General features: G+C 58.6%; 3 protein-coding genes across 4 annotated transcripts in view; 2 read left to right on the top strand and 1 right to left on the bottom strand.

Moving 5' to 3' along the window:
- Ptp4a3 (protein tyrosine phosphatase 4A3) overlaps window positions 1-4,564 on the top strand; it is a 19,027-nt gene extending 14,463 nt beyond the window's left edge. For both annotated transcript variants that reach the window (XM_046449193.2, XM_046449192.1), the window contains exons 3-6: window positions 524-616; window positions 2,163-2,293; window positions 2,980-3,054; window positions 4,085-4,564. In XM_046449193.2, the coding sequence (XP_046305149.1) occupies window positions 524-616; window positions 2,163-2,293; window positions 2,980-3,054; window positions 4,085-4,202 (417 nt within the window). In that variant the 3' untranslated portion in view covers window positions 4,203-4,564. The remainder of the gene's footprint in view (window positions 1-523; window positions 617-2,162; window positions 2,294-2,979; window positions 3,055-4,084) is intronic.
- Window positions 4,565-7,046: 2,482 nt separating this feature from the next.
- LOC124095719 (maestro heat-like repeat family member 5) lies at window positions 7,047-67,965 on the bottom strand. The gene is made up of 32 exons (XM_058580782.1): window positions 67,925-67,965; window positions 59,369-59,485; window positions 58,685-58,755; window positions 58,204-58,551; window positions 57,190-57,335; window positions 56,542-56,670; window positions 51,952-52,111; window positions 51,174-51,226; window positions 42,235-42,342; window positions 41,847-41,963; window positions 41,200-41,319; window positions 40,063-40,215; window positions 39,400-39,522; window positions 38,636-38,715; window positions 37,518-37,653; window positions 36,677-36,772; window positions 35,461-35,565; window positions 34,111-34,246; window positions 33,660-33,829; window positions 30,802-30,951; window positions 29,989-30,143; window positions 17,815-17,974; window positions 16,359-16,540; window positions 11,625-11,762; window positions 11,166-11,280; window positions 10,298-10,441; window positions 9,232-9,408; window positions 8,569-8,724; window positions 7,903-8,025; window positions 7,717-7,819; window positions 7,496-7,570; window positions 7,047-7,203 (listed from the first exon to the last, which is right to left on the bottom strand). The coding sequence occupies exons 1-32, from the start codon at window positions 67,963-67,965 to the stop codon at window positions 7,103-7,105; spliced, it is 4,188 nt and encodes a 1,395-aa protein (XP_058436765.1). The 3' UTR covers window positions 7,047-7,102.
- A 5,714-nt stretch (window positions 67,966-73,679) lies between these two features.
- CUNH8orf90 (chromosome unknown C8orf90 homolog) lies at window positions 73,680-77,896 on the top strand. Its single transcript, XM_046448952.1, has 2 exons — window positions 73,680-73,746; window positions 77,430-77,896. Exons 1-2 carry the CDS (start codon window positions 73,680-73,682, stop codon window positions 77,894-77,896), a joined length of 534 nt encoding a protein of 177 aa, XP_046304908.1.
- Window positions 77,897-127,702: the final 49,806 nt, after the last annotated feature.

The raw sequence follows: 127,702 nt of genomic DNA, 5'->3' as shown, positions 1-127,702 counted from the left end.
CCCACGCTGTGCAGGGTCTGGCTCCCTTCCTGCCTGCTCTGAGGCACCCTGCCCGCCGAAGCCTGCTTCTCCCTGCACTGGACCTGTCCGTGCAGCCCAGGCCGGGAGGGCTGCTCAGAAGTGGGCCAGGGGTCCCACCTCTGCCACGGGAAACAGTAGGTTTGCCTGGAATGTGAGGCCTTGCTGGTGAGAGCCAGGGTCCTGAGCTCCAGAGAAGGGGGCTCATGCTCAGGGGCCTGGCACAGCTGCTGAGCCCGGGTCACAGTGAGTGCAGGTGGGAATGCCTCCTCCCCAGGGGCCAAGGCAGCTCAGGAAAGGCTACCTGCCAATCGCTGGGCCTCAGAGTCCATCTCCTGTTCACCTCCTGTCTTGCTGAGGGGACCCGGCTCTATCCAGGAGCTTGAGGGGACCCAGCCCTGCAAGGGGACCCCTGGGGAATACGGTCTGCCCTGGGAACCCTGGTCAAGGGGTCCTGGGTCCTGACCCCACGGCCTCTGCCCGTCTCCTCCTGTCCCCTTGCCAGGACCTGAAGAAGTACGGGGCCACCACTGTGGTGCGCGTGTGTGAGGTGACCTATGACAAGACCACACTGGAGAAGGATGGCATCACTGTGATGGTGAGGACTGTGTGGCGCTGGGCACGTGGCTGCCGTGAGGCAGGGTCTGGGTGGTGTCCTCGGGGAGGCTGGCACGTGGCCTCGTGCTACCCGGTGTTTGTGCCTCAGCCACAGGCATGTGGGCACCTGGAGGGAGGCCAGGGTCTTGGGACATGTGACCTTGAGAAGGAGGGTGGCGGGTCCCAGCAGCCACCACCTGTCATAACCCCTGCCTGGCTTCCTCTGGGGAAACACAGCTGGAGGCAGGAGGGTCCCTGGTCACAACGTTGCTCCTGCCCGCAGACGCACTGCCAGGACTGGACCTGGTCCCCCACAGCCCTGCTTGGAGGAGGCCACGGCCTCACCTCTGCTGGGTGCGAGGCTCAGCGGGCCCTGCCCGGGTTCCTGAGCAGCACCGGGCAGCCAGGCTCCTCTGCGTCTGCTCCTCCCAGGGGCCTCCCCTCTGCCTCCGGCTGCCTGGTGCTGGGCCCTTGGGGAGGCCGCTGCAGAGGCTGTGGCAGGAGCTTGGGCTGTTTCCTTGGCTTCTAAAGCCCCTGGGGTCCAGTTAGGGGAGGATCTGGCTGCCGTGTACCTGGGGGTGGGCCATGGGGCAGGCCCCAGCCCCAGCCTCCTGTCCTCAGTGCCAGCTACCCCTGGTCCCCTGTAAGGACCCTGGTGTTGACAGGTGTCGCTGTGTGTAGGGACCACCCTTGGAAGTCGGCATGGTGAAGAGTGGCACTTGGGGTCAGACAGGTGTGAACTGAAGCCCGCTGCTGCCTTGTTCAGCCACGACACCCACAGGGCCCTAGCACCACCTCTAGCACAGGGTGCCGCCCCTCCCTCCAGTAGAAGGGATTTGGGTTAGACCCAAGACAGCACTGCCCTGGATGCCTCCAGGAGCTGCCCTGCCTAGACTTGGGGCAGGGTGAGATGAGCCCCAGGGTTGCTTTCCAGCAGCACCAGGGAGCCCATGTGGATTCACCCTGGCACCCGGCGGTGCCAGCCTTGGCCTGGGCACCTGCCTCACCACAATGTCCACATCTCTGTGCCCACTCTGGCGTGCTCAGGGCTGGAGGCTTCCTGGACACTGGCTGCACCTCCCCAGGGCACAGGGGACAGGAGAGCGACACTGAGCCTCACAGCAGAGCTGACCCCTGGGAGTGGCCGGAAGGCCCGCCAGCCTCCCCCATCAGCCTCCCCCGCCAGCCTCCCCTCCATCCCACATGTGGTGCCCTGGGGGCTGGGGACGGTAGGCACGTGGCAGCACATTAGTGTTGCTGCAAGAGATGGGACTCCTTAGCCTGTGACTCTGAGCCTCTTGGGTTGCCACAGCACACAGTGGACAGGATGGTGACCCCAGGACCACAGTGGGGGCACAGGACTATGGGGCTCCCAGCAGGGTGTCTTCAGGCAGGGGTGGGGTGTCCCAGGGCAGCTTCCTGGAGGAGAGGTCAGTGCACATGGGTCCCTCCCCAGCAGGCCCCAGAACCTGTCCCCTCGAGCACCCCTTGGGAGGCAGCCTGGCCACCTCTCTGGTCCGACCTCACGAGTGCCTCCTTGTCTGCAGGACTGGCCTTTCGACGACGGGGCGCCCCCGCCTGGCAAGGTTGTGGAGGACTGGCTCAGCCTGCTGAAGGCCAAGTTCCTGGACGACCCAGGCAGCTGTGTGGCCGTGCACTGTGTGGCCGGCCTGGGACGGTGAGCAGTGGGTGGGGCCAGGGCACCGGGGTCCCAGCCTGGGCTTGAGATCTTGCAGTCTGTCTCACTTTCTGATGTGGGACACATCCATGTGACCTTCCCGAGGGGAGATGCCCCAGTTTCTCTTACAGCCTGGCAGGGAAGAAGTGCTTCTCAAAGTCTGACCTGACTCCCACCTGCTGTGGTCGAAACTGTCCCTGCACCTGTGCCGGGAAAAGAGCTGCCCCCATCCCCCGCCCCACCCCCCAGTTACAGACATCTCCTCTTAGCTGGGGCGGTGGGTTCTTTCTTAAGGAGGTGTAACAGCCTGGATTGGATTGAAATCACCCAGGCAGGGGGATCTACCACTTGCAGAGGGCAGACCAGACAGTGAGGGTTGAGAACCAGCTTTTGCCGAGGCCCGCTCGGAGCTGAGCGTCTCCTGGCGCATCCTGGCTTAACCCTCCCACCACACGTTTCACCTGCCTGAGGCACAGAGAGTTCTTCTCAACTACCTGAGGTGGCACAGTAGCAGAAGGGGGCGGGCTTTGGACCCAGGCTTTTCAGCTGGTCTCAGTCTTGCCCTCTGTAGGAGCTCAGGGGACTCCCCTCGGGCTGGGTCCCCCGCCCTCCGTCTCCAGAAGGCAGCCTGTGAGGGAGGTCAGGTTCAGGGCTCAGATGACCTCTGTGCTGCCGCCTGCCCGCAGGGCTCCAGTTCTCGTGGCGGTGGCCCTCATTGAGAGCGGGATGAAGTACGAGGACGCCATCCAGTTCATCCGGCAGTGAGTGGCCAGCTGTGGGGACGTGATGGCCGCGTGCTTGGATCCTGGTTGCCCTGGGAGAGGGCTGGCCTGGGATGGGGTCTCCTCCCTGGGTTGGCTAATGGAATTTCCTAGGCCACATGGGTTGGCAAGGGCCACAGTGGGTCCCCCTGTGGGCTCTGGACAGTCGGGGGCTGGCCCTGCGGCAGTGACCTGTTGTCCGGTTCCCTACCTGCCACAGTGGAGGGACAGCTGTGGCTGCCAGTGCCCCCCTCCTGCCCTGGCAGACACGGCTCCTGTGCCCCAGTACCCCTCGCTGCCCAGGGCGGACCCCAGGGTGGGCCCCGCCTCAGTGGAAACAGCCCAAGCCTCCCCCAGTCCTCTCCTGCCCAGGACACTGGCCCACGCTGGTGTCTGGTTGCCTGAGACCAGGCCACTGTCCTGGCCGCCCTTCTCAACCCGGGTCCAGCCGCCCCCGTCCTGCTGTCCTTGGCTTGCCCCGTCCCTCCCCTCCTTGGAGTTTCCAGGCCACCTGCTTGTGGCTTGGTGGCTTCCCTGGGGAGGGCTCCCATCTGTCCGCTCAGCCACGCAGGGACAGCAGGGGCTGACGCTGTCCTTGGCTGCCGCAGGCACGTGTGTTGGAGGTGTACACGCTTTGGGCAGGTGTCCTCCTGCTGCCTCCGCAGCCTGTCAGAGCACAGCTGTCCCTTCCCAGGTGGCTTCTGCCATCCTGTCACACCCTGTCACCACGCGAGTGCCTGTGAGGGCTGGACACAGGCCCCTTGCACACACAGGGACACACACCCCATGTAGCACACCCAGGCACAGTGGGCACGTGCCTAGCACTCGTGTGGGCACACACTCGTCCGTTGTCCTGCCTGCTGGTGCCCCCGGGGCAGGCTGCCAGGGCCAGGGCCAGCCTTGCCGTAGCCTGCCTTGCCCGTGCCCTGCTGGCCATGTGGAGCCCCCATCCCCACCTGCCATGGCCTTGGACTCCCTGGGGTGCAGGCAGGTGGCCAGCATCCCGATGACCTTCTGTCCTGTCTCCCAGGAAGCGCCGGGGGGCCATCAACAGCAAACAGCTCACCTACCTGGAGAAATACCGGCCCAAACAGAGACTGCGCTTCAAAGACCCCCACACGCACAAGACCAAATGCTGCGTCATGTAGCTCAGGACTCCGCGGCGGGGGCTCCTGTCCTGGCAGCCTCCGCCCGCCTTCCCCTCCTGTGCCTCAGCTGCCCGCGTCCGAGGAGCCCATGGGCCGTGTCCTTGCTCTGCCTGCCTGCCTGCCCCAGGCCCTCTGTGCCGGGGCCGACTCACAGGCTCGGCAGCCCCATCCCTGGACTCCTGCCTGCACCCTCCTACACCCCACCTCAGGTCCCCTCTGCCCTGCCTTTTGTTGGGTGGATGGATTTTTGAACTAGTGGCCAGGCCTCTGCGGGGGCCCTCACCTGTGCTCTGCACTTAAGTTATTGGATCCCGGGCGGTCAGGTGCTCTGGACACTCGAAGGCAATAAAGAGCGAGCCGTGGCTTTGTGTGGAGTGAGCATGGGGCCAGGTGGAGGGGGCAGTGGCTGCACGGCCTGGGGAGTCCACTGTCCCAGGATGGACCCTGCTGTTCCTGTGTGTGGGGTGCCATGTGCTCCCATGGTGCCCCCTGGTGGTCATGCTGGGCCCTGCACCCTGCCTTGGTCCTCTGCCTCCATAAGCCAGGGAGAAGCTGAGGCTTGGGTGGCATTGCTGGGTACGGCTCTGGGGTTGGGGCACCAGTGTTTCCCCTCTTAACAACATGGTGGGGGTCACCTGGCAATTCTTCAAGCCCTGTGTCCAGTGAGGCGGCCTCACGATCCCACCCAGCCAGGTGACTGCGTTTCAGCCCCAGGCCCAGAGAAGGGAGCCCAGGGAGGGGTGCCGGGGGTGCCAGCACTGTGCCACCAAGGCTCAGGGTGGCGGAGGCACCCTTCCTGGCCTAGGGAGGGGAGGGACGACGCAGGCACCTGCAGCTGAGTGAGCATGTGGGAGAGGCCCCGAGCGCCTGGGGCCTCCTTGGGACCCTCCTTGGGACCCTCCTGTGCTCCTGCATGTAGGTTCCCAAGTTGGGGGCCATCCCTCCCTGGGCTCCCACCGTGACGCCACCCAGGGCCTTTGCTGACCCCAGGCCACGCCCATCTGTGTCTGCTGCTTACGTTGCCTTTGGCCTTGACCTCTCAGGGTCCCTACTGGACCTGCCCTCCTCCCTCCTCCTCCTTGCCCTGTACCCACTCTGGGTTAGGCCTTCAGGGCCCCTGAGAGGGGCTCACCCAGCCCCCCGAAATCTCTGTTCCCAGAAGGGCAGGCCATGTGCCTCGGTGGCATAGAGGGCCTTGCTGGAGACTCGTTTCCCAAGTGTGGGGGCCCTGACTCAGAGTGGAGCCCTGGGTGGCCTGGTGGGGGTCACCTCTCCTAGAGCCCTGGCAGGAGGGCCCAGGGCGATGCAGACCCTGCTTGCTCTCCCCTGGTGGCTCTGTCCAGCTTGGCCTTACCATGGGTGTGCCATAATGCAGCACCTACTGTGTGCCAAGCTCTGAAGGCCTACTTATCCCTCTCAACCTGGCGGTGCCCACCCTTTTCCAGATAAGGGGCCAATTCAGAGAGCCCCAGGGGCTTGTCTGGTTACTCTTAGCTCCAGGAACCCCATTTAGTCCAGGCCCACCCCACCCCAGGGGTCTCGAAGCAGGATTTTCTGAAGGGAAGATGAACTGAAGCACAGAACAGATCTGCCGACGGTGGCCAGGGTGGGGGAGGGCAGCTGATGAGGCGGCCAGCAAGCCCCCCCCTGAGAGAGACTGCTGACTTGCTGAGGGGCCTGCCGTCCCCACACCCACCAGGCTGCACCCACGGGGACCCTCCCTAGCGGGGGCTCAAGCAAAGAAGGACAGGTGCCCATGGTATCAGGGGACAAGATGGGGAAATGTGGACAGGCAGAAGTACCCGCAGAGCCCCTCAGGCAGCTCCTCTTCTAGGGGTTTGGTGGACAAGCCTGGGCTGCAGCCCTGCTGTCCCTGGGAAGGCAAAGCGGGCACCAATTCTACCAGGTGGTTATTTCTCCCTTTCCTTGAACGTGTGCGTGAACTCAGTGATACCTGCGGCACGTTTGGGGAAGTCACTGTATTTTTCTAAGTTTTGGGGCCTCTGTGCAGGCCCTGAGCGGCACAGCCTGTCCTGAGAAGGGCACGGTCCAGTGGGGTGGTGGAGGACGGGCTGCAAACCCGTCTCAGCCAGGTGGGGTTCAGCCGGGAGGGCGGGGCAGTGCGGAGGCAGGGGAGGGGCCGCTGAACACAGGAGTGTGGGGTGGGCCCAGGAGGGGCTGGTGGGCAGCGTGGCTGGTCTGGGAGCCTGTGGAGGAGTCCCCAGGAAGATCTCTGGACCCACAGGCGAGGGAAGGGCCCGCCTGCCCATTTCACACGGGGGAAGCGGGTGGAGGGGAAGGATGAGGGAGGCTGTCTGGAGTCAGGGGCCCTCCTCTGGGCCCTCTAAGAGGGTCTTGGGGGGAAGGACTTCTGACCCATTTTACAGAGGGCACGGCCGGCCCCGAGAGCCCGGGGCTTTGCTTCAGGCCGCTTACCTCATCCTGGGTGAGCCTGGCTCCCCTGGGAGGCATGACTTGGGGCCTGGTCAGTCCTGACTGGACTGAGGAGGGGGAGTGGGCAGACCCTGGCCCCAGCTGTGGGCGCCTGGCTGGGAGAGTGAGGGCTGGGGCTGCCCACGTGGCGTCCTCCCGTGCCCAGGACTCTTGGGCTCTGGTTGTGTGGAGTAGACCCCATCTCTGAGTGTTGGGGCTGCCTTGTCAGGGTCTGTCCCAGCCTTCGCAGGCTCCATCCCACCACCCGCCAGTGTCCTGCCAGTGTCCTGCCAGTGTCTGCTGGGTTTGGCTTGGCCACAGGGAGGGGCCTGGGATGAGAGCCGGGAGCCACAGGGTCATGCTTCTTTGTTGAATCTAGACCTTTCTTTCAAATGGAAAAATGTCATGCAACCAAGCTCTCTGGGATGGGGCGGGGCTGCCCGCCAGGTGGCTGAAGGGGGTGCTGGTCACTGCTGGCGTCCCTCTGACACCTCCCGAAGGAAGGAGAGCTGCCTGGTGGCAAATTCCCGGACGCCAGGCTCTGGGTCCTTTTTGAGGTCTTCAAAAGCTCCAGGAGAGAAGGGGAAAGTCAGGGGTGCCCCAGGCCTGGCTGCAGCCCCCCATTCCTTCAGCGAGGGGTCTCTTGCCTGCCAAGGGGGGCTGGGGGCTGGGGGGAAGGGCTCCCACCCATTCCTGGAGCCCTGGTTCTGTAAGCTGGGGGGTGGGTGTGACCCCTTGCCAGGTATCCTGGGGGCCCAGGGAGGGGACAGGCAACACCCACTCCAGGGGGAGGCAGGGCAGGGCTCTGCTCTGGAGGCCTGGGTCCCAGCTGATGCAGGCCTGGGGCTGGGGCTGCTTACTGCAGAACAGCAGGTTGGTGTCCACCTCGCTCACCATCCGGGACACGGCCTGGGGGTGGTAGCAGATGGTGTAACCTGTGCAAGATGCGGTGCAGCTGGGCAGAGGGTGGGTGGTCTCCTGAGGCCAGACCCACTCCTCAACCCCAGGCCCCTCCTCCACCCTTCCTTTCCTGCGGGTGGGGCTCGGCGGCCTGGGGCCCACTTGGCCGCCCCCTGCCCACCTATGAAGAGCGCGGCCCAGGTCTTCATGTGCTGGTGGTGGCTGTGCAGGTAGCTGAGGGCCTGGGCCAGGTGGATGCTGAACTCCTCGAAGCTGGCGCGCATCTGGCCAGGGAGACCCTCCTGTCACCACCCAGGGACCCCTACCCCCGCCCCAGCCCTCCTGGAGGAGGCTGCACCGGCCTCACCAGGCAGGTCCAGAGGAAGTGGCGGGCGCTGAGGCCTTGCTCCCAGGCCAGCGTGCAGAAGAGGGTGTGGCGCGGCCGCCACCCCAGCAGCAGAGCACAGCGGTAGAAGGCAAACTTGGCCTGCTGTGGGGACAGCAGGGGGTTCCACACTGACTGCCCGCGTTGTCTGGGGACAGTGGGGGGGTTCCATACTGCCTGCGTCGTCTGGGGACAGCTGGTGGGGGGGTCCACACTGCCCGCGTTGTCTGGGCCTGGGGTCCGCCTTCCACAGGCGGGCATCAGAGACAGTGGGCCGCTCAGGCCACCGCCTGACTGTGTGCTCTCGCCCTGGCCGGACTGTGGGCAGCCCGTCTCAGGTCATGTCAGAACTGGTTTACTTCCCCGGTGGCGGGGTCAGCGGGATCCACATCCCAACAGGTCCAGTGTGCAACCCGGGCCCTGCCACACACCAGGCACTGGGGACACAGCAGGGAGTGGAACCATTGGGTCCTGCCCAAGGTCAGTGCAGCCCGGTATGTGTGTGCAGGCTGGGAGGGCAGTGGTCCAGAGGGCCGGGTGGGGGCCTGGGGATCCCCTTCGCTCAGGCAGCCCTGCTGCCATCTGCCTGCCCAGGCCCTGGCCCAGGTGGAGGCCATCGGCCTGTCTTGCCTCGGGTGGGGCACTGACCATGGCAACCTTGGGGCACTTGTCCTTCAGGTGCAGCAGCAGAGGTACCATGCTCTGGTACACCTGGGTTCGAAGGCCGCTTAGCTCCTTGCCCTCCATGGTTGCCACCAAATCCCCAAACAGTGCCATGGCTGCTGCTCGAATCCTGTCCCGCTCCTGCAAGGCAGAGGCTCAGCGGGGTTCCCGCTCTTCTCAACTTGGAACCCCCATCTCACTTGGTTTCCTTAGAGGGTCCTCTCAGCCAGCTCAGGATTCCAGGGCGGGGCTCCTTCCGCCCCCCAAACAAGGCTCCGGTGCAGGGCTGGGCCCCCTCCTTGTTGGCCTTGCCAACATCCAGTCTGTCCCCTCACACCCACAATTGCAGCCTGACAACCTGAGTGTCAAGAGTGACTGGGGGGACAGACGTATCCCACTCCGCAGTGAAGGAGAGCGTGTTCCAGACAAGATGACCTGTCATCAAGTTGGAAGGCCATGTGGACAGCTGTAGGACCAGAGGGGGGAGTGGGTTGGAGGACTGGACTTGATGCCAGTCCACCTGCAGTCCTGGGCACACAGAAGCTGCTACCCAGGGCTGGGAATCCATGCCTGTAATTGGAGGGGAGTCTGGGGTCCTGGGAGGGCCCAAGTAGGAGGCACCCCACCTGCCTTGCCCCCCACACTCACGTCATCAAAGAAGGAGCGGGCGTTGATGGCCACGCTGAGGCTCTGGGCCCCTGCGCCGCGCGTGCCCAAACGGTGCAGCACGTCGGACACGGTGCCCATGATGTCCACCACCACGGGCTCGCTGTTCTGGAAGAAGCCGTTGAGGAAGGGCGGCAGCTGCCCTCGGAGCAGCCTTTCCTGTGGGCGGTGGGCGTGGTGGGTGCAGGGCCCCGACCTGCCCAGCTTCGGCTGTGCAGATGCACTGTGCCCATGTCCCCGGATGCCCTGTCCCCCACTTTGTGGCACCCTGGCTGCAGGTGACTCAGCTGGGATTCTACCCGGCTCTCTCTACCAGGGACCACGTGGCTTTGGACAGGACTCCCCTCTCAGAGCCCCCGGGGTCCTGCAGGGTGGACCCAGAGGCCTCAGTACTAGTTGGGTGTCAGCTCCTTCCTCCTCCTGGTCCTGCCCACCCTTCTCCTCAGCACCCACCCTGCCTTCACCCCCATTTCCAGCCTTGCCTCAGGCCAGTTGGGATCCAGGGCTGGACCGGGAAGAGGCCAGTCAGGTGCGCATGCTAAGACCACATTTTGTGTACACCAAGTGGAGGTTCCAGAACGTTCTAGTGACCAGTTATGTTCCATTTCTAGGCTTTCTTCAGAAATTTAAAAAATTCTGTGCAGCCAATTCTGTCTGCTCCCCTTGTTTGCTGTGCCTTCCTGAATTCTCTAAATGAATTGTCAGAAAGTAACGTGGGTGTCCCCTGCCCTGGCCCCTATCATGGCCTGTGTGCACACTAGGGTGATGTTTACAACTTGAAAACAAGTTTTAAGCGAGCTTTGCTGGCTTTCTAAACTCTGTTTGCTTTAAAATATCAAATCCAGTTTCACCAAGTGGGTCACGTGACAGCAACACAGTTTCTGGGCCCCTGTATGTGCAGCCAGGGGAGGACCGGGATTCCAGTAGGATGGAGTTCCAAGGGGAAGGCCGGGAAGGAAACGGAAGTGCCCACTGTGGTAAGAGCCTGCTCCAGCCACCAGCTCAGTGGGCCAGGCCCACCCCATGATGTGCCCCAGCACGTCCTTACCTTCTCCGGGTGGAAGAGGATGTTCCCGAGGCCCTGCAGGCTCCATACGCGGATGTCAGGGCTCTCATCCCGGAGGCCCTGTGCCAGGAGGGTCAGGGCAGACTGCTTGGGAAGCACTTCCAGCAGGACAGGGCTGTAGAGGAACTAGGGGCCGCAGGGGGTGGGTGGGTCAGGTCTGGCACCCTCTCCTGGGAAGCCTGCATGTGTCCGGGCTTTGGGTCTGGGCTCTGGGTAGGGCTTCAGGAGGCTGATGGACCAGTGCTCCCTGGGACCTTGGCTGACCAGCATGCGACTCCTACCTGCCTCCCCTCTAATGTGCAGCTGGGGAACAGGCCCAGGGAGCGGAGGCCTCGCCTGAGGTTACGGAGTGAGGCTGACTCCAGCTCGCATCGATGGCTGGCCCCCGGGCACTGGTGGCCCAGACCCTCCTGCTGTTGGGCTGGGTGCTAGCACAAGACTTTGACTTGGAGTCAGTTATGGAAACGAGACACCCCCATGCCCCCAAGTGCTGCCACTACCCAGAGCCCACAGTTGCAAAGCTGGCTGCACCCCAGGCCTGGGGCAGGGGCCCCGAGTCATGCCAGGTCGACATTTGACTACAGATCTACCCACTGCCCTTCCATCTGCGGGGCTCGTTGAGGGAGGGACGAGGGGAGAAGGTCCCTCAAGGTCAAGGGCTGAGGGGCTGAGGGGCAGAGGGGTGGGAGCCCCGTGAGGAGCCACCGCATGCAGACACCCTGCAGAGCTGGAAGTGGGGATTGGGTGTGAGGATCTCTCTGCGGCTTCCCCAGCCAGACTGAGGTCTGGTGGGGGTCCTGCTGGGTTGTGCTGCTGGTGTCCCCGGGGGCGAGGCCCGGGCCTCACCTACCTCAGTGAGCACGAGGACGGCCGCCTTCCTCTCCCGCTCCTCATGGCTCTGCATGCGGCGCAGCAGCCAGCTGAGCACGGCCTTGATCTGCCTGCAGTGGTTCTGCACCATAGCCCTGGGGGCAGGGCCTGGGCTGCGGTCACTCCTGAAGCCCACTCTCCACCACCCCAGCCAGCTGGGGCCAGGAGCGTCCTGAGTGCTCCCACTCCCTTGAACCCCCGGCTGCCCACTCATGCCGGGTCTCGGGGGGGGGGGCTGGGGAGGCAGGGAAGCCGCACTGACAGCCCTCGCCCTGGGAGGTCCCAGGCAGGGGCAGGACATCGGCACCACAGGCTCGAGTGACTGCAGAGTGGCGGTGTGTGAATGTGAGTGTCCTGCTCATAGTCAGCCCTGGGGCCACAGGTGGCTCTGGAGGGCACAGGCCCTGTCCCCACAGCCTACGCACCCAGTGCCCGGTACCTGGCCAGGAGGCCCACGCCCTGTGCGTAGGTGCTGATGGAGGTGAAGTGTTCCCAGGCGCCCTGCAGCTCAAGGTGGGCAAAGTCATGCCAGTGCCCCGTGGTGGACAGGAGGCTCTTGAGGGCCTCCAGCGACGTGCTGTGGCCAAGAAGAGGGTCAGGCCACCTAGGCCAACAGCCGTCACTGGGCTGTCCTACCCTGGGTGTGGCAACTCCCCCCGCCTGGCTCCAGCCCTGCCTCCAATGCCTGCACAGCCTGGCCTGCCCTTCTCTAACAGCTGAAGCCAGGAGTGGAGGGTTCGCCAGGCACAGGGAGATGGCAGGGCTCCACCAACCTGCTGGGTCAGAGACTGGAGGGGCCCTTTAGGGAGGGGAGGGACCAGGCTCTCGGGGGCTTGGTCTGACTTGGAGCACAGCACTTGCGAGTGTCCTTGAAGTGTCCTAGACAGGATAGCAGCTGTTCTGACAGCTGGTCACAGGGCGGAGCTCAGAGGACAGGTCTGGAGGGAGCTGCAGGGCCATCTCAGGCTCTGTGATCTCCCAGGTCCTGGGGTGGGGAGTGTCCTGGCCAACCCTCAGGGGACATTTAAGTATGGTGAAGAACACAGAAGGGGACATCTGAGGAGGGTGTGTGGCACTGTGAGAGCCAGAGGGGCTCACTTCCAGGCCTGATCTCCTCTGTCCCAGGGCAGGACAGACCAGGTGACATGACCCACAGTTGTGTGGCCTGGCCATGTGTTTATCAGCACATGGGTGCCATGCGAGGTGACTGTCACCCTCCAATAGGGAGGAGGCGCTCACTCCCATAGAAGCCATGTGCCTTGTTCAGGTCAGAGAGCCAGGTCAAGGACAGCACAAGTGCAACCAAGCCAGGCCTCTGGCTCTAAACCGCACAGTGATGTCACGGTCACAGGGACAGAGCTGCCCCAGGCGCTGCACACAGCACCTGAACATGGTGCAGAGCCTGGGACGCAGGCCGTGAAGCACAAGAGGCAGTTTGCTGGCCCACCTTGACGTGCCTGGCCACCACATCAGCCCGATGTGTGAACGTGCCCGGGAAAGAGGCTGCCATCTCAGAGCAGGTACACCTCTGAGCACATTCACTGAACCAAGGGTCAGAGGATGAATGGCACTCTGAAGTCCCGGTGGTGCCAACCCAAATGCCAGCTGGCTTGTCATCTAGCTGCAGCTCTATCATTAGAGAGGTGGCATTTTCCAGGTCACTGGTCTCAGCCACCAAGCGAGGGTGGTTTTCAGGAGCAAGACGTGCAGGGGCATTTCCTTCCCTCCAAGGCTCCAAGTGCTTCTGCTCCTGGGGCACGCAGCATGTCCCCATTTCTCGTCCTCTGTAATTGCTTTGTCCCTGTAACCACAGCAGGGCTTCCGGGAAATGCCTGTTGGCAGTTTGTGCATTCTTGGGAATCCCCTCCTATCTGTGGGGGAGACCACACCCCTCTGGGGGTTCCTACAACCTAAAACCCTTCCCAGGCTGGGCCCCTGTGGAGGGGTGACATGTGTCACGTGAAATCCACGTGCAGCCCCAAGCCTGGCGAGGAGAAGCCCTGGAGTCCACGCCTGGTGTGGCAGGGTGGCCCTCCCTTCCTCCTGGCCCTAAGCGCCCTCCACCCTCTGGCATCCCAGTGATGGCCACGCTGCCTCCAGCGACTCCCGTCCTCTTCTGAGGAGCCCGTGCTCCCCAAGGGCGGCAGGCACCAGCCTCTGCCTGCCCAGACCCGCCACCTCCTCTTCTTTTTCTGTTGTATTTTTGTGGTAAAATACGTATCACATAAACTTTGTCATTGTGATGTTTTAAGTGTAGAATTCCGTGGCATTGAGCACAGTCGTGATATTGTGTGGCTGTCACAACCATCTGTCCATCTCCAGAACTCTTCTGTTTTCTCAGACTGAGGCTCCGTCCCCAGTGGACACTACCCCTCCTGCCCCCAGGGCACCCCCCCACTGCCTGTCCCCATGGGGTCCTCAGAGGAGCAGAATTGCAGGGTGGCCTCCTGTGCCTGCTGGGCCCCTCAGCAGACGTCCTCCAGGGCCACCTTCTGGAGCCGTACGGGATGTCCCTCCTTGGTTTGCTAGGACCCGTGGCAGGGAGACCACTTGTGTCTATCGCCTCGTCCGCCAGGGGCACTGGCTGCTTCCACTTGTGGTCCCTGTGAGCAGTGTGGCTTTGCACAGGAGCTCACGCGTCTGTTCTGGCCCCTGCTTCCGACTCCCCCAGGTCCATGGCAGGAAGTGGGACTGCCGGGCTGTAGGGTAGCTCCAGGTTTAACTGAGGAACCCGCGCCATCCTGTGTTCCCACTAACCAAGCACAAGGGGTCCAGATCCCCACATTCTTGCCAACATGTTGGTTGGTTTGCTTTTTGGCAGTGGAGGTCCCGATGGAGGTGACATTTCTTCTTCTTTTCTCCAAGGCCTTTCTTAGCACATGTGGCCCAGTGGGACAGAGGCAGACGCCGAGGGCCAGATGAGGGCAGGGAGGGGAGGGTGTTGGTCAGGGATCTCTAGAGGAACAGGGTCAACAGGAAGTATGATTATACAAAGGGGATTTATTAGACTGGCTTCCACAACCAGAAGCTGGACAGTCCCCAGTGGCCGTCTGTTGCTGCCCACACTTAGGGAAGGTCTCCACTTTAGTTCGCTATGCCACATGCCAATCATGCCTAGACACACCCTCATTGACACACACAGAAGCATCTTAATCTTTGGCATCTCTTAATCCAATCAAGTTGGCAGTTCAAATTAGCCATTACAGGGAGTGTGTTTGAAATACAGAAATGAGGTGCCTCGTGACAGGTAGAGAGAATCAACCGTAACGGATGAAGGGAGAGGAGCCGGAAGTCCAGGGGGCAGGCTGGGCACTGGCTGGAGGCAGAACCAGCTAAGAATCGGATGGTGCAGGTCTTTGTTGTTCAGAAAAGCAAGGTGGGGTCCCCTGCCAGGGGAAGAGTGCCTTGCCTAAAGCCCCACTGGCTGGGCCCAGGTAAGCAGGATGTCAGGAGCCACGGAGGTCGGCCTGGCTGCCATCCAGTGCCCTCTGCCAAGTCCCCAGCAGGGCACCTATGGTCAGTGGCTACTCAGCCGATGGTACTCCCTCTTCTGCACACTGGACAGTGCCAGGCAATCTGGCACACAGGGCTACCTACCCTCTGAGGCCCAGAGAGTGGCCTTTGGTCTCCCCACTGTCCCCAACGACTTTCTGGCATCCCTGAAGGTAGGGCCACTGGTTGGCCTGCCCCACACCTGGGCCTCTTCAGGACAGTCCCAGCTAAGCCCTTTTCCCCTGGGAAAGGCTCCAGAGGCCAGGAAGCCAGTTCCGGCCCATCAGAGCCTCCAATATTCCAGTGACCAAGGATGGGTATGTACCTGCGTGGGCCAGAACATGGACTCTGCCTAGGGAGAGCCTTTCTTGTCCTGTGGCTACTGGGACCACCTCCTTTGCTGGAGAAGACCTGCCCATAGTGGCCACCAGGGGAAAGCAGAACTGAGGTGGAGAGCGGCTTGAGGTCTCTGTCTAGCCACACTTGAGCCAAAAGCTACCCACAGCCCCAAGAGACAGACAGACATCCCTGATTTCTGGAGCCCAAGAGAGACAGATGCCTCTAGTGCATGGGGAGCCCTGGGTGAGACAGGCGCCCCTGGTGCATGGGGAGCCCCGGGTGAGACAGGCGCCCCTGGCCAGGGCGAGCCCTGAGTACAGGTGGTCTGGGAGTGACAGGCGCCCCTGCCCTCCAGGACCTCCCATTTTTGGTATGCAAACAGGAAACCAGGAAGCGAGCCAGAGACCCCGGTGCTGGATGGCGAGGGTGCTGAGGAGGGAGGGCTACAGGTGGTGCTGTTTACAGAGGGTGGCTGAGGAGGCCTCCCGGAGGTGGCGGGTGAGGGGTGGGCGGGTGGCAGTGGGAGGGGAGGCTGGCGGCAGGCAGTTCGCCGGCCCTCCCCCCAGCCCTCCACGCTTTGGGACGAGAACGTTTTATTAGCTTATTAGGGAAGATTCATGCATTTTGCATGTTGATCAGAGTAATAAAGGAACTTCACGCACATTCTAACCCAGAGGCAATACGGGAAGAGTGAGTTTTTTCAGTGACGTGCCTTGGGGAGGGCTGTTAGAGCTGACAAACTGCGTAAAGCACATCATAATACAAACAAATGAAAGACTGGTGGTGTTCAAGGCTCGCTTATCGGATTTCTGGAAATATGAGCCGCTGCAGAGGGAGGCCCAAGGCAGCAGCGCTCCCATGGCCTGCCTGGCCCTGGCCCTCCACCCACCTCTGCTAGCCCTGCTCGGGGGTGTTTCCTCCCAGTTTCAGAGGAGCGTGGCCCTGAGACACCTTGGTTTTGGACTCCCTGAGCAGCCACCCTGCAACCTGTGTGTCCTGGAAATATGCTGGAGAAGACCTGCCCATAGTGGCCACCAGGGGAAAGCAGAACTGAGGTGGAGAGCGGCTTGAGGTCTCTGTCTAGCCACACTTGAGCCAAAAGCTACCCACAGCCCCAAGAGACAGACAGACATCCCTGATTTCTGGAGCCCAAGAGAGACAGATGCCCAAGAGAGACTCCGTCCTTGGGAGCTGTGACACCTCCCTGACAGCTGTGACACATTCCTGCAGTTTTAAGCCTCTGGGTGTGTGACACCTAGTCCCTCAGCCCAGGACACTCTCCCCTGTCTCTCAGGCCCTCTGTGGCCACTGCACAGGCCAGCGAGGTGCTCGGAGGTCTTACCTCTGGGGACTGGGCATGGCTGCCTCCTGGGCCTGCTGCCCGCGCTGGGGCTCAGTGACCAGGTTCAGCTCCAGGGTGTAGTGGACCTGGGTGAGGAGGGCCAGGAGCAGCTGCGGGTAGGCCTCCCGCACCGCCTTCTTGAACTCCCGTGCGAACTGCAGCTCCAGGAGTGTGTTCATGGCCTGTTGGGACAGGGGGGCCCCAGCTCCTGATGATGTCCCTCCCACTGGCCCCGCCACTGTGTAGCCTCAGCCTGGCCCTCTTCTCTGGCTGAGAAGGCGCTGCCGTGCTAGTCCCCCTGCTGTTCTACCCGCTGGAGCTCCTCAGCCTCCTCCCTGCCATCGCCTGGGATGCTGCCGCCCCGGCCTGCAGGCCCCACCATGCCAGGCTGCCTCTCTGTCCCGCCTCGACCACGCCACCTGCTCTCTGCACTTGGGACTATCCCAGGGGGGTCTGGCCCTGGAGGTGAGCTCCTGCACTGTGTTCTCAGCACCAACTCTGCACACAGCAGGGGCCTAATGTGTGAAAGTTGAGGAATCAAATGCCCTTGAAGGCAGAGTCTATAACAGCAGGCCCCAGGCCCCCAGGCAGGGGTGTTTAGTTCTGGGCTAGGGGTGGTCCTGAGCAGAAGTGGCATGGGGTGGGCAGGGGATGGACACACAGGTTGCAGGGTGGCTGCTCTGCAGCTCCTGATAGGGGTGCTACTCTGCTTGGGGTTGGCATCAGCCTGGGGCTGGGGTGGGCTGGGGGGCTGGTGAGTGCCAGGCATGGGTGTCTCCCTCCAGCTGCCTGTTCATCACACCCCTGGGGCAGCAGCTGCTCATCTAGGGGGTGCCTGGGTAGGGAGGGGCAGCTGTGTGCTCTCGGCTTCTGCTCACGGGGCTTCTGGGGCTGGGACCCTGTCTGGAAAGTTCCAGGACATGGCGGCTGCCTTGCCAGAGTCCAGCCAAGGGGGCAGGTGTGGCTGCGTTAGGGAGTGAGTGCCCTGCCCCTGGGGTGTGCAAGCAGGGCCCGGCTTACAGGGAGAGCTGGGGGGGCTCTGACAGGAGGCAGCCTCTGAGATCCCTCCAGAATCCATGGTACCCAGAGCCCCAATGTGGCGGAAGAACCTGGTGTCTCCACACTCTTCCCCTCTGCCTGCAGCCCCCTGCAAGGTGGCCCTGCACATAAGCAGTCCTGGCACACACAGATGGAACCCCCTTACCAACCCCGCAGAGGGGACACTCTGCTCTGATTCACAGCTGGGGCCGGAGCCCTGGGCAGTAAGAAGAGCTGGGCCTGAGACCCAGGTCTGTGGGGTCAGCCCCTGGACTGGGGCTGCCCCGGAGGGAGGCCCTCTACCTCCAGGGCAGGCCTGGGCCCTCCTGAAGCCAGGCTGTGGAGCTCCCCACCACCCTGTGCCATGCGTCCTGACTGCGTAGGCTCCTGAAGCCAGGGGCTGGGGCTGCAGACTCACGGCCAGCGAGCGCAGGTAATTCTTCTCCTTGGGGCTGGGGTTGCTGTTGCTTGCTCTGGTGGGCAGGGGCCGCTCCTGCAGCCAGGCCAGCAGCATGGCCAGCACCAGGCGGCTCACGGGCTGCTCAGCTCCCAGGGCCCTCCACAGGCGGAAGGCACAGCTGTGGGCAGAGAGGGCCATGAGGGCTGTGTGGCAAGTGGGGCCTGCCCAGCTCTGCCGGGAGGCCACCGTGGCCAGGGCCCGTGTGCCCCGGGTGAAGGTTGGGTGGACCTGAGCTGTGTGCAAAGCTTTCAGTGCGTGCGATGTTCTCCTGCCTGTTGCAGATGGGGACCCTGAAGCCCGGAGAGAAGGCGTACCCTGGCCAAGCATGTTGCATTTGGGGGCTGCCAGCATGTGCTCGGGGACAGACTGGGGCTGGGTGTGAATGCTGGGCAGTGTCAGCACTTAGAGGACATTAAAAGCCCTGGGAACAGGGGTGGCCACTGAAGGTGAAGTCTGAGAGTCACCCCGAAGCCCGGGCGAGGAAGCCAGGATGAGGCAGGAGCCAGCAGAGGAGAGCACACAGGAGTGGAGCGGCCAGGGACGGAGTGGCCAGTGGAGTGACCAGGGACGACAGTGAGCCAGGCGGCCGGCTCCCGGAGCCAGGAGAACAAGGGCTCCCAGAGCAGAGCATGACTGGCCAAGCCAAATTCTGCTGACAGCCCTTGTGCGTGGGGACAGAGGCTGACCGCTGGACTCGGCAGCACGAGGTTGCTGCTGGCCTCAGGGAGGGCTTCACTGAAGCCACAGGTTTCACTGGAGCTGGAGTCACGGCACAAACACAAGCCACCCACCCAGTCACAGATGGACGCAAGGCCCCAACAGACATGTCCTCACAAAGATGCGGAAGAGCTGAGGAGCACGTGGACGCTCATCATCAGCCACCAGGCGAAGGCACTCGGAAACCACCGCACGTCGCGCCACACCCACTAGGATGGCCATCGTCCAGGAAATGGAGCGTAATGAGTGCTGGCGAGGACGGGCAGCGCTGGGCGCCCTCCTGCTGCTGGCACAGCACCGTGGAAGCCACCGCGGCAGCTTGGGAAGTCCCCAGGACTGCCGTGTGCCAGCCACACCACCCCCAGGGCTGCACCGGGTGGTTCAGAGGACTTGATCACACACAGCTCCCCCTGGCTCCTTCAGGGAGTGGCCACGGGACCTGCCTCGGATACAGTCGGTACTCAAGTCCCTCCTGCAAAGCGGCGGAGCAGGACCCTCTGAGCACTCTGCCTCTGGCCCGCGCAGCCCTAGTGCAGTGGGATGCTGCGCAAATATTATCCAGTGCATCCTCCAGGGACTCTGGAGAAGTCTGCACACACGCAGGGCAGAGGCAGTGTTTCTGGAAGAGTATGGTGGGTCTGTGGATGCAGAGCCCGAGGACGCAGGCCAAGGCTGATGGCAGTAGTGATCACCATGGCCCAAAGGGGAGAGCATGTGCCCATCACCACAGAGGAACACGTGCAGCCACAGACGGAGAGAGGCTGTGACAGGCTTCAGGAGGATGAAGCCCCAGGACACGAAGCCGGGGAGAGCCCAGACCCCAGAGGAGACGTGCACTCCATCTCTGTGGAATTCCCAGGGCTCAGAGGCCCCCTCGTGCCAGGAGGCTGAGGGCCTCTGCGGCACAGAGGGCGGCGCCTGGGGGCTACTCTTGGATGGGTACAGGGATTCTGCTTGGAGTGATTCTGTGGGCTCAGACAGTGGTGGCAGCTGCGCAGCCCTGCAGATATGATCAATGCCCTGAGGTGGACCCTTAAGAGTGGTTAAATGGCAAATCTATGGCACACATAATTACCAAAGTTAAAGTAATTCATGATGTCATATGCCAAACCCATTGAATCGTATACTTTAAATGGGCGAATCCTTTAGTATGTGAATTTTATTTGTGTTGTGTGTGTGTGTGTGTGTAGTGCTGGGGTTGAACCCAGACTCATGCATGTTAGGCAAGCACTCTATCACTGAGCTACTGCCATAACCTATGGGTCATATCTTATTAAATCGTTTTAAAAAAAGGAATGAGCTGGGCACAGTGGTGCATGCCTATAATCCCAATGGCTTGGGAGGCTGAGGCAGGAGGATTGCAAGTTGGGGGACAGACTTAGCAGCTTAGCAAGGCCCTAAGAAACTTGGTGAGACCCTGTTTCAAAATAAAAAATAAAAAGATCTGGGACATGGTTCAGTGTCTAAGCGCCCCTAGGTTCTATCCCTGGTATTAAAGAAACAGAAAAGAGCGGGAGGCTCGGGTCCCCCAGGAATGGTCTGCCAGACTACTTGAATCAGCGCCTCCCTTGAAAACTGCTAAAAAGCCTGGGGAGTTAGAATCAAGGGTCCTAAAAGCACCAGAGATGATGGAACTGCAAAGGAGTGCCAGGCCGCGTGGAGTGTATGAAGACCTCAGGATGCAGGGACCCCGGAGCCACCGAGGCCCTGAGGACGTGTGACAATTCTGGAAAGGTAGGGCCTTTGCCAGCCTTGTGGGATGGGGGGCAGAGACTGAAGCCCAGAGGTGGGTTGGTAGAGCAGGTGGCCTTCCGCCATCCCCAGTGATGCTGAACTGGTTGTGGAAAAGCCGGTGAACATCCACCAGTGTGAATCGCCTGGGGCTCCGGGGTCTGGAGTCCTGGATTTGGCTGAAAGCGACCTTCAGCTGGAGTGTCCTGTCCTTAGGTGAATCATTCCTATAACATTTTCCCCCAAATGAACATCTAGCCTGCTGTCAAAGATAACCAGACCCAGGGGCTGGGGATGTGGCTCAAGCGGTAGTGCGCTCGCCTGGCATGGGTGCGGCCCGGGTTCGATCCTCAGCACCACATACCAACAAAGATGTTGTGTCCGCCGAAAACTAAAAAATAAATATTAAAAAAACTCTCTCTCTCTCTCTCTCTCTTAAAAAAAAAAAGATAACCAGACCCAGGAGGAAGCAAGACTGCATGGGTGGCATAGAGCAAGGACAGATGCGATTGTCATGGTTTGGAGATGGAATGTCCCCGAAAACTTCCTGTGGTGATACAGGAATACTTGGAGGTGGAGTGATTGGATGGGGAGAGCTGTATCTAACCATCTTAGTCTTGAATGGACTAAGGGGTAGTAGTTGTTGGCAGGTGGGTTGTGGCTAGAGGAGGTGGATAACTGGGGGCGAGTCTTGGAAGGGGGCATCTTCGCTGTCATCCTGTACCCACCCATGTCTCCTTCCTGGCCGCCATGAGTGGAGCAGCACCCCTTCACCCTCCCTTCCATCATGAGACTCACCTGGGCTCAGAGCGATGGCCTCGGCTGACATGGACCGAACCCCTGGAACAATGACCTATAAAAATAGACTTATCCTCCTCTAACTGGTTCTTATCAGGTGTGTTGGTCCCAGTGACAAAAAGCTGACTAGTAGAGATTGGTACTGAGCAGTAGGGCTGTTGCTGGGACTAACCTGACCATCTGGTTCAGAAGCCTTTGGAAATGGTTTGCTGGAGGAGTTGGAAAAGTTCAGAGACGCAGGCCATGGGACCCTTAGGGTGCTGTAAGCAGAGACTCGTGGGCAATTCTGGTGAGAGCTCAGGAGACCAGAATGCTGAGAGGAATGGAGACAGACTATGCTCGTGAGATTTCAGAGAAGCAAGGGATCTACTGGGAATTGAACTAGAGGCCACTCATGTTAGCGCCAGGCAAAGAATTTGGCTACATTTTGCCCATGCTCTGGGTGAGCTGAATTTAACGGTGGCAGACTAATTAATCTGGTGGAGGAAATTTCCAGACCACACAGCACTAAGGTGGTGGCTTTGGTGTTGCCCGCAGCCTTTAGCCGGGTTTGCTGTAAGAATCAGGAGCAGAAAGTCGAGCTGAAGGGCTTCAAACACTTGCAGTTTGACCAGAAAACTGGGGAAAGGAAGGCGTGGTTGTTAAAGAGATCAGAGCCACCAAGGAGACACTAAGGACTTTGTACAGAGACAATAGGAAAGACAATTTGAGGGCACCCCAGGAATTTGCATGACCATACTCATCACTGACTCAGGATGTAGAAGGGAAAATTCCCTGAAAAGACATTTTGGGGTACCCTGCTCGCATAGGGGGGTAGGAAGTTGTCTCACCAGGCTCAGCACCCAGGCATTCAGAGGCCCACAGGTCTCAGCTGCTACTTCAGCTGGAAGTGGACCTTGGCATCGTCCATGTGGCGCTGGTTCTTCAGGAAAGTGGGATGGTGCAGGTAGAGGGTCAAGAAGGTGTCCACTGAGATTTCAAAGGAGGGCCTGGGGCAGAGCCTTGCAGGCTGCCCCCAGGGGGTGACGCACACAGCTGCGAGGGTGAAGCTGAGACTCGAAGACCCCAGAAATGAAGAGATGTCAGTAACATGGAATGTCTCCCCACTAGCCTGCCGGCTGCAGAGAGAGCTGGGCTGAGCGAGGCCCAAGGAGGGCGGCCACCCGGGCCCTCTGGAACCTCAACTCCTCACCATGAGCCCCAGAGGCTGGAAGGGGAGCGACGGAAAATGTCCGCCTCGCTGGGCTAAGGTCCTGCTTTGGCCCCTCCCCGTCTCTGTGCCCCCGTTCCTCCCTTTGGAACGGGAATGCTCACTCTATGCCGTTAGGTGTTGGATGTGAGTAACTTGCCTTGGTTTTTCACAGGGGCTCCCAGCCAAGAGTTTGCTTTGGAATTGGACTATATAGGGACTGTATAGGGACTGTATAGGGACTGTATAGGGACTGTATAGGGACTCTTGGAGATGGACTAAATGCATTCTGCTTTGTGAGGTGGACATGAGCTTTTGGGGGCTGGAGTGAAACGTAATGGTTTGGATATGAGGCACCCCCCCAAAACTCTGATGTGAACGCAGGCATCCACAGGAGTGGATAATTGGATGTGAGAGCTCTGACCTCATCAGTCCACCCGAGTTTAATGACCCAATTGGATGGTAACGTAGGCTGATGGGTTGGCGCGAGGAGGTGGGCTGTGGAGGAGGTGGTGGTGGGGTGCCCTTGAAGGTCTCACTTTTCCTTTGCCTTTTTTTGTTTCCTGGTTGCCACAAACAAAGCAGCTGCTCTGCGTTGCACCCTTCCATCATGACGTCCCCCTGTCTCACCCTGAGCCCTGAGCATGGACTACACCTCTGAAACCAGAGCCCAAATAGACACCTCCTTCTCCTTCTCGGGTACTTTGGTCACAGTGACAAAAAGCTGAGTAACAAAGGCGATTTTACAACAGCTAACACGCTGGACTGACCAGACCTGGGCTGTGGGCAAGCCTTCACTATGAACAGAAATGAAGGGCAGCTTAAGAGCATGTGCAGGAGACAGGAGTCTGGGAGGCAGACTATGGGCAAGTCACAGACAGAACCAAATGGAAACCTTAGAATTAAAGAACACCAGGGCTGAAACCAAGCGTTCAGTGGGAGAATTTAACCTCAGATCACCGTGGGTGAAGGAGAACCTGTGAGACACAAGGCAATACCACCCTCGGCCCAGAAGAAGGCAGAACAAGGGCACCGCGGAAAGAGGAGACCCCGGCACCTTCGGAGGAGCCAGTCAGATTCTGGCTTCTCAACCGCAGCAATGGCGGGGACAGAAGGACGCCACCTTGCTGGGCTGAAAGAAGCAGTGCGGTCCCCCAGGGCTACATTCTAAGACCGCCAGTGGACGCCTGAAACCAAAGCAGCTCTGAGTCCTATGCAGACTGTGCTCCTTGCTACACGGTCTACATGTCTACATAAAGTGTGGTTTGTAAACTGGGCACAGTGACTAATAAATAGACAAGTTTATCAATACCCTGGGTATGTGAGTGTGGTCTCTTTCTATCTAAGCTATCTTTGTGTCACCCTTTTCTTGCAAGGCTGTGAGGTGCACAAGGTCGATGTGCTGACCCAGGAGAGGCGGGTGGAGGTGGCAGCAGGATGCCACGCTAGGCTACTGCATGAGGGTCGCCGAGCCCAGCACTGTGATCCAGTAACAGGCCCGTGATACCCGGGTGGCTGCTGAGGGACTTGTGGCAGACAGTGTGTGCAGCTCTGGACACGGGGAGGGCTCACACTCTGGCCCGGGAGAGAGTGTGAGCTTCATCACACCTCACAGAACCATGCCTGATTTAAAACTTCGGATTGTTTATCTCTATCTCTGGAACATTCTATTCACTATGTTTGGACTGTGTTTGACGGTGGTAACTAAGGCCAGGGGTCAGGGGAGACCCCTGTCACTGCCCACCTGGGATTCTGCACCTAACAACGACACCCTTTAGGACTGAGGGTGAACTAGGACATTCTCAGACAAAAACCGAGAGTACTTGCTCATGAGAGACTCAAACTAAAGGACGTGCCTCAGGCTGGGGACAGATGGCTTGGGTTCCAATAAAGAGCGAAGGGTGAAGAAGGTAGTGAGATGTCAGCAGCTTGGGGCAGGGCTGGGGCTCGGCAGGGCACTTCCCCGCATGTGCGAGGCCCTAGGTTGGAGTCTCAGCAGCATATAAATAAATAAAAATAAATAAAGGTCCATCAACAACTAAAAAATTATTTAAGCTGGGCACAGTGGCACATACCTGTCTTCCCAGTGGCTCAGGAGGCTGAGGCAGAGGATGGAAAGTTCAAAGCCAGACTCAGCAAAAGTGAGGTGCTAAGCAACTCAGTGAGACCCTGCCTCTAAATAAAACACAGGATAGGGCTGGGGATGTGGCTCAGGGGTCGAATGCCCTGAGTTCAATCCTTGGTTCTCTAAATAAATAAATAAATAAATAAATAAAGTCAGCAGCTCTGAGTCCTATCAACGTGTGAGATTTCAAATAACATGGCAGTAAAATAAACAGCAAAGGCATTAAAACAGAGAGTGGCTCAATTCATTTGAGGATTTTGGAAGTTTGGTTTCTTGGTATGGAAAGAGAAAAGACGGTAAACTTCACACCAAACGTTGACAGTTCTATTACATGGAAATGGATAAGCACTCCAACCACAGACCAAGATTGGCTACGAATGTTGTTTACAAGAGAGGGGTTGATGCTGAAGAATGGGGGAGCATTAAAAGTCAGAGCACGAGGGAGAGCATGCAGCACTACTGACGGCTGCATCAGTGTTCGAGGAAGCTCATCACTAGACCACGGGGCTCTACCACAGCAGGTTAATGTCAGGCAAGCCAGAAAGCCTCCAAAGAGTGGCCCACCTGACACCCTTTATATGAAAACATAAAAAACGAATTCATAAGAAATTAGAAAAACAATAGAATCCTTTGAGGAATATTTATGTAATAAGACTCTGCAAAGGAAGGATGGCTCCTTTTTTTCTAGATATTTATTTTTTAGTTGTAGTTGGACACAATACCTTTATTTATTTACCTGTGGTGCTGAGGATGGAACCCAGGGCCTCGCATATGCTAGGCAAGCGCTCTACAGAGCTGCCAAGGGCCCAGGGGAGCTGGGACGGTTCCATGAAAATCACTCAGTGGTGGATCTGAGAGCTAAAGGCCAAAGACAAATCGGAGGACTTTCATGGGCTGCTGAGAGAGGGACACGAGGTAGCACCTCCACGAAAGGGACAATCGGGCCTGACCGGCGAGCTGCCCCTGGGAAAAGGGGCTTCCAACAGCCAGTCAAGAGAGGGCTTCTGTCCAGATTGCACAGGGACGCCTGGACATCTGCAGGGCAGGAGGGACGGCACGACAGAAGAGTGCACAGCACATGGGCAGGCACATCCCCAAAGAGAAACCAAGTGGCTGAAAGGAAACAGAAAGATGTCCAGCTCCATCATGCAATCACGGGAGTGAAAACAAACACCATGAGATGATGAACAGCACCCACCAGACTGGCTATGTGGGCGCTAAGTATTAGCAAAGATGTGACTCAGCAGGACCCTATAAACAAAGAAGGACTGCTGGGGGTATGACTTGGTACAAGCACCCGGAAGACACCTTGCGCCATCTATTAATGTGTGAGGCACGTGAAGCCCGATGTCTGGGTGTGTCCTAGAGGAACACATTATGGAAATCAAGTGCTCACGCGCACAGGGCTCGTATGTAAGTAGGTCCAGTGGTGCTGTTTATCCCTGGATGGGAAACAACCCAACGTCTGTGGTAGTGAACATGATGATGTAGAAGGAAGGGTTCAGGATGCCTCCATGCGTCGCTCAGCACGCTGTGGGGAGGAGGGGCTCCCTGGAGTGTGTGAATCACAAAACCCATTTTGATGTCCAAATTCACACCACCCATGTGGTCCCCAAAGCCTCAAGCAGAGGCTTACACTTCAAGTGGTCTCAACTTGACAGTGCCCAGGTGATCAGCAGAAGCTGATACAGATTTAGTTGTAAGTCACCCTGCGTGAGAGACACACTCTGATTTCATAGCTGTGAACATGTGAAAAATGTGCTTAGAATTGAGAAATAAGGTAGAGATTCCAATTCAAGTAAAGTGGAACTACGAACTTCTGGGTGAATGAACACACCCTTGTTGACTGCGTCTCCGCCTCCCAAGATCTCCTGGAAACACAAGAAGGGAAAAGTAATACCACACAGAGACTCTGACCCCAGTGTAGTACAGAGAATGCCCAAACCTCAAAGTCACGATACGTAAAAGAAAAGCACGCCAGTCCAGTGCGCAAACGCAGCTCTTCCCCAAACACACCCCAGGGCAAGCAACAGGGTTGAGGCTGAGCTAGACTACCTTTAGAGGACTATCCACCCTACGTGGATTAATACTAGGGGCGGGGGAGTGTCCTAGGAGCTCAGAGCTCCAGCCACTCGGAGGAACTTAACAGTATGCTCAATCTGAAGGCCCGTCCTCCAAATCAGTTTTGAGGAGAAAAAGGCAAAAACAAACAAACAAACATCCCAAAACCCCAAACCAAGAATTAAAACCAGGAGAGGTAGCCTTTAGAAATTGGGTGGTGAAAAGGAAATCAGGGAGATGGAAAAATGTAGGGTCCTGCAGAGAAAGGAGAACCCAAACAATCGGAGCACGCACAACCCATTTGCATACCACAACAAGTCTACTAAATCATCTGGCCTTTGCTATACTGACAGAAGAGGGTGCCATTGACCTGAAATCCTATAAAACACTCCACTAGCACAAGCATAAATGGGAACAAAATTAGCAAATCTGCAGAGCTATAGTATGAAACAAGAATCAACACCTATAAAATGAAGAAATTCCCCCTGAAGAACAATCATGATACAGAAGAACCCCTAAAGACACCCATTCCAAATGTAGTTTAATATGCTCAAACAAGCATTTAAATACATGAAAAACCACCTTGAATCATATATTTGACAAAGAACAAAAAACTTCAATAAGAACTGAAAAGAGAATCGATTGAATTCAGTAAAGTGGAAGAATTGAAAAAAAAGCCCAGAATAAACAAATATTAAATGGTGTTCATGAGAGAGAAGACTCAAGTGAAAATTTAATAAGAGACATTTAGGAAGGTGGAAAAACAACTAAGAGGATGACCGTGAGTTTATGGAAGAAGTAAAAGGGGAAGAGAGACATAGAACTCTAATATAGGACCAATGCTACTGGAGTCCCCAAAGAAGAGAAGCAACAGTGGGTAAAGCTGTATTGAGAGCCGTAAGCAAGAAAATGTCCCAGAAATATCAGTAACAGCACAGAGTCCTGAATTACAGAGTCAAAGAATGCACTAGGTACCTGAGAACATTAGCCCAGAACATCAACAGACATTTCCTCATAAAATAGTTAGATTTCAAAGATTAAAAAAATCCTCCAGGTCTCTAGGCTAAAAGATCAAATAACTTACAAAGGTAAAAAATTGTTATCAGACTTAAAAAAAAACAAACAACAATACAAGGCAATGTTACAACAGCACTTAAAATACTAGCTGATGGCAAGGGTGAACCAAGGGTTTTATACCCAGCCCAACTGCCCTTCAAATGCACAACTTCCAGCCTAGAAGGACATGAAGAACCCGGAAACCAGGTGCCTTTTCTTGGGAAATCTGTCAGGGAACGAACTTTGCTAAACCATAAGATGGCCAGAAAACGCTAGCATAGGGATGATGGTGAGTGTGGTTACACACACTGGAGGTGAATGCTGAGGTGGGCTGCACAAAATAGGTGCAAATCTACATCCTTTGACAAAGTGCAACTGAAAAAAAGGGAAGTATGGGGAAGAATAAAGAGAAAAATGGAATAACGTCACTGATTGTTGTGTAGAAACTGGATAGGGTTAAAGCAGATCAAATAAGAGGAATAAGCCAGGTATTAAGAGGTCAAACAATGAAATAGGGGGCTTGGGGCATTAAAACAGGTCAGGAGGACGGGGCTGTAGCTCAGTGGTGGCGTGCATGCATGCATGAGGCCTTGGCTTCAGTCCCTAGCACACACATAGAAAAAGAAAAAATAAACCCAGCAGGTCAGAGTACAAAAATAACAACTGGAATGAAATCACGACACTTTCTAAACTAAAAAAAGAATACATCTTATAGAAAAATAATCATATCAAATATAGCAAAATATGACAAAATATTATGAAAGACTGATCATCCACACATCAATGAATATCACCTGTTAAAAAAGATTTTAAATTTGGGTCACAATACCAAAGCACTATATAATATGCTACCTAAAACAGGGATTCTGCCAAGTACACCAGGCCAGGGGGGAAGAAATGAAGTCAGGGTAGAGATCCTGATAGCAGACAGAGTAGAATCTAAGTCCCCCAAGCACTCAACGGGACAGAGCAGAGCACCTTTAATGTTAAGGGTCATGTTTTTTTTTAAATTTTTATTTGTTTTAATTAGTTAAGGGTCATGATTCGTAAGTAAGAAATAACAGAATATGTATGCACTAAACAACACAGCAACATGTGTGAGGTCAGTAACTACAGGAGGTGGAAGGACACAGAGACACATGAATGTTCCTTTAGTTAGACTTCAACACATGCCAGTCCAGGGGACAGGGGACAGAAAGGAAGTCGGATGTAGGGGACGAAGACACCATGATTGGCAAGGTAAGCCTTGCAGATGCATATCCAACTCAACCCCAGGCGACAGAAAATGCACTTTCTTCCTGAGGACCCACAGAACACTCACAACGCAGTTTTCAGGACCAGCCAACCCAATGAAGGAGAAGCATGATAGACCCCCTGATCAGATGCAATAAGGCGAGAAGTTGCTGACACACAACCCAAAGGTGCCTGCACATGGGCACCAGCAATCTTCCCAGAAAGCACTGCTGGGTGCTGGGAGCTTGTGACCTCTCCTCCGCTGGCTCCCGCATGTGCAGCGGAGAGGGCGGCCAGGTGAGCCGCTGAGGGAAGGGCCTGGGTATGTGCGGGGAGGGAGGGGATGCTGGGTGGTGGAACGGCATCAGGGAGCAGGGTGAGCCAGGAGAGGGGCTGCGAGAGGTGGGCACAGTGGCAGCTACAGCTTCTGAAGGGTGGCAGCTTGTTGGGTACCCAAGGGAGAAGCCATAAAGGTGGGAGGGGGAAGAAAGCGGTCAGGGGAAGAAAGTCTTGAAATTGGTGACGACCAAGTCTGGGCCAGGACCATGGGAGTGGTAGCTGCGGGAGGATGGAAGGCAAGATAGCCAGGAGAGGGAGACCCGGGCAGAAGTCGGGGAGGGAAGAGCAAAACCCCAGTGTCACAGCAGGAGTCTCGCAAGAAGGTGTCCCTGTCTGGGAGCTACACCCTGGAGGAGTGAGCATGGCCCAGGGCGGTGTGTGGTGGGTGGGTGGCAGGTGGTATGAACTGAGGATATGGGACGCAGAGCTGGGACTCTGGGGGGAGCAGCCATGCAACAAGGACCCTAGCCACCTCCAGATCCAGGGTCCAAAGGCTGTGGGAGAAAAGCCAGCCTCACTTGAGAGGCTGCGGTGGCTGCTGGGGGTCCTCGGAAGAGCAGGGAGAGAACGTCTGGAGACGATGTGGAGACAGAGGGGACTTTGCTAATGGATGGCGAGGTTTGGGGGTTTTTCCAGGAACACTCAGGGTCCTGGGACCCCCTCACCAGGTGAAGGGTGGGGGGCTGGGGCAGGACGTGTTGTATGGAATGGTGACAGGTGGTGAGCAGCGCTTCCCCAGTGTCCCTCCCAGGAGGGCAAGTGCTCCTCCCTGCGCCCAGCACCTGGGCTCCCTGTGCACTCAGGAGGGCACCCAGGAGGGCACAGGCCATGCCCCTGCCTGGGGAGGATGGTGGTGGGTAGTGAGGGAGGGAGGGCCGGGCACCTGTCCAAGGGCATGGAGAAGTCCAGGAAGGCAGCCACCAGCTCGGGGGTGTGGTTCCTGGCCAGCAGGGTGATGGCGGACAGGGCATTGTCTTTGGCTTGGGGGATACGGACAGAGCAGAGGCGCAGGTGGATGCCCCGGCCCATGTTAGCAACCTGTGTGAGGAGGGAGAGGTCAGTGGGGAGGCCCTGCCCTGGGGACTCTGACAGGGGAGGTACAGCCTCCCTGGAGCAACTGGTCTGACGGGAGACAGGCCCACTGCCTTGGGGGCCTTTGAGAGCTTAGCACTCCCCTCAAGGTCTGGCAAGCAACCCCCTCATCCTGCCCCAGACACATTGCTCTGGTGCAGGCTGCTCTGGTGCCTGGAGCATCCTGACCCTTCTGCTTCGAGGTCGGTTACACAGCTGTGGAGGCCTAGCTCCCACATCACGGCCTGCAGGACCTGGCATGAGCTGTCCTCTGGCTGGGGGGACCCCTCCTTTCCCTCTGGGCCCACTCTGCACCTTTGCATCTACTGGCCATCCTATCTCCGTCAGTTGGAGAGCTCCCGGAGGGTCGGGTCTGTCCCTTTGCCCCATTCCCCCCATAGGGTCACAGCAGGCTCAACCACTGCACGTCTGCTCCCTGGCTTGCAGCCACCACCAGGCTCCTCACGCTTGCTTAGACCCTTCCCTCAGGCATTCCCTCTTTTGGCTCTGTACAGGGTGGCTCTGGCTTCCCCTTCTGGGCCCAAGCTCGGGGCTCCTGTCTTGGCCTGGAGGGTGCCCCTGGATAGTGCCCAGCCCTGGGTGGTGCCCCAACCCAACCCCTCACGGTCTCCAGCTTGGCCCCGTGCTGGTGGATGACAGCCAGCAGCAGCTCAGCGGCCGCCTGCACGCGGAAGGGACTGGAGGAGCCCAGGCCACTGATGGCCGTCCAGATGAGGTCCGTCACCTCTGCCATCAAAAGATGCCTCATGATCTCCTGTGGGAATGGAGAGGCCATCACTGGGTCCTGTGTCTGGGCACCCACTCCCCCACCTCTACGTCTACCCTGTCCTTTGCCCAGGCTCCCTGGGTCTCTGAACACCCACTCCTCCACGTGCCCCCCACCAGGCATTTGCAGTTAACTGCTGTCACATCTCCCTGCACAAACTACAACCCAGAGCACAGCAAAGGACAGCAGGTCTCCTCCTCTCCTCTGCCTGTCCTTGCCTCCTAGGGCATCCTCATCTGCTGGCCTCAGCCCGGAGGGGAGCTCTCCATGGCCAGGCTCCAGTTCTCAAGAGACACTGAACTTCAGAGTGTGCAGGGTCTTTGAGATCACCTGGACCAAGTCCCAGGCCTAGAGAGGTGTAGGGCCCACTCTCAGCCACAGGACAGGGTGGCAATGGTGGGGTCAGCCTGGGTAGGGCCAGGCCAAGCCCATGTAGGGCCTCCCTAAGACCCCAGCTCTGCTGGCCACGAGTATTCTCCCAGAGACCCTCGAGGTCTAGGGAGGGGCTTACCTCTGCAAGCTGACCATGACAGCTGCCCAGAGGGAGGAAGGGCACTAGGGGATGCAAGGTGGTGAGTATGACCCTTGCACCATAGCCTCCTGGAGGGTGGAGTTGGGCCAGGGCACTGCACAGGCAGAACCTTCTAGAATGCTTTAGAACATTGCTGCTCAACATAGTAGCCACCAGTCACCCATGGACTATTTGAATCTATCTAATAAAATTAAAGTTCAGTTCCTTAGAAGCACCAGACACATTTCAAGTGCTCACTAGCTTTACAGGCCAGCGACTGCCTTGGACAGCACAGATGTTGAACATGTCCAATCTCCCAAAAGGTCAGGTTGGAATGGTGATTTGACTCTGAGAATCCTAGAATATACACCTCAGGGTTGACAAAGACTTTAGGTATCCTGCTTTTATTCAGGGAGGTACAGTGAGGGCAGAGGTAGTCGTGGTAGTGACGAGGATGGTGTGGGGTCATAGTAATGGTGGTGGTGGTGATAGTGATGGTGGTGATGATGGTGGTGATGGCAATGATGATGGTGATGGTGATGACAGTGGTAATGATCATGGGATGATGGTAAAGATAGCAACGATGGTGATGGTAGTGATGATGACGATTATTGTAGTGATGATGGTAATGATGATAGTGATGATGACAAAGGCATGATATATCCAAGGTCACAAGAGTAATCAGGGTCACATGAGAACCTAGGCCCAGAGTATCTGTTCTCCAGCTGAACCTTCCTAGATCTGCTATCCTATGATTAGTAAACCCTTCTATATTTGCCCCTCTTCATGCTCTGCCTTTTGTCCAGGGAGAACCAGACTTGGACACCCACATTCTGTGTGAAGGTACCAAGCAGCATGGAGCAGTCTGTCCTTCTCCAGGTCTTGAACACTATGCTCTTAGTGGCTCAGTTACATTCTCTGTTGGCCTGGTGATAGTGGTGGTGATGGTGGTGATTGATGGTGGTGATGGTGATGGTGATGGTGATGGTGGTGATGGTGATGATGGTTATGATGGTGATGGTGGTAATGGTGGTGATGGTGATGATGGTGATGGTGATGGTGATGGTGGTGATGGTGATGGTGAGATGGTGATGGTGGTGATGGTGATGATGGTGATGGTGGTGATGGTGATGATGGTGATGATGGTGGTGATGGTGATGATGGTGATGGTGATGGTGATGGTGACGATGGTGATGATGGTGATGGTGATGATGGTTATGATGGTGATGGTGGTGATGGTGGTGATGGTAATGATGGTGATGATGGTGATGGTGATGGTGGTGATGATTATGTTGGTGATAGTGGTGGTGATGGTGATGGTGATGATGGTGGTGGTGGTGGTGGTGATGTTGTTGTTGTTGGTGATGGTGATGATGGTGATAATGGTGGTGGCAGTGATGGAGGTGATGATAGATGGTGGTGATGGTGGTGATGGTGATGGTGATGGAGGACAACCAGTGGGACTCCACCCTCCTTGCCCTGCCTTTGTCCCAGCTCAGGTTCTCTGGTATAAAACTGTAGCCAAGCCAGGTTTTTCCCACTGAGGGCATCGACAATTAACATATTAGCCCCAGGTCTTTAGATTTTTGTACTAAACCGATGGGCCTCAGCGCTCAGCTCACTACAGCTGCTGAGAGCACCAGTTCTGACTAAGCCCTGCTGTGGTGCCGAGAGCCCTGTGCACCCCTTCTCCATCTGGTTCTAGCTGGACAGACTCCCTGGTGGTGTTTTCTAGAGGCCAGCCCTACCGCAAGCCTCAGTGAGATGCCGCCTTTGACCTAAAGGGCTCAGGTCTAACAGGGCTGATGAGGGAGGCAGTTCCAGAGGTCTTTGTTAGCAGGGTTCAACCCCAGCATGGACAAGCCACCAGCTCAGCCTTCCTGGATGGACCTGTGAGGCTCCGTGAACCTGGCCCTGCCCAGGCAATGCCGGCTCCCTGCTCACACTGGACTGTGTGAGGACAGGACTGTTCAAATAGTGAAGTGAGGGAACATTTGAACAGACCAGGGAAGGCGTCTGGAGTCTGAGAAGGGACGGCAATGCCCCGAAGCCTTCTATGGTAGGTGCCGTGCTGCGGGCTCCACTCCAGCACCACAGGAGACAGGGTCCCACTCCCATCATACGCTGTGGCCTGCTCTGCTATGCCCCTGCGCTGCGCAACCTGCCCAGACTCTAGGGCTCTGACCTTGAGGGCTTGGGAGCTTTCCAGGTGGAAGATGCTGTCCGTTGGGGATGCCAGCTCCTGGGGGTCCGGGGAAGTGGCTTTCTGTTCACTGCTCCAGAGGGGGGCTCCCTCTGCACCAGGCTGGGAGAACTCCTTGGAGGTCAGTGACTCCACCTGAAAAGTTTCTCCTGCTGGCCAGACGGAGACAGAGCAAGGTGAGGCAGCGCAAAGGTGGGCCCAGGCCTAGGTTGTGATGGGGGCAGTTAGGATGGGGTCATTATCTGTAAATGGGTCAGGCCTGTGGCCTGGGCTTGGAAGTTGGGGCAAGGCCATACTAGGGTTATGGCTGAGATCAGGGTTGGGTTTGGGGGTAGATTGAGGGAGAGGTTAAGTTCAAGGCACTGGTGTGAGTCCACCCGAGCCCGTGGTTGGGGTGGGACAGGTGTGCCAATGGTGGCCCGCATAGGCTCACCTTTTTGGCGTATCAGGAGCTGGTAGAGATGGCCCACCCCTTCCAGGCTGGAGCGCTGGATGGCCCTATCCGGGTCCTGGCACAGAATCCCCAGCATGCCCACTAGCTGCCCGATGCGTTTGAGGCCCTCCTTTGGCTGTGTTGAGAGTGCAGGGGACCACTGAAGGCAGAACCTACCCACAGAGTCCCCAGCCGGTCATGCATGCACCCAGCCCAGCTGAAGGGTCGGAAGGATCCCCTCAGATTGTGTGGCCGGGCCAGGCTAGGGAGTGGGCGAAATAAAAGGCTGCCAGAAGACTTAGCAATCAAGAGAGATGATGTTACTGTCAATACGATAGTAAAGAAATCAAAATGAACACAAACAAAAAAGTGTGACAACCTTAAGTAAAAACAGGATCTAACCCTACCTGACCCCAATCCTGGCCCTGGTTCCAGTAAAACTTCATTGATGAAAACAGGTGGCCAGCCTATGGGCCACGGTCACATCAATCACGGGGCCCACTAATCACATTAAAGCAGGGTTAATCTTGATTGTGGAGTTCCTGGCACTCCTGTAGGGCCTGAGGCCATCACCCCTCACCTGCCTTACCCTGGTCCCAGTCCTGTGGTGTGGACGTGGGTTTTGAGCAAACTGAAGCCACTTTAAATCCCTCTAGGACTGCAATGACCTTTCCTTGGTGGCACGACCCTGCCCTCTGCAGTCCTGTGCCTCCCTGCCCTGGGGCGGTCCCCAGCCTCCTGTAGTTAATGGTGACTGGCAGAAGCTCCTGCGGCTGCAGTGAGCCAGGTTCCCACAGCCCAGGACCTCAGGGGCCATGGCGCAGGGGAGGCCCACTGGATGCAGGCAGTGGGAAGGGGTGTTCCACGCTGCACCCCTGGGCCCCCACCAGGTGCAGGCTTGGGTTCAGAGCCTGTTCACAACCTGCAGCTCACCTGACTCCCACCACACCTCAAGGAGGAGCCATTTCCACTCATTTTACAGGTGAGATGCAGAGGCCAGGGGAAGAGAAACACTGCCCCAGGCCACAAACTGCATGGCTAGAGCAGCCTCCTGGGTCAGGGGCAGTGTCCTCCTGGTTCAGAGCCCAGCAGAGAGACCTCGACCAGGGTCCTTTTCCCCCAGCCTGTTTCTTCAAGTTCTGAAGAGGGTGAGGACACTCTGTAAAGGGGACATTACCTGGGCTGCCATGGAGCCCTGTGGGGGTTGCAGGGGGCTGAAGTATAGGCTCTGGCCTGGAGGTGTGGACACAGGCCCTCGAGCTCCGCCAGAGCTCCCCTGCAGGCTGCAGGGTCCCTGGGCTCTGGGGCAAGAAGCCCCGCTGCAGAGGGCATTTGGGGCCCGGTACTCACATCTAGGCAGCGTTTGTGGTTCAGGAATTTGAGGAGAGTCACACAAGTGTGCACAGCCCGCTGCCGCTCATGCGCCTTCTCCGATGCCAGCCAGACGTACAGGTGCTGCAGGATGGGCGGGGTCGGGGGCCATCTGCAGCCCGGGGAAGTAAGGCCCCGCCCACCACTGGCTCGGGCCCCGCCCCCAGCCCCGCCCTCGGCTAGGCTCCTGGGCTTCGCGGGCTGGTTGTGTCTTTCCCAGGCCACCAGCCGTACAGCTGCCCAGTCCTTGTGTTCCCAGGAGTCCTGCCACGGGCGTGGCCATTTTCTCCATGGGAAGCCCTCTGCTCCGGTTTCTTAACCTGCCATGTGCCCTAAGCCCTTTCTAGACCCGGGGTCACGGGGCGCTAGGCATCTTGGCCAGGCTGCGGCTGGGCTGGGCTGGGCTAGCCACCTCAGCCTGTCTGTGGGGCGCAGTGCGCTCCCTGAGTTGGGGTTCTGAGGAGGGTGAGGACACTCTGTGTCTGGAGCCTGGGGAGCCTTTATGACTTCCGGTGCTGGCAGCCACGGCCCCTCTGGAACACCCAGGGGGCTGTCAGGCTACTTGCCAGGCAGGTGGCACTTGCTCCTGCCCACCTCCCACTCCTGACTTCTACCTGTGTTCCCAGGCCCCCAGGCCTTGCTTCACCTCAGCCCAGCTCCTCGCCCAAGCCAGAGGGGTCCACCCTGCTGCCCTGACCCCCGCCCTACCCACCGCACCCACCTTGCTGCCCGCTGGTCAGGAGAACTCCTCCACACCCACACCCCTCCTTTGACCCTGTGCCCTCTGCTTTGGGGCCCTTTCCTGGCCAGGGACCTCCTTAGTCCTCACTCAGGGCGAGTTGATGAGGGCCCACTGGCCCTGACCTCTGACTGTCTGGCCAGCCCCTATGCCTGGGTGGTCACTGCCCCGTGATGGTCTCCCCCCTGACCCGGCAGGACTCCTGGAGGGCAAGCCAAGGTGAGAGCCACAGGCTGAGGCCGGGGTCACTGCTGCAGGGGAAGGGCCCTGGGGGTGCACTTCCGCACCAGACCTCACCCCGGGCTCCACCTGCTGCCCCTCCCTCCCCTCCACTGTGATGCCTAGTGTGGAAAGACCCCCCCATCCAGGCCCTGCTTCCTGAGCCGCCCTCCTGGGGCCTCCAAGCCCAGGTCTGAGGACATTCCCCCCACTCCCCCGCTGCCCAGCCAGCCTCACCGACAGTAGAAAGTACAGCTCTTCGGCCGTGGGGCTCTGGGTGATGAAGCTCTGCAGCATGCGGTCCAGCGCCTCTGTGGTCTGCCTGTACAGGGTCTGCCCGTGTGGGGGAGGGGTGGAGGTCCCAGGTCTGCCCGCCCCTGGGGGTCCTATTGCCTGCACAGCCCCAGGCCTGGTGGCGGCCATGAGCGATGCCCAGAGTCCCTCTGCAGGGACAGCTTCTATTATTTAACAGAACCTAGGAAGGGGCGGTGAGTGGGCCAGGTGCTGAGCACAGTCCCGGAGCCCCTCCTTCAGCCTGGCTGGGCAGCAGTAGGCTGGGTGAGGCCTGAGGGGGCAGGGCCAGGCTAAGTGGCTACGTGGTGAGACTGAGCCTGTCCCTGGGGAAGGTGGCTCCAGGGGTTGCAGGCCTTAGTGGCCGAGTTGGGATTCTTGGGCTCCTGCAAGGCTGGGAAACTCATCCTTTAGAGAGAGGCAACTCTCCCTCCTTGGGCTGCTGGGGAGCTCAGAGAGTAAAGAAGCCTAACTCTGCCGTGGAGCCAGCCACAGGGCCCTGCAGTGTGGTCAGTGCTGGGGTAGCCAGCCTCCCCCATGCTCGCGCTGAGGATCAGCAGGGAAGCTGCTCATATCCCTGCTCACAGGCTACTGCACAGCCACACGCATCCAGTATCTCATTTCAGTCACTTGGGTTGAAGACCACCCGTTCTACTCTTATCACCCCACTTCACAGGTGGGAAAGTGGTGCAGTTAGGAGACTGCCAGGGTCCCCGGCCCTGCCTGGTGGTGGTCAGGACCCTCCCGCCCAGCCCCCTTGCTGGGCATGCCCTTGCGGGGGCCTCACCTGGATGTTGGGTGGCTCCAGAAAGAGGCAGGTGTGCTTCTCCAGGGCGTCCAGAAGCGGCAGAGCGAACACACTGCGGAGGCAGGTGGAGAGGAGCCGTGATTTCCTGTTCGTGTCCATGGGTGGCCTCAGCTTGCTGTTGGAAGACAGAGGGCAAGAGCCTGACACTGCAGACCTTTTAGCTTTCCGCCTCTTGCAGACTCATGCGCACCCTGCCGCTCTGGTGCCCTTGCTGGCCCTCTGACAACTTAGGTGTGTGCCACCCGCAGGGCCTTTGCACTGGCTGTCCTGGCAGCCAAGGGTGTGCAGGGCTCACTCTCACCCTGCAGGGGCTTGGCTCAGGCCCCTCCCGGGCTATCCCAACACAGCCTCAGCCCGCGAGGATCGTGACCCCTCCCTGTCTCACTTCCCTGCTGCAGGCCCCCGCACTTCATCAGAGACACCTGTGGTCTGGGTACTGACAGTCCCTCCCCAATTATATGCTCTTGGAGAACAGGGACACTCCCTGCGTCCCCAGAACCCAGGATGTGCCTGAAGAGCGCAGGAGGGTCTCATGCTTCTAGGAGGCCTGGGCACAGGGGCGTGGGGAGTCGGGTGCCTCGCGGGGGAGGGGCTGAACCAGTCTCACAGTGGACGTCCACCAGCTCCTCCTGCCCTCTCCCTGGGCTGTCCGGGTCGCCTGCCGCCTGCCTGTACTCTGCAGCCCCAGAGCAGGCAGCTCTGGATTCCCTGGGTCCCACTCCTAGGCATCCCCACCCAGCTAGGACAGGGACACCAGGTGTACCCTCACTGGTCTGTGGGTGGGGCCCTCAGTGGGGCTCTGTCTTGTGGCCTGGACCCCAAGCCCCTGGAGTCTGCCTTGACCCTCTCCTGGGGTTGACGGAGGTGTAGGCTGTTTCCACGTGCGCTTCCTTGCTTTCTGGACCCTACCCACCCTGGGGTCTTGCCAGTCGCAGCTGTGACTGTGAGCATCTGGGGGGTCAGCTCCCCCAGGGAGAGGCTGTGTCCAGATGCTGCAGCCTGCGTGGGCTGCCCCTCCATGCAGGGCTTAGGCCCAGGCCTGCCAACGTCAAGCCAGGCGGGGGCTGCTGTGGGGAGGGCTGCGGCTGGGGGCCTACCAGAGGCTGCTGATGATGTGGAGGGCCTGCGGCCTGCTCTGCGTGCACAGCGCGTCCCGGGGCTCCTTCTCCATCAAGACCTGCAAGTCCCCAGGCCGGGGCCCGCGCTCAGGCTCTGCCCGCCCGCCTTTGATATCAGGTCCCTGCTCGGCCTCCATGCCTTGGTGCCTGTGTCCCGTGACCCTGGCCCTCACCCACCCGGAGGGTCCTCTGTGGCTTGGGCCCTGTTGGGAGAGCCATAGCATAGCCTGGGGCCTGGCAGGTCAGATCTGGATCAGGCCAGGTACAGCTGCCTGACCTGAGGCCAGTCTCCAGAGGCACTCCAGAGGGGCGTGGGGAGTCAGGTGCCTCGTGGGGGAGGGGCTGAACCGGTGACAGAACAGTGCCACCTGTGTCACCTGTGAAGTAGGTGGGCAAAGCTCGCCGTCTGCACCCAGCAGCAGTGAGGAGCTGGGCTGTTCTTGCCCCTTCAGTCACCTGTGCCCTTCCTCTGCTGCCCTGGCCTCCTGTGAGGCCCGATCCCTAGCGCCTGGTCTGGCCCCAGGCGGGCCAGCACTGCAGAATGGATGGGGCTGGCCTTTTTGGGCCTTGGTGGCATCACTTCCAGGTCTCTGTAAGAGCCAGGTGACGGGGGACAGGAGCATTTCCAGGTGTGAGAGCCTGTGTGGGGCTTGAAGTGCTCTGGAGACCCACCCCGCTCCTCCAGCAGCGGCCACCAAGAAGGCCTGGTCTAGGAGCAGCCTCCGCAGGGGCCTGGTACGCACCATCAGACACTCGAGCAGCTCGGAGATCTGCGAGAACTCGTAGCTGTGGGCACCCTCATTCCGGCTGATGGCCCCCATCAGCATCAGGTTGGCAGTGAGGAAGCTCTGCTTCAGGGTCTCGTCCTGCATGGGGCCAGGCCCAGGACAAGGGGCACCGGTCAGGAAGAGGGCCCCGGAGTGCATGGGAGCCAGCAAGGGGTGAGGCTGATGTCTTAGGGGCAGTGGGGTCCTTGCTGATAGGGTGCAGCAGAGAGCACCAGCTGTGAGCCACCTGGGGATGTCTCTAGGAGGGGGCTGTGGTTTTGTTTAAAAAATGCAAACGAGGCGACACCACTTAAACTAGGCCACAGCCTGTGGGAGGTTCTGGGGCATGGCGGGCACCCAGTGGGTGCTGGGTAGTGCCGCCTGGTTGCAGGCTGCTGGTGCAGAGGAAGAGTCAGCCTCTCCGTAGCCCCGCCCACCAAAGTCACCCGGAGAGTGGGGTGGGGTCTTCCCCAGAGCCTGGAGGACAGTGGAGAAGGAGCTGGGGGCAGCCAGGGGCAGGGCCTGGTGGGAGTGGGGAGGTGGCTGCCCGCCCTGTGGATGCCAGGATCCCTGGGCTCTGTGACTGTGCTGGGGGTGCAGTAGGGCCCGGGAAGTTCCAGCGAGCAGCCCTGCCCCTACCCAGGAGCTGTAGCGGAAGTAGAATATCATCCTGGACAAGATGTTGTCCACCCACGGGAGAATGTGGGCCTTGGCACTGGCCGCCACCTGGCCATAGGCGAGGAGGATGGTGCTGCTGGCCCACTTCCAGCGCAGGTCCTCCGAGGTCGGGCCCTGGCACGTGGGGGCAGGGATGGTGCTCAGGCACCAGGGCAGGTGCTGAGAGGAAGGACCCTGCCCCATAGGCTGCTGGGGGGCAGGTGTCCCAGGGTGGTGGGCTTGTGCATATCTTAGGAGACCAGGGAGCATGGAATTGCCCCTCGAGGGGCTGAGCCACCCTGTGGGCCACCCAGGGATGTGCGCAGGCTTGTTTAGCGCTGTAGGAAATGGCCAGTGTCCAGGCCTCCACCTTCCCCCTCTGTGGTGGCCCCTTCCCCAGGAGCCCAGGGCCTGGCCCCTCTTTCTGCTGGACAGGGCAGTGCCTAGCACCTGTACCCCCTTGGGCTGTGGGGGCCTGGGAGGGTGTGCCTAACAGAGAGCTGGGAAGGCACAGGGCTGCTCCCTCTGGGTGAGACACCCCCCCCCCCCGGGTGTCACCTGAGTACCCTGGTGGAGGTGTTGCCCTTAGTGACGAGGCACCTCTGAGGGCTGGAGACACAGGCTCCAGGCCCTGCTGTGCCACTTGCCAGCTGTGGGACCCCAGGGTGTCCTGGCCCTCACTGGGCATCTGGACAACTGAGCAGACCCGAAGGGTAGGCAGAGAACCCCTTCCCTCCTTGTGGCCAGGGCTGCCCTGGTCACATGGTGTGCTGCGTCCACCTTCATGGCTGTCCCTGGCCTGTCTCCCTTAGGATGGTCACATGCCTGAGGGCCGACCTCAAGCTGGCAGCGCTGTCCCAGCACGGCTGGGCATGACACTGCTCCAGCTGTGCTGTGGGTGCCTCAGCTCACCTCAGCCCCAGGCCAGGTCGGGGTCAGTATTTAGGAGGAAGCTGAGGCACAGGGGGCCATGCTGCAGGTGGGACTGGAGTCAGGCTGTGTGACCCAGAGCCCGTGCTCCTGGCCCTGCCGTGCCCCGGAAGTCCCTGCTCGGAGGCTCTGGTCTTCATGGAGGATGGAGGCCCAGGACCAGCCCTGTGCTGAGGCCCGAGCAGGTACCTTCAGGGAGAAGCTGTGCAGGCTCCACTTGATGGGCCCACTCCGCCCGAACTGGTCCAGGATGGCCCAGACGTCATTCAGGTGGCGGCTGGCGGCCAGCCCCACTGTGAGTGCAATGCCCTGTGTGGGGGACCCAATGTTGTAGGCTGGACCTGGCCCCACACCCAGCCCACTCACTGGAACGGGATGGGGGGACTCAGCCGAGATCCTAGGGCATCTAGTTCCCAGCTGCCTGCTCTTCAGGACATGTGACTCGGCCTGACCCCTGGGGACATCTCTTATGGGGTCTGGCAGGTGGATGAAGGGAGGCAGGAGGCAGAGGGGGGCCCTGGAGACTGGTCATCTCTCCCACCAGCTCTAAGAAGGCCTGATCAGGGGTGGGAATGAAGAGACAGATGTGTGGGGTGGAGCAGGAGGACCCCAGCTGTGGGCAAGGTCCGGGGTGAGCCAGGACTGGGCCTGTGGCCAGGGTTCAGCCTGTCATCAGGGTCCAGGGCTCAGTGCATGGCCAGGGCCCAAGCTGTGAACAGGATCAGAGTCCAGTGTGAAACCAAGGTCGGGGTTTCAGCAGGGAGATGGCTCAGCCAGGATGGGGGCCGACACCAGTGTGTGGCCAGTTGTGGGGACAGAGTGGACTGGGTCCTCACCTCCCTCTGCTTGGACCACTGGTGGGAGGTTTCCAGGAGGGACTGCAGGTGTGCCCTGACCGTGGTGCTCTCCTCCTCTGCCTGGAGGACCATCCCGTAGAAGGTGAACAGGAAGGTCTGAGGAGAGGGAGCATCCTGTCTGCGGCTGGACCCTCCTGGCCGACTGCCTCCTCCTCAGCAGCCTCCCTGACCTGCCCCTGGGCCCTCAGAGCCCTCACCAACAGCCTGGGGCTGGCTGCCCCGCTGGCCTGCAGCAGGATGGGCTTCTAGTCCTGCTGCCCAGACCCACCCGCTTCCTCTGGGTCCACCAGTTTCCTTCCAGGACCTGTGTGTCCTGTGGACAGTGCGTGTGGGGGGTGGGGTGGGGGCTACCGGGAGCAGGGCCCACCTTCTCTGGTAACTCTTCCTGCTGGGTACGGCTGGGCGTGGTGAGGGCCGATAGCAGCTCCCTGGACCACATGTCTGTGTTCAGGAACGGGACGGACTTGGCAGCCACCTGTGAGCAGACAGGGTGGGCAGGCTAGATTGTCCTTCCCTCCACTCCCAGAGCTGGGGCCTCTACCAGCCCGCCTAGCCCCAGGCAGTCCTGAGTTCTGAAACCCGTGCCCTTGGTGCCTCCCTCCTCTGGGTCTCCATACCACTCTTTTGTTTGATAGCACTCAGGGGTGGGGGACATTCCTCAGGACGCCCCTGGATGTGTTCAAGTCGAGGCAGGAAAATCAGAAGCCCGGGGGGGCGGGGGAAGGCTGCAGGGTGTGGTCCCGACCCCGGCTCTGGCCAGTCTCACCATGACAGATGCTCATGTAGGCTGAGGACGCCCCTCTGCAGGGGCAGGACACACTGTGTCCCAGGGCCTGGAAGTGCCTGGCACATGGAACATGCTCTCACGTGCACTCTGGTCAGCAAGAGATCAAGTGGGTGAGTGGACGAAGGACTCAGGGAGCCCAGGTCACACGGCTTCATAAGGTGGAGGCAGAAGATCTGTCCATTTCTGACATTCCCACGTTCTGGGACTCAGCAAGTCCAGGGTCCCCCCCACCAGATTCTCCTGGTCAGGGAGGCACCCCTCCCTTGCATAATTCCAAACCCCAGATCTTAAAAGACTGAGGAGTGCGATGGTCAACACTGAAGGAGGCGTGTTAAGGAACACCGTTACGACTGAAGCAGAAAGACTGTTTCTTTTGCTGTCATCTGTTGCCGGGGGCAGATGTCAGTAGTAAGAAATGGCACTTTATCAACCCACAAGCAAAGGCAAGCCATCCGCTTGAGACTGAGGAGAAGACGCAGGATGAAGGTCCACAAACCCAGCTTTGCTCAGATTTAGGGAGTGGCTGTTAAGATGCGCACCGTGGTGGCCAAGGTTGACGGAAAGTGAAACCCGAGCAAGTCACATGCTGCATGATGTCAGTGAGGGACCACACAGGACCCTGTCCCCTAGGTTGTCATGGGCTGGAAGGTTCCTGTTGCTGAGTGACGCTGTGGCCATCCTCACATCTTTGCTCACGTGTTTGTGGCTGATGCTGGGAGGGGTGGTCAGCAGCGACGTGCCTGGTTTACGTGTCTGCTACATTCTTTTCTGTATTGTAGGGGGCGCCCTTGCCCTTCTGTGAGGCTGCGGACTGCAGAGCTGGCGAGGCCTCTTGGGTCTTGTGCTGACCAGAGTCTCTGCATTCCATCGAGAGGCCACAGGAGCGACAGCTCGCAGCTCTTAGGACTAACCTCAAGGTTGGCAAGACTAACCTCGTGGAAGTGTCTTTAGTGGGAAGGTGGTTAGATCTGCAGATTTTTTAAAGGTTTTGGAAACATTAATGTCAACATCAATCAAAGCTTAAAATATCATGCATTTCCCCCAGTTAAGTCTAGTTTTAGGAATTTATCCTGAAGAAATAATTTACCATGGAGAAACGTCTTGTTGGGCAGAAGACAAGCTTAGAGTGCACCCTGCAGGGGAGATCTCCTCAGCCCTCCCTGGTGCAGATCCTTGGGTCCCTGAAATGGAGACTGCTCCCCACTTAGGGTAGAGTCTGTGCTCCACTTCTGGCTTACTTGCTGATGCAGGGGTGCAGCAGACCCTGGGTGGCTGTTATGGTTGAGGTATGAGGTGTCCCCAAAAGCTCACGTGTGAGACAATTCCAGAAAGTCCAGACAGGAAATGATTAGGTTAAGGCAGCTGTGACATAACCACGGGTTAATCAACGACTTGGATTAGCTGGGTGGCAGCTGGAGGCAGCAGGTCCCCGACGCGGGTTGTATTTCACCCCTGGTGAGCAGAGCTCTCCGTCTCTCTCTCCCTCTCTCTCTCCCTCTCTCTTTCTGCTTCCTGGTGGCCGTGTTCTGAGCTTCTTCCCTCTACCAGGCCTCTCCACCCTGATGTGCTGCTTCACCTCAGGTCTCAAGCAATGGCGTCAGCTGACCATGGACCGAACCCCTGAAACCAGGAGCCAAAATAAATTTCCCTCGTCCATGTTGCTCTGTCAGGTCTTTTGTTCACATTGATACATGAAACAGTGGCTCTCCACCTGTAGGACAGGTGACTGCGGGATCCTTATGAGACTCTGCCCACTGGGAAGTCCTCAGATAGCCCAGAAGTGCCAGGGGCTCCTGTCAACCCCCTTTCTGTATGTCTATTGCTGTAAGTACCAGCCCCCCAGGTCCTGAAACTCAGAAAACAAAAGCCCACCCCAGAGCTCTGCAGTGACCTCATTGGGTAGCAAAAATTGACCCAAACGGATGCAGCACGATCCATGGGAGTTACTGTATTTGGTATCTACGTGAAGAGTTATCACTGCATTTGGTTCTGCACCTGCTCCAGACCCTTCTTCTAGATGTCTGAGGAATATACAGGATGGACATCATTTTGTTTTATTTTTAAAAAAATCTGAAATGTTCTGAATTTTGAAATATATCTGTTTCCAAGCATTTTGATTTTCAAAATTATTAAGTATTTGAAAATCAAGCCATTTCTAACTTACAGTGAGATGCACAGGTCTTCAGCGCACAGCTCAAGGATCTGAGCAGAGACCCACGTCATCCACACACCATCAAGATGTGGGGTGGGTGCTTTCACCCCAGAGAGCTCACTCACGCCCTTCCTAGGAATCCCCATCACCCCTGTCACTCCCAAGGTTTCTGACCGACCCCACTGCAGAGCGGCCTCCTCTTTCTGGAAAAGGGATGTTTCGATTCTGGTTCAATTCTCAGCATTTCCCCGCCCCCCCCGGGGAAATGCTCCGCCTCCCAGGTAGCTGGGTTAAAGGCTGCCCAGAATGAGGCTGGTGGGGACTTCCTAGGAGGAGGGAGCCTGTGTGCACAAGCCTCTGCGTCTCTTGGGTACAATCCCTACAAGCGGAATTGCTGAGTGACAGCTGTCAGGTTCCCAAAGAGACAGCACCATGACAGTCCCACTGGCAGGGTTCCCGCCTCCCTGTCCTTGCCAAGGTTGGGTGCCCTCACGTTTTTGTTTGAACTGTCAAGGGGCATGTGATGGCAACTCTCCAGCTCCCCGGGGACCGCACTGTGGTCATCTTTCCTTTGCTCAGGGCCATTCCATGGTTTCCTGCGGGAAGCACCCGTCTGCATCTTGTTCACTGAGAGAGCAGAGCGGCTCAGTGTTCCCGCTGAGCTGTGGGAGCGCTTTCTCACTCTGTGCACAGTCCCTTGACGGATGGACGTGGGTCTGTGCGTACTTCCTCCATGTCTGTGGCCCCTCTTTCTCTGTTTTGGATAAGCAGACGTTTCCATGGTAATGGAATCCAACTTGTCAGTTCTTTATATTATTGCTGTCTGAGTCCCAAGAAATAGTTACCTAGTCCAAGTTGGCAAGTTTATCCTGTGTTTTCTTCTAGGTGCTTTTTAAGTTTTGGCTTTACATTTAGATCTTGGTTCCAATTAATTTTTAAAGAATATTTATTTTTTATTGTAGTTGGACACATACCTTTATTTTATCTATTTTTATGTGATACTGAGGATCAACCCAGGGCCTTGTACGAGCTGGGGGAGCGCTCTGCCGCTGAGCCACAGTCCCAGCCTCCCAATTAATTTTTGAAAGTGGTTTAAGGTAGATAATAAAGTTCATTTTCCCCTCAGAAACAGATAGTTGTTCACGAACCTTGTTCAAAAGACTTTCCTTTCCTGGTTGAATTGCTTTGGCAGCTTTAAAAATCATTAGAGTATGTGAGTGTGGTTTTATGAGGGATTTTCTAATTATTTCTTTGTTTCACCAGAGCCAGTGCCTCATCTTTCTGTTTTCTGTGCCTTAGAGCAAATGATCTTTTACTATGGTTTTAGACTTTTACAAAAATCTCAAAATCAAGTTGTGGAATTCTTGCAACTTTGTTTTATAAAAGGATTATTTTAACTACTTTAGGTCCTTTGAAATTTCCATGTACAAATTTAACCTATAGATTATATTTATTGCCTCCCCTGATATCTTCTGCTATCTATTGCTCATTCAATAGCATATTATTTATTCTCCAGGTGTTGGAATAGCTTCTATTCTTTTATTTTATTATTGATTTCTAATTTCATTCCATTATGATCTGATAACACAGGGTAGTATCTCTGTTTTTTTATATTTGCAGATAGTTGCTTTGTGCATAATATATGGTCTATTTTAGAGAAAGATCCATGTGCTGCTGAGAAGAAAGTGTATTCACTTAATGATGGATGAAATACTCTATATATGTCTGTTAAGTCTAAGTCACTGGTTGAATTATTGAGTTCCAAAGTTTGTTTAGTTTTTGTTTGGAAGTCTATCCAGTGGTGAGTCACTCATTATTATTGTGTTGTGGTCTATTTGCTTCTTGAAATTGAGAAGGGTTTGTTTGATATACGTAGATGCTCCATTGTTTGGGGCATAAATATTTATGATTGTTATGTCTTGTGATGATTCCCTTAAGCAGTATGAAATGACCTTCGTTATCCCTCTGATTAACTTTGGTTTGAAGTTCACTTTACCTGATATGAGGATGGAAACCCCTGCTTGCTTCCGCGGTCCGTGTGAGTGGTATGTTTTGACCCACCCTTTCACCTTCAGTCTGTGGATGTCTTTTCCTGTGAGATGAGTTTCATGAAGGCAGCATATTGTTGGGTATTTCTTAAAAACCCAATCTGCCAGTCTATGTTTTTAAATTGATGAGTTTAGGCCATTAATATTCAGGGTTATTATTGAGACGTGGTTTGTATTTCTGGATATTTTGGTTTATTTTTTTTAACTTCACTTGGTTTCTCCTTTGATTGGCTTTTCCTTTAGAGTAGTTCCTCCCTTTGCTGATTTTCATTGTTGTTTTTCATTTCCTCCTCCTGGAACATTTTCCAGAGAATGCTTTGTAGTGCAGGCTTTCTAACTGTAAATTCTTTTAACTTTTCTTTATCATGGAAGGTTTTATTTAGTCGTCAAATCTGAAGCTTAGTTTCGCTGGACATAAGATCCTTGGTTGGCATCCATTTTCTGTCAGAGCTTGGTCTATGTTGTTCCAGGATCTCTTGAGTTTGAGGGTCTGGGTTGAGAAATCTCCTGAGATTTGAATTGGTCTCCCTCTCTATGTGATCTGAAACTTTTCTCTTGAGGATTTTAACATTCTATCCTTATTCTGTATGCTAGGCATTTTCATTATAATGTGCCTTGGAGTGGATCTGTTGTGATTTGTACATTTGTGTCCTGTGAGCCTTTTGTATTTGGTTTTCCAATTCATTCTTCATGTTTGGGAAATTTTTATATTATTTCATTGAATAGATTCTTCATTCCTTTGGTTTGTATCTGTGACTTCCTCTATCCTAATAATTCTTAGATTTGGTCTTTAGATGTTATCCCATAATTCTTGGAAGTTCTATTCATGGTTTCTCACCATCTTCACTTGTTGTCAACTTTATTTTCAAGATTATATATTCTGTCTTCATTGCCTGAAGTTCTGTCTTCCAGGTGATTTAGTCTGTTGTTGATGCTTTCTTCTATTGAATTTTTTTATTTGGTTTATTCTTTCTTTCATTTCAAGAATATCTGTTTTTTTTTTCAGAGACTATCTTTTTCTTGAAGTAATCTTTTCTACCTGTATTTACTCTCTTATCTCTTTGTTGGAGTGGTCAGTTGCTGCCTGAGTTTGCTCTTTTATATCATTCTTTCCTTGCAGATCGTTTTAATCCTGTACATTCTGAACTTCTCTGACGTTTCATCTGCTGTCAGTGGACTCCATTATTGTACAGTTGGTTTGTTTCCGGCTCTTCCTTCCCTTGTCTCTCATGTTGTCTGTGTGTCTTCCTCTCTAGCAGTGGGGAATCCGAGGTACTACAGTTTCTACCCTATAATCTTGTAGTGTCCCTGCAGGGACCTGGATGATGGTCTTTTAAAATATATTTAATTCTGCACCAAAGCCTCTGGGACTTTTATTGGCTTTTAAAAAATTAATTTTGGACTGTCATACCAATTTTGGGAGACTTGATATCCTAGCATTACTTAATTTTCTTATTCATGAACACCATACATCTCCATTAAAAATTTACTTTTTGTAATACTGTCAAGATCTTGCACATATTTCATCCGATATGTCTTTCAGTCTTTCATATCTTTCATGCTGATGTGCCATTTAAAAAATCCATTTTCCAATTATTTGTTGCAAATAAATACAAATTCAGTTTATTTCTATATGTTAATCTTATATCCTGAGATGTTGCTAAATTCAATTGTAAGTAATTTTCAGTTATTTTAGATTCTGTAAGATTTTCTGTGTATGAGACCATGTTATCTGGAAAGCAAGACAGTTCTACTTTTTCAGTTGCAATCTGTATGACTTCTCTTCTTTTTCTTACCTTATTGCATTGATTAGAAATCGTAGTGCAATACTGATGATGAGGAAAAACTGGGCATCTTTGCCCTATTTCTCCTGATCTTAGCAAGGAAAGTCAGTCTTTGTCAGTAAGTGTGTTTGCTGTAGATTCAGAAGCCTTGTCAATTGGGAAGTTTCTTTTTACTCATGGTTTGTTGAGAGCTTTTTTAACATGAATAAGTATTAAATTTTGTCAAATGCTTTTTCTTCATAATTTTTATTAAATATGATCAGACTTTTTTCTAGTTCATTCTATTGGTGTGTTGAATGACATTTATTGCTTTTCATACAATAGGTCGACCTTGTGTCTCTCAGATAAACGCTGCTTAATCATGGTGTGTTATCCTTTTATTCAGCATGTTAATATTTTGTTAAAAGCCTTTGAATCAATCTTCATGGAAAATGAACTGTAGTTTTACTTCTTTTATTTTTTTAATGCACAATACCTTTATTTATTTATTTATTTTTATGTGGTGCTGAGGATTGAACTCAGTGCCTTGCACATGGGAGGCAAGTGCTCCACCACTGAGCCACAACTGCAGCACTGTAGTTTTATTTCTTATGTCATTAGTTTCAGTATCATGGATTTGCTGGCTTCATGAAATGACTTGGAAAGACTTCTTTCTCCCTCTATTTTCTTGAAATAATTTGTGTAGAATTGGTATTATTTTTTTCTTAACTACTGATAGGATTCACCAGTGAAGTGTCTGGGTGGGGAGTTTTCTTTGTGGGAATGAGACAGAGGGAAGACCTGGAAAAAAATCACCTGCTCTTAGCTTTTGAGTAGACCCTCTGGACTCACCTGCTCTTAGTCACTTGCTTTTAGTTGACTATACCTGACATTGCTGACGTGAGGGTCACGGTGTTGACAGTTGTTAAGTTGATCCAGTTGCTTTCCCCATGCCTCATCCCATAAATAGCCCCAAACCCTATAATCAGGCAGGTGAATTTCAGACTTGCTCTCCCATCTCCATGCTCTTGCCTGGTGAATAGACTCTCTTTTGTAAGACTCTTCAGTGTTTGACATGTTGTGTGGAAGGTAAAATGGATGTGGCTTGGTAACCAGAAGGTGTTAAATTATACTACCATTTTAGTACATATAGGACTACACAGATTTTCTATTTCTTCTGGTGTCAGCTTCGTAATTTATGTTTTTCAGGGAATTCATTGCATCTTTAGTCTGATTTATTGGAATCATATTTCATTATCATCCTTTAATAGCTAAAGGATTTGTAATGTTCCTTATTTTTTTCCTGAAACTGACATTGTATGATTTTTCACTTGATCAGTTTATTAATTTATTAATCTTTTGATGATACTTTTGGTTTTATTCATTGTCTGTTGTTTGTCTCTTTTTTAGTTCTTTAACATATGGTTTAGTATTTATTATTTTCTTCCTTCTACTTTTTTTTGGGTTTAATTTGCTCTTTTTTCATAGTTTGTTAAAATGAAGATTTAAATAATTTTATACATTTCTCCTGTTCTAATATAGGCATTAAAATACAAATTTCCCAGCATTGCTTTTTGTCATATGTCACAAATGTTTCTATGTTGTGTTTTCATTATCATTCAATTAAAATAAAAATATTTTCTAGTTCTCTTGTGATTTCTTCTTTGACCCATGGATTATTTAGAACTGTGTCGTTTAATTTCCAAGCACTGGAGTTTTTCCAGATACCTTTTAGTATTGACCTCTAATTCATGTTTTGCTCAGAGAAAGTACTGTTTGACTTCAGCCCTTTTAAATTTATTGAAAATATTGATAGATGCCAGTGTGTGGTAAGCTACGGAATGTTCTATTTGCATTTGAAAGGAATGTCAATTAGATCAATTTGGTTAATTGCGTTGTGCAGGTCTTCGGTTTCCTTAGTGATTTCTGTGTCTGTTCCATTAATTACTCTTGTTCAGCGCTGTGACAGCGTGACCAGCGCTGAGCCCGGCTCGCCCTGTGGGTGCCTTGCAAAGGCTCCATGGTGCTCAGCGCCCACGGTCTTCACGGCGGCCCTTTGAGCCAGGACTTTTATCCTCATTGACGGATGGTGAACTCAGGAACAGCGAGGCTGACGAGGCCACCGGGCCACACAGCTGTGATTGGTTGAACGTGACCCAGATCTGCCGTGGCCCATGTCCCTTCTCTCAGGTTTGTGAGCTCCAACTTGGGGGTGTGTCCGATGGGGCTGCCCTGAGATGGAGCACCCCAGTTTGCTTCCCCCTTTCAGCTCGGGCCCCTGTGTCCTCTCTGGTCCCTGGCCATCATGGATCCAGGTCCTGGGCAGAGTGGAGGGCCTGTGTGTGGACACCTGCGCTGCCTCAGGACCAGAGACCCAGGCTCCAGTCCCCACTGTGGCTAAGTCCCCTCCCGTCTGCTCATCTGTACGTGGGGAACATCCCTGCTCCCTCCCTGCCCCTCTCCTCCCTCCCCCTCCCTCCTCCTCCCTCCCCACTGTACCCTCCACCTGGCCTGGCTGCCCACAGACGCCCAGGGCCAGCCGGTCTCCCTGCCTACCTGGGCCAGCAGGTTCTCCCAGCGCGCCCTGTCTTCCCGGTTCAGAAGCTCCTCTGTGGGAGACGGAGGTGGGCTGCAGCCAAGTCTGAGCTCACAGCCAGACCTCCAGCCCTCAGACACTGAGTTGGGGGGGACACTGTCCTGCCTCTGCCTGGCCTGGCTCCGGGGCAAGGGGAGGCAACCAGGAGGACCGCGAGCCAGACTGGAGTTGGTCAGGTCCAGGGAGCTGGGTTGGCATTATGGCCCTGGCCCCTTGTGTGTGGCCTCACAAGGCCCTGTCCTTCTCTGGACCTCAGGCTATCTAATGGTGACAGGAGGGACTCCTCTGAGTAGGGCCTTTAGGGTGTGCTGAAGTTCCTTCAAGTTTGGGGAAATAAGGCTCAGGGAGTCTTGTGAGGTGAGAAAGCCTTATGGGAGATTTGGAAATCCCACCTCAGGAGTAGGGGCTGCTTTGGAGGCCCCTCAGGTGCAGAGGGACCCTTTCCAGCCTTTGCCAGTTCCAGGGTGGAGGAACAAGGCCAGGCTAAGCTGAGTCCTGCCTGGTTCCGGGCCCGGTCCTAGGAGGCCTCTTGTCTCCTCCCTGCTGCCCCTGGGCCCTTGCACGGCCAGCTCTCCTCCAACTCCTCTGCTTCAGCTGCAGTTCCCGCCAGTACCTGCTGGGGGTTGGGGCACAGCAGCCTGGTGCCACCCACATGAGCCTCGCTCTCTCAGGGTGGGTGTGCCTCCCCTCAGATCTGCCTCCAGGCCCTGCCCCCCCCCCCCTGCAGGCAGCACATACCATGGGAGGACAGGGTGCCCATCACATAGAGGACGCTGCGATGCGGGAAGACACCTGTCAGGAACTCCGTCTCCAGGTGCTGGGCCACCTCCGGCCACGAGTGCCTGCAGAGGGCCACCAGCACGTCGCTGGCCGCGTTCTGGTACATGTCTTCAAGCTCCTGGCGGGGGGAGGGGGAGTCAGGGCAGGCAGAGAGCCCGGCACCTCCCGCCTGTGGTTTGCTCGACACAGCATTTGGGGGATGGAAAACGGAGGCTGATAGAGTAGGGAAAGCATCCTCAGTGAGAAGAGTAAGAAGGGGGCGTCCAATACCAGAGCTTAAGCCACACTACAGAGCCACAGTGACCAAAACGGCTGTGCTGGCACCAAAACAGACCTGCAGACCAGTGGTGCAGAACAGAGGACACAGGGGCAGACCCACATGAGTACGGCTACCTCATACGAGACAGAGGCACCGCAAAGATACACTGGAGAAAGAAAAGACAGCCTTCAACACACGGTGCTGGAGACCTGGAAGTCCATATGTAGCAGAGTGAAATTAGACCCCTGTCTCCCGCCCTGCACAAAACTCAAAGTGGGATCAAGGACCTCGGCATTAGGCTAGAGACGCTGAGCGTGCAAGAGGAAAGAGGAGGCTGAACTCTATCATTCTGGCTTAGGAACTGACCTCTCAACAAGACTCCTAAAGTACAAGAAGGAAAATCAAGAATCAGTAAATGGATGGAGTCAAACTAAAAAGGTTCTTCATAGAGAACAATGTCAAGAGAGAGCCTACGGAAGGGGGGAAAATCTTGACCACACTCACCTCAGATAGAGCATTGATCTCCAGGATATATCAATGACTCAACAGACTTACCACCCAAACCCCAGATAACCCAATCCATCGTGGGCTAAGGGACTGAACACTTCACAGAAGAAGAAATACGATTGGTCAACAAAGTGAAAAGTGTTCAACACCTCTAGCAATTAAAGAAATGCAAATTAAAACTCCATTGATAGTTCATCTCACTCCAGTCAGAATGGCAGCTTTAAAGAACACAAGTAACAATGAACATTGGCGAGGATGTGGGGAAAGGCACACTCATTCACTGCTGGTGGGACTGCAAATTGGTGCAACCACTCTGGAAAGCAGTATGGAGATTCCTCAGAAACTTGGAATAGAACCTCTTTGACCCAGTTATCCCACTCCCCAACATATATGAAAAGGACTTAAAATCAATACACTATAATGTTGCAGGCACATCAATATTTATAGCAGCTCAATTCACAATAGCTAAGCTATGGAACTAACCTAGGTGCCCCTCAACAGATGAATGGATAAAAAAAATGTAGTCTAGGGGCTGGGGTTGTGGCTCAGCGGTAGAGTGCTCGCCTCGCATGTGCGAGGCCCTGGGTTTCATCCTCAGCACCACATAGTTGTGTCCAACTACAACTCAAAATAAATATTAAAAAATGTGGTCTATATACACACACAATGGAATATCACTCAGCCATAAAGAAGAATGAAATAATGGCATTAGCTGGTAAATGGGTGGAACTGGAGACTATCATGCTAAGTGAAATAAGCCAATCCCCAAATCAAGGCAGAATACTCTGTCTGATATGTGGGTGTGACTCACGATAAGCAGGGTGGGAGGAGGAATGGAAGTTCACTGGATCAGGCCAAGGGGAAGGGAGGGAAGGAGGGGAATGGGAATGGGAAAGACAGTAGAATGAATGAGACACCCCTTTCCTGGGTTCATGTGAACCTCACACCGTGTCCGACCACAAGAATGGGAGCTGTACGCCCTGTAGGTAGGGTACGTCAAACCCATTCTCCGTCACGTCTAACCAAAAAGAACAAATAAAAAAAGAAAGAAACAAGAGGCCCAGGGAACGGAGGGGAGCTCTGTGCCCAGGCTCTGGACTCTGGGTCCCCTTAAGTCCCAGAACACACTGTCCTCCACCCTGCCTCAGGGCCTTGCTTCTGTGGAGCCGCCTGCCCGGTGTTGCCTTCCCACTGGCCCTCTGTCCAAGCCCTCGCCGTGTCTAAGGCCCACTCCCGGGCACGCTCAGGACATGTCACGTCCTGTAACGTCACCAAGAGTTCAGAACCCAGGCTGTGCTCCTGCCGGGACTCTCCGCCTGCAGGGTGGGCTCTTGGTTGCCCCAGGCCCAACAGAGCCACCCTTGGGCAGGAGCCAGCCTGTGCCCGGAGCTGGCCCTGGGCGGCCACCGTCCTTCTCAGCTGCCGTGGGATTCTGTCATCTGCATCCCGCACGGCAGCTGGAGGGGGGGGGGCACAGCAGAGACCCTGCCTTAGGTGGCATCTGAAGGAGCAGGTGTCCAAGGGCCCCTCCCTGCTCTCAGGAAATGGAGAGGTCTTTGCAGTTCTTTGAAAGCACACGGTTGTGAGGGCTTCTTAAGAGGATGGATTGGATCTGATTTTGCTTAAAAAAAGAAAAACCCTCATTTAAAACTACATTTGGGAGAATTTAAAAAGGACAACAGCAATCCTATTCTCGGAGCTGGAAGCAGACAGTCGAGAGATTCCAAGTCCAAGAGCTAAGCCAGGAGCGGGAGAGGCCGAGAGCCAAGCCCACAACCTTGCGTGGACCCAGGGCGAGGTGCGCCTTGGTGGAACTCCAGAACTCGGGTGCTGTGAGCCCCCGGGGAGGGCAGGTCCTACAGAAGGGTGGCGTCAGGACGGCCTGGGCCTCCATGGCTCAACAGAGGGCCGAGGACGAAGGGACGGCGATCTAGAGTCCAGGGCCCCATAGGACACAGAGGGTTCTGGAAACTCATAGCTCACGGTTTACTCCCCAAACACTCTTCCGGAGGAAGCAGCTGGAGATGAGTGTCTTCTGCGTAGGAATCGGGGAACAAGGCTGCTCAAATCATGTTACGTGCACGTGGTGGGAGGAAGCCACTGTCACGTATAATTACAATGCAACAGTGAAAAATGAATGTTAAAAGTTGGCAGCAGAACAACAATAAAAGGCATTTTTTTTTTTTAAAAGCAGCCTATAATCCCAGCAGCTTGGGAGGCTGAGGCAGGAGGATCATGAGTTCAAAGCCAACCTTCAGCAAAAGCAAGGCGCTAAGCGACTCAGTGAGACCTGTCTCTAAATAAAATACAAAACAGGGCTGGGGTGTGGCTCAGTGGTCGAGTGTCCCTGAGCTCAATCCTCAGGCCCCCCTCCCCTCCAAAAAATGTATCTTTGCCTGAAAAATAAATTTGATATATGGCAGAGGAGGGAATGAATCGGGAAGGAGGAAGACGTGGGGTGTAGCAATGGGGTCTCCTAATGGAAAGGGTGGTGGGAGTCCCAGGGCAAGGCAGACCCCAGGATGATGCCCAGAACTGCCCCGGGAGGGGTCCTGTGCGCTCAGTTCCCTGCACCCGCCCTGCCAGCGCTTTATCATGACAGAAGCCACACATGTCTAAACAGACCCCGAGCACGCCACAGGAGCAAGGTCGTGCACACACACACACACACACACAACACATGCACACGTGCACACACAAGTTTAAACAGAGAAAGGAGCGGGTGGACCTGCCCCGGTCCCCTCTGTCCTTCCCTCTGTCCTCCCCGCCCACGGTTCTCAAGCTCTCTGGGGTGCACCTGCTGTCTACCCACGAGGCTGTCCCCTGGCCAGTCCCACACTCCAGCCTCCCTGTCCTTCTGTAGAATGGGGCCAGAGCGCCTGCTGGAGGGCCACCCGGGTGGGCTCTGCGCTGGCCTTTGACGTCTGCTTGTCCTAATGAGCTCCCTGTAAGGCTGTGAACACGGCCCAGGAAGGACACAGGCCCCTCACCTCCTGGCAGGGGGGATATCTATCACAATCGTGCCATCCTTCCCCAACCTCGGACACCGGCCAGCCCCAGCCCCTTAGTGGCCCAGGGGACATCTCACACTGTGCTGCCCACGCCCACAGGCCTAAGGCATGGCTGCTGCCCGCTGCCTGGCCTGTGAGGGACAGGCCCCTGTGGCCCTGTGTGGCCTGGGCACTGCACAAAAGACCGTTTCCCAGTGGCGTTGGCCTCCTTGTCACTGGCACGACCTCCTGGGTCAAGTGGCCTAGTCACGGCTTGGTGGTGCTGTGGCCTAGACTGCAGGGGGCCTGGCCACTGCCCTCTGGCCACCACTCGCCTGTGTGGGTGAGGACCCCACCATGGGGCTGCCGGGCTACCTGGTCTGAGATACACCCCTGTCCCCACAGCCCTGGAGGCCATCACTGGAGACTGCTGCTGGCCTGGGGATGAGGCTGTTCAGGTCCAGACCACACACCTCCACGGGCAGCAGCCCAGGGGCAGGAGCCGAGGGCTGAGTTGCAGCCTGGGGAATGGGCTGGACTGGCACTTAGGTCTCCCAGAGGCTGGAGTGTGGGCAGCCACAAAGGGATGGTCAGGGAGTCTCAGCTTCCTCAGCCCCAGAATGCATGGACCTGTCCCTCTGAAGGGCCAGTGGTGAGGACACAGGAGTGGACACACACCATCTGGGGGACCATGAGACCCAGCAGCTCTGCGTCATTGGGATCCCTGGGGAGCCACTTGCATCCCCAAAGCCCCTGGGGGAGTGGCCATTGGCCAGGACGGGGGAGACCCACCGTGGACTTGGTCATGTTCTCCAGGGCCAGCTGCATGAAGCGCCTCTTCCAGATGTCCTCCATGACGTCACTGGCACCAATGACATTCTTCAGGACCTGGAACAGCCGGAACTTGTGCCGGTTGGAGATCTATGGACAGCAGAGGAGGTGCTGGACGGTTGGGTCTGGTCACACCCGGGATGCCAGCAGGAGCACTGGACGGAGGGAGGCAGAGGGGAGGCCAGGAGTGGCTGTGTGTGGCCATGCACTGGGCAGCCCTTAGGAAATGCCTGCTCCGTGCAGGCCTGGATAGGAACCAGAGACCACGCGGAAGGGGATCGTCCCCATCTCAGGTAACTGCCGTGGGAATGAGCAGAGTCCACGCCCGTCCGGGCAGTCATCGTCCATGCAGCCCCCAACTCTGCCCACCCACCCTCCATCCATTTCTGCCCCCACTTCGCTCAGCTTCAGCTCCCCAGTCTGCGAGGATCAGAGTGTTGCCTCACCAGAGTGTTCTGAGGGCCAAGCCGTGTCCACTCCCTCCTCCTTCCTCAGCCCATTCAGCACAGGAGGACGTTGAGTCTTGCCCCAAATGAGTACAATGGAGGACAGGAGCCCCTTGGGGTCTAGCGCCCTCATGTCTGCTCCCAAGGGCCCGGGCACGCCCACCTCTGGGTTGTCTGCGAAGTAGTCGTGGATGGTCTCCATCACCAGGTAGGGGGACACCTGAGCCATGTCCTTGATCTTCTTGATGATGTACTTCAGGTGCAGGGGGTCTGAGCTATCGATGTCCCGGAGCATCTTGAAGCAGATGGCTGAATTTGGCAAGAAGGGTGTGAGGGGTTGGGCTCTGGGGCTCACCTCGGGGCCGCAGGGCTGAGTGGGCAGGGGAAGGAGGTCGGGGGGCAAGGAGGGAGCTGCACGCCAGGAGGACCAGGTGCCTGGGCAGTCCTGGGCCTCCTCGCTGCCCAAATGTCCTCACGGGGCTTGAGAGGGGCAAAGAGCAGGAATGCCTTCCAGTCTGCCTGTCCTGTGCACCCACGTGGATTCCCACCCACTCACTGACCTGCCCACCTCTTCATCCACTCATCCATTGTCCACTCATCTGTCCATCACCCACACATTCATCCCTATATGTTAGTCCACCAGTCCGTCTACCTATCCATCTTTTCATTTTTGCACTCATCTACCCACGCACCCACCCATGGTGCATAGGTCCATCCATCTGCCCACTATCATCTGTGCATAGATGGGTCCCTCCACCTGTCCATCTTCCTGTCCACCATAAATTCATTCATCCGTCCTTCTCTCCCTCCATTCCCCATCCTCTGATCCTCTCGCCCTCCATGAGGGGGAAAGCGTTGCAGGGAGAGGTCAGGCCTGCGCTGAGGCTCTGAGGTATGAAAGCCAACGGAGGGGAACGGGAGGTAGGATGGAAGATGGGTACTTGGGGGGTGTTGGATGGTGCCCCAAGGGGGCATGGGGAAGCCAAGGGAGGAGCAGGGTTCCCTGCTGGAAGCTCCGTGAGTGTGCACCCCGCGCCATCTCCAAGTCCTGGAGAGGACCCCCCTCTTGCCCTGACCCTCAGGACTGCGTCCAGTGGAGGAACAGGGTAGGGTTTGCTGGAAGCCGACCCCCGTGCACCCCTCCTTGCCCTGGCCGAGTCCCAGGCCTGGTGGTCACCCGCATTGTAGGCCTCCTCCATGAACATCTTGTGCTCCTTGGGCATCAGGGCAGCCTGGCTGCTCCTGGACTTGCAGAGCAGGATAGTGGTGTGTTGTGACTGCCTGTCTCTGCCGGCAGAGTCCTTTGGGGACTTCCTGCAGGAGGACTCCTTCGAGGGTCTTGGGACGTGGGAGGAGATTCTGAAAGGGAAGGGGGGCTGGAGAGACGGCTGCGCACGTTTGTGTTCAAGATGGAAGCGCAGGATGCTGAGTCGCTGGGTTTGGATCAGGCTGGGAGGTGGCTCCCAGGGGTCTAGCCTTCCACTCACGGCCTGGCTGAGCCCTGGGAGGAGGCGGGGGTCGAGGTCTCAGGACACTATTGAGTAGAGTCACCTGCAGCCTGGTGGGATCTGCCTTCCTGGCAGGGGCTGGTGACAGAAAGGCTGGTGGTGTGGGAGGGTTCAGGGCACTCCACCCCCAGCTCTGGCTCTGGCACTGACCGGGATGACCCCATATCTTCAGGACGGCATGGGAGACGTCCCTGACCGCCCAGGTATCCGGGGTGAGGTCCCTAGGTGAGGAGAGCTTTCGGGGCTCTCAGCGGGAGCACGGACAGATGTGGGGCCCCTTCAAGCTGGTGTTGGTCTCTCTCCTCTCCCCCTCCCTCCTGTCCTCCTGCAACGTGGGGGAGGATTCCCCAGAGGGACTCGTCGCCACAGAGGGCTCAAGGGAGGGCATCCCTGCTTCTGGGGTGGTGCCTAATCCTGGCTCCCCCCAGGGAGAGGTCAGGCTCTGCGGCCCCTCCTCAGGACTCATTGGCTCCATCCCCCTCAGTTCCCACTTCCAGGTGCCTCCCAGGGGGAGGCTGTTGGAGGCCTGGTCGCGTCAGTGCACAGGATGGACAGTCGGCCGACTGGACGAGGCCGTTGTGCAGCATGTTAGAAAGCTGCTTGCCACTTGACGTTTCATGCCTGCACTTGCCCACCACGTGGGAACGTGTGTCAGGTCCACCTCAGACTCCTCCTGTGGCTCCCGGTTCCACACCAAGGAAAACTCAGTCCTGAGAACAGCACGCGGCACAGAGGCTCCCTGCCAAGCTGGAGCCACCAGGCCCGGCTTTGCTCCTGCCTTCAACACACAGAAACCGCAAAAACGCCCCGGATCACGGCCGTCAGACACCACACCTCGGCAGCACAGACATGACCCCTGGGAGGGCGCTGCGAGGGGCTCCCACTGCCACAGCTAGTGCCAGGACGGCTTCCCGCTCCCAGCGCAGGGACAGGGAACAAGGAGCCACGGCTCTGTGAGAGGGGGAGCTGGAGGCGCCCGAGGCCAACGTGGCTGGAGCTCTCAGGGCAGAGCCGGGGGACGAGCAGCACAGAGAGGGAGAGAATTCGGGAGATCTGCAGAAACCCACCCTCGTATCTGCACTCAGTGCAGCGGGAAAAGAGCCACACAAGGAGGCGAGCGCCATGCCTGAGCTCGGCGGCACTGAGAGGGGTTCCTTTTCCATCGACCACGCTCGGAACCCGCCAAGCCCATGGGGCGTTCTAGAGGTCTTCTGCGTGGTGTGACCCCAGTCATGGGAGAAAAGCAGCCCGAACAAGGTGCCCTCGCCCTCCCTTCCAAAGCTCTGACAGCAAGGACAAACTGTTTTCAATAATCTCACTGGGCTCCAGAGCAAAGCTCAAGAGTATTTAAAAAGTAAAGGAGTATCCAAAACCCAACAAGGTAAAACTCACACTGTCTGGCATCTGATCAAGTTTACCAGATGTGCAAAGAAGCAAGAGCATAAGACCCCCTCGAAGGGGAGACGCAACGGATCAGAAGCAACTTAGAAAAGGCAGAATCAGTGATCGACAAGGACATTAAACAGCTACACTTAGGTTCCGATTGGTGGAGTGAAACAAGCGGCTGAGAGACGGAAAACACCAAGAAGAATCTGAAAATGCTCTGCCGATTAAGACGGATGACTTTACCAGAGACAAGACCCTGTGGAGGGAAAGACAAACCTGAATAAACTTGAAGATCAACAGAAAAAATCCAATAATGAAACACAAGTAGAATACAGACTGGAAACACTGGAACCCAGGGTCAGCGCACTGTGGGACGCCCCAGAGGGCATGGTGCAGGAGCAATTTGAGTCTCCCCAGGAGAAGGAAGGGGGCGGAAATCAAATTTGAAGAGATGATATCTCAACACTTTCCAAACTTTACGAAAAGTATAAATCATATCCAGGAAAGTGAGAATTCCAAGTAAGAAATGCGAAGGAAGAGACACCAAATCATATCAGAATAAAATCGCAGATGGTGGGAGGTGGCGCACACCAGTAATCCCAGAGGCTGGGGAGGCTGAGGCAGGAGGATCACAAGTTCAGAGCCAGCCTCAGCAAAAGGAAGTACTAAGCAACTCAGTGAGACCCCGTCTCTAAATGAAATACAAAATAGGGCTGAGTGCCCCTGAGTTCAATCCTAGTATCCCTCCACCCAAAAAATAAAATTGTGTACAACTAATGATAAGAGGAAATCTTTAAAAAGCCAAAGAGAAAGGCATATTAAGGACCAAAGACAGCACAGCTCGTCAGCAACAGGCAGGCAGGAAGGCAGCGGCGCATCATAGCACTCAGGGAGGAGACCCCACTGACCCTCCAGACCAGCACCCTCTACCAGGGAAGCAGCCTTTAAAAGCTCCACGTGAAGCAGAAGCCTTTCCACACACCAGACCCCTTGGGAACGCATCCCAGGACACCTGCACTGAAGACCCCCTGGAGGGGACCCAGGCAGGGGGTGACGTCAGAGGGAGCTGCACGAGAGGGGAGCACGCTGAAGTGGGCAACGGGGCGGGAAATCCAACACACTGTGCTTTGTTTTTTAAATTTCAGCTAAAAATAATAACATATCGTGGGTTTCTAAAAATATAGAAAAACAGCAAACAGCTACAATAGCAAAGGTCTAAGGACATTAAAATAAGATGTTCAAGATTCTTGTCCTCTAAGTGGCCAATGTGACTTGACGGTGGTCCGAGGTCAGCTGGTACCGTGTTCCACAACCACCACCCAACCACAGAAAGGGACGTTCCAGGGTAACAGTCACAGAGGACATAGACTAAGACCAACCCTATCGCCAGTCCCACTAAATGTGAGGGACTTAAACACCACCATTAATAGCAGGGATCGTCAAATTGGGGAAAGAGCCAGAGTCAAGTGCACGCTGCCGACATTTAATATATGTAATCTAGCAGACACCAAATGATGACAAAGGGATGGAAAGAGATGGGCCTGCTCACAGCAGCTAACAGAAACGGGCAACGCTCTGTTCCTAGCAGACAAACTGTATTTTAGAAGTATAAATATACATATATGAGGTGTTTATATATCAGGGAAAGGAGAATTCACTCAGAATGATAAAGGAACCATCTGTCACGATGACTACTTATGTTCAATAGAGCATTTATAAAGGGAAAATACAAAAGAGGCAGAAGTTTAAATATGATAAAAGATTAAGCATGTCAGTATTGAATGAAAAAGTAGAAGGAAAGCCCATACTTTACAGAACGCATAAAACTACGTGAAACTCCTGAGGCTGAGGGGTTGATCATGTGACCAATAAAATCAGATTACAAAAAAAAAAAAAGAGAGAGAGATGACATTACAATTGAATGTTCATGCGCCTCACAACAGAGCTTCCAAACACACGAGGCAAAGAAGCTAGAGGTGCGAGGAGAAATGACAGGTCCGCCACCACAGTTCAACCCTTCGACACCCTCTCAACCACGGTCAGAGCGGTGAAGAAAACATCAGCAGGATCCCAAAGGTCTGCGCCACCGTCAGTGCCGCCAACGGCAGGAGAGGACTGCTCTCTTCAACACAGAGGGCACGTTTGCCAGGACAGGCCATAAAATGTCTCAAGAAGTTTAAGAGGATTCAAATCAAACAAAACCTGGTCTCCGACCACGACAGAATTTAATTAGAAATCAATAACAGAGACAGATGGAAAGAAAGATCCTGGGGAATTTGGATACTAAATAACACACTTTCCAATAACCTATAGGGGAAGAAGAACTCAAAAGCAAAATAAAAAGTAATTTGAGTGGAATGAAAATGAAAACACAAAGTATCAAAATGCCTTGGAGGGAAATCTACAGTATGAAGCGTGTATACCAAAAAAGAATAAAAGTCTGAAATCAATGACCTAGGATTCCACCTTCAAAACTAAAAATAGCAAATTAAACTCAAAGAAAGAAAATAATAAAAAGTAGAGCAGACATCAGTAAAACAGAGGACAAAAAAAAAATAGAGAAAGTCAGAGAAACCGAAGGCTGGTTCTAAGAAAAGAAGAATACATTGATGAACATTTGGCAGGAATTTAGGGGGCAAAAAAAAAAAGAGAAGTTGCAAATTATTAACATCGATAATAAGTGAGGTGCATCATTACAGGCACCACAGATGTCAACAGGGTGGCAAGAAAATATCACGAGCAACTTCATGCCAATAAACTTGTCAACTGAAATAAAATGGGCAAATGTCTTAAAGCCACAAAATAGCACAGCTCTCCCAGGACTCACATCGGAATAGCCCTATGTCCACTACAAAAATTAATTCGTATTTAAGAATCTTGCCACAAAGAAAACTTGAGGTCCAGATGTTCCTTTAATCTTATCAAGCATTTAGGAAGAAATAATACTGATACCAAAACTCTTTCAGAAAATTGAAGAAGAGGGTACACTTCCCAACTCCTTCAGTCTGGCAAGCATTATTCTGATACCCAAACACACAATGATACTGCAAATAAATAAAAGTAGATCCCAATATCCTCCATTAACAGACACAAACTTTGTTAACAAAAGGATCCAAAATACAGACATACACTCATTCATCATGCCCAAGTGGGGCTTCTCTGGGGAACCCAAGGCTGCCTGATGATTTGAAAATCAATCCGTGTACTTCACCATATTGACAGACTCATGAAGAAAATGATATGATCATCTCAATAAGCGCAGAGAAAGCGTTTGACAAAATTCAACATCTAATCACAATAAAAACAGAAACTGAGGGAATTCCTTCAACCTGATAAGGGCATCTGTAAAAACCCTACAGTTGCATACTTAGAGGTGAAAGACTGAATGTTTCCCCACATGATTGGGACAGAGGCAAGGGTGAGCTGACCACTGCTGTTCAACGTCCTAATGTAGCCTTCTCATGGAGCAAGAAGTCAAGAAAAAATGATAAAGGCATGTAGTAAAATAATTATTATCTAAGTAGAAAATCCCAAAGGATCTACACAAAGGTACTAGAACTAAAAAGTTAGTGGAATTCTCTTCAAAATAGACCATATTTTAGGCCACAAAGCATCTCTTAGCAAATACATGAAAATCATTACAATTTCTTGCATCCTTTTAGATTATAATGAAATGATATTAGAAATCAACTTGACCAAACCCTACAACATGGAGATTGACCAATACTCTTCTGAATGATGAATGGGAGAAGAAATCAAGGGAGAAATTGAAAAATTCTTAGACTCAAAACGTACTAGAACTAAAAAGTAGTTCAGGAAATTTGTAAATTTTGTCAATATACAAAAATTGGTCATTTTTCCATATGTTAACAATGAGCTGTTGGAAACCGAAACAAAAGTGATAATGTACAATAGCACTAAAGATAGCATGAGGTATTTAGGTCTAAATCAAACAAAGGATTGTAAGTTCTGTATATTGCAAACTGCAAACTATTGATGAAAGAAACCAAGGAGACTTTAATAAGTGGAGAGACATACCAGGTTCGTGGATTGGAATACTTGATATTATTATTAAAACATTAATTTAAAAATCACATAACTTTTCAATGCAATTCCAAGTAAAATCCATATATATTATCCATATGAACTGTTTCTAAAATTTATATGGAAAAGAAAGAAACAGTAGCTAAAATGATTTTGAAAAGGGAAATTTGGAGGACGGATTTCAAGATGATCACCCATTTTAACACTTATCATAAGCTACGTAATCAAGGCAGGGTTATATTGATGAAAGCACAGAAGTATAAGTAAATGGGAGAAAACCTGGTGTCCAGGAAAAGATCCCCACATATAAGGACAGCTGAGTTATATAAAAGGTGTAAAAGCAATTCAATTAATAAAGGATAGCCGATTCAGCATATGGTGCTACAATGATTGGATATATCCATACAAAAATAACCCACAGCCCATACTTCACACCATATGCAAAAATCAACTCAAAATAGGGCCTGGAGATGAAAGTAAAACCCAAACTTCTGAAACTTCTAGAAGAAAATATAGGAGAAAAGTCCTCAAGTCTTCAAGCTTGAATGAGTTAAAGATCTCTTAGATGTGACACTGAAAGCCCTTCTGTCCCTACAAGAAAACCTCACAAACTTGATAAAAATCAAGGGCTGCGTTTGAAAGCTATCCAGAATGAAAAGACGGCTGCAAACCTGGAGGGGCTATTTGCAGACCGCCTTGTGATAAGGGGCTCTGTCCAGAGTACACCAAGAACTCTCAGAACCAACCAAAGGCACACACGAGCAACCTGACAAACCTCAGAAGACTTGAACAGATGTCCGCCAGGGGAGACTCCAGGTGGAGACTGTAGAAAATCCTCAGCACTGTTTCTCCCGAGGTGAAGGAATCAGACCTGCAGTGGGACATCAGGGCACTTTTGCAAGAAGGGCTAACATCAGGAAAGCAAAGTGCCGGTGGCAGATGGGACGGAGCCTCAGGCAGGGTGGGAAGGCGCCCAGCGCCCTGCCCTACAGAGCTAGACTGCTGAGTGGGACTGGGCTGTCCAGCCCCTGGGCAGCTGCTCTGGTGGAATGGAACCTCCCGTTCACAGGAGCACTTCAGGCTGGCCTTATTTACCAAAAGTGACCAGAACCCAAGTGCTCTCGGCCAGGCGAAAGCAGGAACAAACCGAGTCACAGCCGCAGAGCGACCCAGTGGGAGAGGAAGTGAGTTACCACTGCAGGAGACCCGCACGATTCTGCACTGGCCGTGTCAACTGGCAGAAGTGGACCCCAGAGCCACTGCCTCGTGGCTTCATCTCCCACGGCACTGGGAAAGGTGGGACCACAGGGACGGAAAGCAGGTCGGCGGCTTTCCATCAGGGACAGGCAGCTGGGGAGGTCCCTGTGGGGGTGCAGAGGGCTTGGAGCGCCTTTGTGGCACTGGATACACAACCCCACGCATTTGTGACAGCTTGCAGAGCCGCACACTCAGAGGGCGGCTTTCATCATCCGTCATGTCACTGTGAAGAGAAGATGTGTGAGAACAGAAGCCCAGGCGCTGGGACCTCTTTCTTCCGGCTCCCCTGGAAGCTGCGCTGCCGTCTAGTGAGCTCTGGGTGTCGCTGGCCACCAGGCGCGCTCTGCCTCAGGGCCTTGTGCTGGCCTCTCCTGCAGTCGGGGGACAGTGTTCCCCAGAGAGCTGCTGGCCCAGCCCTTCCCCTCCTTCAAGTCTCTGCCCAGGTGACCCTTCCTGATGAACTTCCCTGAAATGGCCACGTGACCTCGCCCCCACCCGCGCGCCTCCCTGCGACTGTTCCTGTCACCCCTCACCATGTGGCCGTTGTTGTGTGATTTAAGCTACTGTGCCCCACACTGTGATGGAAGTCCCAGGGGCAGGGGTCTCTACGCTGTCCCCACACCCACAGAGTGCGTGGCACACGTTTGTGGGAAGAGCAGAGGGCTTGATGGTGCGTGAGGTGGCCAAGGCAGCCCCCAGCCCATCCTGCCTTTCGGAGGCAGCTGTGACGGCCCTTCCAGCTCACCAGGGCCTGGTGGTCTGTCCCCTGCAGCCAGCTGCACAGTACATGGGTGACCCCTGGGCTCGGCTTTGCTGGCTCCTCCTCCCTCTCCTTTCTCGTCCCCATGAGGTGCATTCCTGCCCGTCTGGGCTTTGGTGACCTGTCCTTGTGAAGGTCCCAGTGTCCACAGAAGCATTTGCCAAGTTCTGGGAGCAGAGAAGGGGAGGGGGCATCTGAGCTGAGTGGGGCTGGGTGGCCCCATCTGGCAGTCCCTGCTATGGACTGAATTGTGTCCCTGTTTGAATCCATACCAACCCCCAGTACAAGGGCATTTGGAGCTGGGGCCTCAGGGTGCTTAGGTTCAGGGGAGGCCGCGAGGGTGGGACCTTGTGGTGGGATTAGTGGCCTTGTAAGAAGAAATACAGGACAATTTGCTCTCTGCCCAGCGGCAAGAAAGGGACTGTCAGCAAGCAGGTAGCGGCCTCAGCAGAAGCCCAGGGCCAGCACCTTGGTCTTGAATGTCCTTCCTCTAGAGCCAAGAGGAGTGTGTCTGGGAGCAGACTAAGGGCGTCCCAGCCTTATGCAGCACCTGCCTCCATTCATCAGTGCATTTAGTAAGTGCCAACTGGGTGCAGGTGCCATTCCAGGGCCTGAGGACAACCGGGCTTGCATCCCGGGAAGAGGAAGACGGGACAGAGGAGTCAGGACAGCGCTGGCTGCATGTGATGCAAGAAGAGGCCGGAGTGGAAAGGGCCTGCTTGAGCCACCCCAAGAGCGGGTCAGGAGGCTGTCCCTGGGGCTGGGTGTGGTGACAGCACCTGGGAGCCGCAGCTCACCCCTGCTGGATGCACCGCAGCAGCACGGTGCGCAGCCTCCGCTGGGCCTCACCTGCCGCCCCACTGTTGCTGATGGGGACACATGTTCAGACCCACCCTGACTGCGCAGCTACGTCCTGGAGACCCTGTGTGCTGACAGCACTTGGGTCCCAGGGTGGGCAGCTCTGGGGTCCTCCAGCCCACCATCTCCACGAGGCCTGCACACACTTGACCCTCCCAGGACCTTCAGAGACCCAGCCCCTCCTGAGGGGAGACCCCCTTCCAGATGGCGGCTGTGGGCTGGCCTCCCTTGGCCATGGTGGCCATCAGAGTGGGTCACAAGCACACGTGAAGCCTGTTCCTTGCCCACTCCAAACGTGTCACAGCCTGCATGGCCTCCAGAGAGAAATGTGCTGTTAAAAACAGGAAAACGACAGAGCACCCCATGAGCAGGCATCTGCAGAGAGAGCTGGGCCGCGGCCCAGGAGGTGACAGGCCACAACCCGACAGACAGCTGTGCAGACCACCGTGCTCCTGGAGCACCACACGGCCATGACACCAGCCCTGCTCTAGACCCACGGCAGGGGCAGCCCTGGACGCGAGCCTGCCTGGTGCCCCCGCGGAGGGTGCCAGGCCCAGGAGGGTGCGGATGCCCCATCTGTCTGGGTTGCTGGGGACACGGAGGTAGCTGGGGGGCCTGGAAGTCCTAGAGAAGCCACCGTCTCCTCTTGTTCCCTTTTGTTCCCTCAGGAAACTGCCTGCCCTGTCCTCTCCCTTCTGCCCACCAGAACTCAATACCCAGAGCAGCAGTGGCCTGTCTCTGCTGTCCTTCCGACACTCCGTCCCTCCCACAGTCTCCTGTGACCCTTGCCCTTCCCTGTCTCAGGTGGCTTCCAGGCATGGCAAGGACAGAGCTGTGGCTCAGTCCAGGTCCCGTCCCTTCTGGCCTTCTCCAACACGCGGGGTGGCGGTGTCATGGGCCCACCCAAGCCCCTCCCCACTGCTCCTGGTGGCACGAGCTCCTGGGTGCAGGGCTGGGATCATCCCAGGTGCTTCCTTGGACGGGGCCTTGTGCCCTGTGCCCTACAGGGAGGGAGTCACTTTCCCAGAAGATGGAGACCCAGCAGCACCCCAGGCTCCCACGTGCCCCCGGGCGGCTGAGCTGACCTGGGGTTGCGGGGCATGGCTGACGACGTCCCACCAGCCATGATGCGGCTGCGTGGCTTTTCAGAGTGCTGCCTGTCCATGATCAGGGTGCAGTTTGGAGGACCCACAGAACCCAGCCGCCAGCTCTGTGCTCACACCTGTCGGGCCAGCCTTATTTCTGGGAATTGCTCCTGCCCGACCCTGGCCAGGCCTGACCTCACCCTGAGGTCACAGTGGCTCCAGTGTCCATGGCGTACTTCCCAGGCCCAGCCTGTTGAGGCAAGGCTGTTGAGGGCGGTAGGTGTGTGTGCACCCGTGTGCTCACATCTGTGTGTGTCCACGTGGACTTGTGCTCCCACGGAGGCCTTGGGCCTATTCCTTCCTTCTCTGGGTCTCAGTTGTCCCCTGTGAGAGTTGGGGATCCGGCTTGGCCATTTGTTTGCTGGACCTTGTGCCGATGGCAAGTCCAGGGATGGAGGGGTGACTTTGAGGCCTTGTTCTGAGAACTTGAGGCCCTCAACTCTCCTCTGAGGTCCTCTCCCACTACCAGGACAGGGAGCAGACAGCCCAGGGCTCAGAGAGGGAACAGGGCAGGACGGCTTCCTGGGATTAAGTCCAGCCACGCTCTACGGACCCTGGGACCTGGAGCCGGCCACTCAGCCTCTTTGCCCCTTGGTTTCCCATCTGCTGCAGGGAAGCAGAGCCGTCCATCTCCTGGACTACACTGGGGTCGTGAGAAGCTCCGCACTGGTCCGCGCCTGGCAGGCTCGGGGACCTGAGGTTCCGGTACCAGCACCATGGACAAACCAGGTCACCCATGCCCCAGCCCAAAGGCACCTCGGCCAAAGAAGACCAAGTGATGTCGCTGGCAGCCAATGGAGAAGGAACCTGCGTGTCCGGCCTCGGGGAGTGCTGGACTCGGGAGCAGGAAGCACCATGTGCAGCCAAAAAATAGCGCGAGCAAGCCCAGAACGCGCCGGCCTGGGAACCGTGGACTCCCATCCTCTCTGCCTCTGAGCACGGTGGGTGACTGTTAAAGTAAGTCCATTCACAGAGGAGGATCCTGGGCAGCTGAGCCTGCAGAGCTGCCGAGCAGGCATCTGGGGTCTGGCCAGCCCCGATGCCTGCCTCAGTTCATACAGCCCTCCCCCAGTGCCTCCACGTGGCCCCTGCTGGCCATGTTGTTTGGTGGCATTGGGCCGGCGGTGACAGGATCGCAAGACTGATACCTGGATTTTCAAGAGCAGCCGTGGAAACCTCAGCAGACACCGCCCGCCTCCTCCCTCCCTGCTCCTGGGCGCCATCTATGCTGTTGAGGTCACTTGTGTCCATGGCATCTGTGGGGGCAGAACACCATATCGTGGTGGCTTCCCCAGTGCTGTGTCCCATGGCGTCTCACAGAGGCTTGAAACCAGCCAGGGTGGCACTGACACCACAGACTGGCAGAGCCAAGTCACAGGTGAGTGGGGTGATAAACACGGCCAATGGGAAGGCGGCTCCCTGCCCCAGGAATGTGGAATTGCAGCCAGGAGTGAGGCTTTGGGACTAGAAGCAAGGACCCTTGGGGCGGCCATGGCCTATCTCAGGTGGAAATGGGTTCCGAGGGAAGCCGAGCCCAAGAGGAACGAGTCTTGGAGCTTCGCAGGTCCTGCCTCAGGCCCTCCATGAGCCTGTGGGCCTTCACGGCTCCCAGACCCACTCACACCTGGACCGTGGAGGGCAGGTGAGGCCGCCTGTTTCCACAGGAAGGCATGTTTCAGAGTAAGGAGATTTCCCCGCAAGTCACAGGCAGGTGAAATGCCAGCGGGCAGAAGGGCCACCAACCTCCCATATCTGGGGTGTCCCCAGGGAAGCAGAATGCAGGCAAGGGCTTCTAGCATTGCACTGGGCAGCAGGGAGTGGACTTGAACTGGCCAGGGACACAAGTCGGGGACACTGTCCATCTCCTCTTTGCCACTACATCTGAAAACAGATGTTGGCCATAGGGCCCTGGCTGGGCCAGCTGCGTGCCTGTCTTTCCATGAATCTCTTGGGCAGCAGTGAGCACCACCAACCTCCTCTGGACATACAGTCCCTGCCCAGTGGCCACTTTTCACATCAGCCTGAAGGCCAGACATGCCTGCTGTCCTGGGGTGAGGGTGAAGCTCAGGGGGTCATAATCTGGCTGAGGTGACACAGCAGTCAGTGGGAGAAGCAGGGCTTAAGCTCAGGCCCCAGAAAGAAGTCTGAGGCGAGGATGAGGCCACTGGACCACGAGGCACCTTCTCCCAAGGGTTCCAGCCAATGTGGTGGGGCAGAGCCCTTCCCACCCTGCAGCACGGTCTCATCTGCTTCCCCGAGCAGCCAGCAGGTGGTGCTGTGGGGCCAGACAGGACTCCAGGTGGGAGGGCCCCAGCAGGAAGGACGCAGGGGCCTAGGACCCAGCAGAGCCTGCTAACCAGCCCCAAGGTCCTGCAGCGACCTGCTCTCTCCAGCCGCATTCCCTCTAGCCAGAGACCAGTAGAGAGGCACCCTGGGTATGGGCACCCGGCATCCTGCTGCCTTAGGCTGGGCCTGGAGGTCTGGACACTGGTCCCACTGCCACACCTCTGCACAGGCCAACCTTCAGTAGGAGGCGGCCTGACGCAGGCCAGGGCAGCCCTCTTACCCTTGCCCCAGGCCCTCACCAACTCCCGGGGTCCCCAGGCTCAGGCAGCTGCTCTCGGGGCTTGTTTGGGCAGTGCCTTCTTCCTGGAACCTGTGCCTTCCTAAGGAAACTCCTTGGACTTTCCTGTTTGCCCCTAGAGACCCCAGCCCAGGCCACCTCCCCTTTGAAGCCACCCCAAGTTCTCTGGGCCTCCATAGTGTTTTTCTTTTCTTTTTTTGGTATTGGGGATTGAACCCTAGCCCTTTTTTGTATTTTATTTAGAGACTGGGTCTCACTGAGGTGCTTAGCGCCTCGATAAGTTGCTGAGGCTGGCTTTGAACTTGCCATCCCCCTGCCTCAGCCTCCCGAGCAGCTGGGAATACGGGTGGGTGCCACCACACCCGGCCACCACACCCTGTAGCTGTGCTGGGCCTGCCTGGAAGGTGGGACAGCGGAGGCTTTATGGACTGCAGGTGACAGGAGGGGCATGGCATGCACCTGGGCCCTTCCTCCAGCTGGCTGCCACCCCAGCGCCTCCCTTCTCAGGGGCATAAGCATCCAGTGGACCAACCTGCACCCTCCCCGAGCCTTCAAACCAACACCGGAAACTGTCAAACTCCTAGAGGAAAACGGGGGGGGGGGAAGCTGCTTGACATTGACCTTGGCAACGATGTTTTGGATGTGAAACCCAAAGCACAGGCGGAAAAGGCAGGAATAGACCTGGGAGACCACACGGATCTGAAGTGCTCCTGCACCAAAGGAGACAGTGGACAAATGGCTGGGAGGAGGCGTGGGCAAGCCCTGCACCTGGAGAGGGGTCAACGGCCAGACAGGTCAGGAACTGCTGCAGCCCACAGTGGGAACCACGCAGCCCAGCCACAAACAGGCAAAGGACTCAGATGCTTCTGCAAAGGAGAAAGGGGCTAATGGGTGCGGGGACAGGTGTCAGTGTTCACTGGGACCTGTGATGGAACCCTGAGGAACGTCAGCTCCCACCCCTGGAAGGCCACCACCAGAAAGCCAGACGAAGGGGCGAGGATGAAGGGAGCCTCGCACCTTGTTGGCGAGAATGTAAAATGGTGCAGCTGATATGGAAAACAGTGCGGAGGTTTCTCAAAAAATTAAAAATAGAAATGCCATCTGATGCAGCGATCTCACTTCTGGGTGTGCATCCGAAAGAACTGAAATCAGACTCTCCAAGAGCAGAGCGGCCACGCTCTCTGCAGCGTGGACCCAGAGCCAGGCGTGGACGCGGCTTGGGCTCCATCACTGGAGGAAGCACTAGGGAAGCGCCTTGGAGCACCCCCTGGCCCTAAAGCCAGGGACCACCCAGGCTGCCAGCATGTGGAACCTGGAGGACGTGCCAAGTGGGGTGACTGGCTGCAGTGGACATATGGCCTGGCCCACTGGATGGCCAGTCTAAAGCCAGCTGACTTCTGGAAGCAGAGTGTGCAGTGGCAGCTGGGGTGGGCAGGGGGTGCTGCCGCCGGAGGCATGGACCCATTGCTTCAGGACGTGTCGGTCCTGGGAATGCGCGGCCCGACACTGCTCTGTCTGTGCACTGGGCACCTAAGTGCAGCTCTCCACAAACAAACCCAAAACAACGACCGTGGACATCCCCAGCCTGGCCTGCGGCCTGGTCTGTACTGGCAGACCTTGGCCCCCTGGGGCTCTAGGCCTCCTTCTGTCTCTGCTGAGGCCCTGACAGGGGCCCAGGCCCCACTATGGCTCCAGCACTTCCTGGCTGAGCGTTTTCCTGTCCTGTCTCAGCCTCCCTGTCCTCTCCTGCGTGCGGGGACAGAGACCTGTGGGGGTGGGGGAGGCGGAGGTGGCTGGGGAGCCAGTCCTCAAGGCTGGGAGTGCTTCCTGACCAGGGTGGATTCCAGCTGTGTCTGCTGTCTCATTCCTTCTCCAAGGTACCTTTATTTTCTTGCTAACCTGTGGTAGGCTGTTTTCAGTCCCATTTTACAGAGGGGAAAACAGAGGCTCAGGGACATGAGGTGGGTGCCCAGCCCCAGTGAGCGAGGGTCCACCCAGAGCCCCAGCCTCTGCTGGGTCTCCTTTCCTGTGCCCCAGATTGGCTGATGGAAGTGGGAGGTGGGCTGGGCTCGTCTGGAGAGGGATTTCAGCCTCTCATGGTGGCTGAGCCAGAGGAGGTGGTGAAGGCCTTCCTGAGGGGCTCCCAGGGGTGAGTAGACGGGCAGCTGAGGGTCCTCACAGGGCACCATGGCCTCCCTCTCCACCTGGGGCTGGCCTGAGCCAAGGAACCTCAGCCAAGGGTGCTGGAGCGGGTCACCTGGTTCAGCCCTTGGCTATGGGGCCCCAGACCAGAGATGGGGCTGTGTGGGGGCTGGTGCCCGTGGGAGCCCATGGGAGCACAGCAGACCAGACCCAGCGAGGGGAGCTCCGTGGGAAGGCCAGCCAGGCCCTTGGGCTCTGAGGTATGGAGCAGGCCAGGGTTCCATGGGGGCACAGTGAGAGCAGGAACCGGAGGGTGAGGGTGTGCTCGTCTCGCAGGGGAGGCTGCTCACAGAGGTGTGGAGATGCAGGCACGCAGAGCCCCGGGTGGTGGCAGGCCCTGTTCTCCCACCACTTGGGGGAACCCACACCCCATGGGCTGAGGCCAGGGGCCTAGTCTCCCCAGTCATGGGCACTGTTAGACTTGTTAGACGGCTGGCTGGGCTTCCTGGGTCCTGGGACACTCATGGATGGGCACGTTTGGGGCAGGCTAATCACGGCTAGAGCAGGCCTTGGCTGCCCTGGGGACATGCACAGGCTGGAAATGTGGAGCCAGGCCGACATGGACAAGGAAGGAAGGGCCTGGGGCCAGCAGCCCGGAGGCCTCTGAGGCCAGGTGGGTCTTGATGGCCCCTGAGCAGGGCTGATGCTGGTCAGGTGGCCAGGAGCTTACTCTGCGGGGTGTGGCGAGGACAAATAAGCAAGAGCAGGTGGCCTGAGAGGAGCCTGCAGAGGGCAGGGAGGGCAGGCTGCCCACAGAGAGGCCAGTGCCCTGAGGCCATGACGCCCTTCGACCCCCGAGGGCCCACCTTCAGGTGGGGCCCCTTTAAATGGAAGGTTCTCTCCTTCTAGAAGCCCCCTCCCAGTTTCCTGGGCAGCCAGATAAACAGAAGCCTCAGCCCTGCTGCTGACATGGCTTCCCCCTGCTCTGGGGACCTCAGCCCCACACGCCTGCCCATTCCCCCTGTCGCCACTCCAGGTGAGATGCTCGGGGGAGGGTGGAGGATGGGGACAGGGACAGTGGCACCTGGGATCTGGGGTCATGGGAGACAAAAGCAGCATCTCGCCTCCCCTCCAGCAGGGGGTCTCTGCCAAGTCACAAAGGACGGTGCAGCAGGACCTGGCCAGGGTGGGGCACCAACCCCACCCTCTCAGGTGGTCCTCCATCTCCCCAGAGCCCACTCCCCCACCCAGCAGTGCTCCCAGGGGAGGGGGCTGCTCCCCTCCAGCCCTTGAAGCCCTGGCCTGCAGGAGCCAGGTTCTCCCCACTCCCCCTGCCTGAGGCCCTCTGGAATCAGGCCCTAGCTACAGGGAGGGGTGGCCGGCCACCCTCCAGGCCACTGCTCACTGGCCCTGCCTCTCTCCTGGCACTGTGGATTTCTCCCCTTCCGCTGGCTGGTTCGGGGCCTGGCTATGTCTCCCGAGGATCTTGTGCCCCCCACCTCAACCTGTTCAAGCCTCACCTGCACCAGGCTCACTCCTCCCTGTCTGTCTTGGGGCTCCTGTCCAGCCCCTGCCCCTAGAGGCGCTCCAGCTGCCGGGCAGGAGAGGGCCCTGGGCTTCCACCCTCTTTCCCACCCCCGCTGGCTCGCTTGCTCTCCTCGCACACCTCCCTCGCCAGGAGCACTCTCCTTTTCCTGAACCTGTCTGGCAAACCCCCAAAGCCCGCCCATCCTTGCTTGTGCCCACAGCTGGCAGAGCGGGGTTCTCACCTTCTGTTCTTGATGGCCAGCCTGCGGGGTGCCTCTGCCAGGCCGGCTCCCTGCCTGTCCTTGTCTGCCCAGCCTCCCTCTCCTAGCAACAGCCTGGCACCTTCTCTCTGGGCCCCTCCTCAGCCCAGCTGCTGGCCGCCGTCCTGTCTCCCTGAGAAACTGGAGCCATCAGAGGAAGACTCAGGCTCCCACCCCGGGTGCCCTGGCTCTGCCCTCCCCGCCTGCTCCCTGCAAGGCCAACATCCCGAGGCCCCCACTCCCTCCCTGCTCCTGCCTTGGGTGGCTCCCCCCTCGGGGCCTGTCCTCTCCACTCGGCTCCTATCAACATGAAAGCCCGCTGCTGTGCCTCCTCGCTTTTGACCCGACTGCGTCCTTAGCAGCTGCCCTATTTCTCTGCCCCCCATTTATAGCAAAACTCCTTGAAAAGGTTGCCATCCCTGCTGCCTCCAGATCTCCCCCATTTGCTCTTGAACCCACTGTCATCAGGCTTCAATTTCCAGCACTTCCTTAACGCAGCTCCGTCAAGGTCACTCACAGCCTCCCACTGCTAAATCCAAGGTCAGTTCTCAGGCCTCGTTTGACGTCACCCATTGGCAGCACATGATTCAGCCCCCTCTGGCCTCCAGAACCCCATGCTCTGGCACTACTGCCCCTCCAAGTCCCCTTCTGGCTCCTGTCCCTGACCTGGGAAGGACAGAGGGCCCAGGCTCTTGTCCGCTCACCCACTTGGTGATCTCACCCACTTCCATGACTGCAAATGCCATCTCTCAGGGTTTATCTCCAGCCTGGAGCCTCAGAGACGCTGCTGCCCCTCTTCCCCTGCCCATCTAAGGGCACCAACCCGCCCAAGTCTAAACTTGACTCCCTGGCCAACCTGCCCCCCCCCCCCCGCATCCCCATCTCAGTAAACGGTGCCTCCTGCCTCCTAGGCTGAGGCTCTCAGCGTCCTCCTCTTGACACTCCCCCTGCCCCACATTCCCACACCCGCAGGTCCAGCTGGTTCTAGCTTCAAGACAATTCAGAATCTGGGCACTCTCAGTCCACCCTCCCCAGCCCTCTCACCTGGCCTAGTATCCTGCTTCTGCCATCCTGACCCCTCCACCCACTGCAAAACAACCCAGACCCACCGTGAAATGCAGGCCCTCCCCTTGTGCCCCAGGGCTGTGATGAGGGGGCAGCACAGTGCTCTTCTCTCCTCGTTGGGGCCCCATCCACCTGGCCCTTCTCCAAAGCCTTTCCCACCACAACCCAGAGCAACACCCACAGCCCCTCCTCCGGCTTCCCCCTCCACTGGCTGGTACCGAATGGCAGTCCAGGTCAGTGGCCCCCAGCCCTGGGCCTCCAACCACTTTGCCAGAAGCCTGCAGAGAGGAGGTGCCAGGTGGACAGGACAGCTACAGCTTGGCCCTGAGGGGTGGAGCTCCGGGCATGGCCCTGCAGGCGCTGTCCGTGGTGCTGAGAGGCAGACCCCGAGCCTTGGGCTGGCAGGGTTCTGGGTGGTCCTTCCCCTGCTCCTGCTGGAGGGTCCTGGCACAGTCCCATGATGCTGTCCCAGCTGCCGACGCAGGAATGTGTCTTCTGGTGCTGGGACAGGTTGGCCAATGCCATCTCATTCGCAAGGCAGCAGGATAGGCGTGGTAGTCACCCTCTTCTAGAAGGGAAACAAGCCCCCAGAAGGCTGTGCAGGCTCTCAAGGGCAGAAAGGAGGACACCTGAGTGTCGCTGTGGCTGCAGCTGGTGCCTAGAGTGGTGTCTGGCACACAGTAGGTGCTCAACAAGTATCCGTGTGCGGGAGAATCCGAATCAGCCTCTGGAGTTGGGTGTGGCATAGTGGACCGTGACTGCCCAGCCCAGGGCTCCTGATTCAGCCTCCTTGTGCCTCTGGGCCTGGACTCCTGTCCGTCTCCTAGGGATGCTGGGAGGAGGCCTGGGGGTCCAGATTGGAGCCACATAGGGCTTCATACATCCATCCCCCAGGCTGCCTGTCCCCCAGTGGCCTGGTCTTTGTCCTGAGTCTAGCTCAGGGCCACTGATGTCCTCCCCACTGGACTTTGTGTTCTAGGAGGACCCAGGGCTGCCTTGGCCACTTCATTGTCCCCAGAGCAAAGCACATTTCATGAGTAGACAACTGAGAGAAAGATGAAGGGGTCTCTCCTGTGCTGGGCCCAGCAGCTCCCACAGCATGTGGACCACGGGCAGTGACCTGGGTTGCCTTCTAGAGACCATGAGTGGGCTTCCAGGGTGGTGGCCACCAAAACCCCTCAAGTGCCATGTGCACGCACACATTACTCTCTGAGAGTGGGTCCTGGGGTTCATAGATCTCCTGGGATCCACCTGACTCACATAAAGCCACAGAGATCTAGACCTGCTCCTGGGACCTTCCAACCTGACTGTCCCAAGAGGTCCCAGGGTCAGTTGTGTCAAGGCTGAGAAGCAGGCTGTCAGGCAGGCTCCTCCCACCTCCCTCTACCAGTCCTGGATTGGGTACCCACTTCCTCCTCACCTGGTCTGCCATGACCTCCAGGCAGGGCCCTTACAGTCCACTCTGTATTCAAAGCAGCCAGGGCAAACTTTCAAACTGAGTGGCCACTTCCTGCTGCCCCAAATGCCACGCCTGCAGGTGAACCCAATATCCTGTGCCTGTTTGGAGTCCCTGCATGGTCAGGCTGGCCAAACTAGCCTCCTTCCCATCTGGAACCTTCTGTACAAAAAACAGTGGCAGAGACTCTTCCACGCCCACAGCTCCCTCCTGCCCTTCACGGTTCGCTGGCGTTGCTAGCTGGGCCACCGCATGGCCCTCACCTTGCCCAGCCACAAGGTCTGCCTGTCCACCTCACAGGTGGCTCTTTCCCAGCTTCTCCCGCCTCTGCGCCTGGCCTCCCGCAGCTCCGCCCACTGCGCCGCGGTCACTGCCCCGGCCTGGCCTGCGCTCACTGTCTCCGCTCCGCAGGTCCCGCCGCGCCGCCCGAGCCCCGCTTCCCGGACATCTACGGCGGGGACGCGCAGCTCTGGGAGGCGCACTTCCGCGGCATCGGGCGCGCCTACCGCGCGCTGGGCAAGGAGGACGACTTCGCCATCCGCGTGCTCACCGAGGACTTCACGCTGCCCTTCCCGTTCGCCTGGCCGCCGGGGCCCGACCCCGCCCGCGGGCCTCTCTTCTACGACCCACAGGACCGCGCGGGCTTCGACTTCCTGCTGCGGGGTCCCGGCGCGCCGCCGCCCGCGCTGCTGCGGCCCCTCCACGCCACCGCGCAGGCGGCCGCGCGCAAGCGGCGCCTGGAGCAGCTGGCGCTCAGCTACGCCAGCGCGGGCCCCGGTCAGCCGTCCGGCCTCGTGCTGCTGGCCCCGGGCCCCGCCGCCTTCCCGCCCGAGGCCGGCCGTCCCGGCTGGGCGAGCCCCCGCGGCCCACGGGAGTGAATAAAGTGCGCTTCTCCCACCAGCCCCGAGTGCTCTCCGTGCACACCTGGGCAGGCGCCATCCCAGCTGCGCCCGGGGAGGCGGGTGGAGCCAGCGCGAGCTGACTGCATCCTAGCTGAGGCTAGGCCCAGCCAGGCCAGAGAGTGGTCTGTGGTGGGACCGGAAACCCACGGGAAAACCCAAGTGGCTCTCAAACGCGGGGAGAGTGAAAGAGCCCGGTGGCAATGGTCCCTGAGGCAGGCTGGTCCGCAGGGAGTGACGGGAGGAGGGAGGAGGACCCTGATGAGGGACGTGGGGGCCAGCCCCAGTGCCCACCCCCAGTGCCCACCTCTGGGATCTAGAGCAGTACTGTTGTGGGTAGATGTTAGGCAGCTTTCCGGTTTCCATGACAGCGCTTGGGGATGGGGTGGGGGGATGTGGCAAGGAGGATGCTTTCACTTGGCCCTTTCTAGGCCTGCTGGTCCCCTGCTACCCTGCCTCTGCTCTGGAGAGAGGGTCCCTCCTTGGCGATCAGAGAGAATTCACAGAGCCTGGAATGGCACAGATGGCCGGGTCACCATCCTGGGTGCTTTTCCCTCTGTGGGTGACAAGTACCAGGCAGGGGCCTGTCTCTACTCTGGGCAGGTTGGAGGCAGGAACTGATGACCCTGTTTGTAGCTTCCTCCTCTGACCTGCAGGACAAGGAGCAGGAAGACTTTTAGGGAAGGACCAGTCTCCTTACTGGTTGGGGAGTGTGGATTCTAAGTGTGGGGGTGAGTTCAGGGCTGGAGGCAAGTGGAATTGGAGCTGTTTCTTTTCTTTCTTGGAATCCAGGAGTTACAGTTATTTATAGCTTCCTAGTGGTGGTGAGAAAAGATTTTTCCAAACCGTTGCTTGGTTTTGCTGGAGAACTGGTTTGAGAGGGAATGCTCATCTCTGCAGGAGGAGGCCTGGGGCTGTGGAAGAGAAGTCTCCTGTTCTTCCTCCTCTGCTGTCAGGGCCTCCACAGAGACCCCAGCCCCTGCTCTGGGCTCCTTCCACCTGTGGACTCCTCTCTTTGATTCTGTAGGGATGCCCAAACAGTTCCCTTGTAATGGTGTCCATGCACTTGATTCCCATGGGGCAGCAGCAAGCATGACATCAGGCACCACAGGCTCTGTGCTATGAGACCCCTGGGCTCCACAGCAGCAGCTCCCAGAGTTGGATTTCAGTACAAGTGGTTTATTTGGGAGGTCTTCCTTGGAAACAGGCAGGACAGTGAGACAGCAGGGGAGGAGCAGGTTACCTGTGGGCCGGACAGCCAGCAGCCAGCCCCACTGGGGAGGGGAGAGGTGGCCTCAGAGCCAGACTTCCTAGGGACAGGAAGCACGCATATAATCACTAATCCTGCCACCAAGGGGCGGGCCTCCCAGGGACAACAGCTCTTCTGCAGGCCGGCTTGCCTGGAGGGGATTGGGGATCGAGCCCCCACTTCCCCAGACAGCAGCGGTGTGAGTGAGCACTTAGAAACCATTTGATAGAGCGATTTTGTGACTATAGAGTGTAATAGCAAAAATTCGGGGTTTGCATTTCGTGTTTTCTTCATTTTTTTTCCTCCTAGAAATTTATTCTTAAAGTTGTTCACAAAGGCATGGGTCTGTGACAGGTTGGAAACAAAACCCTTGGTCCTTTACAACCACTGGTACGAGAAGCATCTGTGCAGGCCACCAAGACTCCGAGTATCAGATAGAAAACTAAACAGAAGGAGATGTAGTACATGCTGTGAAGAAAGGGACAGGCGCAGAGCCTGTTTCACAGGACCTGTTGGAGAAGGTGGCCTTTAAGCTAGGAATGGGGGGATAAGGACATGCAGTCAAGTGGACTCAGGGGAGGGTGCTCCAAGATACAAAGGACCTGAGCCAGGGGTCTGGGGGCCCAGAGCAGATTGAGCAAGTGTATTATTAGATGCTCCCCCTGGTTTCAAGCATGAGGGGGACTGGATGAGTCAGGAAACTGGAATGTCTAGAAATGACATGAGCTTCAGGGAAAGTTTGATCCAGGGGTTCCAGGTTGTCACAGAGGCCCTGCCTTCCACCAGTCAGTGTTGCTGTGGCAGTCAGTCTGATGGCTTCCTTCGCAGTGGCAATGTGGCTGGTGCACTTCCCACCTTTACAGTCTCCCCTGGCCTCTGAGAAGGACAAAGTCCCTGGTTTCCATGAGCTGTCTCAGAAGGAGCAGCCACACATTCTGCCAGCCCAGGAGCCCCCTGCTTGACTGGTCACGTGCCTATCCCTGACCTGACCGCCGTGGCCCGAGGAGTAGCCTGCAGTGCGGGGTGTAGGCCTGTGTGGCCTGAGCAACCCCTGTGGCAAGGGCAGGAGGACCTCGGATGGATTGTGACAGTAAGGCCCAGAACACTGTGTGGCCACAAAGTGGGAGGGTGGAAGCCGGCTGTGTCTGCACAGTCCAGAGGTTGGGCAGTGTGGCCCCGGGGTGGACCTCTGTGACATCGCCTTAGACAGCTGCTCACCAGGAGCAGCGAGGCCCGAGTTGGTCACAGCATGGGGTCTCGGACTTTGCGTGAGCACAGTCCCGTGTCTGTACTGGGCGGGGCCTGGTGCTGAGGTGTTGGGTTCAGAGAAGACCCCCCCAGCCTCTCAGAGCTCTGCAGTGCGGGGTGGGCCACACTCCTGGGCGTTCCTCCTGTTCTCCTCACACAGAGAGCCAGGAGCCCCTGTTTCCCTTTCTGCTGTGGTTGCCGGGATGCTCACCGCGCGTTTTCTCACCTCCTCCGTCACCGCTCTGGGGTACTCACCCCACCCCAGCGCTGGGGCTTCGTGCAGCTGCCTGGCTTTCAAGTCTCTTGCTGTCTGTCTGGGAGCATAGGGATAAGACTTCACATCCGTTTTCCATGTTGGAGGGACCTTCCTCGTCAGCCCCTAGCTCTGGGAGGTGACCCTGCACCCTACCCTCCTCCCACTGGCTAGCCAGAGGACTCTGCCATCCTTTCCCACCAAGCCTGCGCTCCAGGCTGGAATAGTGTGGCTACTGCCCCGGGGCCTGGCTGTGACCTTGGGTCCTGGTGTCCGAGGTGGGCAAATGGCTGCGGCCCAGATTTGGGAGGACAATAGAACTGGGCTGGGCACTGGGTCCTCCACCCCCTGACTCCATGACCCTCAGCCTCCATGGCTTCTTTAGGCCTCCAGAGTCCTAGAGCACAACTGCAGAGCCTCTTTGGGCTCCTGGGGTTGTGGGGGATGTGGGTGAGGCCCCTGGGCCTGCTGGGACAGTAAGAGCCCAGCAGGTAGAGGGCAACAGTTTCCTCCACTGTCCACTCTGCCTCCCCGGCAGGCTGCTCTAGCTTCTTCCTGGAGCTCTGAGCCACTGGCTTCTCCCCAACCCCTGATGTCCCTGGGCTCGGATCGAGGGCTCTGGAGTGAGCGCGTGCTGCTCCTCCTGTTAGCAGCTGTGAGCCTTGGACCAGCCTCTGGGCCCCTCTGAGGAGTGGTCTGCACTTGGCAAGACCGCTGGGGTGATGAGCTGGACACCTGCCACTCTGGGCTTTGTCAACAGTGGCCATTGCTAGCCCCTTGTCTCTGCTTGGGCTGACTGCCCTCCTCTGTTCAGAGAGAGGAGCCACCCTGCAGGGTCCTGTTCTTCCTCCCGGGCCACCTGCCCTTCCCTGGCTGAGCCTCAGAAGACCCAGCTCCACCATGACTCATCCCTGAAGAGCAGCAGTGCTGCAGGAGCCACATGGGACTGCAGGCAGCAGGTGCTCAACTATTGCTTCTTGAATGTGCCCTGTGACTGGGCATGTCACCTTGCAGAGTGGAGGGCTGGGGAACCCCCGGCAGAGCTGGGGGGCAGGAGTCGGGTGTGGATGCAGAAGCTGAGCTGGTTGTTTCCGACTGCGTAGCTGCCCCAGGTGACTTCACGTCTTTGGTATTCAAAGGAGACAGATCCCCCCTTTGATTCCTGAGCTGCTGGGAACAGGGTTCAGGGACCCCCCCTTCAGTTTCCTCGGGATGAACTCCGAGGAGCGATGAGGATGTTTAATTAATTGCAATTACAATCTTCAAAGGAAGCCCAGAGTTGAAAGTTGTTCCTAATTACTGTGTTATGATGTTGATCGGCTCCCCAAATTGATTGTGTTAGACTTTCTGATGGAGGATTAATTGAGTTGCTGGGAGGACGTACTTGACGTCCCTCCCCCACCTCCAGATAAAAGCCGTGTTCATCTTCGGGCCAGCTGCAGGGCCAGAACGAGGCCAGGGACTGGACACCAGCCACACAGCTGCTGGACCAAGACCTTCATACCAAGGTCGAGGCCCAGGTGCTGGTCAGGTGTGGATGGCCTGTGGGCTCTGGGCAGTGCACAGAGCAGTCGCCAGGTCCTGCTCCCCTTTATGGGGCTCCCCAGGCAGGGCCACCCCTCCCCACCCCCGAGGTTGGGTGGGGTCAGTAGGTGAGATGTGGGTATGGATGATACCTGTCGCTTCTGGGCCAAAGCCTGGTGGCCACATGGAGTCCCCTGTCCCCCTGCCAGGGTTGGCCCAGGATGGGGCCTACAGTACGAGTGAGCAGTTAGCCCCTGAGGCTTTGGGGGTTCTCCCTCTGCCCGTGACCAGCCTCTTCTGACTGACGCAGGCCCCGGCAGGCTGGGCTGCTGTGAAGTGGGGCCTAGACACGTGAGGCTCTGGTCCTTGTGGGAAACGAGCAAGAGGGTCAGCAGGTGCCCCGAGCACTGGCCAGCTTGGGCCCTTCTGGCAGGTCACTTCCTTTCTCTGTGCCCTAGGTTCCTCATTTGTAAAGCAGGGGCTGTGAGCCTATGGAGCGGGCAGGGTGGCCACAGGGAGGAGGGATCGGTGTGGCTTCCCCGTCCCTGGGCCTGCCTGGGGGAAGGTCCCCCTCTGTAGAGTCCCTGAGCCGGCCTGCCCTTCGGGTGCAGGCCTGGGAGCTTTGTCCAGGATCAGGCCTCTTGGCAGGCTCCGGAGGGGGTCTGAGCAGAGCCCTCAGAGGAAGGAGGGCTGGGGACACCCGTGGCAGGGGACTCCAGGTGGCAGGGAGCAGCAAAGGCAGGTGTGAATGGAGCCAAGTCCGGAGCCGGGGTGTGCCACTGCCCCTGACCTGGGGAGGCCCTTAACGCACTAGGACACGCCTTCCGAGGGACATGGCCCCAGGGAGCAGCGGCCCTCAGAGACGCTGTGTCTTCAGCAGGCAGCACAGGTACGCAGGCGGTGTCCGTGGGAATAAAATTTCACTGGGGACCAAATAGGGGGGAAATGTCTCCAAGCCTGCTTAGGCAGAGAGGAGGTGGCCGAAGCCAGGCCGAGAATGCTGGTCCGGAGGACGGACTGCTACCCTGGCTGGACACAGGGCCAGGGGGCCAGGCTGATGCAGTATCCAGGTGAGCCCGCTGGGGATCTGTGGGGCGCAGGGATGGTGTCAGAGATGGTGGAGAAGGCAAGGATTCGGGGGCTGTGGGAAGCTGGAGCCGGTGCGGTTTCCTGAAAGCTAAAATGGACTCAGAGGGAGGGAGGGAGGAGTCAGGGCACTCAAGGCTGGCCAGTGCTGAGGGGAGGCCGGGTCCTGGGCACTGTTGGAGGCTGCTCCCGAGAGGCCTGCAGGAGATGCTGGGGACACGGGCTCAGTGAGGTCGGAGGGCTCCTGTGCTGGTGGCTGAGGCGCTGGGTGGCCGCAGGAGAGGTGCCCTTGGAGCCCCTGGTCTAGGCAGGCCGTCGATATCTCCTTTGTGAGGTGGCCCACAGGCCTTTGGCCCAGGGTGGGTTCTTATCTTCTGGAAGAGGAAGAGGAGCCGTCCTGGCAGGGATTTTGAGCCCCACTTCAGGCCCCCATGGCTGGGCTGTGGCTGGGGTGGGGAGAGCTCCCAGGCCCTTGAGTCACCGGGCACTAACGAGCCCTGAATTAAACTGGTATCCCACCTCCCCAATGCTCCCGGCTCTGGAGAGGAACAGGAACCTGGGGACAGACAGGGGCCCGAGAGAGGAGAGGTGGCTTATTTCAGGCCGTGCAGTTTCTGCCCAGATGGGGACACAGGCAGGCTCAGTCTCCTAAAGGCCCTCCTAGAGTCGGTGAATTGAGCCCCAGAGTGGCTGTGGGGCTCGGGCATGCAGGAGCAAGCCACAGCCCCAGACCAAGTGGGTCCCCCTGCCTGGCCACTTCCTAGTTGAGGGAGTGCGGCTGCAGCGATGGCGGGCAGTTTCTGGTACTGATCTAAGCCCCTGCTGAGGGCGCCCTGCCTGGCCGTGCTCCCAGTCTCCCATCTGGGATTGCGGTGGCAGGGCCCTCGAAGGACCCTCTGTGGGTTACAGATGCCCTTGTCTGGGCTCAGCCCTGAGGCTGGCCAGGCCTCCCAGCTGCCGAGGGCGTGGGCCTCCTGCATGTTCTGTGGGCCAGTGTGTGTGCGGGCGAGGAGCCACCCCCGTGGGCCTCCTGCATGTTCTGTGGGCCAGTGTGTGTGCGGGCGAGGAGCCACCCCTGTGGGCCTCCTGCATGTTCTGTGGGCCAGTGTGTGTGCGGGCGAGGAGCCACCCCCGTGGGCCTCCTGCATGTTCTGTGGGCCAGTGTGTGTGCGGGCGAGGAGCCACCCCCGTGGGCCTCCTGCATGTTCTGTGGGCCAGTGTGTGTGCGGGCGAGGAGCCACCCCCGTGGGCCTCCTGCATGTTCTGTGGGCCAGTGTGTGTGCGGGCGAGGAGCCACCCCCGTGGGCCTCCTGCATGTTCTGTGGGCCAGTGTGTGTGCGGGCGAGGAGCCACCCCCGTGGGCCGCAGCCCTCTGACCCCAGCCCTGCCATCGTTGTTAGCCCAGTCCCAGGCCGAAAGCCCTGGAAAAGGCCCCGGAGCTCCCCCCTGGCCCCAGTAAACCCACCGCGCGTTCTGCCACAGCCATGAGTGTGCGACGTGGCCCGCGCCTCGCGGCCCCTCCGCCCCTGCTGCAGACTTCCACACTAATCACGGCTAATTGCTAGCGGAGCTGTTTATGTCAAGAGCCATTATTCCTGGGAATAAAGAGAAATAAAAGACGGTTTCCTTTGAGGAAGCCCGAGTGGCCCGAGGAGGAGCAACGCCAGCCCCGCGGGGTCCGCCGGCTTCTCCAGGAAGCGGATGACAGATGGGCGGCCCCTGGCCTCTGCCGAGTATCGGGGACATGAGCACATCCATCACGTCCTCGTCTCCCTGCAGTTGTTGTGAGTTTCCTTGAAACCACGGAGAGTTTTTTCATCTTTCCTTTTTTTGGCAACAACAGCTGGGAATAAGTTGACACTTTCGAAGCGCTGCCACTTACTGCTGGGGAAAGGGCTGGGGAGGGGACCCTGGGACCCCTCAAGCCAGGATGGGCTCCAGGCTCAGCATCTCCAGGCTGGGGGGCCCTGGTCGGGCTTTCAGGTGGTCTGTGGGGAGTGCGGAGCCGTCTGGGGAGGCGAGGCTGGGGTTCTACCGGTGGGTGTTACCCTGTGGGCTCTGGGGCTGGCTCCCGGACAGGACCCAGAGGACAGGTGGCCGGGAGGTCGAGGGTTTCTGCAAGCCGTGAAGTTTAGCATGTTCCCGTGTTTTCATTCATCCAGCTGTGAACTGGCATTTTGGACGTTCTCTCTGGCAATCAGGGTGTCGCCCTGACGTCTGCTAACACTGAGGCCACACATGAGAGGGAAAAAGGGACAGGAGAACAATAGTGTGGAGTGCCAAGCACCCTGTGTGCACACGTGTGCACGTGTCTGTGTGTGTCATGCACACGCAGGCCGGGGCACGTGTACCTGCATGGGCATGAGTATGCTCGTGGTTTTGCTGCTGTGCACACACAAGTGCGTGTGGTCGTGCACATGGGTGCGTGTGCGCCCATGGGCGCCTGGGCCACTTTCTCTGTACATAAACGACGGTTTTGGAAGCTCCACGGGGCCTGGCAACCTCTGCATCCGCGGCTCTGTCATTTCATGCCCACTTTACTGAGGAGGACGCTGAGGCTGAGGCTGGCAGGACGCTGAGGCTGCCCAAGGTTCCAACTTGAACTCGTCCCACTGGGTTGTGGCCTGGGCTTTCTGACCCAAGTTCTGCTGCTCTGAGGTCCCCTGCAGGCTCCTGCTCCCTGTGCTCCGGCCAGGTCTCCCTGAGAGTCTCCCCAGCCTCCTCCTGCCCTCACTGACTCCGATCGTCCCCCTCGGGGGAGATGGCAGACAGGCCCCGCGGTGTGCCAGTGCTGCCGGGTGGACAGGGGCTGCCTCCAGGGAGGTGTGGAGAAGGGTCCCAAGGTGACTTCTCAGCTTGGCTGCACACGTGCCCTGATTGGGGATGTCGCTATGGGTGTGGGAGGGCCCTGGCAGCCTGCATTCCATGGAGTCCAGCCCAGGGTTGGCCTTGGCCTGGGTGAGGGGTGTCCTTCTCTGTTAGCGCATCTGTCCTGGCAGGAGGCCTGGGCAGCGGGGGCCAGGAGTGGTGGGAGTCTGTGGGGAGTGGACGGGGGCAGAGGAGGAGCGGAGCAAGGGACACTGAGGGTGGAGCAAGAGACCCAGGGAGGGTCCCACTGGCCTCTCCTTTGGTGCAGGAGTCTGCGGGGCAGAGCGGTCCCTGAGGCTTCCCAGCCCTGCCGGCCATGCTGCCCGCCAGCAGTTCTGGAGCCCAGAGGGCCAGCAGATGTGGCCACGACACAAAACTCTGCCACCCCTCCAGGGTACTTGTCAGGTCCCCAGAGGGAGGTCAGAGGCCCTGTGGGCCCCTCCCAGAGGACCCTGGTACGTTGGATGTATGTTCACAAAATGTTCCACACAGCCCCTCCCCAGCCTCCTGGCTGATGGGTGAGCTCCTGCTCAACACACTGAGCTCCAGGGAAGGTGTCCCTTGGTGACTGTCCCAAGTGAGACAGTGACGGCCCAGTCCCAGCTCCGGCTGTGAGCTGCCCAGCCCCTTTGTCCCCCCCTGCTCCCAGAGATCCTGGGTCCCCCACCAGAACGCTTCAGGCTCACAGCCTGTGTGTCCCCTTGTGAGCCAGCTGTCCCAGGAGTGCTCTTGCCTCTCCGCCTGTCCTCATCTCTGCTGTGGGGAAGGAGGGGGAAGAGTGTGAGGCTGCACGAGGGGACGCAGGACGCTCAGGAGCCGGTGGACAGCCATACCACCCTGGGATCTGCAGGTCTGCAGGCAGGCTGGGCCACCTCCACCACGCTCCGGAGTCTGGGCGAAGGACCAGATGGTGTTTTGAGCATTTTAATAAGAGCTATTTGCAGTGTTTCTGCCATAAAAAAAAAAAAAATCCTGCTTAATGAGCAAATGCACGTTGGTAGCGAGTTAAAGGCGCTCGGATGTTTTAAATATTATGTACGTCGTGTTCATGTTAACAAACCTGATTTTTAATTACACCTTCCTCTGCTGCCTGGCAGGGCTGAGAGTAGGGAGAGGGAGAAAAACAACCAGGCAAAACAAGCGTGGTTTGCCGTCAGAAGTGACAGCCAGGTTCTCAGGATGCCCTTTGCAGACACTGCCCTGACAGTCAACTCAGACACTGAGCTGCTCGGGGTGTGGGGTGGCTCCACCCTTGCTGACCTTCATTTCCCAGTCACAGGGTGGTGCTGACTCTGTACAACACTGAGCCCCTTCCCTGTTCGTAGTCTGACCCTGATCCCAGGTACATACTGATCCTGGTCATAACTGAGCCATGATTTCAACTGAGCCCCATGACTTGTTAGACACAGATTGAGCCTTGATTCTGGCTGTAAACTTAGCCTAGTTCCTGGTCATGATCTGAGCCTTGATCCCAGCCATGGACTAAGCCTCAGTCATGTCCACCGACAAGGTCCTTAGACATTCAGTGATAATCACAGCACCTTAGCTGGCACCTCTAATGTGGTGAGTCTGAGCTTGCAGGGAAGACCTTGTGGGCCTCACGGAAAACGGCTGGGTAGGCGGATGGCTGAGACACGGCCCCGGGTCACCAGTGTGTGTGGAGATGCCTCTTCCCAAGTTCAGTCCATAAGATGGGGCCACTTCCCAGTGAGCACCCCTCAAGGACCAGGCGGTCTGGCCAGAGTGCTGGGAGGGGTGGTGAGACCATCATGCCCTCTGCTACAGGTCCTTCCACACCCTGCAGGCATGGTCAGGGCCCTTCCCTGGGAGTCTTGGGAGACTTTCAGCCCTTTCCTGGGAAGGATCTGTGGGCAGCTGGACGAGCCCTCAGGATGAGGCCCAGCCCAGAGGGGAGAATGAAGGCCATGTTCATCCCTTTCAAGAGTGATAAAGCGGTGGCTCTAGGAGATGAAAGGACTTATCTGGGGTCACTCGGCTGGTATGTGGCAGATTGTCTGGTTACAAAGATGCAGACAGAAAAATGCAGTGACACCCGCGTCCTCTGCAGATCCTCCTAGGGTGTGCAGGGGTGTGTGGAGGCCCATCTGGGAGTGACCTGTTTTCCCTGGGGACAGAGGGGTGCCTCCAGCCCAGCCCACCCTCGGGAAGGCTGCCCTCCCTGTGTCCCAGTCATGAGCTGAGGCCAGCTGGTTGGCGTCCATTGCCGGCCTAGGCACATGGTCTTCATCCTTTCTCTGCTGGGCAAGGTAGGGTCTACTCCACCAGGAAAAGGCTGAAATGTTCCCAAGGTCCAATTGAAAGTTTTTCCAAGACTCCCTGGGAAGGGCCCTGATTGGTCCATTTTGGTCATGTGGTCATACCCTGGACCAATCAGCTGCTGTTGGATCAGCAGGCTGTTGTGATTGGCTGCTCTGCTGGACCCCTGTGGTTAGGCGCTGCCAGTCCAGCAGGACAACTGTCTGGGCTTGGGGGACACAGAGTGACATTCATTCCTGTCATCAGGAGGAGCGCCTCACTACCAGTGGGCATTCCTGGGGGTCCTTACTGTTGTAATCTGCCACTCTCATTTTGTGGCAATAGTGAAAATATTGAATTAATGAAAACACTATGCAAATTGTGTATTTTAGTGTCATATTTATGGGTTTTTGCCCAAAGATAAACTGCAGTAAATGGTGTAATTGACACTTTAACAAGTCCTTTATTTACATTTTTCAAAAAGTGACGCTGATTTGCCTGGGATCTGGACAGCCTTCAGCGCCCTCGTCAGCCGTCCGAGCTGGCCCCAGGCAGGCTGTCCCACCTGTCCTCCGGGCACCAGGCTGTCAGTGCTGTTTCTATCCCTGAAATGGACTGTGAGAAACAGAAGTCAGTGGTCCATTTTCAGAATATGGTATTTAGGTGGAACTGGGACGTGAGATCCAGTCGCAGCCATTGTAACCACAGCCCTTCCCTTTACCGTCCCCAGTTTTAAAATCAGCTCCTCCCAACAGGTTAGGGGCACCCTGCGTTAGGGATAAAAGCAGGTGGCCCCCCGCCCAGGTGCGCTTGCTTGCCTGGTTTTCTCGGTCGCTGGCCCTCCTGCAGAGGAGCGTCTGCCTTGCTGAGCTGCCTCCCACTTGTGTGACTCCTGGGGCACTCCAGGATTTCTAACAAGGTGAAGTTGCAGTGGCCCTTCTGTGTGCAGGAATTTTCAATGGCTCCTGAGGACCAGAGTAGGAAGCTCACGTTGCTAAACTGCACCCCAAGGTCCTCCCCAGCCTTCAGAATGTCCCTGGCCCCCTTCTTCCCTCTAGGGTGGCTGGCATGGGTGATCTGATCTTGTACGTCAGATGAATGTGAGACTGAACCAGTGGCTTCTCCTAGCCCTCGGTTGCTGGCTTCTTGCACCCTGGACCTTCGGGTCCGCTGTTGGAGGCAGTCGCGCTGTCAGAGAGGCCCCGCCTGCTATGCCCTGGCTCGCACATCCCATGGTCCCTGGAGTGGAGTTGAGGTGCTTCAGTGCCCTTACCTACTTGGGCTTGGCTCAGCCAGGGTCACCCCTGCCTCATGGAGCTCACCTGGTGTGTCACCTCTCAAATGCGATCTGTGCAGCCCTGGGATGCCCCGAGCTGCTTGCAGGTGGTCTGCAAGGTCAGAGCCGTCCAGGATGATCCTCAGTGCTGTCTGTCTCACTAGTCGGGCTTGGCACAGATGGTGCCAGAGGAACCAGGCAATGACCTGAGGCATGAGTTTGCTCCAAGGCGGGGCCCCACCTGTGCTGTAGGTAGGCGGGATCTTCAGGAACAGCACCCCAAGGCAGCCAGCTTCTCATAGGACTGTTTCTGAAAATTGAAGCCAGGACCTCACACATGCTAGGCGAGGGCTCTACCATTGAGCTGCACCCCGGCCCTTTTTATTTTTTGCTTTGAGACAGGGTCTTCCCAAGTTGCTGAGGCTGGCCTCGAACCCGTGATCCCCTAGCCTCAGCTTCCTGAGTGGCTGGGATCACAGGTGTGTGCCACTGTTTCTGGCTTGTGACTTGGGTTGTAAAAGTACAGAATGCTTTTTATTAAATCTTGACCTTGAGTATATGCCGGCTTGAATTTCTGGAGTGGAACGTCCCAGGGAAGGTCCTGACTGTTCTGCAACCTAGGGCCGCCTGGCGCCCCTTCCCCTGGCCCTCCTTAGACCCTGGCAGGTGGCTGCACCCCTCTCCCCCGAAGCTTCCAGGGAACCTGCTACACATGGTGAGGGCATGGTCCTTGGGAGCTCTTGTGCCTTTGTTTGAGATCCAGGCTTCACTAGCAACCCGTTCCTGGGTGACAGTGCCAGGGCTGTCCCCCCACATGGCCTCAGCCCTGGCTGTACTGCTGCCCCTGAGCCCTCCTGGGCCTGGGTCCTGGACACGAAGGGAGGCAGCCATGGTGTCCAAGAGACCTCTCTGAGAACTGCTGCCCTGGCTGCTGCAGAGCCTGGATGAGTCCTCCGTGTCCCTGGCTTCTCATCTCTGTCTGGAACGGGGACTGCTGTGACTCCATCAGCATGGGTAGAGGTTCTACACACGCCACAGTCCTGGCTGGGAATGACACTCCTCCTGGCCACCTTATCTGTGTGCTTTGGAGAGGGTGAGGCTGTGGCTCAGGGGACCTGACTTGTCCAGGGCTGCATGGTGAGCAAGGATTCCAGCCGGGTCGTGCATTCCCTAGGTGTCCCTAAAGAAAGCAGGACAGTAAAAGGCCACCTCCCTGAGTTAGGGAATGATGAGAGCAAGCCTGGGCCAGAAAGTCCAACTACATGTCACCTGGAAGGACACTGGCTCTCTTGGCAAGCAGCGTCCTCTGCAGAAAGCTACTCTCTTGCATGGGCACCAGGACAGCCGCCCCTGGAGGCTGGTCGCAGGAGCTAACTGAGCAGCTCGGGCTGAAGGTGTTGCTGATTCTGCAGCCCAAGCTATGAAACTCCTCTTAGTGGGCAGAACTGAGGCCACTATGGAAAAGCTGAGTGCCACTTGTCTAGCTGGCTGCCACTGGCCCATACTCCAAGAGGCAGAAGCCCTGCTTGGTGACATGCAGAGGGACGGAGGTGTGTTGGCACTGAACTCTGCTGGGGGCATCCCTGATCTCTGGTGGGCTTCCCCAGGCCCCATAAACCCCACCCGCTGTCTCCTGGTGCTGTGTGTGGCCCGTCTGCAGCCTGGCACAACACGGGCCGCCTGGTGCCCTCTCCAGGCCTTCCCTAAGCCCTGCCTGCCTGCCCGGAGCTCAGGCCCGAGCGTCTCTTCCTCTTCTCAGGTGATGCTGCCTGAGCTGGCGTCCTGGCTGCGGTCACGGGGACTGCTTTCTCCTGGCCACTCGCTGCAGAGGGGGCGGCTGGGTGGATGGACTGAGGAAGGGCTGAGCTGGGTGGGGGCACAAGGAGGGGGCTGCAGGGCTGGCCTGAGGGGGAAAGGCAGCCGGGGAGCTGGGGGGCAGGGCTCAGCCTGCGGTGGGAACACCCTGTGTCCCGAGGGAGGGGCTCTGCTGCGACCGTCCCCAGCGCCTGTCCTGGGGACCCCCTGGATTCCAGGTTTCCCCACACTGACTGGAGCTCGAGGCAAACGTGGCCAGGCAGGGGGGCAGCTGCAGCCCTGTGAGCTGGCCTGACCCTGGACCTGTGGGCAGGGTCCTCTTCCTCTTGCCGGCCCCCAGGCCAGGAGCACGTGGGGGTTCTGTGCCGTGGAGTGGGGGCCCAGGACATGGGCGTGGCGACAGCTGTGGAGGTCACCACTACCTGTCCCGGCCTCATCTTGATGGGCAGAGTGAACTGGTAACCTCGGTGCCCTCAGAGCGGGCCCTGAGCCTCTGTCTCCTGGGGATTGAGATGGGTCTGTGCCTGAGATCCACTTTCAGGCGACGTCCCCCGTTCCCACCAGGGCGGGGCCGGGTGGGCTTGTCCCTGGATGTCAGAGCCACCAGGTCTTCACTCTCGGATGCGGAACATGCTGCACAAACAGTCCAGCTCTGGATCCAACCTGCTGGGAGCACCTGCTGCCCGGGAGGGGCAGGGCCGCGGAGCCACCAAGCTGGGGCAGCGGGGCTTGGGACCGTGGAGAGGGCCACTGGGAGCCGGGCTGGGCCCTACTGCAGGCCAGCTGCTCCTTGTCAGCCTCAGGTCGCCCCAAAGACCTGCCTGAGAGACCCCGAGAGGCCAGTGACCGCTGGGTCCCACAGAGGAAATCCAGAGGTGGACGGGCCGCCTGACCCCAGGAGGGGCTCTGCTTCTGACCTGGGGTCAGTCGCACTCTCTGGCTCACTCCTGGCCCCAGCACACCTCCCCTGGGCCTGGCCCTCTGCGCCCGGTGGCTGTGCCGTGCTGCATGCCTCAGTTTCCCTGGGACCTGGGCTTCACTCCAAGGGCCCCTCAGAGCCCAGCTGGGGTGGCCTGGCTCCAGACCATCGAGGTCCCCTCTGCACCCCTCCTGTCTGTCCTCCTGGCACAGAGGGTGTGGCTGAGCCAGTCTGCTTGGTCTGTCTCCCTCTCTGTTCATCTCTCGGTGTCTCAGTTTTCTCATCTGTGAAATGGGGAACTAGCCTTGGCAGGTGGTTGGATCTGAAGCCTTAGGAACAGGGCCTGGCCCCCACAGGGGCCAAGGTGTGGGGTTCATGTTCCTTGGGCACCTGTGTGGAGCCCAGCGACTCCCGGTGACCCTCACTGGTCTTCAGGATCTCAGGTCCAGAGGTGTAAGTTTGGTATCCTATCTCCATCTGGGCAGGGCTCGGAGTTCAGAGGGCCAATGTCTGTGTGACCCGAGTGGTGTTTGAGGCCAACTCTGGACTCTGCCTACTGGGTCCCACGGGTGGCTGGAAAGTCCTTCTTCCTGTCTACCCTGGCTCACACCTGCTGCAGTTCCAGCCAACCTCCTCTTCAGAACCTAGTTAGACGTGAATTGCGATTGGAGAAGCTCTGCTTGGCTGCTCAGAGAGGGCTTCCTTCCAGCCCCCCAGGAGCTGCTGAGGGGCCGCCGGGAGCTCTCTGGGAGCAGAGGCAGAGAAGCTTCTAGGGGCGCATGGTGTCCCCTCACAGCTACCTGGTGGCTGGCCTCCTCGCCCACGGTGGGGCAGAGCCGGACGGTCACTTCTCCCTTGACCTCATACCAACGGAGCACCAGGTCACACAGGGACTGTGCACGGCTGTCCTCAGCCTTCTCGTGACATGGTGGCCCCAGACTCCAGTCCTTCCAGGGCTCCTGCCTCCCTGGACCTGACCCAGGGCTGAGCTGACCTCAGACGCCCCCGAGGGGCTGCCAGGCCTCTGAAGCCGCAGAGGACAGGCGTTCCCAGCTGCCAGGGCAGATCCTCGAGCTGCAGGGTGGAGTGGATGCCCTGGGGTCAGAGCTGCCCAGCTACAGGCTGTGGGCAGGCTCAGCGCCCCTCACCGGGGAGAGAACAGTGCAAGCCAGTGGAGGGAGGTCCCAGCCAGGCGCTGGTGGCTCCAGGAGGGGCGTCACAGTCCCCTAGGCACAAAGCAAGGCCCTTCTTGTGGCTGCCATCCCGGTGGGACCCCGTTGAGTCCTTAGCCTCCCTACCCCACAGCGAGTTCCCACACACTCACATCCCTACATCCCTGGCTTGGGGCAGGTGCCAGATGCACACTCACTGAGTGGCTGATGGGACCCTCGAGGAGCTCTGCTCCTAGCCTGAGAACAGGGTTTCCCAGGTGACAAACAGACTGTCCCCCTTGGGCCCCTGGCAGACTGCTCGTCAGCCACAGCTGGTTGGCCACAGTGCCGTCTCTCAGCCTAGACGAGGAACCTCTGTCACTCTCTACCAGGTTCCCAGTGGCCTCTCCCGAGGAGGCTGCTTCACATCTGTTGCCTCCTTGCTGGGGCAGTGGGGAGCCCCAGAAGGTGTTGGAGCAGAGGGGTGACTTGGTCCTGTTGGAGCACTCGAGAGCTTTGGTCCCAGCTGGATCGTGTGGCCCTGTCATATGGGGGGCTACAGGGGTTGAGGGTGGGTCTCAGGGAGTGCAGGGAGGCAGGGCATTTCCCAGAGGCCCTGGTCTTGGGTGGTGCCCAGCAGAAGGGAGCAGGGCCATCTTCTTGACGTGGACTGGACTCCCCCGGGGGCCGCTTGGCACCCAGTCTTCACGGATGGTGTTCAGGTGGACAGCCTCACCCTGCTCTTCAGGAGGAAGGACAGGGCCAGAGGGTGTGAATGCAGGTGAGCAGGCCCCCGGCCTCTGTCCCCACACGGTGCGCTGCACCAGCACTGCGGCAGGTTTGCACACGGCACACGGGCCTGGCCTCACCCGCCACGCTCACTCAGGCTGTGCACGTGCCCAGCGCACACGGGTGTGCACACATGAGAGCAGAGCATGCGGGGACCGTCCCTGGCTGACCTCGGTGGTGGGCAGTGGGCTGGGAGGAGTGGTGGCGTGGCCCTGCGGGTGGGCACTTGCTCCTTCTTGCCTGGAGCGGGGAGACCTCACGGTGGGCTTTCTGGGGCCACGTGACATACGCCGTAGACTGGGCCTGGGGACCTCACCCTGCCTTCATTACCCCACTGAAGGTCCCAAACATGGTCACATTCTGAGGTGCAGGGGTGTGGGCGGACACGGGGATTCAGGGACACAGTTCAGCCCACAGCACTTTCCTGCCCACGCTGTTCCTGCAGGGGACACAGGGGACAGGGGTCCTTACATCACTTAGCTTCTGCTCCAGGTCTGCCACTGCCCTGCCTCAGTGCGTCCCACAGCCCTCTGCATCGGGTGGAGTCCAGTCAACACTCCACACACTCACATCCTTACACACAGGCACCACACACTCTACACACACACTGCCGTGCACACACACAGGCACTCCATGCACACGCACCTTCCACACATAGGCACTCCACACACACACACACACACACACCCCATGTGCACACGCACACAGGCATTCCACATCTGTTGCTCTTCCTGTCAGGCCCTGTGCTACATGTGCAAGGTCACAAGCTTACATCACCCACTCACACTCAGCCCGTGACACGCACTGTGCACAAGCCATGGCTCTCCTTCCTGTGCAACGGCACATATGCGTGCACTGGTGGAACACACCCAGGCCCACAAGCTTCTTGAGCCCCAGAGGGCGCCGGCATCGCTGGGCTCCGAGTCACCGCATGGGACTGGCCGGCCAGCTGCACCTCTGTGGGCCAGGCTCCAGGCTCCGGCTCCAGGTGTCACCCAAGGATGCTGCGGCCTCTCACCCCGGGGCTTCTTTTGGCTTCAAGTTTGTTAGAGACAAATGCCTGCCCACGGGCCCACCTGCCCCTCTTCCCAGACACACTGCAGCTCAGACCGGGCGCTCGCGGCTCTGCATGGGTGGCTGGGCAGGCCCCTAGCGCAGCCAGCGAGTGCGGGTCCAGCAGCTCCACCGAGGGATCTCTCCTCCTGTCCCTTTGTGCTGGCTTTGGATCCCCTTTGGGGGCAGGTGTCCCAAAGGCCCTTCTGGAAGCTACCACATTTGGAAGGAGCTAGCATTTGCCCCTGGACGCTGACACTTTTCACTGCTGGAGGCCACAGGCTGAAAACGCACATTTCTAATTAAAATAGAAATTAATCCTCTCCCCAACTATCTGCTATCTCCAGCCGGATGAGCCAAAGTTTTATGCTGCTAATTAATGTTATCACCGGTTAGCTTTATTTACATAAGCAGATATAATTCATGCGGGTTTGCGGGAGCTGATGAGGAAACGGGAAAAAGAATTAAAGTTAAAAAAAATCAATTACCTCCATCCTCCCTCTTGTGCTCTAATCGCAGACTTGCAGGGGCCTCCATGTCCCTCCCTGAAGTCCAGGGAGCGCTCTCTTTGATGAACTGGGCACTTGTTCCAAATGGAGGGGGAAGCACTGGCCGTGGCCCTGGAGCGGTGTGGAGGGGACGAGCCGGAGTTGGCCTCAAAAGCCCAGTAGATGTGATAATTATTTACCATTTATGGTGCTGGATGTTTTTGTTGCCCAGTTAAATGGATTCTAAACACCGCATTAGGACCATGGAAAGTTCCTGGCAGCTAATAAATCACTCTGACTGCCCTGGCGCTCGCGGGGTGTTCCGGAGGTTTGGGTCTGTTTGGGACGTGATGTGCCTACAGGCTGCCTGGAGGGTCCGCATCTGGCTCCTTCTCCCTGCAGGGAAGAGCGGCAGGGGAAGGGCCGGAGGTGTCCTCCTGCAGGGCTGCGGGCAGCCAGCCCGGTGCCCGCCTCTCCACGCCGTGACAAGAAGACCCCGCTCTTCAGGTGAGCTGCCTGGGCTACTCCAGCACGGGGGTGACAGCTGTGCCCCTTACTCCGTGGACACACATCTGCTGGACAGCCCTCGGTGCAGCTGCCCCGTGGGTGGCGCAGGCTGTTCTGGGTTGAACTGTGCCTTACGTCTTGCACATGTCCCTCGTGGGTGAAGAAAAGGGTTCCCCTCCAGAGGGATGGGCTGGCTGAGAAATAAAAGCTAAGAAAACAGTACTATGAACTAACCACAGGACACAGAAAGATAGTCCAGCACGGGGGCAGTGACAGGTCAACTGACCAGAGACGTGCAGCTTCTAGCGAAGGTGGAGCCCGCGCTTGCTTTACCTGTGGCGGTACAGAGCAGAGGGGACTGGTCGGTATGGGCTTCAGTGTGGGAGGGGTCTTGTCTGGTGCTTGCTCCTTCACGAAAAACAGGACGTGGGTGGGGGCAGGCAGGCTGTTGGCTCTTAACTGGTCACGTCACAACCATCTCTGGTGTGGTGTGACCATCTCCGGTGTTGTGCGACCTTGTGGCAGGCCATCCCACCAGCAGGAGTGCCACTGCGAGTTCCCAGATACCAGACCTTCCCACTCGATGGCTTCAGTGCCGATCGGGTCCATGCACATTTCACAGGTGGCCCCCTGCCCACAAGTGCTCCCCTGGGCCTGGAACGTGAGTGTGCTTTGCAGTAGATCTTGAAGACCCAGTGAGTTAGTGCTGGAGCACTGGAGTGGGCCCTGGTCCTCAGGGGCTGCAGTCCTCCCAGGAGGAGAGACATTCAGACATGGACGCAGAGAGGCAGGTGCCCTGTGAAGACCGAGACAGGGAGAAGAGCCTGTGACGGCACAGCAGAGATCCAGGTGGCGGATCCCCCCACTGAGGGCCATGAGGCTCACCAGTAGCCAGCAGAAGCCCGGAGGGAGGCCTGGGCAGGTCTCGGGGACCAGGGCACTGAGTTCTGGCACTGCTGTCCAGTGGGTAGGTGGACATTCGTCCCTGAGGAGCCTGAGGAACGTCCTGATATGGAAGCTCAGGTGGCCTGGGTGAGAGAGGAGTGCAGTGCTGGTCTCCTCCCGGGTGCCAGGTCTCTGTGGGGTGCAGGTCAGCCACCAAGTGTGTGCTGATAGAACGCCAGGCCCCCCGCCACGCTCCTGCCCAGGAGGCTCAGGGAGGGGTTCCTGGAGGGGCAGACAGAGGCAGCGGGGAGCCACGTGTGCAGCCTGCCCGGGGTCCACCCCAGGTGCCCTGTTCCATCTGTCTCACCACAGTCCACTTCCACACCTTTGCCTCTGTGGTCCTCCCGCCTGGTGGGGAGCATCCCACAGCATCCCTAGACCCAGCCAGCCGGTGCCTGGGAAGGTCCCCTCTGCCTCCACGCACCTCCCTCAGTCCCACGGTGCCCTCCAGTGGCGAGGCTGTGACTTCCATCGCTTTTCTTCCCTACCTGACCTACCTGACCCCTCCTGGGGGGCCTCCCTGTCTCTGTGGTCCTCATCTCCTCCTCATCTGCCCCATGTAGGACACACTCCACCTGCCCTTGGCAAGGCCTCCCGCCTTGACCTTGGTCTCCTGGGTCCCATCCAGTGGAAGGAGACGCCCTCCTCCCTCCACCCTGCAGTCTCCATCCAACACCAGCTCGGGGCCAGGGCCTGGGGCTTCTGCAGGCCCTGGGCAGTGAGAGCCACAGCTGCCCCAGAGAGGGTGGGAAGAGGGGCCCTGTGAGGAGCGGCCCAGCTCTGCCCAGCGCTGGGAATGGATGCCAGAGTCTGAAAGAATCCCTCCCCTGAAGAGTGTGTCTTTGCCTCCTTGACCGAGGGAGAGGTCACAGAAGTCCAGGCGGAAGTCCTCACCAGGGGGAGATGAGGACAGGCCACCAGCTCCTGGCTTGCCCTGCTGCCCCCTGTCCCAGGCATGGCGCTGTCTGGCGCCGCCCACTGAGCCCCCTCCCAGTGCTCGCCTACCCGTGTCCTGCCACACCAAGGCCTGGGACACCAAGCCTCCTAGATGGCTCTTCTAGGAAAGCTCCCCAGGCCACGGGCCCTGCAGCTTTCTTCCCCTGCTGGTGTGCCAAGGCTGATGCCATCAGGAGGAAGGAGCAAACACAGTCCACCGCAAGTCCACCGCAAGTCCACCGCAAGTCCGCCACAGTGCCCCTCAGAGAAGGCCGGCCTTCCCTCACCCTCCTCCCTCCCTCTCTCCCTCTCTCCTTCCTCCCTCCCTCCTTCGCTCCTCCCTCCCTCTCTCCCTCCCTCCCTCCCTCCCTCCTTCTCTCCTATCCTCCCTCTCTCCCTCCCTCCCTCCCTCTCTCCCTCCCTCCCTCTCTCCCTCTCTCCCTCCCTCCCTCCCTCCCTCCCTCCCTCTCCCTCTCCCTCCCCCCCTCCCCCCCCCCCTCCCTCTCTCCCCCCCTCCCTTCCTTCCTCCCTCCCTCTCTCCCTCCCACCCTCCCTCCCTCCCTCCCTCCCTCCCTCCCTCTCTCCCTCCCTCCCACCCTCCCTCTCTCCCTCCCTCTCTCCCTCCCTCCCTCCCTCCCACCCTCCCTCTCTCCCTCCCTCCCTCCCACCCACCCTCCCTCCCTCCCTCCCTCCCTCCCACCCTCCCTCTCTCCCTCCCTCTCTGCCTCCCACCCTCCCTCCCTCCCTCTCTCCCTCCCTCCCTAACCTTTTTCTTTCCAGGCATTGAGGTGGCTATTCATGTTCAGGAATGACCCATGGTGCCCTTGGTGGCCTGGAGGTGAGGGGAGGTGTCAAGGTCAGGTGAGAGGGCCACAGCTCCTGAGAGACTTGCCCAGGAGCCCCTGGGGAGCCAGCCCACCTGGGAGAGCCACTGAGCTTGGCCCCAGGAAAGCCAGGTTCATGGAGCTGTGACCCACGTCTCACCTTGGCTAGTCACGGTGCAGTAGTTAATTTCAGCACACTTGCTTCACCTTGAAAGAGAGCCCGAGCCCCCAGCGCCCCACCTCCCCTGCCTGCCCCAGCCCTGCTTCCAGTCTCTGTGGGGCCGCCTGGTCTCTGAAGGACCCTGCGGCCTGTCTGCTCCCCGCAGGTTTGGGCTCACCTGCCCTGAGCACCTGTGGGCCCCCACACACCCTCTCCTCGCCTGCCTCCCACACTGAGGGGGGTCTTCAGGAAGGGACCCCTCCCAAGCCCTCAGGTGGTTCAGTGGTGCCACTGAGTCCTGGTCGCTGCCCACAGACCCGGTCATCTAGCTAATGGTGGAGGGAGGCACAAAAGGGCCTGGTTCTGGGACGCCCAGCCCTGGGGGTTGTGCCAGGCTGCAGCACCGCCTGGGCCAGCCCGGGGTGCAGCCCTCCAGGGGCCCGGTGCTTGGGTGGTGAGGGGACCCTCTGCAGCAGGTGGGCGTGGAGGAAGGGGCTGCAGCAGCTGCTGTGTCCCATGCAGCCCTGGGACCCCGGGGAGTCACTTCCCCTTGTGGAGTTTCCATTTGCTCATCTGAAAAATGGGAGGAGAGAAACTTGCACCCCTCCGCTGTCACCAGGCCTGAGGGGGTGCAGGCGTGCAGGCCCCGCCTGGCTAGGTGGCTGGGGTAACAAGGACCCCCAGCCCAGCCCTCTCAGGAGCCCCTTTCTTGCTCAAGCAAAGCCCACTGTGAGTTGGTGTCAGTCTGTCGGGCGCAGTGACAAGGGACGCACAGGCGGGTGGCTTGTCCCCATGGTCCTGGAGGTGGGAGTCCAAGGTCGAGGCAGACTGGCTGCCTGGGGAGAGTGCTTCCTGTGCGATGGCGAGGAGTCTCCCAGGCCCCTTCTGCAGGGTGCGACCTCTGACCCAAAGCTCCCTCCTGGTGCCATGCCTTGGGGGTCAGGCTAAACGTGTGAGTGAGTATGGGGACCACATTTGGTCCCTAACCGTCTGCAATATGGCGTTACAGTGAGGCCTGCAGATGACAGAAAGGGGAGGGAACCGCAGAGCCAGCTGCTGGCTCTTCTGAGCCTCAGCAGGAGGGGACCTGCCTCTCACTCCCTTGGTGGGCTGAGAGCAGGGACTCCCTGTCCTGCCGCTGCAGTCCCTGCAGAGGGGTGGCACTGGGCTGGGGAGGGCCGGGAGGGCAGCCGTGTTCTCGGGGGCCAGCCAAGGCCAGTGCTCCTCCCCCAAAACCGACATTTGGAAGGAGGCAGCTGGGGGCTCACTTCACCCCCGAGGGCATGGCGTGGGCTCCCTGGTGGCATCCGCAGGCTGTGGCCCTTGGCACAGAGAGGCAGGCAGGGGCCCAGGGGGCTGTGTGACCACCAGCTTTGTGCTCCCTGCCCCACAGCCGGGCCCCGGAGGCAGCCCCGGGAGCTGGCCCTCTCCCACCTGCAGGTCCTCCCCTCCCGGGCTCCAGCAGGGCCCTGCCCAGCTCCCACTCCTCGGCCACGGGGTTCCAGTTCTGGTCCCTCTTTGTTTCCTTTCTGGGCGGTTTCCCCGGGCTCCTGTCCCTCGGCTCTCCTGCAGGTCCTCGAGACCCCCAGCCCAGTGCTCCACTGCGAGGACCCGCCCTGCCACTCCTCTCTCCCCCAGCAGAGCAGCCAGACCCGCCTCCCCTCCCGACAGGGGAGGAGACCCCAGGGGCCCCGTAAGTGGGCCACAGCACTTCGTCCTCCCTGGGGCCGTCCCCACTTAACCCTGCCTCATTTCCACAGGAGACGCAGGATGGCTTCATGTGTCTTCCTGGCTCCAGGGTGACCTGCGCAGTAATTCACAACAAATTGGGGGCAGTGCCAGGCGTTTGTCCAGCCAGGGGCCTCCGCCCTCCAGCTCCACGGCCCACTCTGTGGCCACCTCCCCGCACTTCCCACGAAGCCTGTGGCTGTGCCCCCATGGCCACGGCTCCCAGGACCCTTCATGGGGGTGGAAGGGACAGAGACCCCTGGCCTGGCCAGGCAGCATGCCCTGCTGTCCACGGGAGGGGACGGTCACTCCAGGATCTGGGGTGGTGACCCTTGAAGAGACTCAGTCACTCAGTCCCTCAACAAACACCTCTGCCATCTGCCTGGCTGCCGGTCCTCCCACCTCCTGCCCAGGCACCCCGAGCGCAGGCAGCCTGGGTCCTGTTCAAAGCCGGCTCAGCCCGACAGAGGTACAAGAGCCCCGTCTTTCTGCATCATTATTAGAAACTTCAAAGCAAATTTGCTCCCCTGCCTGGAGTCAGACGTAAGGAATGGTGACTCCAGCCAATTATGTCCCTGCCGGCTGTCCTCCCTCACAGCCGAGGCCGACTCCGGTTCATCGTGTGACCTCTCACCCGTCAGAGCTCATTTTCCGTTGCTGTAATGGGGCACCTGAGACGGGGCCATTTGTAAGGAAAGAGGTTCAGGTTAGTTTCTGGTCCTGGAGAGCTGCGCTCGGGCTGCCGCATCTCGAGAGCCTCATGCTGCCCAGCTCATGGTGGGAGGTGGAGGGCAGTGGGGATGTGCAGGAGAGAGGAAGGCCCCGCACAGCCACCGCCCTGGGAGAGGAAGGCCACACTCCTGGTGGGACGTCCATCTCGGCCTGAGCACCAGGCGTGACGACGCACAGGGACCTGGTTGCAGGGCCCCCCTCCTATGGTCCTCACTGGTGCCGCCCAGCTCCTGTGTTCCTGTCCAGGCCCACAGGGCCTCTCCTCTCACGGTCTAGGTCCTTGTGTCTGCCTGTGGGCCAGCAGAGGGGGGGTCCTGCCCACATGCAGATGAGAGTGCTGGTGCTGCCCAGGGGACATGTCCTGCCACAGGCTGGGCTAGGGAAGCCAGGCTCTCAGGTTGGACACAGGCTCAGAAGCCGTGGCCCCTCAGGTGAGGCCACCACTGCACGGAAGAGCTGAGCATGATGGGCAGCTCAGGGAGGGCTCCCAGGATTGGTGGCCCGGAGGACGTGGCCTCAAGACCAGCCTGTGGCGAAGGCTCTGAGCCTCTATCCCATGGCTCTGGGCAGATGCCCTCGGCCACCGGCCTCCGTTGCCATGAGGTTCAAGCACAAGGCCTGCGGCTTCGCCCCCACGTCTTTCTGCCCCGAGGGCCTGGGCTTTGACTAGGGACCTAGGCTTCACACTGCCCCGGACCATGAATCGGGGCCTTTGGCTGGGGAGGTGGCAGAGCGTCGGGTGAGGGGCTGGGCTCCAGCATGGGTGGGGGGTCACGGTACCAGGGGAAAGGCCACCGGGGCTGCCCGTCGCAGAGCCTCCTGTCCTGAGCAAGTCCCCTGGGCTGTGGTGAGGAGCTGGGGTGACCTGTGTGGCCTTCGATGGCTGGCTTCGATGGCCAGAGAGTGAATAAGCCAGGGAGACAAACCGTCATCTGGGAAAGCAGTCTGATAACCACCCAGCTAGAGGTCCCCACTCTGTCAGGGCTGGGTGGGAGTGGGGCATCTTATTTCTGTGTAAGGGCAGATACAAGGTCAGCACAGTGGGCAGATCTTGGTGTCACTGCAGTCCCTGTGTGGTGCAGGAATGCTGTGGATGGTTGCTCAGGTTGTGCACCTCTTCTTTCGGCCCACTCAGTTCAAATGTCCCCATGTCTTGGAAGCCTCCCAAGTCCCCTGGGTGACGCTGATTGCTGCCTTTTCTAGTGTGATGTGCTTCAAAAGTGGCCACAAAAGTCTCCTGTGTCCCTGACCCTCTTCAACATGACCTGCTGTTCCTCCATCAGGAGGCAGAGTCTGTTTGTCCACCCGGGACTCTGGGCCTGACCCTGGGCTGGCTTTGGTCCATGGGACAGTAGCAAATATGGCACAAAAGATACTGGAATGGGCCCGAGAGTTGGGACTTGCCCTATCTTGTAGCTTGGGGACCCAGAGACTGTCACCATGTGTGACCCTAGGCTGGCCTGCAGGGTGATAAGCTTGCGGCCCAGCTACCCCCGGAGCCTGTGGACAGTGGCCAAGGGCCAGGGCGGGAGTGAGGCCGGCAGCCCGTGGGCCGCTTGCTGAGCTGGGCAGCATCCTGGGGACCCCAGAAGAGTCAGCCGCTGAGCCCTGCCCGACCCACGACCCACAGGCTGTGGACAGAAGAGGGACATCTGCTCCCAGCACCTTGGCTTTGGGATGGTTGTCACACCACAGGGCTTCTCCGCCAGTGTCCCTGCAGGGCCTTGCCAGAGGCCTGTCCACTGCCTTGGAGGCCTGTCCTGCTCCTCGGGGGAGTAGGGGAAACGACCAGAGGGCGGGGCTCCTGTGCGAGGGTCTTGGAGGAAGCTGTAGGAGGTTTGTCAGGGGCGTGGCAGGATGAGATAGGCATTTGGGAAGACCCCTGCCCAGTGCGGGGTGAGGGACAGCCAGGGTGGGAGGGGGTGACTCTGGGGCTCCCAGGCAGGACAGGGCCACCTGTAGAAAGAGCTGACGCTGCTGTGCTTCCTGGGCCTGCAAAGACCCCATTTCCAAGTCAGGTCACTTTCGTAGGTTCTGGGTGACGAAACCTGTGGGGACACTCTTCGTCCTGGGTCAGGAGCTGATGCCACAGGGAGGGCATCCTGCAGAGGTGTGGAGTCCTGGCAGCTGCCATCCTGAGGGACAGGCACCTAATTCCCCTCGGAGCTCCCAGGAGCCGGGCGGGCCACCAGCCTGCAGTGTGTGGGTAGTTGGGGGGTCAGTTCCCTGGCACTCGCTGCTGCCTGTGGAAGTGGGTGGGACACTGGGGGGCAGTTGGCTGGGTGTGTTAGTCTGCTTTTGTTGCTGGGACAAGATACCTCTCAAGGACAGCTTAGAGGAGGAGAGGGGCATTCTGTCTCATGGTTTCAGTTCATGGTTGGCTGGCTCCAGGGCAGAAATAGGGAGGAAGGCCGCGGTGGAAGGTGTGGCCGAGAAAAGCACCCAGCTATGGCGGCCAAGAAGGGTTGGGGGAGAGAGCAGGGGGTGGGGGAGAAGACAGGCCCATCCAGGGCACCCCAGGGACCTACCTCCTCTAGGCTGGTCACCTCCTGGTCATCATCTCTATGGATCAGATCCACCAAAGCATCCGAGGAGGTCAGAGCCCAACAGACCCAGTCCACGGCCTAAGCACCCACTCTGAGCCTTGCTGCACTGGGGACCACCTTTCAACACGTGAGCCTTGGGGGACACTGCAGAGCCAAGCCACAGGGGCCCTGGGGCTCCTGGTCCCTTCCTCTCGGCCATTACTGCTTGCCTTTGGATTCCTCCTAGGCGTCCTGGGACCTGGGTGGGAGGGATCATGTGGCCATGGGAGGGCTGGGCTGGGAGCTCCCCTGCCCCACTCCCTGGCTCCTCAGGGGCCCTTCTCCACCCCTCCTCTCAAGAGTCCATCCCTGGAGAGCTGCTCCCCTGTTTTTCTGGGAATATTTTTATTCATCTTAACATTTGCTGTTGACATTCCAAGAACAGTCAAAAAAGATAAATGTCCCATCTCCATGACCTGCAGGCCGCTTGCCTCTGCTGGCTGTAAATTCAATCCAATCTATTGAACAGTGCTCTGATGGGTCTGGGTGTGTGTGGGCTGGGCCCTGCTCTGGGTGGGGGGAGACACAGCTGCTGGAGGGAGATAAGGCTTTGAGGCCAGATGCAGTTGCTCCACCAGTGTGGGGAGCAGGCTGCTGCCCCTGGAGGCCAGGCTCCGGCACCATCTGCCCATGGTCCCTCAAGCTCTGCCACGTATGTCATGCCAGCCTGTGAGATGCTCGGAGCCTCAGGTCCTGAGGCAGGCTGTGCAACCAGCTCATGGTTCAGTGTCTAACTAACGTCACTGCTACTGGAGGTCTTACCTGGTTACCTCTGACTTCAGTTTCTCACCTGTCAGTGGGTGTGTGTTAGCCAGGGTTCTCTAGAGAAATAGCACCAATTGGATGGATGGATGGATGGATGGGCAGGTGGATAGGTAGATAGACAGACGGATGGAGGCAGGGATGGATGGATGGGCAGGTGGATGGATGGGTGAGTAGACGAATGGATAGGTACATGGATGACTAGATGGGTGAGTGGTTGGGTAGAGGGATAGATGGACAGATGGGTGGAATGGTGGATGGATGCATGAATGGATAGATGTGTACATGGATGGATGGATGGATGGATGGATAGGTGGATGGATAGATGTGTGGATGGATAGATGGGTGGATGGATGCATGGATAGGTGGATGGATGGATGGATGGATGGATGGGTAGATGAATGGATGGATGGATGGATGGATGAGTGGATGAATGATTGGATAGATGGATGGATGGACAGATGGTTGGATGTGTGTATGGATGGATGGGTGGATGGATGGTTGGACAGATGATTGCATAGGTGGATGGATAAATAGAAAGTTAGACAGGGATATAGAATTTTACTGTGAGAAATTGGCTGAGGTTGGGAGGCTGAGAAATCTCACCATCTGCTATTCGTAAGTTGGGGCCCCAGAGAGTTGTTGGTAAAGTTCAGTAAAAGTCCGAAGACCTGAGAACCAGGAGCCCTGTGTCCCAGGGCAGGCGAAGGTGGGCATGCAGCTTCCTCCACCTGTGACACTCCCACCACCTCACCACACAAAGGGCTGGAAGGAGACGCCTGCTCCTTCCCAGCCTGCAGCTTCTGTGTGGGACTCGAGAGCTTCTGCCCAGCCGGAGGAAAGAAGGGCATAGCAGGGCAGTCAGGGAAGACTTCCTGGGGTGGTGGCCCCTGGGCAGAAGCCCACAGGGTGACCAGGCCTGGACTGGGCTGGGGGGAAGAGGCCACTCCTTTGCAGGGCAGGGGATGAGCTGCCCATGACAGGCCACACCCACAAGAGGCGAGTGGTCCTGCGCAGCGGCCTCTGCTGAGCCCATTTCCATGTGGGGGAGACTGAGGCAGGCAGAAGTCAGTTACCAGCCTGCGGAGGTGGCCAGGACGCTGCCCAGGACCCGCCCCAGACCCCGACCTCTGGCGTCTCTCCACCTGGGTCGTGTTGTCAGGAGCTCTTGCTCTCAGCTGGCCGGGAGCTGGCCGCAGGTGGGTGTTTGCAGGGTGGGGCTCCCACAGCAGGGCTCACAGGACTCGTCCCCAGACTCAGTGACTGGTGTTGGCGGCTGTGGAGTTGACTTTCCCGACCCTTCCTTTAGAGGTCAGCTCTGGGGAGGGATGTCGTCAGCTGAGCTTCCTCCACGTGGCCAGCTGTGCCCTGCTAACAGTGCAGGGTGGCCAGTGTGGTGCCCACCTGTCCCTGCTGGGACTCATCTCTGCCTGCTGTGCGCAGTGCTGCCACCCCGACAATGGCAGAGGGGGTGGGTGGGCAGGTGGGGGCTGCACTGCTCTGGCCTAGGAGGACCCAAAGGGGAGCGTCTTTGAGTGGAGATGGCCTGAGTCAAGCCCCTTGTGCACCTGCTCCCAGTTGTCCTACCGCAGCCCCCAGATGGCCACCTGGCTGCCCCATGCCCTCCCCTGGTGGGTTTCCATCTCTCCTGGCCTTGTCCTGGGCACCTTCCCAGGCATGATCCAGCAAAGGTGCCCCCTCTGGAGGTTCCTGCGCACCAGCACCTCCCTTTGCCCTCTCACGCTCACCAGGCCTGGTGGTGCAGGAAGTGAGCCTGAGCATGCGCATTCACGCACGCACACGTGTGTGCATCTCAACACGCGTCTAGGCACACTGAGAGGCAGGCACGCCCCCGCCCCCCAGCACTCCACACCTGCGGGTCGCCTGCAGACAGGGCGCACGTGCACGCCCACCTGCGTGCAGGCACAGCTTAGCTCTGGGGTGGCCAAGGTGGCCGGTCACCCGTGCCCAGCGCAGGGCTCCTGTCGTCTGGCCTGCAGGGTACAGCTCCTGCCATGCGGGTCCTGGGAGCCTCTGGTACCTTCCCAATGCCTGCTCAGACGGCAAATGCTTGCCTGGACAAGGACACCACTTCCTAAGCTGCCCGTGGGCTTGTGGGGACAGGATGGTCCACCTGGACCCTTCAGGTGGCCCGGCCACAGGGCCCTGGCCAAGCCCAGGCTGGGGCAGCTGGCAGCCGATGTGTTTCCCTGCCTGGCGGCAGGGTAGGCAGGAAGGTGTGAAGGTAATTGGTACATTTTGTAAGCAATCATCTCCTGGCACCTTCCGCCGCAGCCCGTGTGTCGCCTGATGGCGTTAATCACGGCCTGGAGGCTCCGGCCGCCTGACAGCCTCATCTCTCTCCTCTGGAAGGATGGAGCTGCTCGGCCTCCTTAATGGTGTTATCTGTCACTCCCGGACACACTTGCTCTCCTGGCACGAGGACAGAGCCAGGGCCTGAGCACAGGCCCAGTGGCAGGCCCGGCCAGCCAGCGGGAGGCTGTTCACGGGAGCCTGCGGCTTCCCGGCCCCGGGCAGGAGGCCGGGCCTCTCCTTGGCTGCTGTTCTACCTGGCTGTGCCTGAGTCACGGCAGAGAGGCCGATGCCCTGGAGGTCACGCTGCTGGGACAGGTGGGCTTGACCCCGGCCCCCGTTGTAGCTGCCCCTCCTCAGGGTCAGCTGTGGATGTGGGGGCCACTGCGAGGTGAGACTCCAGGCCCCTGTTAAATCATCACTAATGACTTCAAGACGGCATCGAGCAGGCCCTGGGGTCCTGAGCACTCGGCACCTACATGGTGGCACAGGCCATGTGGGCACCAGGCCCGTCCTTGTGGGCCACAGCTTTGTACCCCCACAGTGGCGCAGGGTGGTGACCCAGACTCAGCCTCGCTCACTCAGAGGCGAGGCCCCTCCCTGCCCTGGGTGTCTTCGGAGTCCCAAACGGTGGAGTCTGGCGGGGCCCTAGCTGGCACCCCAAGCTGGGCTCCCAGGGAAACACGCCTGACGTTTCTGATGCTGCCCTTGACGACTGAGATGTGGCCTGTGTGGGGAGCAGGAGCAAACTAATCCCCAGACGATTCACATGAGGCCCAAAGCGTGATTAATTTCCACATTTACTCCACCAATCACACACGAGTGCATGAGTGTGCACACACACACACAGCAGCCACCGGGACCAAGCTTAGCAGGGTGATGACGGCTCACCTAGCACTCCACCTGGGCTGGCCGGACTCTTCTTCTAAGGACCCATTTGTGCATCCATCCACCCATCCACCCATCTATCCATCCATCTTTCCATCCGTCCATCCATCCATCCATCCATCCATGTGTTCATCCATCATCTGTCCATCCATCCGTCAGTCCACCCATCCACCCATCCCTCCACCTACCACCTCATCCAGCCAGCTCTCATTCCTTCACACCCTCCAAGTTGCCCTCTGGCCAGTTGCTGTGAGGGTCCGAGAATGGGCAGTTACAGGGGCTTGGCCTGGAGTCCCTCCTGGGTGGGTGGAGGCCTGCCAGTCAGCCTTGCCTCCCCTCCTGGGGCCCCAGCTGCAGCCAGCCGAGGTGGGATGGGGCGGGGACAGATTGCTGAGGTGACCACTATTTGGGGAGTGGGGAAGGGCTCACTGTCCACTTTGGGCAGGCCACTCAATCTCTGTCCTCAGTTTTTCGTCTGTCGTGAGGATGTTGGGACACCTCCCCTCCCAGGATGGCTGTCTGGGATCAGAAGAGTTAATTCAGTTGAGGGTTTCAGTGGTGCTGGGTATATTGTTAGTGAGTTCCACGTTAGCCTGAGACACACATGTAACTTCTAAATTTGTCTTTTACATTTAAAAATATTCCAGCTTGATTGGAGGGTCTCTTTGGTCCCAGCCAAGAATCTATTTAGGAAAATGAGGTGGGGGCGAGTGTTCACCATAAGCAGATGCACGTGGGGCCTTCCTTCAGATGGACAGTGGGCCAGACCCTCCTAACCACCCCAAAGGAGTGGCTCGGGGGTCTCTGGCCGGTTCTGTTGTGCACCAGGGCTGGCAGCTGTCGTGCACTGTCTCATGGACTGGTTGAGCTGGACACCAACCTCGAAACCCAACAAGTCAGAGCAGTGATGTGACGAGGACAGTGCTCGGGGACCTGGGAGGGGTGGTGGCTCTTGCTTGGGCCACGGAGAGCCCCAGCAGGGCACAGGCTGTTCTGGTGGCGAGGAGACGTTCTGCAGAGGAGATGGCCTGGGCGAGGCCCCAGGTGGCCGCAGCCTGCAGGTGCCGCCTGTGCTTTCCAGGGCTGGCTGGGTTGGAGAGAAGACCCGTCCTGCAGGTGGACTTTTGGAGTGTCCCCCAGACAGGGACATAAGTACTCTCTCCAGGCAGCTGAGGCGCCTGCGGGGGAGCAGCCCACTGCAGTTCAGACGGCGGGGCGAGCCGGCCGGGGCGGGCTGGACCTTCTCCAGGCTGCTGGCTCTCATTCAGTCGGAGCTCGGTGCTGTCTGTCGGGCCACAGAGCAAGGGGAGGGTGCTGGTGGAGCGAGGGGAGCACGCAGCACTGTTTCTGAAGGAGAGGGTTCTCCTGTTCCACCCTGCTCCTGGCCTTCCATGTGGAGAGAGGGGCAGCCAGACCCCTCAGCCCCTCCAGAGCTCGAGTGGCGGGGTTAAGGGCTCCCAGGGGCCATCCAGGGCCTGTGGGTACAGCGCTGGCCAGTCAGGCCTGACAGGCAGGTGGCCCCTGTGTCCAGCAGCCTGCCTGGCATATGGCCCCAACAGGGACTGTCCCTCCTGAGGTCCATGGAGCTGGCTGTGGCCACAGCTTTGCTCCGGGGGGTCTGGAGGGACTCTGCCTGAGGGGGCAGGATCCCCCTCTACTGCGGGCTCTGCCCTCCCTGCTTCCGAGTCCTGGGCTTGCCCTCTCTCTCCCGCCTTGTCCCCAAGGCTGCTCAGAGTCCTGGGCCCACGCCTCTGGCTCCGAGATCTCTCTGAAGTTAACCTCGTTCCTGGACCCAAGATCCACGTGCCCCACAGGGGTCTCGGGGCCTGCCGACTGCAGGCGTGGTGTGCTCCTGGCCCCTGGTGGATGAGGGTGACTTGACACCTAACAGGCGGGGTCCAGGGTCCCAGTGCTGGATCCGCTCTGTCGCTGGACTTTGTCCTCAGCAGTATGACAAGACTCTGGGCCTTGGAGCCTGGAGCCTGAGTCCAAGCCCTGGTTCTTCCACTTACTACTGTGTGACCGCAGGAGACCCACTTACCCTCTCTGTGTCTCAGTGTCCCCGTCTATGGATCGGGTGATCTCGGTTTTCTGTGAGTTGATAGTTTCCAGAGGTAAGGTGCTTGATATCTGAACAGCTCCTGCTGGAGGACTTGTGCCCCTCCCCAAGCTGGCTGGGGCTGGCATCAAGGTCAGGCCTGGGGCTTGTGTTAGTCCTTCTAAAAGCTGTGTCCTGGCCCCCCTTTGGGGTTTTGAAAATCGTCTCCTGGCAGAACAAACCTTTCTAAGGTCAAACAAGCAGGCTCTGTCACCCTGTCAAAGGGACATTCTCTCCCATGGAGGCTTCGGGCAGCTCTCACCACATGCCCCCCGGCAGCAGAGCCTGGCTGGACCGTGGTCCTGCGTCTGGGTGCCTCTCTTTCACCTCTTACAGAGGCCAGGCTCTGGGTTGAGGTCCAGGACTGTGAAGGTGGTTACTGCCCGTGAGCCACTGTGGAGGCCTCATCCCCCTGAGGGCAGGCGGGGCAGACCTGGGGCCACTCTGGGCTCACCTGGAAGGAGAGGTGCTCCCTGGTCCACACGTGGAAGCAGCCCAGGGAGGAGAGTATGTGCACTGCCCCTGCCCCCGGCAGCCTCGGGAAAGGGACCGGATGCTGGACTCCGAGCGGCGAGAGGCTGGGGGAAGGCGGCTCAGAGGCCAGTCTCCTGTTGGGATGGCCGCTGTGGGGTTTGAGATGGACAAGGTGCCCACAGCCCTGCAAGGGCATTTCTGGACCGGGCGCCCGCCTCCTTAGCCAGTGCACAGCCTTGGCTCCCAGGCATCTCCAGCTTCTCTGTTCCGTTTCCCATGAGCCATTTGTTATAGTTCAGAGGTGAGGTGTCCCCAAAGCTCATGTGTGAGACCACGCAAGAGGGTTTAGAGGTGAAGCAACTGGGTTATGACAGCCTTAACCCAAGAAGCACATGAACCCACAAATAGGATTAACTGGGGGCAGCTGCACATGGGTGGGGTGAGGCTGGAGGAGGTGGTCCGGGGACGTGCCTTTGGGGTAGACATTTTGTCCCTGGTGAGCGGCGCTCTCTCTGCTTCCTGGTGGCCGTGTTGAGCTGCTGTCCTCTGCTGGGCCCTCTGTTCTGGGGCTCTGCATCATGCTGGCACTGGGCAATGGAGTGGCCCACTTATAGACTGAGACTCTGACACCATGAACCCCCAAATAAAGTTTTTCTCCTCAGATGGTTCTTGCCAGTGTTTGGGTCGCGGTGGTGAAAAGCTGACCAAACAATATGGAGGTGCTAGGGATTCTCGGGGAAGCTGGGCTGATGAGGCCCGGGGCTCAGGGCATTTCTTCCTGTGTGTGTGGACAGATGCCAGCCCCGTGTCCCTCAGGGACACTCCTGAGACGAGCTCAGTGGAGAATCACAGGCTGAGGGAGAGAACCCAAGTCTTCTGTGACCCTGGACTTGGTCATCCCTGGACCCACAGCAGGGCCCAGGGCAGACCTGAGACACGGTCTAGGTGTGTCCATCCCCCGGGGGACTTGGGCTGCCCTTTGCCTTCCTGGACCTCCGCAGTCGCATCTGCAAAGCTGGGGTAGGGTGGGACCCCGCGCCTGGCTGAGGATGAGCAAGGCTGATGTGGAAGAGGCCCTCAGCAGCAGGAGCCGAGGTGGCGCAGGCGCAGGCTGACCGCCGCTGTCCTGCTTGGCACCAGCCGTGTGCTGAGTCCACAGTCCCACGAGGAGCCAGCTCTCCCATGGCTTCTGCCTGGGTGGCCTGGGTGGGTGAACGCCGAACCCTGGCTTCTTCCTCTGGGAATCTGGCATGGACACTTGGCCCAGAAGAGATGGTACCCCACAGAGAAAGCGCCTCTCACCTGCCTGCTCACCCAAGCCCTCAGGAACAGCCGGCTGCGGCGGGGAGCTGCCTGGGAGGGGACACAGGACGCTGCCTTTTCTTTCTCCTGGCTTCAGGTCACTGCCCTGCATCGTGGTCAGTCCTGGCGTCCAGCCACGTGGGTGGGCTTGTCTCCTGGCAGTTCTGCTTAGAGGAGCCGTGTCAGAAGGCAGCCTGCCGCCATGTGCACACGGAGTGGGACCCGTGGGAAGAAGGAAGAAATATGATCTCCCTCTTAATGACCGCGTGGTGGCAGCCGGGGCATCAAACATGGAGGACGTTTATGTGTCCTAATAAAGCAGGGCTGTAATTCTCTCCCTGTTCCCAGGCAGGACCTGGGGACCGGGTGCCCTCCGAGTCACCTCTAGGAGGAGTGGTTCTCCTGCATTCCTCCTTGGAGCCCCACGGAATCCCGCTTTGGGAGATGGCAGCTGAGCTGCGGTGGTTAGTGTCCCAGAGAGCAGCAGGCCCAGCCCGGGCTGGACAGCTCAGGCTGGGAAGCCGTGGAAAATGGCCAGATGCCCATGCAGGGAGGGGCTGGCGCTGGGACCCAGGGGTCTCAGGGAAGGGGCAGCAGGCTTGGTGGTGCTGGGGCTGTGGTGAGCCTGGAGAGGGGACAGAAACCCTCTCCTGGCAGCTTGGCCTTGGGCCAGTCCACCCCCTGAGTGGCGCCATGTGTCCTGCTGTGCTGCTGGGCTGGCTGGGAGGCCCAGGTGGGATGCGCCTTCTCTGCATGGGGCTCTCACGCTGCCCCCAGTCAGCCCCCTCCAGGGCCAGGGCCAGACACCGTGCCAGGCTGGTGTCCAGTGCCGGTGGACTCTTGGGCCCTCAAGGTGCCGTGTCCTGGGAGCTTGGGACGCCATGGGGTCACGGGGTTGGATGTGCTGTGGTTCTGGGCTTGCCAGGAGGGCTAGGGGGTGGTGGCTGGGCGGGGCTCTCAGAGGGGACAAAGGAGTGGGCACCTGGCTGCCCCAGCACCTGCTGCATCCAGCCAATGGTGCCTGGCCTCGAAGGCCCGTCAGCCCACTCTGCGGAAGCCGAGGCCGTGACGGAGGGTGGACTGGGACCTTGGCCCAGCTGCTTCCTGCGCTCACCCTCCTGGTAGATGCTCCCTGCAGGGCTATCCCTAGCTCCAGGCTGCCACTGGCCACCTCTCCAGCCTGCCTGCAGGCTCCACCCTGCCTCGGGTGGCCCCTGGGGACTTCCCATCTGCTGTCCACGGTAGGGCATGAAGACTCTCACGTCTGGCACTGGGGCCTGGCAGTGACCTGTGCCCATCCTGGCCCTCCTCACCTGTGAAGAGGACACTGGGTTGGGCTCCGTGGGTGATGAGAGCCACGTGTGGCAGAATCCCAGAGGACCTGGGAGGGCTGAGGAGGGAGGGCTGGCAGGGGCGGTGGGCTAACCCAGTGCCCAGCGGCTCGCTCCCAGGGAGGTGGTGGCCTGTGAGATGTCCCACAGGGTGCGGCTGAGGAGGGGAGGGTCCGGAAGCAGAGTGGAGCCGTAGGTTGGGATATGGGGACATGTGATCTGTTCAGCCCAGAGTGCTGCTCAGCATGCCATGGTCTGAATCAGAAGCTCCAGTGCAGGCCTGGGTATAAATAGCTCTAGACAAGCGATGGCCACAAGGCACGGGAGGAAGGACACACGTGCATGCAGCCTCCCCCTGCCCCACAGGCCTGCCCAGTGGCCCAGGGGACCCGGCCTCCTGAGCACTCACTTCTGGGGGTAGGCAGCCCATGCCCCCTGTGGGCGCGTCTCAGGCTGGGGTCTGAGGTCCCCTGAGACAGGGCAGCAGTGCCCAGCACAGCACGGGGCACACAGCAGAGTATGGAGTGATGCCTTCACCGGCCAAGGAGTGCCTGGAGCCACGGGGCTAGAAGACACCAGGACGTCTGAAAGGGTCTGCTCTAGGCAGCCTTGCCTTGGGGCCATCTTGCCCGCGGCTGGCCCAAGGCTCCCTTAGGAAACTGACAGGTCTGAAGCCCCATCCCCCAGGGACCAGCACAGGCCTGGCTCTGAGTGACACATCACAAAATCTTTAGGGAAGGTGCTAGAGGCCTTGTCCCCTTCATAGGAAGCCCCTTGTCCCCTGGCGGGTGCTCCTGGAAAACGGGAGTGGGTTCCCTGCTGGTGGCAGCTGAGAGCACGCAGGGCTGGAGTGTGCAGGGCTGCAGGGCTGGAGTGGGCGGGGCTGCAGGGCTGGAGTGGGCGGGGCTGGAGTGTGCAGGGCTGCAGGGCTGGAGTGGGCGGGGCTGGAGTGTGCGGGGCTGGAGTGTGCGGGGCTGGAGTGTGCAGGGCTGGAGTGTGCAGGGCTGCAGGGCTGGAGTGTGCGGGGTTGCAGGGCTGGAGTGTGCGGGGCTGGAGTGTGCGGGGCTGGAGTGTGCAGGGCTGGAGTGTGCGGGGCTGGAGTGTGCAGGGCTGCAGGGCTGGAGTGTGCGGGGTTGCAGGGCTGGAGTGTGCGGGGCTGGAGTGTGCGGGGCTGGAGTGTGCAGGGCTGCAGGGCTGGAGTGTGCGGGGTTGCAGGGCTGGAGTGTGTAGGGCTGGCGCCTGCAGAGGCAGCCCTCGGGCGGCTGCCGGGAGCGCATCGTCCTCCCCCACACCGTCCAGACACCACCCTCACATTGGGTGCTGCAGGTGGAGTGCTTTATCCCTGGGGAGCCAGTGACCCCCGTCACCTTCAGGGTGCTGAGCTGGTGGCAGGCTCCTGGGGCCGTCCAGGGAACCTGTGGTGTCCAGCACTTGCACTGAGCTCTGCAGGGGCCTGAGAGAAGCACAAGCAAGTGCGAGTGGGGGCTGGGCAGGGAGGACAGGGCCCAGTGGTGCGCTGATTATGCGGCCAGCACTGGTCATAAACTTTGATCAATTTAAAACTTGTTCTTGGTATTAAGTTTACTGACCATTTAATATGCCTGGACAGGTCCTGAGCGTGGGAGCTGGTGTCTGCCCAGCCATCTCTTCACGCAGGTCTGGCTGGAGGCTGTCAGGGGATACTGCAGCCTCCCTGGGGAGCGCTGGGGGCTGGGGTGGCCCAGGAGGCACATGAGCTCTGGCCTGAGACTGGGGTCAGGGACCTGGTTCTGGATCCTCCTGACCGTGCAGCCTTGAGCCAAGGTGGAGAGGAGGCTGGATCCTCAGGTCCCAGGAAGGCCCTTTGGAAGTGGGCGGGCACGTCCAGCACCCAGGGGCAGAAGGCATAGCCACTCCTCCCAGCCCGGGCAGGGGCTGGACAGCGAGGTTTCCTCCCTTTCACAGACGGGAAACCAAGGCTGTGAGAGGTGTGAAGGGGTCACAGGCTGCACAAGTGGACCCCAGATGGGGGTGCAGTCGGCTGTTCACGGTGTGGTCATCTCCCAGGCCTGTGTCTGGCCAGAGCTGAAGGTTCCTTCCAGAAAGGGGCGCGGCTCCATGTTGACCGCTTTCTCTCCCCTTCCTTAACCTGGTGGCCCTCTGAGCCCAGGGGCTTCTCGAGGGAACCCAGAGACTCCTCTCACCCCCCAGTGACCAGCTCCGTGCAGAATAGGGCCTGGTGCCCCTCCCTGCTTCCCAGCTGTCTGGGGACCTTGCCCTCAGGCTGGGACATCCTGCAGGGGTGCACGGTCCCCGGCTGGGCTGGCAGAGCCGCTCCCTGCAGGGCTCAGGTAGGCAGCTGAAGACACCGGGCCTGTCCTTCATCCACCCAAGCAGTGAACACCTAGGGGACCGCCCTGTCCTCGGCAGGCAGTCCCCACTAGAGCGGACTGTCCTGTGATGAGGAAGCCACCAGGTCAGGCTAGGAGTGGAGGTGACCCCTGGCTGGGGGTTGGTGCAGGAGTAAGGGTCTGTCAGGAGAAGACCGGTCAGTGGCCAGTGAACAAGCAATAGCCCAGGGTGCCACCCGGCTCCAGGAGGCTCCCAGACCCCAGCGAGGACGAGGCAGGTGGAGCTGTGGCCCTGGAGGGAGGCTGCACTGGGGGAGGACCCTGGAGCAGGTGGCCCTGAGGTGGCAGGAGGGGTGGGCATTCCAGCAGAGGGCACAGCACAGCCGTCCTCCGTCCTCGTCCTCCGCAGGGACATTTGCCTGCCTCAGGCTCAGAGTGGCTGGAGGGCTCGAGCTGCAGGCTCTGGACCTGCCCCAAGGCTGCTCCCTCAGAGGCTGTGCTCTAGAGGCAGCCCGGGGCTCCCCAGTGGAGACACAGAGACCCTCGGGGACCCAGGCCTGGTGGGCTGGGGGAGGGAGGTGCAGGAGGGGTACAGCACCCACAGCCAGCTGTGGCTCTGCTGGGGAGCAATAGTCGGTGTGGCCTGGTGCTCTCCCTCTCCAGCTCCCAGCTCCTGGCCTGTCAAGTGGCTCCTCAAGGTCAAGAAATTGCTGCTCAGCAAGAGCAAGTGGCTTGCCCGATGTGGAAGGTGCCAAAGGCGCCGGCTCCCTGGCAGCCTCACGGGGTCTGAACTTGGTCTGATGACAGATGCTGCCATGGCCCTGGGGCTGGCTCTGAGGTCCCTGCCCCCGCGGAGTCCGCTCACAGGGGCCCAGCCTGGCTTCAGCGCCCCTCACCCCAGGCTGGGGTTTCCCGTTGTCGGGGTGGGGCCGACCTGCCTGCTCTCTGGGCTCCCTGCCAGCTGCACCCTGGGCCTCTCCCGCCCCAGGCGGTGGCTCCCTGCCCGCCGGCCTCCTTGTCCCCCTCCCAGAGCCATCCTGAGCGCCTGCCAAGAGCTGGCTCCCCTCTGAGGGGGCAGCAGTGTTTGGGCTCTCTCCAGGAACCAGCCCCAGGGAGAGAAGGAGGCTCAGCACTCGCTTCCAAAAACCCCAGCACACTTGCCCGGAGCTGTGGGTGGCAGATGGCAGCTGACAAGATGAATAAATTAGGGCACGATTACTTTCTGCAGACGTCACAGGGAACAGCTTGAGGCCCCGTTACTTGGGCTCGCCAGGCGGGGCCGCGCGTCGGGGCGGGGCTCCTCCACCTTCCGGGGATGGCTCTGGACTGTGTTGCTGGGTCCCAGCCGGCAGAGCCCTGTCCCTCCAAGTCCCAGTGCCCTGGCTGAGGAGGGTGCAGCTCCGAAGGCCCCTCTCTCCATCTGCTGGGAGCCAGGGGCCTGGCAGGTGGGGTCCTGGGTGCAGGCCCTGACCCTCGCCCCTGCTTTCCGGCAGGCTGGGCCCTTTCCTGGGGACGGCAGCTGCTGCCTGGGATTCGCGGAGCTGGGGCTTCTCTGATCACTTGAGACCTGTTTGCTCAGAGCTCAGTGAGCTGCCATCACCTGGAGTCAGCAGCAAGCAAGAGCCACCTGAGGGCATCTCACACTGCAGGTGACAGGTGCCCGTCTGGACCGCCACACCCCGCCTGGGAGGCACTCTGCAGATAGGTGACAGCTCAGTGACCGTCTCAGCGTGAGACTGGGCCCCTGTTGGAAGATGCAAGATCAGGCCACAGCGAGGGCTTGTTCAGGGCCATGGAGTGGGCATTTGTGCACAGGGTTACGGGCCCTGTGTCCCTGTTCCTTAACCCCGCGGGAGGTCACGGCACACGCCGCCGTGGCACCTGTAGTGCTGTGCTCCAGGCCTCTGAGCGAGGCCACTGTGAGGAGGAAGGGAGAGCTTCTCTGCGTGTGGGGACTGTGCGGAGGTGGCCTTGCACACAGCTGCCGAGAGCCCTGAATGCCGACTGATGGCACCTCTGCCCCTGACCTGGGTCTTCTAATGGACCACTTCCTGGTGGTCATTCTGAGACGTTCATTGGCAAACTCCCAGCCTCGTGACCCCTGAGGGTCCATTGCCTGACCTGATGGTCCCCAGCTCAGACCTGGCCGGCCCTCACTGTCTCTGCCCTCGCCCCCGTAGGACAGGGCTCAGTCTCACCACGGTGCCCCCAGGGGCCGCTCTCTGCCCACCTCTCCTCCTCTCTTCCTCCTGCTCCCTCCTCACCTGTCCAAGGCCACTCTCCCGGGCAGCCTCAAGCTGTTTGGACAGACTGAGGTCACCCGGCCCTTCTGAGGGCCCTCCAGGGGCCTGCAGAAGTCTGTGCCCCCCTGGGCACCGAGGGCACTGCTGGACAGAGGTGTGGCCAGATCACTCATGGAAGGAAGATTTGGCTTCTGGAGGAGTAGAGGGCAGCAGGGCCTGCAGAGAGCTGGGAGGGAGCCTGGCGCTGACCGGTGACGGGCTGAAGAGAGGAGGCTGTGCTGGGCACCAGCAAGGCGGGACCCACCAGCTGGGGAGAGGCTGCCTCCAGCCCAGCACCACCCGTGGCATCCTCAAGAGCCCACTGAGTGTCCAAGTGTCCCCCACCACCTGTCTGTGTCCCCACAGCCCATAAGCCAGGTGCCACTGTCCCCTTCTGGCTCCGAGGAGGCAAGCTCAGAGAGGCTAAGAAGCTCCCTGAGGCGGCTCAGCACGCAGTGGAAGAGGCTGCTCTGAGCTGAGTGCTCCCTCAGCTTCCTGGGAGCTGAGCAGACTCGGCCCCGACTCTGGTTCAGACGGGCTGGGTCTGAGGTGGATTTCTTGGTCCTGAACCTGTCAGAGAGGCCTGGGTGGGAGGCAGGGGTCCCAAAGAGGGACCCTGTCCAATCAAGCCCCCAGGGCGGAAGGACAGAGGAGCAGCAGAGAGGACGCACACCCGGGCCCTCAGAGGCCCCGCACCCCTTCCTGAAGACGGCAGGCACAGGTCTGGGGCTGAGGCCAGCGCTCCCCCTGGTTGGCCTCCAGGAGACCGGGGCCTCTTCCTTCTCCCGGAGCAGCCCGCGGCAGGAGTGTCACTTACTAGAACTCTACTACCAGGAAGGGAAGGCGTGAGGCAGAGCTGCAGGTGCAGAATGGCAGGAGGGACAGCTCTCTCCCCTCCAGGGCCCAGCGGGGGCGGTGGGAGAAGGCGGGAGCTGGGGGCCAGAGGACCTGCAGGAGGGGCCGAGTTGGGCTGGGCTCCGTGGAGGACAGAGAGAAAACAGAGGTGTTGGGAGTGCTGCTGATCCCAGATTCTCTTGTAGGTATGCCAAAGTTTCACCCCTGGGAAAGAGACGGTGACACTGAGCCTTGACGTGTGTCACACTTTGAGTCTAGATTCTGGTCAGATTGAGCCCCGGTCACAGTCTGACCTTTTACCTTGGTCACGGAGCACTGATCCCTCATATAATGAGCCCTGATCCTGGCTGCAGGCTGAGCCTTGATCCTGTCCACAGACTGAGCCCCGATCCTGTCTCATACTGAGCCCTGATCCTGGCCTCAGGCTGAGCCCTGATCCTGGCTGCAGGCTGAGCCTTGATCCTGTCCACAGACTGAGCCCTGATCCTGTCTCATACTGAGCCCTGATCCTGGCCACAGGCTGAGCCTTGCTCTCTTCTTATCAGAGTCCCCAAAGAGACCACTGCCTGACCACAGGAGTGAGGTGTGTTCCAGATACAACTAACAACCCAAGTCTGACCATGGGTGCTCAGGAGGCCAGAGTGAGCCTCATGTTCAGGACAATCCAGGAGGGCTTCCTGGTGCTAAAGCCGGCCCTTGAGGGGCACTGAGGGCACCCAGCCAGGTGGGTGAGGGCTTAGTTAATTCAGGGGCTGGGGAATGTCAGAGGTTGAGAGCCACCCAGCCTGGGATGGGGGCCAGCAGGGCCCAAGCAGGCTGGGAGCCCTGTCAGTGACCTCTCCCCTGGGGCCTGTCAGTGTCCTGGGCCACTGGAGAGCTCTCGGCAGACTGTGGGCGCTCTGTTCTCCAGAGCAGCAGCCCCTCCTGCTCTGCAGTCCCTGGCCATCTTGGGTGCCCACCCTGCTCTTAGAGAAGTGACAACTATGCCAGAGCTGAGACGGGGCCCAGGGTGTGGTGGGGCCCAGACCTACCCTCAGGGTGTCTTGTTGCCTGTAGGAAGAGGGTGGAGGGGAGGGCAGGAGGCCAGAGGGGCGGGGCCAGAAGTTAGGGAGGGAAGATGGGAAGGATGTTTTGGTGCATTGCTCGACCCTTGAAGGAGAGCATGACCGTTAGGAGGCGTTGGCTGCAAGTGGAAGATCAGGAAACTCAAAAAGTCCCAAGCAGGAAGGGGCCTGATTCCCTCATGTGCCTGTGGAGATCAGAGTTCAGGTCCGGCTGAATCCAGGAGTTCAGCAGAATGCAGAGCACTGCATCTGTCTCCATTTCTTTGACTTCTCTGTCCTGTGGCCCCTGGGCCCTAGCTTGAAGCTCTGAGCTCTGGGCAGAGCATGGGCAGCTGTCCATGGTGCTGACCCAGTCGCGGTTAATTCTCAGGACCCCAAGAGGCAGGATGACAGCCAGCAGCTCCTGGCCCAGTTCCTCCCAGGGTGACACACGTGGCACATGGAGAACGGCGTCAGAGTGGCTTCCCTGCCTCCCAGCTTCCTTCTGCTCACCCCCTGCTGTCACGGGCTTCCCTCTGAGCCGGCCACTCTGGCCAGCAGCACTTGGTGCCCTGGCGGCTCCCCTCGGTCACACGGCTCCAGGGAGGGGAGGAGCCCACACACACTCAGGAGCCCCTTGGCAGGGCAGCGGCCTGCTCTGCCTACGCGGCCCCCGGGCTCCTGCTGGCAGCTTCTCCTCCCAGGCAGCAGTGCTCGGTCCCAGGTCCTCTGGGGCTGTGCCCTCCCATAGACCACCCTGCTCCCCTCTCCCCACCCCATGCCCCACTGCCTCCCCCACAAGTCCTGAGCACCAGCTCTGCCCTCAGGACAGCCTGGGTACACTTGGGCTCCCCGATCTTGTAGCTGTGTGACCGCAGGCACTTGTGGTAACTTCTCTGTGCCTTGGTTTTGGATCTGAGTGAATGCACAGGCAGAGCTCAGCCAGAGGTGCCAGTGCTGGCATGCCCCAGAGGGCAGGTGAGGGCAGGAGCCCCTGTCCTGTGGCCCCTGGGCCCTAGCTTGAAGCTCCGAGCTCTGGGCAGAGCATGGGCAGCTGTCCACGGTGCTGACCCAGTCGCGGTGGACTCTTTCTGCCCTACTTCCTGGGACCAGAGCCTCCTGTTTGTCCAGCCCCTTGGCCTGCCTTGGATCCTCGAGCCTCAGCCTCTGGCCTGGAGGTGGCCCTGGCTGCGGAAGCGTGGCCTCGGCAGGGTTGCAGTGCCCTGAGACGTCCTGGTGAGTCCCGAGCAGCGTCCCAGCCATGACGGCCTCCAGCCCTTTCCTGCCGCCTCCCTCCTCCTGTGACCTGGTGGGGCAGGGGGTGCAGGCTGGAGTCACCCTGGGGTGTGGGAGACTGTTCCCCGTGTGTCAATCCCCCCACCAGAGGGGGTGAGTGGACTCAGCGGTGCTCAGTGCTGAGCCCAGTCCTCCTATGAGGCAGGTGGGCGGGTTGGTGTCACGCACCAGGCCCCACCCACGAGCCTGGGTTCCCGGGTCCTCCTGGTGGTGGGACCTGCCTGTTAGGGCTCTGTTCTGGGCTGCTTCCTCGTCCTGCAGCCAGGAAGGCTGGCCCGGGGAGGCCACAGGTGCAGGACCAGGAGGAGGAAGGGAGCCAGGTGCTTGGCTGTGACCAAGGGGTGGACTCGGGGCCTGCTTCGCGGTTACTGTGTCACACAGCACCAGTCCCAGGGGTGTCCCGGAGAGAGGCTCATCACTAAGGCCTCAACAGAGGATCTATCATGGAAGAAAAATGTTATGTTTTGCTTCTAAGATCTGCCCTTGATCTTATCTTGCAAGGGAGAAAGAAAAACTAAAAAGGGAGGAGGAGACAGGAGGTTGCCCAGGGAGCGAGGCTCGGGGGAGGAGAGACTCAGGGGCCCGAGGTGGGGAGGGCTCCTTGGCGGCTCATGGGGGGTGCTGCTCTGGGAGGCCAGGGCTGGGGGACCAGTGTCACCTTCCCGCTGCTGCAGAGGCGCTGCTTGACAAGTGCCCCCAGTTAGTGGCTTGGAGCAGGGTGCAGAGCTGGTTTCTCACAGTGAGCGCTGTGGGTCTGCTGGACTCCCTGGCACCCGCTGTCGGCGGTGGGCGGGGCAGGTGGCTCTGCTGGCCCTGGCAGGGCTCTCTCACATCCAGGGCCCTGGCCAGGGCTGTGGGCCCTCAGGCCAGCAGGTGAGGCGAGGTGGGTGGCTCAGGCTGACGGGCAGCGGGCTGAGTGGGTATGGGGCTTCCCTCTGGGGTGATGAGGACTCTTGGGCATAGGACAGAGGTGGCATTCAGTGAATGTACCAGGTGCCACCCAGCTCTGTGCTCCTGGTGGTCAGGGGCATTTGACAACAGAACGGGCCGACTCTCAGTCTTCATGGGAACTTCCACAGACACGGCCTACTTGCTGGTGGGGCCCAGCGCTGGCCCCTGGCCCTGGGAGGTGGACGAGACAGCGGGCCTCCTGCTCTCACAGTCTGTTCCAGTGGTTGGTTTATTCATTCAGCAAACTCCTTGTCCAGGCCCCACCAGGGCGGACTCCAGCGCAGGCCCACTGCTCTAGCTGCCCTGTCCTGATGGCCGTGCCCAGCTGCCCACTCTACCACCCTCCTCCCTCCTCCTCGCTCTGCCCTGGTCCCGTGGGGCTGGGCCTCCAGGCTGCCCTGGCTGCTCTTGGACCTGGGCGCAGCCCACCCCAGGCTGGGCCGTCCCTCTGGGCTCCCAACAGCTGCTCTGCTGGGTAGGCTGGACGACGGGATGGAACGCACTGTGGACGTGGTGACTCCATTCTTGTCTTGTCCCCTAGAAGTGGGGGCTGCTCGGCTGGCAGTCCCCGACCCTCTACCTCCAACCTCGGGGTCCTGCTCTGTGGCTCTATGGCTCAACTCCAGCCCCGAGTGTGCAGGATTCTCCTCTGGGCACCGGGGGGCTCTGCGGCACCGCTGCCCCTAGCCCAGCTTCATCCTGAGGTCTTGCGGTGCTATTCGGCCACCGTGGGCCCTGATGGCACGGTTCTCGGGCCCTTGGGAGACAGCTGGGAGGCTGGAGATGGAAGGAAAACGAGGCCCTCCCAGGCCGGCGGGCTGTGTCAGTGGGGACTCTGCCTCCAAGGCGACTGTCTGACCTCACTGCCTGCCCGTATCCACCCCAGGACAGCGGCAGCAGGGTGGGGTGGGGGACCTTCCAGGCCTCCATCTCTGTCGCCTGTCCCTCTCCTCCGCCCTCATGACCTCCCTCCCCTCTGGATAGGGACCTGCAGGCTTCCCCACCCAACAGGAAGGAGTAAGGCCCCGTTTCCTGTTTCTGACTGCGGTGAGGGTCGGGCTGGTGGCCTCCCTCCCCTGGATTCTCAGAGTCCAGGAGGGGAAGTGCTGAGACTCAGAGAGCCCCAGGTGGCATCCCAGGCATGGAAGACCCAGGCTGTCCAAGGAGGACGCTTGGGCATGGCTCTCAGGCGGGGTCTGTCCTCCCACTCCAGGCCCGCGGCCCTGGCCTGTCTGCCTGCCCCTCGCTGCTGTCTGGTGCCCCCCCCCCCCAGGCTCTGGAAGGACGCAGGTGAGTCCTGGAGGCCTGCCCCGGGAACACTGTTGGTTTCCCAGAACCAGCCTTAGTGGCCTGTCCTCCAGGGGCTCACCAGTACCCCTGAAGACCTGGTCCCCGTCCCAGTGGTCTCCTCTTCTGCTGACAGTGGGCAGTGTCCAGGAAGGCACTGGGTGAGAGCTTTGCTAGTGGTTCTGAGCCTGTTCCTGGCCAGGCCCCAACGTCCCTCCCAGAGCCCAGCCCCTCCCTGCAGCCCTGTCCTCCTCCCACACGGTGGGTGCCCTCCACTCCGCCCTGCTGCTGTGAGACTGGCTGCTTCCTCCCCTCTGGGGAGAACTGGCCTGGGGCCGACACTCCTCCCACAGGGACAGCCACAGCCCTGGCTGCGGGCCCAGGGAGGAGGAGGGTCACCTCTGGGAGCCACACCAAGGTACCAGGCAGCAGCTTGTCCTGCCAGACCCGTCCTCTGCAGCTCCCCCCAGGGTCACTGCACGGGAATTCCTGCCCGGGGACCCAAGCCTATGACACTTGGTACCAGGAGGAGCCCCTTAAAGCGGGGACGCTGGAGGTGGGCCCACCGTCTGGCTGGCTCCATGGCGGGGGGCAGGTGTGCTTCTGATGGCTGAGGCAGCTTCCGCTGGTGAGTGGGGGGCTGGGGGGCAGGGAGCTGGGGGCCAGAGGGCAGCTGGGGATGGTGCCATGTGGGCATGGACCTGCGGTGCAGTGGCGGTTGCTAGGAGCCACTGACTCATGGGAACAGAGACCGCCTGTCAGTCGCCATCTTGAGCACACTGCTAGGGTCAGGGCCTCCTGGGAAGCCCTGGAAGGGAAACCCTCCTGCCCTGCGTGGAGGGGCTGGAGGAGGGGCTGCGTGGAGGGGCTGGAGGGGCTGGAGGAGGGGCATGCAGGCAGGGCTCTGGCGGGCGGACCCCACCCTGCAGCTGGGGCTTGATGGGAAGGAGCAACCCTGCAGCAGAGGTTTCTGGGAGGTGCACCGAGAACCCGGAGCCCCCCGGGCCCCCCGCCTGGGTTCTGCCGACTCCACCAGACTCAGCAGTGGGTCACGTCTCAGGGGCAAGGCCTGGGGAGCTCCAGCCTTGCTGAGGGCGGCAGAGGGACCCCCCAGCCCACCTCCCACCACCTTCCTAGTCCTGCTCGCCTGTGGAGAGGCTGCGGGTGACCACCCCGAGGCTATGCTGCCCAGTGGCCCGGCTCTAGCCAGCAGTGAGCGTGCCCCTCACTGCAGCAGCACAGGAGCTGGCCTCCCCTCTGGCCTCCCCTCTGGCCTCCCCTCTGGCCTCTGGGCAGTGAGCACCTCTGACCCTGCCGGCTGGGGCATTGGGCACAGAGCTGGACGTCCCAGGGGTGCCCTGGCCGTGGGAGGCCCTTCTGCTGCTCTCCCTGTTACCTCCTGCCTGCTCCACTCGGGACGAGTGTTCCTTGATGTGTCGGGAAGCTGTGCGTGTGCAGGGGTGACACTGTGGGTGCATCTGTGCCCAGCCTGGGCCTGGACCTCCCCAGCCTCCCTCTGCCTGTCCGTCAGGTGAGGCGGCGTCTCCCCTCCCAGGCAGCTGGGCAGCCTGATGAGGTGGCGTCCTACAGAGACTGCCCAGGCCCGGCCCCAGGGAAGGAGGTGGTCCCTGTTCCCCGTCCCTCCTTTTCTCCTGGGCCAAGTCCTTTGTCCCCTGCGGCCTGTATGAGTTCACTGACTCCCGGGTAGGGTTGACTCATTCCAGGGACCAGCATCCTTCCTGCTCCCACCCCCTCCCAAGGCTCGGGGTCCCTGCAGAGCTGGGCAGTCCCTGTCACACCACCCTAAAGTCTCCAGGGCTGGAGCCTCCCCTGCCTCTCCTGCTCCGGCCTCTTCTCCCCAGTTCACAAATCCTTTTCTCCTCCCTCTTCCCAGGAGGCCTCCAAGACCACTGCCTCCCTAGGGAGCTCTGGGCCTGCTGAGCACATGTTAGTCACCATGAGCTGACCAGCCCAGCATGGACACACACGAGGACAGTGGCACCGTGGGTCAGCGTGGGGGGCATGGGGATTAGGGCTCATGTTCTGATATTCTTAGGTGTCGACTGAGGGCCCCTGTGTGCCTGGCTGGTCCTCAGGGAGCCCACAGTCAGCTGGGAGACCCAGCTGGTCCCCTGGGTGGAGGTGCAGGCTGGGGAGACCAGGGCTGCGTGAGCACCCTGAGGGTAGCACCCTCTCCCGCCCCAGAACTGTGCCCTGCAGCGTGGGGGGAGCGCTGGGCGCAAGAGGGACCAGTGTGTGCCACGGCACCTTGGGGCTAAGCACAGCGGCAGCCAGAGCAGAAGGAGCGGCAGCCACTCTGGGCAGGTCCCTGGAGGCATCCGGGACAAGGCAGGCAGGGTGTCCTGGGGAGCTCGGTCTCCCACGTGAGTGTGAGCGAGGGTGCAGTGCAGGGGGAGCATTCCAGGTGGGGAGCTGCTTGCGGAGGCCCGCGGCAGGGACGGGCTTGCTCCCGCGAGCCCCCAGGGCCAGTGTGGCTGGAGCAGAGAGCAGGGCTCTGGGGCTGCGGTGGGGGAAGCCAGGGGGCACTTGGTGTGGAATTCACCTCTAACCCAAAGACACAGCTGCACAGGGGAGGGACAGGGTGTGGCAGAAAGGACGGCGGGTGGAGAGGGTTGGACAGGGCCGCCAAGAGGAGGCTGCTATGGAGCCCAGCTGGAGCCCGGGTGCCTTGAGCTGGCAGTGGCCATGGGAACAGGGAGTCAGCTGGACCTGGTGTGTCTTGTGGGGAAGCCAGCCCACTCTGCAGACCAGATGTGGGGCAGGGGGTGGGCGTGGGCGAGGCTCGTGGAGTGTTGGGAAGGTCACATGTCAGGGGCTGTGACAGGGAGTGGGGGCAGGGTCCTGGCCACCAGCAGGCTGCAGTCAGACGGTGAGTGTCTCTCCTGCTCCGTCAGAGGCTGACAGGACACTGAGCCCGTGGGCCCCTGCCCTGTGCCTCCAGGACGGCTGGGACGGTCTCTCCACCCCATGTGCCCTGCACTTTTACAACGCGACTCTAACAGTCCTCCCCAGAGCCATGTGTCCTGGTGGCCTTGTGACTGGTGCCGCAGTCTGGCTGCAGCAAAATAACCAGGGGGTGACGAGCAACTTGTGTAGATTGATACAGCAGGACTGGGAGCCGTTTATTGTAGGACAGGAGGGGTATATATACATTCCACACAGCTTATCTAATTAACATAAACTAGATACAGCAGTCAACCAATCAGGAATCTCCACACTTAATGGCTCGATGGCGTTACTTCACAAACCACTCCCTCTGGCAAAATGCCAGGCGCCATCTTGACTTGTTTACAGACTCTAACATTTCCCCCTTTTGTTTAATTTAAATAACGACCATAGTGGTTTTTACACAAACACCATAAATAATCTGCTACAAGCAGAAGGGGAGGATACAAAATGCCACAATACCAAGCCAATTGATGGCTCCATGCAAGAAGCCCTTGGAAAAATTATACCAGCAATGACACTGTTAGCAAAGATACCGAGTTATAATCTGTTGTAGATTACAGTTTGTTGTCTCAGTCCAGGTAAAGCAGTGTCTCAATAGATTAACTCACAGTCCAGGTAAATCACAGTCCAGGTAAGTTCACAGTCCAGGTAAGTTCTGCAGGCAGCTAGCTTGATCCGAAGTCTCATCCGGTTTTCAGCAACACTGGAAATTCTTCCACCCTCATTCCGGCAATAATGGCTAAAGAAAATCAGCCTCCAGGTGTGGGAGAACCATTGTAGCTTAGTTATTGGCATTGAAAATGGCTAACATCAGGGATGCCAGTAGCGTCTTCTGCCGGCTGTAGCGTCCCAGGCAGCCCCAGATGGCCCTGGGGAGTGTCCCAGACTCAAATTGCCACTGGGCACAGGGAGCAAGAGCCTGTGAGACTGTGCCTCCGGGTCAGGTTTAGATTTGGGCTCTCGCAGTGACGTCCCGCTCCCGGGCGGGGGGCGGGGAAGAACCGGCTGCCGCCGCTTGGAAAGTCCTTGCTGCGCCATGACCGGCTCGTGCACATGGCAGTCGCCACACCGATTCACGCACCCTCCGGTAACGAGAAGTATTCAGTAATAGCCTTTTGCTGCAACTTTTTTCCTGATAATCCTTCCTCCTCTGAACTTTCTTTTTCTTTCTGACTAGAGTTCCTGGGCTTCCATCAACACACGCCCTAACT

Source organism: Marmota monax, unplaced genomic scaffold (assembly GCF_021218885.2).
Source record: "Marmota monax isolate L192 unplaced genomic scaffold, Marmota_monax_Labrador192_F-V1.1 WCK01_AAM20220418_F8-fsc00073, whole genome shotgun sequence".
Taxonomy (NCBI): domain Eukaryota; kingdom Metazoa; phylum Chordata; class Mammalia; order Rodentia; family Sciuridae; genus Marmota; species Marmota monax.
The sequence above is the reverse complement of the archived record's forward strand: the minus strand, read 5'-3'. Positions and strand labels throughout refer to the sequence as shown.

Bases quoted from the DNA above. Each gene is read 5' to 3' on its own strand.
- LOC124095719 (XM_058580782.1), bottom strand. From the start codon at position 67,965: ATGGCTGGTGGGACGTCGTCAGCCATGCCCCGCAACCCCAG. The intron at 35,566-36,676 runs GTGAGGCTGGCT...CCCATCCTGCAG, and splicing joins AGCTGTACTTTCTACTGTCG to CACCTGTACGTCTGGCTGGC. The intron at 7,820-7,902 runs GTGAGGCCGGTG...CTCCCTGGCCAG, and splicing joins ACTTCCTCTGGACCTGCCTG to ATGCGCGCCAGCTTCGAGGA.
- CUNH8orf90 (XM_046448952.1), top strand. From the start codon at position 73,680: ATGGCTTCCCCCTGCTCTGGGGACCTCAGCCCCACACGCCTGCCCATT. The intron at 73,747-77,429 runs GTGAGATGCTCG...TCCGCTCCGCAG, and splicing joins TCCCCCTGTCGCCACTCCAG to GTCCCGCCGCGCCGCCCGAG.